Source organism: Salvelinus sp. IW2-2015, linkage group LG14 (assembly GCF_002910315.2).
Source record: "Salvelinus sp. IW2-2015 linkage group LG14, ASM291031v2, whole genome shotgun sequence".
In the NCBI taxonomy this organism is placed as follows: domain Eukaryota; kingdom Metazoa; phylum Chordata; class Actinopteri; order Salmoniformes; family Salmonidae; genus Salvelinus; species Salvelinus sp. IW2-2015.
The window spans coordinates 14829741-14951636 of record NC_036854.1 but is presented as its reverse complement, the minus strand read 5'-3'; the positions used below and the strand labels follow the sequence as shown (position 1 = coordinate 14951636).

Below are 121896 nucleotides of genomic sequence, written 5' to 3'. Positions count from 1 at the left end.
GTTATCATGTCTTCTGCCCAAGTTCATGATTATTTGATGAAAAGCTGTAGGCTAGTAGGTATAGTGTGTTCAGCCTACAAAAGAGAAGAAAATCGCAATAGAACAAATTTGATAAACTGTAATAAGTGACCCCAAGGTCTTGTTCGAATAGCACCCTTCCTTCCTCACTTCTTTTAAGTAATCTCTGATAACAAGGCGTTAGATCTGTCACAAATAGGTGTAAGCAGAGATCCACTCATATAACGTATACCATACACCCATAGCTTATACACCTACACCAACCATGTCAGGTACTGTATGTTAATACTCCGTCTCAAGAAGGTTATAAGGAAGGACACTGAACAGAAATCTATTTTTTCCCAAGAATAGAACGCTATGATGCAGCCTGCAGAAGTCAGAGAAAATACACTTTTTGGCTTCGTGGAGCAGAGCTGTTGTGAAGGACGTTTTCAAGGAAGTGCGTTTGTGTATATACAGGACCTTCCGCTCCCACCTACCATCAACCAATTATGTCAATGTGGAGCTATACAGAGCCCTCCGCATTGTTACAACATTTGAGAGGGCATGGTGATGTGGTATGGAGCTTGATTTGGCCTCTGCACCTCTCTAGAGGCTCCGCAATCGCGTCACACCTCCATACAAAGCCTCTGAACACATTTTTGGATCAAGCATAAGTTGGCTTTAAAGGGAAGCATGGAGTCCTGACGCTTTCTCGCCCTCTTGTGGACGATATACAACACTGCCCTCACTGTCTCACATCACAGGATGTGAATTTCCCAACAACTCTTCATTGTCCACCTTATAGGCCTTTTTGGAAGATAGTTCATCAGAACAGGCCTGCTATGATTACAATCCTGCAGGATGAATAATGATAATACAGTTGTTATAATACAATACAATATAATACAATACAGTTGTTATAAACTGAGGGCTTTAGGGTTGTACGTATAAAGCACCTCAGATTGAGTGTTGATCTCCAATCAGTTCCCACTCTCCATGTAATCTCATCCATTGTGATCTAAAAATGGCAAAACTGATCCTTAATTAGCAATCATACTCTAAGACGCTTGATACATAGGGCCCCCTACGTGGGACTTTGAGACAGTGCTATACATATTATAAACAGACAAGCCTTTTTTGAACCGTTCAGATTTACAGCTGAACAGAGACATATGAACGAGACAATGCTATGAATAGGATTTCATAGGATGTCAGTTCCGGTATAATCTCTCGTGGACAGATTTAACGGAACATAACTGGTAGGCCTACCATAGAATCTGTTGGGGAGGAATGGGATGAATGAGATAAGGAGCAGCAGCAGTTCCGGTGTTTGTTCTCTATGCTGCGGCACGGCACGGCAATGCTCCAAGTCTGGAACCAACAGGACCCTGAACATCTTCCACCTCCAAGCCATAAGACATCTAAATAGTCAGTTGAATAGTTAACCAATAGCTACCCGGACTATCTGCATTTACCTTTTTGGCACTAGCTCGTTTGACTAATCACAAATGTTACTGTTTATTATCTATCCTGTTGCCTAGTCACTTTATCCCTAACCATATGTAGCCTACATATCTACCTCAATTACCTCGTACTCCTGCACATCGACTCGGTGTTGGTACTGGTACCTCATGTACCCTATGGCGATTTTAGGTATGTAAATCTTGTTGGGGGGGGGGGGGGTGCATGGCAGAAAAGCCACTACACAACGCAACACTAAACAATACATTAATTGCACTATAACGGTGACAAACGGTGCCCGCAAACTGTTAGGGCTTGCATAAAGCTGTCCCAACAGCAGTGTCCTGGCAGCAGTCCCAACAGCTTATCACTGCTACACCTGGCTATCAGCGGAGCCTTGTCTGGCAGTGAAACAGTTCATTCAGCCTCATTTACTGCCTTTTAAAAAACATAGCTGATATGGCTGACTTGCTTCAACAAATGTGGTTTCTACTGACAATTGAGATGTACAAACTATGGCATAAGGGGACGACAAGCGGATAAGAGGCAATCCGTAATTTCGATTAAGACATTATTGAGTGAGCTAGGACGGACGTAGTCAATATAGCTATTTGTTCAGCACTTTTGAAATGTACAGCGACAGAATTCAGAACATCGGCCAATCTTACAGTGTTGTACACCAAGTCAGAACCGTAGAATAAATAAAGGGGGCAAATAAGCAGACAATGAAAGCTCTTACAATATTCAATGATTACATTTCTCTAAAACAGGTTATAGGCTACATGTGCACCACCAAGTAAGAACAGTAGGCGAAATGAAGGGAAAATAGACCAAATTATTAGGGTGAGGCACATGGGCTACAAACAGCTTACTACACAACATAGACTTAGTATTACTTTCTTAACTACCGTATACATATCTCCCTGGCATATTACATCATTTATGCAGCAGCATACATTACATGTTTGGACTCAAAGTCCGGCATTCTCTGGATTTATGGTGCTTTCAAGACAACTTGGAACTCGGTACAAAAACAAGGTTGAATCATGGCCAATGTTGAATGTTTATAATTTTAAGCTTGGAAAAGAGACCCTGGGACCACACAGCCACTCCACTGAATAGCAGGCTAGTGATTGCTTTGCAATGCTTGCAGTTAGCTACTGATTCCTTCCAAACTACTAACTTGTTGAATTTGCGATTTCCAACTTGTTTATGTCCAATAGCAGATGAGCACTGATACGTTTTATCTATAATTTCTCTTCATTTTTTCTCTTCATATGGCAAGGATTAAAAAGGATTTGCCAGTAGATTGTAGACTTGATTCATGATGATGACTGCTAGCTAAGATTTTGAAAGTATCAAAGCTAATGTGATTTGGAATCCTTTTATCTGTGGCCAATTACCTTGAGCCTTCTTGGATGGGCACTTCTAATGTAACTATGGCAGCACCCAAGGGGCATGAATTTTCGAGCTCTACCCTTAGATTTGGTGGTGACATAGTGTCCCCATGAGTGACAGAACACTGAGCCAATCACGTCACAACTAGAGAACATTACCTACCCCTACACTCCGTATTTTCTGTTGGCTGCCCCACCACCACAGAAAGCACTAAGCTAGGCTGAAACTCCTGCATTTTGGAGCTGCATTACTCAAGAAAGCAAAAAAGAGACCGTGTTTGTAAACGGCTTTACAATGATTTTTTTTTTTTTTTTTTTTTTTTTTTACATTGTTTGCAAACTGATATGTGACACATATTAATGCTAAAGTAACATGTAAAACAGGCAACCCCAAAAAACAAACAAAAAATATATTTATTTTATTCTGCCCTGAATGAGGGGTCGCCACTGCCTAACGTTATACAGCCAAGTTATCTTTACTCATATTTTTATTTTTTTCTCTACATGGTTGGGAAGGGCACGTAAGTAAACACTACACCTGTTGTTTACAAAGCATGTGACAACTACAATTTGATTCGATTTTTCGTCACTGGTTCCCACAACTCATGGTTTTGCTGGTGTTAGCATCTTTAGAATTTCAAAAGAGAGAACAATAATTTATTTGAGCAGCTGACGTATTACGTGAGACTTTAGTTCTGGGTTAACCGACATTAGTTCAGGTATATCTGAATCTGAACCTGGACATAAACAACATCTAAATAAGGAAGTGCACCTCAAACACAATGGGGCCAGTCCTAAACTGAAAGTATGTAGCCTACTGACATGGGGATGTCCCATATGAACGAGAAACGTTTAAGGAATATTTACTTTGTCCAATCATTTGAAAAGTCTGTGGGATTAGCTGTAATAATAAATTTCCTGCAAATTTCACGGGCTGTGTTTAAACAGGTAGATCTTTTTTCTCTACTAATTGGTCTTTTGACCAACCACATCAGAGCTGAGTAAAAAAAATATCAGGATTGGGTCGCCTGTCTAAACGCAGCTCGTGTTTATTTTTTCCTGCTGGTAAATGAGTCACATTGCAGCACAGAACAATAGAGAATAGATCTAGCAAAGTACTGTTATTTACAAGAACAATAAAATAAGTTGAATCAAATATGCACATTCAGAAATGAGACAATGACTGGGAGGACACGTTTTCAAACGTTCTGGTTCTTCGTTAGGAATTAACTAATAGCTTTATTCCAATTCTTTAAATAATTTGAAAGTACTGTGGCATTTAAATTGGTCAGTGCTATGTGGAATCATTGGGACGTCCCTACCCGAAACCCTTACCCTAACTTTAACCCCTACCCTTAGCCTAAGCCTAAACCTTACCTAACTCTAACCCTTATCTAAACCTTAACCCTTACCTTAAATATTTTACATTTCAATTTCAATGGACGTCCCAAGGATACCAGATTGCACCACCCATTTCAATTTGGCGAGTGCTTTTGGCATTCACGGTTTATGTGGGGAATGTAGAGCAAAGGCGCCAAGTATTGCATATGAACAAGTATAAACTGTATAAAAAAATAAACTACATTAACTAACACGAGATTCCTTAAGTGCGCATGCCCATTAGCTCAGAATGTAAAATGAACGTTGTTTTTGACGCCATGTTGGTTGTCATCAAGGAGAGAATTTGACGACGGTGCTGGGAGAAGGAAATACTTGTCCGAAATCTACTGTCATCTGGTTTTATATGATAATTCACATACACTAATTGATTGGATGAATTTCTACTAAGATTAGGTCATTACAGGGTCTGCGTTTTGGATGGTATTAAGACTCGAGAGGCGAAAAATCGAAGTCATCTGTTCATAACCTGAATTTTCCCTTGAGGGTAGTCGGAGAAGAAAGCCAGCGGAGGGACCCAGTCACAGGAGTTCTGGTGTGCCCTCTGATAGCGAAAACCACAGCTTTATCTCGTTTTTATAGATCCATAATATTGTCAACGGAATGGCTTGTGGGGCTACTTTGAAAAGGACTATGGATTTCGATCCATTGATGAACCAGGCGTCCCCCAAAAGGAGGAGGTGCACCCCAATGTCTCAAGCCGCCTCGACCTCATCACCCCAGAAATATCTGCGTATGGAGCCCTCACCATTTGGAGAAGTGTCGTCCAGACTCACAACGGGTTAGCAACATTTAATAGCTACTAGATTGAAGGCATGAGTGGGAATCTATGAATGAAAGGTGTTGTTAGGGCACCTTGGTGAGGTTAGCTATGTTAGCGTAGCTAACTACTAACTAGTTGGCTAAGCAATATCAAATGCCTGACTAGTAGCTACAGTAAGTTACTGATAAACTTGAAACACTTCTTGTATTTGTTGTTGAAACCTGTGACTTAGACACAACTGTTTGTTCAACTAGCTTGCTAACTAATGGCAGCTAGGAGGCCGGTGCTAAACCTTCAAGCTAAGCTAGCTAGCATAGATCTTATAAATGAGCATTTTACATTTAGCCAGAAATGTATCTGATAAATACTTCTTTAACAGCAACAGGATGATGGCATATATATTAGTCAAACACTGGTGTAAAGTACTTTAGGTTTAGTAAAACTACTTTACTTTTTTTTTTTTTTTATGGGTATCTTTACTATTTTATATTTGTTTACTTTTACTTCACAACATTCCTAAAGAAAATAATGTGCTTTTTACTCCTTACATTTTCCCTGACACTTGTTATAGTTTGAATGCTTAAAAGGACAGGAAAATGGTGCAATTCACACACTTATCAAGAGGTCATCCCTACTGCCTTTGATCTGGTGGACATGCATAGTTTGTAAATTATGTTGGAGTGTGCCCCTCCCTGGCTGTCTGTAAATTTACTTAATATAATGAATCAGAAATTATTTATACTTTTGATACTTAGGTATATTTTAGCCATTACATTTATTTTTGATACTTAAGTATATTTAAAACCAAATACTTTTAGGCTTACTCAAGTTGTATTTTACTGGGTGACTTTTACTTGAGTCATTTTCCATTAAGTTATCTTTTACTCAAGTATGACAGTTGGATACTTTTTCCACCTCTGGTCCAACATGGCCTAGTCTGTGCAGTGGAATTGCTTCCTGCAGGGGTTGGGATGGGGTTCTCATTTGCTACGGAAGTGGATAGCTCGAATTTTGTAGCCTTTGTCCTTGAATTAAGGTCATATTGTTGTTAGTTACTTAGTGAAGTATCAAGATGACTCACAAGGTATATTGCTTGAGTATGTTGTGCAATTTGTTATTTGGAATGATTGATTAGCTTGCCCTAACCATCATCTTGCACTTGTTTTCCATTCCAGAGCAAATCCTGCACAATATCAAGCAAGAGTACAAGCGGATGCAGAAGCGAAGGCACCTGGAGAACAGCTTTCAGCAGACCGAGGGCTGTTGTCCCCTGGAGTCACAACCCCATAGCTCCATCCTTAATGGATCCAGTCTGCCAGGTATGTCCAGTCTGCTTTTACTCAGGAAGGACATCAGGAGGAATAAAGACACATCTGAGGGGGTTCATCAAATGGAAACCATTGGTTGCCTCACAACAATTGTCATCCCTTTTGTTAGCTTGCAGTTGTATGTCGCTTGGCTTCATTTAATGTCGTAATTTTTTGGGGTCAAGTTTCACATGTGGTTTTGAGAATGTTCTCCCCGATAATGGATACTTATTCTCTATACAGGAACATCTTCTGGTGCCATCTCCCCATCTAGAAAAGAGCAACCTCTATTTACCTTGAGACAGGTTGGGATGATCTGTGAACGACTACTTAAAGAACGAGAGGAGAAGATAAGGGAAGAATATGACGAAATATTGACAACAAAACTAGCAGGTGTGTTGGAGAAACTGTTTCTGTGACCTCTGCAGAATATATAGCACTCTATTTATTGTCAGACCTTTTTCTCTCTTTTTGCAGAGCAATATGATGCTTTCGTTAAGTTCACTCACGATCAGCTAATGCGGCGATTTGGAGAGCAACCTGCTAGCTGTGAGTAATAAACTTCCCTCTGTCAGTGCAGTGTTTCCCATATATTATTTTAGCAGCATCGCACCGCCGCTGCTAAATTGTTGCCACCACACCCCTACAATTTGACTGGGGGAAATATAGCGACTCTAATGGTATGTCTTGGTAGATGGAAAGGCTTTCCCAAAAACCTTCTCAATTAAATGTTAACTTGCTATAAAGTAGCCTATGCCTACCTGGTAAAATGATATCATTATTATTTCCATCAATCCAATGGGCAATTGTTTTTCAAATGCCATCACGTGCTACAGAAACACTGCTAACCAAACAGTCCTAGGTGCGTGAGCACTTGAATAAAAGGGTAACATTAAAAAACATTAAATCTAAATATCTTAATGTTTTCCAGACCTCGAAAGTGGTCTCCTGATGTGGTTTTAGGATTGCTGTGTACTTAGAACATCCAATTGTGTTGCTTTTCTATGTAAAAATTGTGATTGGAGAGTGAACCTGAACACCCCCCCTTTGTGACTCTTGCCACTGCGGAAAGAAAAAAAACACCTAGGGGTAACACTGACATGCGTCCTCCCTTCTTTATAAAGACCCCTGTCACTTCTGTATCATGCTTAATGTATTGTGAACTTTATGTTCCATGAATCTGTATTCATAGCTGCTCTCTCTTCCTCCCCAGATGTTTCCTGAGTGAAGCCTCATATTTGATGGAATACCAATTTCCCATTTTATTATTGCTAAAAGCTTCCCATTTGATTCTCTGCCAACCGTATTCTCCAGAGACTCAGGGGCTCTAGTTGGACTTGTAGCAGTGCCATATCTCCCCTGTGGGCTTAGGATGCCTCAAGCTTCTGTCAGTGGCAACTACGTTCTCTTCGGCGACTGGTATTTGTGCTGCGGCCTAAATGGCACCCAATTTACTACTTTTGGCCAGCGCCCATAGAGCTACGGTCAAAATTAGTGCACTATATATAAAATAGGGTGCCATTTTGGATGAAGCCTTGGAGTGCTTCCTGCTGTCAACACATATATGGACCTCTGCTACCTATTACTCTACCAGTGGCCTCCGTTGTTTTAATTGCTGTATTGATATTTATTAGGCTTTTTTTCTTAGGCCTTTTTATAAAGTGACCTGCCATTCCCAACTCTGCTAACCTCGTCTTAGATCTGTTTGTGCTCTTTCCAACTACATTGCTGTCCTTGTCAAGCTAAGACAATGAGTGACAAGGAGTTGGCATTATAGCCCAAACAGACTGGCACTCAGGCTACAACTCTGCCACCACACATTTAGATTTATCTTGTTCCATAAACATGTTTCTTTGTTTCAACAATGATGAGACACACCTTTTTTTATTTTAATCAAATCAACCTGTACAGTTGGGAGGGGTGGTCCACTACAAAAGAGCAGATAATCCAAGGAAGCTTCTGGACTGGACTCCAGGAGAGGACATCCTAGCATTTATCAGTTATGGTTACATTGTAATGGTAAATGGTCTGTGTAAATTATGTCTTTTGTCGGACCTTTGTTACAGTTAACCCTTTTTTTGGGGGGGGGGGGTGCTATTTTTCCCCTGTTTATTTTATTGCCTATGTAGCTTAATGGACTTGGGTTGGGTAAAGGGAATGAATAATAGGTTTACATTAAAGGGTGTTCCGGTTTCACATTGTCTTTTTCATAGTCAAAAATGCTAGAATAGTTGACATCTCTGTTCAATTTATCTCTTCCAAGTGTGCCAGAGAAGGTTCCACTTTAGTGATTTGCTTTTGATGGTGTTGATTTTGGACTGTGTATAATCCATCTCCTCCACCATTTGAGAAGGAGTACTTTGAAGGTATTTTATCTTGTCCAAACACATAAAAAATGTTCATAGTAGCTAGGTTTCCATCCAGTTGGTGATAGATTTTCAGGTGAATATTGTATAATCTGCATAAAAACAATGTTAGTTTTTCCCACCAGATGTGTTTTCATCGAATTGCTTTGTTATGGGTAAAAGGCTGTGCGTGATGACGTAGTGCACATACAAATACATATTGTGGTTAAATTCCCATGTATCGAATAAAAAATTAAAGTTAAATGGGTTTGTGTCACATTTTCAGCTCTACTGATGGTTTTCCAAAAAAAATACATGTATGTAGCGGTGCTCATTGATATTGGCATGTGCGTTCTAGGCAACAGCTCGCAGATCCAGTGTGGGTACATGAGATTATTATGGACAAATGTATGAGAATTTTTTAATTTCAAACGGCAGCCAAGCGTCTGATCTTGTCACCAGAATAAGACTCAATATTTATTGACATGGTGCATCAAGCTCATCACCTTGCATTTTCACCACCCTGTGAAGTTCATAATTAGTTTAATCTGTAGCCTAATAAACTGCAGGCTTTCCCAACCAGTCAAAGTGGGATGGGAAAGGGGGATACCTAGTCAGTTGTACAACTGAATGCAGTCCACTGAAATGTGTCTTCTGCATTTAACCCAACCCCTCTGAATCGGAGAGGTGCGGAGGGCTGCCTTTATCGACATCCACGTTTTCGGCGCCCGGACCACGTCATTGTGTTTACTTTGATATGATTTATTATATCAATAAAAGCGCTCCATCAAAATTTCTCACATACAATTTACCAACACAAAAATATCCCACCTTGTCCAGCGTATTTAGATTTTTTGACATTTGGAAAGTTTACTGACACATTTTCTGTTTCCATCAGGCCTGTCATGACATTTTGTTATCCAACATGTACTTTACTTGCATAAAAAGGTTGGATGGAAACCTGGTTAGCGTAAGGAACATGAAGCCTATGACTTAATGTTCTCAAACAAACACTGTGATAGGCTATCCTGAAAGGTCTGTTTTATCTGTTAAGTTATTACTTACTGGTCAAATAATCACTGCTCTCATAGCAATTGTGTGGTTACAGTATCAGGTGTATTATTGACTTTAGAAATATACATGTTCTTAATTCTTATTCTATGGTATTGGAACTTATATCTGACCTATTTGAGCCAATTAATTTAAGAAAATGTATCACTATGAATACAAAATAAATGAAAAAGTTAGTGCTGCATAAATATATCAGTATTTGCAAGTGCATATTTCATTTTGGTATCACAGTCTGTGTGAGGACAGACGACGCCAGAGAGCGTCGAAGTGGAAATCTAACGTGCCCACTCTTCTATGACGTAGTCGGCAAATACACCACTTCGATTGGATGAAACGTGTGAGGTTGAGTTCAAAGATCACTTAAGCAGGAAATGTGTGTTTGAATGTCATCAGCTGCAAAAGCACGCATGAATGTGATATGGAATAATCTATTTTATGACCATTGAATGTAATTTATGAAAACACGGCATTGATGTCGACGTATGCACATGGCTTGTTATTTCAGAAGAAGTATTGCATCGAAGGTAGTGCATGTGTTCTGTGTAATTTGTGTAGTTAGCTAACGTTAGCTATGTGGGGTTTCCTTTAGTACATAATGTTAGCAAATAGTATCCGCATGTTAGTGCCTGTCATTATTTATTCTTAAGAACCAAGATGCCCTCGGTTTGTTTAAATTTATAACTATAATTTCTATCGGCCAATTAACATTGATAGTCGAGTATTCTGAATATTTCAAGCTGGTCAATGTAGGTAATCATGACTTCAAAACATACCAATAATCTATGCTATGGTGTTCAATTGACATAACAACAATGTGTGTTGCAGTTTTCATATTTGACCTCTCTTGGTTTAGCTCTCTAGGGCTTTGGGACGGTCTGAAGATGCCTTCATTTCAGCTCTCTGTGCTATCCCAGTCTCCAAAAAACAGTTAAGTGTGAGTGTGCAGTGGTGGAAAAATACCCAATTGTCATACTTGAGTAAAAGTAAAGATGCCTTAATAGAAAAGGCCTCAAGTAAAAATGAAAGTCACATACTACTTGAATAAAAGTATTTGGTTATAAATATACTTATTTATTAAAAAGTAAATGTAATTGCTAAAATATGCTTAAGTATAAAAAATACAATAATAAATTATTTCACATTCCTTATTTTAAGCAAACCAGACAGTAAGATGTTCTTGTTTTATTATTTTACAGATGGCCAGGGGCACACTCCAACACTCAGACATAATTTACAAACAAGGCACCTAAATGTTCTGTCCTGCTTAGCATTCAAGATGTAACTAGTACTTTTGGGTGTCAGGAAAAATGTATGGAGTAAAAAGTACATTATTTTCTTGAGGAATGTAGTAGAGTAAAAGTCGTCAAATATATATAGTAAAGTACAGATACTTTAAAATACTACTTAAGTTGTTTTTTGGGGTATTTTTAATAAGTACTTTACACCTGTGTGTGTGTGTGAGGGAGGGAGGGAGGGAGGGAAAGAGAGAGAGAGATCTACTGAATGAAGTCTCAGTCCTAGTCTGGTCCTTACAGATCCCTCAATCAAACATGATTATCACTACACAGTCACCATGTTTCTCAATGGTTCTTCTGATATTGTTCATCTCAGGCAATCCCCAGATTTTCGGTTGTCAGTAAACACTCTGCTGAGGAATGGGATCCTGCCAACTAATGGAAACCTCCAGGCACAGACAGAGGCTCTGGCCAGTCAGGTGGGACCAATAGTGTTGTAGTCTAGATGCGGATCTTGGGTCAGGTTAACATTTTCCCGACTAATTGTTAAGGTTTTGATTGGGGGAGGAGAAACTGATCCTAGATCGGTACCTAGGGGAAACTTCACCCTGAAACGTTTAGTCAGTCACATACTCACACTTTGCTGATATTTAGATTTCACCCTCCTGTCAGAATTACAGTGCATGCTATTTCCTTTCAGTTAAAGCAAGACAGTGTGGTGGAAGAAATATTTGCTGGACGGGGAGTGATACACTTTAGAGTTAGTCGGAATCTGTTAGTACAGGTGAATATGCCTTTTTCCCTACTCTTTTCATTTTGATCATGTCAGTCGGAAAACTGCAGACTCTGTTTGAAATATTTTTTAGCAACCAGCGTGTAGGAATAGAATGTATATAAATGAACAAGACAACCATCTGGAAGTCTACACGTTTGTTTTTGTTTTGTTTCAGAAAGTTTTAGAGCAGCTGTGCCAAGAACGTCACAAATTTGGTGTGAAAAGTGAACTTTTCGATGGCCTCAAAAAAGGAACAACCGTGGTGGAGTTTAGGTATTGAAATATGTTCTCCTCCAACTTCCATTCGTTTGTCTAGGATGTTGAGGCAAAGTGTTAAGAGGCAAGCACTAAAGAAATAGCTACCTTCTTTTTATGAATTTATTGACAACATTTCCCTTTTACTTTTCTTACAGTTCTCCAAATATTGCCAAGAAGTTTCATGCTGGACACCTGCGTTCCACCATTATTGGTGAGACTCAGTTGAAGTTCTTTAGCGTACCAAGAGAGGGCAGAGTTCATTTTGATATTGTTCCTGACCTCAGGCTAAATTCAGGATGTGTTTGAAATATTGTATCTATTGTGACTGAAAAATGCACAATGTTATTTTTAGGTAACTTCATTGCCAACCTGAAAGAATCATTGGGAAATCATGTCATTAGAGTGAATTACCTGGGAGATTGGGGCATGCAGTTTGGTGAGTAAAGCAGAGAAGAAGAACATAAAGGAATACACTGAGAAGGTAGACTCAGTGAAATGACGTTGCCACGAGCGTCAAAGCAGATATTGCGATGCGTGAGATGCAAGACTTCGCTCCCACAACGTCACACACAGTGAGTGCACACATATCACTGTCTTTATTATTGGATCAGTACACCTGAAATGTTTTTGGGGGACAATCATGTCCTCCACACTAGATGGACGTGATATTGTACAATTTGTGTCTTTTGTTTTCGTAGATCTATATTAGATGGTTGCATTCAAGACAAGGTCGTATTTACTGATCTGCTTGTCAGTATCAGCAGAGTGAGCTACTAATTTGTGTCGTATTAAAAAGATGTTGCTTGTGTCTCCAGTCATGTAAAGTGTAGTAAAATTGCATGAAATGTGTTTATAAAATGCCAAATTCTTCCCATGCAAAGAAAGGAGAAGAAACATCTCTGATTAGGCCTACTCACTGTGTGCTCAGGCATACATTGTTCTGAACTGAGGTATATTATTAGCCTAAATTATGACTATGCAATCACATTAGGAGTAGTAACCTATCTTGCATTATTTTGCAAATGGAATGATGGTTGCATGCAATCTTTTATTGTAAAGGTGCAATTTTATGGTGAAAAAATAGCTTCCCCAAACTTGAAACTCACACACCGCCTGGATGTCGCCATTTGAAATCGGCCTTGATGTGACTTGATAGCGTGTATTACGTATCTATTTTACATTGGAATATATGCGCCTTTCCTCAATTGAGTCAATTTATGAGGAGGTTGAGTAGTGGTTGACATGGTATATGCCGTTCCACAGACCTTTAAACCTTATTTTAATTTTTTCAAAATAGCATTTTAGAGTATAAATTGTGTAGAAATGCAGTAAGCGAGCTTCAACTTCCCCAAAATCCTTGGGGGATTTTACTTTGGACACCTACGTCATATCACTGAGTCTACCTTTAAGCAATATACATCTATATGTGATTTGATTACTGGTACCACAACTTTTTGAAAATAAGAATGATAGTTTTTGCTGAAAGGTATAGTAAACCATTGCCTTGGGAAATGGGACCAGGTTTCCATAATCTCTTCTTTGCCTGTGGATTTTAGGTCTGCTGGGAGCTGGCTTTCAGCTCTTTGGGTGTCAGGAGAAGTTGAAAAATAATCCCTTACAACACCTATTTGATGTAAGTTTTGAGAATCATAGTAGTTCTGAGAGAAAAGTTGAACCACTGCCCTCTTGTGTTATGTTTTGTTATGCAGTCATGTCAGTACGTGTGAACACATCTTTGGCGGCCTTCCCTTACAAGTTTGTTTGTGTGTATACATGTCCTGTAGGTTTACGTTCAGGTGAACAAGGAGGCGGAGAACAATGAGGTCATAGGACAGGCGGCCAGAGAGTTCTTTAGACAGCTGGAACAGCAGGAACCCCAGGCTTTGTTACTATGGAAACAGTTTAGAGAGATCACAGTGGAGGAGTACCAACAAGTCTACAAGGTATTGACCCGGCCTGCACGCATCTGACCAACTAGCCAAAAGGCTGTTGTAGGACTAAACCTTTGGCTAAACTGTTTTATTAAATTAAAACAGTAATTTACACTACTCAAGCAAACACTGTTTGTATTGATGTCCATGCACTGCCTTTTATGAACTCAGACAGGGTTGTCATTCCAGGGAAGTGCACAAGACGTTAGCGCCTTTGTAACACACCGTTTTGTTATCAGATGTCAATATTGATGCAATGTGTTTCTGTTCCTCAGCGCTTAGGGGTTCACTTTGACGTCTACTCTGGAGAGTCCTTTCACCAACAACAAGCCCAGGAGGTGGTGCAGCAGCTACAGAGACGAGGCCTGCTGAAAACCACAGAGTATGTCACGGAAGCAAACATCCTTATGAGTTATGAAAGAGCATTGTGTAAAAAGTCTGGGTAAATGTCATACACTAAGCAAACTGTCACCACATACCTTTAAGTAAACATTCCCACCCAACATCTAGTACTACTACGTGTTAAATTAAGCAGAGAAATAATCTATGGATTATTTATAGGTAAGTATGTAGAAATGAATAAGAAATAAAACAAAAGTGTGCATTGATCACAGGTAACAGTGATAGTATATGTAGAATAAGCGTGTCCGATTAACAAACAAAAGTGATATATATGGTGAATAAATTGTGTGTGTGTATATATATATATATATAACGGTTAACAGGAAGGGGACAGGCGTAGTGGATCTCTCTTCAGCTGGAGACATGTCCAGCTATTCCACAGTACTACGCAGTGATGGGACATCTCTCTATATCACCAGGTCTGTGCTGCTTTAGAAGGTTGACAGTGTTGTTATGACTGGTGTGCAATGCCTTAGTAATTATCAAGTGACACGTGAGTCTTGATGGTCATTTTTGTCATATTGTGTCTTTCCAGAGATCTTGCTGCAGCCATAGATCGAAAGGAAAGGTACAATTTCGATGAGATGATCTATGTGGTAAGCATTCGGCCAAACTGCTCTAACACTCAGCAATGACTACAAAAAGCAGTGTTATATGAACTTTTATCTAAACGTATTGTCATTTGTTTCTTTGTGAAGACAGACAAAAGTCAAGGGATTCATTTCCAGCAGCTGTTCCAGATCCTCTTGGCTATGGGACACTCGTGGGCTGAGAGGTAACGCTGTGTACGCAGCTGTCACAATACAAACAATCGATTGTTTCTACAGATAGTCCCATAGTAAATCTATCTGGTTTCATGGTTTGGTGTGTCTCCCCCCCACTGTTATGCAGTTGTTTTATCTGTTATGTTTATCCTATGTTATATTTATGTAAACTCACGTCCCTTTTTCACGACCCTGTCTTTCAAAGATAATTCGTAACAATCCAAATAACTTCACAGATCTTCATTGTAAAGGGTTTAAACATTGTTTCCCATGCTTGTTCAATGAACCATAAACAATGAATTAACATGCACCTGTGGAATGGTCGTTAAGACACTAACAGCTTACAGACGGTAGACAATTAAGGTCACAATTATGAAAATTTAGGACACTAAAGAGGCCTTTCTACTGACTGAAAAACACCAAAAGAAAGATGCCCTGGGTCCCTGCTCATCTGCGTGAATGTGCCTTAGGCATGCTGCAAGGAGGCATGAGAACTGCAGATATGGCCAGGGCAATAAATTGTAATGTCCGTACTGTGAGACGCCTAAGACAGCGCCACAGGAAGACAGCACTGACAGCTGATCGTCCTCGCAATGGCAGACCACGTGTAACAACACCTGCAGGACAGGTACAGGATCGGTACATCCGAACATCACACCTGCAGGACAGGTACAGGATGGCAACAACAACTGCCCGAGGTATGGGTGATGGCCGGATTCACGTTTATTGTCAAAGGAATAAGCGTTACACTGAGGCATGTACTCTGGAGAGGGATCGATTTGGAGGTGGAGGGTCCGTCATGGTCTGGGGCGGTGTGTCACAGCATCATTCCCCCCAGAAATGTCCGGGAACTTGCAGGTGTCTTGGTGGAAGAGTGGGGCAACATCAGCAAGAACTGGAAAATCTGGCGCAGTCCTTGAGGAGATTCACTGCAGTACTTAATGCAGCTGGTGGCCACACCAGATACTGACTGTTACTTTTGATTTTGAACCCCCCCCCCCCCCCCTTGTTCAGGGACACATTATTCCATATCTGCTAGTCACATGTCTGTGGAACTTGTTCACTTTATGTCTCAGTCGTTGAATCTTGTTATGTTCACATTCATATTTACACATGTTAAGTTTGCTGAAAATTAACACAGTTGACAGTGAGAGGATGTTTCTTTTTTTGCTGAGTTTATATGTAGGTATTGTTTTATCTGTTTGGCTGCAGGTGCCAGCATGTGCCATTTGGCCTGGTGCAGGGTATGAAGACGAGGCTGGGAGAGGTGGTTTTCCTGGAAGATGTCCTGGATGAAGCCCGGGCTAGGATGCTCAGGAACATGAGCCAGTCCAAGAGTAAGGACATGACATGGGATTCATTATAGAGATTTTGTCTGCGTCCCAAATGAAACCCTAAGTAATAGGAATTTCCAGGTGAACAAAAGAGAAGGGCAGCCCCAGATAAAAGTCAATCAAAAATGAATCGGGTTTATTACAAGTTGCAACAGGGAGATGCCACCCAGCACAGAAGCGGAGAAAATGTCTAATTGGCCTTCATTATACAGTACCATAATCAGCTGGCGACTGTTCTGTAAACACCAGCCCAATAGGCTTGTAGGAAGTCAAAACAAAAGGCAGTGACTTCCTCAGCTGCTAAAGAATCGCACAACGTTTCACAGAATACCATCATATTCAGAGTCCTTGTACCTCCAGTCTGGCGTCAATCACTATCAACAGATATGAGTTGAATCCATAACATACTGCATTGAGTCTAGTGACCATCAACCTGAGTGTCACAAACAGAACACTGTAAATCATGTGTATTACAGAAAGGGAAAATATATGAATACGCTAAACTATGTACCACTCTAAACTGAATATGAACTTTATTCATCTTAAATATTCCCATTACACCCTATTTCCTATATAGTCCACTACTTTTGACCAGGTGACATCGGGCTCTGGTCAAAAATAGTGCCCTATGCAGGGAATAGGTTGCCATTTGGGATTCAGCCTAGGTGTATAGTTATTGGTCATTAATAATCTGTCAGTTAACATTCTTTATCTCCTCAGCCACCAAGGAAATGGTGTATCCAGAAGACACAGCTGAGAAAGTGGGGATCAGCGCGCTTATAGTTCAGGTGAACCAATTTTACCCAACCTTAAAGAATAAGACATACCAACCAAACATCTTATTCTTCAAACTTACCTACCTAGTGTATGAAACGAAGGACAAACAAAGGGTAAGAACACGTGTGTGGGTCTGTAGGTGTAGCGACAGCTGTGTCTTTGGAAATAGATTATTGAAGCATGAAAACAATGGAAGATTGCTCCAGGTTATGCTCAGGCATGACCCTGTTTTCTGTCTTTCTTGTCTCAGGACTTTAAAGGGCCTCTAGGATCAGACTACAAGTTTGACTGGGATAGGATCCTCCAGGCCCAAGGTGATACAGGGGTGTTTCTACAGTACACACATGCCAGACTCCGTAGGTGAGTGATGAGGAAGCATTCATCATTTCACAAACTGCATGACTTTCAATAATATAGAACGTTAGTACAATACATGAACTGACTCTTGATTTAAGCAACTCATTGTCTGACTTCTCACCAACTGTTGTAATTTCAGTTTAATACATCGGTATGGCGACGGAGAGGAAGGTGCCTTTGACCCGTCACTTCTTCTAGATCAGAGGAGTATTTCGATACTCCAGCACCTCCTTCGGTAAGCGAATGCCCTCTAACCCCACACATAGGAGAATGGTCAGGGTTACTCTTCACTGATTACGTGTTGGGCCGGGATGGTTCACTAACCAGGAACTATTCTGAGCCCTAATTACTGTGTGCTGGATGCCAATTATATAACATGCTCTCATTCCTGTTGCATTTGAATACATCATAGAGGAATGTAAGCATGTGTGGGTGGGGTATTCAGATGAAAATGTCACTGTCACTAAATAAATGCAGTCACACCCGAACATGCTGTTTTCCATTGTGATCAAAATATTTATCCTACATCATTCACAATGTCTATTTTCAGCTATGACGAAGTTCTATACCAGTCTGTACAGGATCTGCAGCCAAAACATCTCGTTAACTTCCTTATGACACTGAGGTAAGGAGCAGGGTGTTTAATGTCTGACATGCAGGCAGTGTGAACATGATTATATTATTATATTACCTAATCATAAAATGTCTTTGTTCTCCTGCCTGGCTAGTCACCTGGCTGCGTCAGCACACAGGGAGCTACCAGTGAAGGGAAGCCCTCAAGCTGTTGCACAGGTAGATAAACACTGATAATTTGCTCATGTATCCTATTCAATACAAATAGCCTGAGACCCAAGGTAGGAAATTCCACAATGTGCATAAGTGTAATTTCAGTCAATGGATGTATTTAGGGCCTGGTGTATTCCGATTCAATGCTATCCATTAATTGTGAATGGCCTTCCTTGGAAAATGTATTTTATACGGGCATAGCCATATAGATTACAAATCTACTTGTGACCATTTTCAACAGGTTTTAGTACCATCCTTTGACAAGGAACATGTTCATTACGTAAACCGTTGAGATGATGATTCAGATAATTTGTTCATCCTCGTCGACAGGCTAGGCTGCGGCTCTTCGGTGGTGTCTGCACTGTGTTGGCCAATGGGATGAAAATATTAGGCATCACACCAGTCGAGAAAATGTGACCAATCAACGCCTGCTTGATCAATGTTCCTGTGTATGTAACTACTGTTATTGTATTAATGTAAATAAATGTAGTCTTGATTTAACACTTCTACATGATAAATGACTGGTTGCATCAAATCCAATGGTCTTTGCTTTGACAGGTTAGGGAACTGGCTAAATATCTGATGATATATTCCTGACAGATCTCGTTTTGCAACCATGCTGTTGTCAATCCAACCACACTGTACATTCCAGACTGTTGTTAGAGCAAGGCCTACAATAGACTGTACTTACTGTAATCCTCAATATGCAAAGTTATTTGACAGCCTGTCCTACCTGTATTCCTTGTTGCCCAACCACTTAATGCAGGGTTTCCCAATTATTCACATCTACTCAACACTAAAGGCAGATTCTTATCGTAAGCAGCTGAGTTACTGCACACATTAAGGCGGCGTTTCCCGAACTCTGTCCTCGGGACCCCAAGGGGTTTTTAAATAACCAACTAATCAAGCTTTGATCATTTGAATCAGCTGTGTAGTGTTAGGACAAAAAACAAAACGTGCACCCTTTCGGGTCCGAGGACCGAGTTTGGGAAATGCGTGCAGTAACTCAGCTGCTTACTAATCAGAATTACAAGTGATCTTTAATTTAGACACCCTTAGCCGAGTTGCCAACAAGCGGATGCATCCGGTTTTCAGGGATGCTACCTAGCTTGTGAAGAAGCCGGATGTGAAGGTCCTGGGCTGGCGTGGTCTACGGTTGAGGCCAGTTGGATGTACTGCCAAATTCTCTAAAACATTGGAGAAATGAACATTATCTGCCAACAGCTCTGGTGGACAGTCCTGCAGTCAGCATGCCATATGCATGATCCCTCAACTTGAAACATCTGTGGCATTGTGTGTGACAAAACTGCACATTTTAGAGGGGCCTTTTGTCCCCAGCACAAGATGCACCTGTGTAATTGTCGTGCTGTTTAATCAGCTTCTTGATATGCTACACCTATCAAAGTGGATGGATTTATCTTGGCAAAGGAGAAATGAACACTATAGGGATGTAAACAAATTTGTGCACAAAATGTGTGCTCTTATTTCAGCTCATGAAAAATGGGACCAACTCTACATGTTCCGTTTATATTTTTGTATACAGTATACACGGACAAGGACAGCCACACCAATAACATGACTTTAACATGTAACTGTACAGGCACTTACAGTGCATTCTGAAAGTATTCAGACCCCTTGACTTTTTCCACATTGTTACAGCCTTATTCTAAAATGTAAAACAAATTGTATCTACACACAATACCCTATAATGACAAAGCAAACACAATTTTTTGCAAATTTAGAAAGAAAGCCACTCGGCCATTCAGACTTGTTCCGAAGCCAATCCTGTCTTGGCTGTGTACTTAGGGTTATTGTCCTGTTGGAAGGTGAACCTTCGCCCCAGTCTGACATCCTGAGTGTTCTGGAGCAGGTTTTCATCAATGATCTCTCTGTATTTTACTCGATCCTGACTAGTCTCCCAGTCCCTGCCCCTGAAAAACATCTCCACAGCATGATGCTGCCACCACTACGCTTCACTGTAGGAATGGTGCCAGGTTTCCTCCAGACGTGGTGCTTGGCATTAAGGCCAAGGAGTTCAATCTTGGTCTCGTCAGACCAGAGAATCTTGTTTCTCATCGTCGGTGCCCTTTGGAAAACCTCAAGCGGGCTGTCAGGTGCCTTTTACTGAGGAGTGGCTTCCATCTCTACCATGAAGGCCTGATTGGTGGAGTGCTGCAAAGATGGTTGTCGCTAGTAGCAATGCACCCCCCACGACACTTGCCACAAGTGCTCTGACATGCACTGACCAACTGTGGGACCTTATATAGACCGGTGTGTGCCTTTCCAAATCATGTCCAATCAACTGAATTGACCACAGGTGGACTCCAAATAAAGTTGTAGAAACATAAAGGACAATCAATGGAAACAGGATGCACCTGAGCAAAGGGTCTGAATACTTATGTAAATAAAGTATGATTTTTAATACATTTGCAAACATTTCTAAAAACCTGTTTTCGCTTTGTCATTATGGGGTATTGTGTATAGATTGAGGAAAGTAATTAATTGAATCAATTTTACAATAAGGCTGTAACGTAACAAAATGTGGGAAAATGGAAGAGGTTTGAATACTTTCCGAATGCACTGCAAATGGACAAGCTCTCTCCCAGGTGAGATTCTGTCAGCTGTGTATATACATTCAGTACTTTGTCAATAGTGGAGTAGTTGACATTGACAGTGGTTCATGAAAAATATTGTTGTCCATTACTAACAGCAGTCCCACAGTAAACAAAAATAAGGAATAAAAACCCAATGGTATTTATTGTCTACGCATACATTCTGCCTCAGCGCCACACTTCCCTTACGCTCCATCATTACTGATATAATGATTCATCTATATTATTTAAGTTCCTTGCCCGACGCTCTTATGGGACAACAGTAGACCGCAGTGTGAAAAGAGAGCCTCATGGGCAGCTCCAACACAGAGGTCAGGAAAGACCATAAACCTTTGTTATTCCAGACCCAGGCTTCAAACAGTGATCAGTTTCTGCCTGGCCTCCTTGTCGGTGTCTGCTCTTGGAAGCTTGGTGGTGTCTTGTTTCGGAAGTCCATAAAGGTATATGGAGACACACACCAGCATTGCTCCACAAGCAAAGGTAGTAGCTGCATGAAAAGGGAAAATAGTTACTGAAAACCTGCCATGGACTATTGATGAATTCACTCAAAAATATTTTCAGATTATTTTTTTCTAAACAATGTTTCCCCTATATTCATTGATTTAGAAATAAAGATACATTTCTGCCACAACACACAAATGGATAGTGGTTGGCTTAATGACTGGAAGTTTATGGGAACAGGTAGCATGTCATTGCGCTAGTAGCAATGCACCCCCCACGACACTTGCCACAACGGCTGAAAAAAAATATCCTATATTAGTACTCGAGTGTCAGAGACCACACAAAGCCTAGTGGCTGAACAGTAACTTATGATAGTCCATGCCCACCAAGATGTGAATGATTTGACTCACTTATCTGTAGCCCAAACAGAGTGACGGATGCCACAGTAGAGAGAACGATGGCGGCTGCAGCAGAGAAGCCTTTCATGATATTGTCTGTGTACTTCACCACCACTGATGTGTACAGACCACCCACACTGGCCAAAACTGGAAGAAGAAAATACCAAATGTAAATTCAATGTACCGCACACATTTAGGTTAGGACATTTTTTAATTTTTTAAATATACATTTCTCCGTGCATTGTAGAAAATCAGGAATATGTTCATGTGTCAATATTGAAGTTTGACTTACAGACTACAAAGCACACCCAAGGTGTGTAACCATAGAAGAAGCCTTTCTCTATGACCTGAGCACCCTCAGTCATGTAAACTCCAGCGAGGGTGACCACAATGCCAGACAGGTACATCTGGATGTTTCTCACCCATAGGGATGTGTCTGAGCTCTTTAGGACCTTCTCAAAGTACACACCTGTTCAAACACAAAGGGACACCATTAGATTACCTGCCATTATCATCATAGAATATTAAAAAGGTATAAAGATAAAGCAAGATTACCTGCAAACCCGGAGCACAACACAGCCACAGCAATGGCCATAAACCCCAAAAATGGGTTCTGCTCCACCTAAAAAGATTAGAACATGTTGAATACACCTTACATACCAAGACATTTAGCCCCCAACTTTTTGACGCTTTTCTTTAGGTATTGCCAGTAAACAAAGGAACGCCTGTACTTTTAATTCCCCCTACCGACCAATTCATGATTGCGGTAAAGTAAAGTTCTGTCTACGGCTTAGTATGAAACGTAGCCATAATACCAAAGCGGCATTGGCACAAACTACCATAGAGTTAAGAATACTAGAATGGACATGAACCTTCTTATGATGAGACGATAAAGGTAGCCATTTTGGTCAGGGAATTGGTCAACCAAAGCTTGCCAGTGCTGTGATAAGTGTAAAATAATGAATTTCTGCACTAGCCAGACAGTTTTAGAGGAACTGGCAAATTAACTGCCAATATTCCATTCAAACCACGCAGTCATTCTACAGGCTGAAATCAGTTTGATGATGGGACTTCAACAACTTGTAAATGCAACAAGTACTGATATTGTATCATAATAGCACTCATAGAGACATTTATTTGCTAGACAGCACCCATTACTAGACTGTAACCATCCCATCACTTTACATAGTGCATGCTTAGTGGTGGGCTGTTTTCTGAACCACAACTGGATGAATCCATTAAGAATTACTGTGGGGTTGAATACCACTGAATGATGAAAATATTGGAATAAAGTAGGCTAATGCAAAAAGTAATGTATCAAATGGCTGCTTAATGAAACTCCCAGTCATCCAAGCGTTATAATAGATTTACATCAGATTGATCTTAAATTGGTCAGAAATGTTGAAAACATTATGGGATAATGCATTAACTTCCCCAGCTTCACATTATAGTAATCAGCATTGTGTAAGGGATAATAAACAACAAGCGGCTATGCATTCTATGGAAAATAATTAACAATGTGGAAGGTGTGTTCCATGACGTCTAGAGGAGTGGAACTAACCGTCCAAGGAGTTGCATTCTTTTTCAGAGAATGCATGAGCCACGAGTTGATTATCCCTTTAATACCATGGCTATAATGCAACAGATTTGCCGCTAGAAATGTGTTCAACATCCACTGAAGTAGCTAGCAAGTTTACTTGATAGCGACAGTAGTTGCCTTGGTAGCCAAACAAACAGACTTGCTTGTTCAGCTAACCAAACCATCAGTACTAGCTTGCTATTATGAAAATCAAATTCAACAATGCCAATAATGTTTTCAAAAGCAACTCAAACATGTAAAAATGAACTATAGCCACTGAATTCTACCATGCAAATATACTGTGCATTATAGGGAAATAATGCATGCTCTAGAATGTCCTTCAAGCCAATCAGAAACAAGTATTCAACAATGCCATGGTATAATTAAGTGATAATGTCCGAGAGGCCGGTGTTTGGAGGATATTGGCACGGGTGTTGTTAGTCCCGAGACAAAGTCGATGGCTGGCAAACCGGGTTTTCCAACATATTGAAATAATGATTGACAGTTAAATAAAAACTATTTTGATTAATTTATTCATATTATTTCATCCTTCCACAAAATATAGTCCCGACACAAATCCAGGGTTGCTACCCAACCCGGCTGGTCGTTCGTTCTATCGGTTCGGTTGCCAGATATGCGACCCAGTCGTTGTCTTTTTGTTCTGTATCTTTGGACGCAACCCAGTCGTTCGTTCTAAATGTTCCATTACTGTCTGGCAATGTTCTTATCCCTTGCTTGCTAGCTAGCCAACTACTGCTAATTTACAGTCGCGTCAAACAGTGCAGCCAGAATAACAAGTGCGATGGCATTTGCATTTGTTTAAGTAGTTTTCTAGTGACATTTATTTAGACACATCTATAACAATGAGCTAATGAGGCGTGATTTCTCCTGGCATAGAAAATGTGCTCCCTCGTCAAGACACTGTAGTTCAAAGGAGCTGGCCAACAACACATCTAACAACCTTTTCAAATTGATGCTGGAAAGGCTGGAAAGACTGGAAAGTAGCTGCACATCGTTTCGTTTGACCTTTTTTCAATTGACATTCCTTTGTACACACACACACAAAAGCTTGGTGTCACTTAGAAATGTCCATGTTTTTTGAAAGAAAAGCACATTTTGTGCATTAAAATAACATTACATTTATCAGAAACACAGTGTAGACATTGTTAATGTTATAGATGACTATTGTAGCTGGAAACGGCAGATTTTTTATGGAATATCTACAGGAACTCTGCCTAGAAGGCCAGTTTTCAGCTGTGCTACCATAATTGCAAGAGGGTTTTCTAATGATCAATTAGCCTTTTAAAATTATAAACTTGGATTAGCTAATACAACGTGCCATTGGCACACAGGAGTGATGGTTGCTGATAATGGGCCTCTGTGCGTAGATATCCCATTTAAAAAATATGCCGTTTCCAGCTACAATAGTTATTTACAACATTAACAATGTCTACACTGTATTTGATCAATTTGATGTTATTTTGACAAAAAAATATATATTTTCTTTCAAAAACAAGGACATTTCTCAGTGACCCCAAACTTTTGAACGGTTGTGTATATAGCCATAAAATTATGCCAGCTAATTCATGATTTCGACTGGCTGAGAAACGCTGCCCTTGTCTCGTCCAGACCCGTTCATTACTATGGGACAGCTGGTGATCGAATTTTAATATTTAAACAATGTTGCAAATGTCGGAGACAGCAAGGTGTATACAAATCTCTGCTGTTAAACTAAATGTTAGTCTAAAAGAAATGTGAGATAATGAGGAAACGCATAGATAATGTCATCTATTCATTTGCTTATCTATCACAGATGAGAAACGTTTACCATGCAATAATGTAGCAGAAATCAAGTGTAGACCTATTAGTTTGCTCGATCAGCGTATAGGCAACTCCAAAAGGTTGAAATGTGAACACAACGCTTTGGAAAATATAAATTGATATTATTTTCGAAATGGGGATCATGATGAAGATACATTTAGAGTAAGAAACTATCCCTGCTTCCTAACAAAGCGGAATGAGGATTGTCAAAAAAGATTAAACGTGGATAAAAAAAGAAATAAAAGTTACCTTTTCAAATGACCCTACAGAGGATCATCCAGGTCAGATTTCGTATTTCTTTACATGATCATAAAGAGCAGATTCTAAGGTTTCTAAAGCACAGTGTGTCTTGTCTGTTTAATGAACAAAATATTGATTTCATTTGCAAGGGGCAGCCATGTAGCCTATAGGTTGCACAAACCAGTAACATAATTAAACTCAAAATATGATATTCTATTCATGCCATTGGATGTATTTAAAAGGTTTATGCTGGCAATAATGTGGTAAAAATGGGCCTGTTTGAAAGGGGGTCATATAAACATTGCACTCCAAACATTTAAAAAAAWTTTTTTTAAAGGCAACATACCATAAATCCTATGTGAAAAGTGTATAAGATTCTTAACAAATAGACAAGGCAGAGAATTCCAAACCTCAGACTTGGGTTGTAAACAAGCCATTAGAACATCAGCAACGAACCAGTATACATTTGACATGCCCATTGGCCAAGTCTCCCTTGTAAAATAGGTATTCTGACCTCAAATGGGACTTCCTGGATAAATAAATGTTAAATAAAAAACCAAAACAGAAACACCAAGGGTACCTGGACTTTAGTGGCCTCTGCCGGTTTCCACTGGACCAGTGTGACGCCCAAACACAGCATAAAGACTGAGAACCACTGCAGCCTGCTGAGAGAGCGGTTCAGCATGAGGACCATGCACAAGGCTGTGCACGGGATCTTCAATTGATAGGTCACCTAGGTAAGGAAGATACAGTGAGAATATGAGCCAGAGGGGAAGTATAGATACAGTACCAGTCAAAAGGTTGGACACACCTACTCATTCAAAGGTTTTTCTTTATTTTTACTATTTTCTACATTTTAGAATAATAGTGAAGACATCAAAACTATCAGTTGTGTTGTGACATGGTAGGGGTGGTATACAGAAGATAGCCCTATTTGGTAAAAGACCAAGTCCATATTAATGGCAAAAACAGCTCAAATAAGCAAAGAGAAGATTACTTTAAGACATGAAAGTCAGTCAATACGCAACATTTCAAGAACTTTGAAAGTTTCTTCAAGTGCAGTCTCAAAAACCAAGCGCTATGATGAAACTGGCACTCATGAGGACCACCATAGGAAAGAAAGACCCAGAGTTACCTCTGCTGCAGAGGATAAGTTCATTAGAGTTACCAGCCTCAGAAATTGCAGCCCAATTAAATGCTTCAGAATTCAGACATCAACTGTTCAGAGGAGACCGTGTGAATCAGGGGCTTCATGGTCAAATTGCTGCAAAGAAACCACTACTAAAGGACACCAATAATAAGAAGAGACTTGCTTGGGCCAAGAAACACGAGTAATGGGCATTAGACCGGTGGAAATCTGTCCTTTGGTCTGATGAGTCCAAATTTGAGATTTTTGGTTCCAACCACCATGTCTTAGTGAGACGCAGAGTAGGTGAACGGATGATCTCCGTATATGTAGTTCCCACCGTGAAGCATGGAGGAGGTGGTGTGATGGTGCTTTGCTCGTGACACTGTTAGTGATTTATTTAGAATTCAAGGCACTCTTAACCAGCATGGGTACTACAGCATTCTGCAGCAATACGCCATCCCATTTGGATTGCGCTTAGTGGGACTATCATTTGTTTTTCAACAGGACAATGACCCAACTCACCTCCAGGCTGTGTAAGGGATATTTGACCAAGAAGGAGGGTGATGGAATGCTGCATCAGATGATCTGGCCTCCACAATCACCCGACTTCAACCCAATTGAGATGGTTTGGAATGATTTTGACCACATAGTCAAAGAAAAGCAGCCAACAAGTGCTCAGCATGTGGGAACTCCTTCAAGGCTGTAGGAAAAACATTCCTCATGAAGCTGGTTGAGAGAATGCCAATAGTGTGCAAAGCTGTCATCAAGGAAAAGAGTGGCTACTTTGAAGAATCAAAAATATATTTTCATTTGGTTAACACTTTTTTGGTTACAACGTGAGTCCATATGTGTTATTTCATAGTTTTGATGTCTCCACTATTAATTCTACAATGTAGAAAATATTTTACAAAATTAAGAAAAACCCTTGAATGAGTAAGTGTCCAAACTTTTGACTGGTACTGTACATAAATTCTTAATGTGACATTTTCTGCAGAAATCATGAAATGTGTAGTTTATACCTGATACACAGCTGCATCAAGATTGCTCAAGGCAACAAAGGCCATGTTATTTTGAACTGCATAGACCACAGAGGGAACACTCAGTTTCAGCAGCTCTTTTGGACTCCAAAATACATGTTCAACTATGGACGCTTTTAACCTGCCAAAGCTGCCAGTTTCTCTGCAAGGTGAAAATGAAGACAAGCATGTATAAAAGCTGAGCTACAGGGGCATTCATTAATTCAACAAAATACTCAACACAAGGGTGTTCCACAGTATTTCTTCAAGGCAGAGACCACAAGTAAAGAGGCTATCCAAGTGCATTTGGAACATGGACGTCATGAAAAAAGTAGTACATTGGATATACTTACTTGGTCAACATCCCAAGGCTCAAGAACAATTTAATAACTTCTGTGATGCATACTGCTGTTGTAGAGAAGTACATAGCTGTTGAAGATACTGTCCTTGTGTATCGTAATACCACGGTGTACGTTGCTGCCACCAGTGTCATCACTGACAGACAGTAGACCTTGAACATCACACTCACTGGCTCTGTAGAGAGAGGACAATGATTATTGACAACATGAAGTGTGAAGCTCACAGAAAGTAAGACAATGAGGCAAGGAACCGAAAATCAGTGTGGACGGCCACCTACTGACGATATTCGCATTCGTTACAAGAACAATCTATATAGCCGGTGGATAAGTTTAGACAGTCACCTAGCTAGTAATACGCTAGTTGTATCTGGACTGTATCTGGACTAGCAGGTGGCTAACTAGCTACTTCGCATTGCCCTTCCGTTCAGAGAAGCTGTATTTTTTTCGCTAGATAGCAAAATACCAAAGACAATTTGTTTAGTTTAGTGCATTAGGCTAACTTGTTGCGTTAAATAGTTCCGAAACAGGAACTAGTAAATAACATTGCAAATAACGTTAAGCATAGCTAGCAGATTTCACTTACCGTTAGCCATGGTTAACTTGATTGTTGTGATCCGTTGTTAGACGAATGCTTGGGTACTTAACGTGATCACCTACCGATGTGTCTGACAACACGTCTGACTGAACTTTACAAGTATGCTTATCAGATATGAAATCCTGAATAAGGTTGTCTTCTTCTTCTTTGGTATCATGGCGTTCGCACATTTGTTTGTGCATGCCGCCACCTAGAGTGCGGGAGTGTGTGATCGCTCACGTTACATTTTGTGATACAAAATAAAAAGGGAAAAAATTGCATCACTACACCGCTTCACCTATATACCACTATTCAGCGGTGGAAAAAGTACGCAATCGTCATACTTAAGTAAAAGTAAAGATACCTCAATAGAAAATTACTAAATTGCAATTGAACCATTTTCCTGTCATGCTAAGCATGCAAAATGTAATGAGTACTTTTGGGTGTCAGGGAAAATGTATTGAGTAAAAAGTACATTATTTTCATTAGGAATTTAGTGAAGTAAAAGTAGTTAAAAACATAAATAGTAAAGTAAAGTACAGATACCCCAAAAAACTACTTAAGTTGCACTTTAAAGTAGTTTTACTTAAGTACTTTACACCACTGCTACTATTTCCTAAAGACAGGGCTCTTTTGTTCAACACAACTTGTAACTCTTTTGAAGTAAAACCTTGTACACCCAAGTACTTATCTGCAGCTGCCATCACATTTTCTGTTATTTACGCTCCATTTCTGCGGTACAGTTGATAATCATGGTAATGAATGCTAAAGCCAACCTTACCGAAGCACTAATTCGTATCACTCTGTATTGGCCTAGGCCTACTACTCACCCTTGACCCATCCTCTACTCTCCACTGCCTCAGGATATGACACCTTCTGTTCTATTCGGACCCTGGCAACCTTAACCTGGCACTCTCGCACAGAGTACTTCTGATCCCCAGCAACATGGGCACCTCGGCAATTAACACACCGTTTTTTACACCTATTCTACACATTCCTTTATTCCATGCCCTCCTGCACACATCTCGGAATCTCCCTCCTACACACTGCTACAACATGACCATAAGCTTGGCATCTAAAACAGCTTAGTGGGTTCGGCACAAAAGCTCTTACGGGACAACTGACATATCCTAACATGACTTTGTCAGGTAAAGACCGCTTCAAAACTCAATCGGACAGACAATGGCTTCTCAGTTTCACTACGCACACCACTGCGTCTGCGTCGCACCAAACGGAGGGCGTCACAGACACAGGGAATCTTACATTTCAATTGCTCCACTTCAACACTTAACGCCACCCCAGTAATCACTCTTTTCAAAGGCACCCTGCTCCGGAGAGCAAAGCAAGTCAGATATCTTGTCTTTCTGGGGGAAGAAACACAGAAAATCATCACACTTCAAGCTACTTTCAGCGATTTAACAATACCCTATTTATTTTCTACCCAACCTGACTACTTATAGATCAGCAAAAAGGAAGGGTTTCAACTTCTCCAAAAAATGTCACTCCCACTGGGCCAGAATCATTCTTTGGATGACCATCTAGGCGAGGCTCGGACTTGCAGGTAATTCATCCTCACTCTTGTCAGGTTAAATTTCAGAGCCATCAGAGTATGGTTTGTTGTAGTACTAGGCGCCATTCTTCTTCAACACACATCTACCGTCTGCATTCGGCTCTTCTCCCTCACTGTCCATAACCACATCTATCCGCTCACCACACTCATGCAGCTGTATTGTTTTCAGAATAATCATTGATGGCATTTTTCCAATATCCAACTTTTGTTCCTCAGCCCAATTTACTAGTGTGGCTATCTCTGGCCTCTCTATGCTCACAAAACATGCCACAGTAGTCAGCCAGTTCTCCTCCTCGTCATCAACCTCGAAGGCCCTGAATAAGGTTAGAACTAGCCAGTCTTCAAACCATTGTATGCCTGGTTCTAGTCTTGTGCTAGCTAGCTAGTGACAGCTTTGCAAAATGTTCCCTGGATGCAACGAGGGGAAAGGTGTGTTGGGTGCACTTGCTTTCAAGTCGGAGTAAGCCGGGCCACCGGTGGGTGGAGGTCATGCCCCGCAAACTTTACATCCCATCATAGGCTGTGTCGTGTGCATGTACCTACTCCTACAGTCGCTATGTGGACAGTTTTGGCAGACACTGTTTTGACCAAGTGTATCCCTCTTTGTTATCCTCAGTGCAAACAATATGACATGATGTGTGTGTCTTTTACTGACACAACAGCTTTTAGTGGGCAGCATGCACCCAGCTCAATGAGCCTAACCATTTCTTTAAAAAATCAACACTGGGATTTCGATCAAAATTATCTTTTTAACTTGAAGACATAACATATTAATGTACTGATCTGGTCAAGTTTTTTTTTTTAATCATATGTGTAGTGTTGGTTTTCCTTCCTAGAAGACCAGCCAGGAACACCTGAGGTTTGGGGACGTTGCTCTTGCCATCCCTCTTGCACTGGCACGCACCATCTTCGGGGAGGTAGGTTTGGGTGACATTATCCCTCATGTGAATTAGATGAGCCTGCATTGAGTGGGCCACTTTACTATGAAGATTGTCTTGAAAAAAAGGCAGGACATAAGACTGTTAAAAGGTTTACCTTCTTGAATAAAAAAGATCCAAGCAAGAAGACCATGGTAACCCTACCATTGATCAAATAGAACAGTACACTCAATAATGAGTCAATTAAATCACTGACCAATTTGATTGCTTTTCTCCTCAGCTCCCACTCATTCCACTCGTACGAGTTCACAATGTTGGTTTCCAACAGATAAGTGTCCACCTGAGTGCTGCTGTTACCAACAGTCTCTCCCCTGACTGGATCTGCAGAGACAGAATTTCAGTGCACCGTTGGTAAAAAAAATATCACTGCCAAGTTCTGAAGATGGAATTTAAGAATAATGATATTGTAAGTGAACATACCACAGAATGTGGAGTGACACAGGCAGTTGGAGGAGCTGGATAAGCTCAGGGGACCGCTTTGCTTTCTCTGCCACACGGGCTATGTACTCATCTGGCTTGGATCCAAATCTTAAAGCTGTTTCCTTGGAGCTGAAAACAAAGTATTTCTCCCTATGTTTCAGGCCTCCTATGCTTGGGTTGCATGTAAAAACATAGTCACTTATTTTGAATATTTTTTATAATAAAGGGGGGAAATGTATTATTTGTACAACAATGTAGCAATATATACAATTGCCACCTCCAAAAATCTACACACCTGGCAGTAAAAGCCCATCCTTCACGAGTGTACTGTATAACAATGGAGACTGCTGAGGGGAGGAGGGCTCACAATAATGGTTGGAACGGAGTCCATGGAATGGTATCAACCACATGAGCAATCACATGAAATGTGGTTGATACCATTCCATTGACTCCGTTCCAGACATTATTATGAGCCGTCCTCACCTCAGCAGCCTCCACTGGTGTATAACCACAAATTCCCTTGTATTGCAGTGGTAATTTGTCAAAGTCGGCTGTTATCTGAGGCAAGAGATACTCTTGTGTTTCGATCTCAAAGGGGGTCAATATGGTTTTCAGCTATTGATAGAGATGTAGGAAACGCAGAGCTATAGTGTTGGTGAATGTGAGGGTGTTAACACAGTACTTACCTGACGACTCCTTCATTTTCTTCTCGTCGTTCTTGATCTCCGACACCAGTATGTCCTCCAACTGAACATCAGGGAAGAGCTGGGACTAAGCAACCAGGAAGGGCTGCAGGTTCACCATCATGTTACTGAGGCTGCTCAACAGCACCATCTCATCCTGAAAACCTGATCAATACTTTGCTAGAGCTGTGAAATGGGTCTGGAAGAGGACACATAGTATGAGAGTTGAGGTCTAGAGATTAAGGGACGGTTTCCCAAACATACTATAGGTTAAGCATAGCCCTGGACTAAAGAGCACTTTCAATGGAGATTCCCTTGCTTTTTAGTGTAGGACTAGATTTAATCCGTGTCTGGGAAACTGCCCTGTAATGGGAATATTTAAGATGACTAAAGTTCATATTTAATTAAGAGTGATCAAATGTATATTTCTGTAATACACATGCTTTCCATTGTTCTGTTTGCAACATTTTAGTTGCGGGTTGATGGTTACTAGACTTTATGCTGAATGTTATAGATTGTTCTCATTTGTTCTCAGTTGAGCTGTTGCTCCTTGATCTTCTTTATGAGGGACATGAAGGTCATGAAAGATGATTTGTAAGGCAGCTGCTAAACACACACACACACACACACGCACACACACACACAAACACACACACAAACACACACACACACACACACACACACACAAACACACACACNACACACACACACACACACACACACACACAAACACACACACACACACACACACACACACGTACATGCGTGAGCAAAACAGGAACAAACTGATCAATGGTGGAAAATGGGATGATTCCCACATTGTAAATACTATCACTTCCATGGCCAGTGTAATTACAACGTACCATTTTGCACTTTCCCTTCTTTGTGAATAGGGATACCTTAATTGAAACAATAACTAAGCATACTCCCCACCTCTGTTCCGGTAAAAAGCTGAGGGATGGGGCTGGAGAAATGTAAGCACTCAAATTCATAGACAGCGCTATGGGTTTAAGGATTGACCATCCATGATATCAACATAATAGTTTTAATCATATTTTTAGGCTTTACAGTGTTTGTTTAAATGTACTTTTATTACAAACACTGAAGTAAAACAAGCTTATATTTTGGTTTCTGAGGCATTTATTTTTCTTCAAAAATCAATGGGTAAATATAAATCATTTATAAGTCCAAAAAATGTATGTAGCAACTAAGGATGACTACTTTAACTTGTACTAAATGAGAATGAAATAGCCCTTGTAGCCTCTCGCACTGTTGTGATGTCTGTGGGGGAAACCAGACCTGAGCTCAGCAGAACATTACTGACAATCTTATGGTAAAGGCCCTCCAGATCCTCACGTGTTTTCACTCGGCTGTCGACTGAAGTACCCGCTGGTGATCCTCAAGGAACTCACCTGGGACACAAAACACGACCTTTGCTAAACTGATGAATAGGTACAAGACCAGTATGCCATGTCTTTAGAAGGTACTTGACAATGGCCTCATGTCTCAACATAGATAGGGTTTAGTTAGTAGGCCATATGAATCAAACGTTGGTTTATACATCCTTTGAGCATTTTAAAGCCCCCAATTACGCCGCACTGTAAAAAACAACACTGATGACGACGAGCCCATTGCTCGGAGATCTCAGGCATGATACCAGCCAAACCTGGTTGTTATAATGAAATGGAGTGAATCTACACACTTCCAGTAGTTCTAACATCTTGCTGGGGAAGAGTCCGATCAACTTTGAATAGATCTTGTGGGTCCAACACAACATTTTTACCGAATAGGAAAAACATTGATTTAACAAAGTAGCTAAACACTGTCACTGACACTGCTTGCCTTTATCACACCAGTTAGCCATGTTAGTAATTATACTGAAAAATATATATATAAATGCAACATGCAACAATTTAAACAATTTTACTGAGTAACAGTTCATATAAGGAAATCAATCAATTGAAAAAATTATGCCCTAATATATGTATTTCATGACTGGACAAGGGCACAGCCATGGGTGCTTGGGAGCCAGGCCCAGCCAATCAGAATGAGTTTTTCCCCACAAAAGGGCTTTACTACAGACAGAAATACTCCTCAGTTTCACCAGCTGTCCGAGTGGCTGGTCTAAGACGATCCTGCAGGTGAAGAATCCAGATGTGGACGTCCTGGGCTGGCGTAGTTACACGTGGTCTGCAGTTGTGAGGCTGGTTGGATGTACTGCCAAATTCTCTAAAACGACGTTGGAGGCAGAGTAACAGCTCTGGTGGACAGTCCTGCAGTCAGCATGCCAATTGCACGCTCCCTCAAAACTTGAGACATCTGTGGCATTGTGTTGTGAGACAAAACTGCACATTTTAGAGTGGCCTTATATTGTCCCCCAGCACAAGGTGCACCTGTGTAATGATCATGCTGTTTAATCAACTTCTTGATATGCCACACCTGTCAGGTGGATGAATTATCATGGCAAAGAAGAACTCCTCATTAACACAAATGTGTGCATAAAATGAGAGAAATAAGCTTTTTGTGCAAATTTAACATTTCAACATTTCTTTAATCTATCTCATGAAACATGGGACCAACACTTTACATTCATGTACATATTACCTCAATTAGCCCGACTAACCGGTGCATTGACTCTGTACCAGTACCACCTGTATATAGCCTCGCTGTTATTTTACAGTTTTTTTTTCTTTCTTTACTCATCTATTGTTTACCTAATACCTATTTTTTACTTAAAAATTGCACTGCTGGTTAGGGCTTGTAAGTAAGCATTTCACTGTAAGGTTGTATTCGGCGCACGTGACAAATAAACTTTGATTTGACGTGTTTATATTTTTGTGCAGTATCGTAAGCCAGGGACCCGCCATGTAAGCCACTAGCGTTGCCGACACAATGCCCCTTTTTCTGCACATTTTTGAGCAATTTCTCAAAACGTTGTTTTTTAAATACACTTTCTGGTCGAGTACGAGACATGTTTTTAGCCTGCAAGCTACACTAGAGACCATGGAAATTCCCCACATCTTCATGGTTCAATGATGGTTGCCATGGTAATCAATGTAACACTGCATGAGCCACAGGATGTAAAAGTTGCAATGTTGTAACAGTAGTAGCTAGCATAATGCATTGATGCACATATCTTACTGGCCTTCTCATTCATTCCATGTCATTAAATGCTCATTTAAAAAATTTACTTTGCATAACGTTGTCATGCAGGACATAATGGAAACAAGATACATTTTGATAAAAACATTTATTATAAAAACAGACATAACTTGGTCTAGATGAAGGTAGCAAGACTCAAGCATGGAATGTACAGTTCGAAAAGGAGACGCTGGAACTTCAACTCAACCTCTGACCAAGAACTAACGTCAATGAGCTGAGTATTTATCAGTCTCCATATTTTAGCCCTTGGATAAGGCCTTTCCATTTCACAGGGGTTGATTACGGACTTCCACTTAAGACCTGAGATTAAGATCACATGGCAACCCCACTTCTTTAGAGTAGAAAAACACATGGCAGTTCTTAAAAAACACAGAAGAGTACATGTAAAAATGGTGCATCAAAGACTGGTTAAGTAACACGTGAATCATACACTAGGTAGTGGGTCTACTGTCAGTAAAATGGGGTTGATACGCAGGTTTATCAAAATGCTGCAAGGTCTAAACTAATAAGGCCAATTGCGTGTCAATAGTATCCATATGAACAGGCCATTTTTTGGAAGAGTACAAGGTAACCATCAAATGGGAAAGTCATAGCTGCAATGAATCAACATACAACGTTCTCATCAAGTTAGGGTATTTGCTGTCAAAACACTTTTATAGTAGAAAAACATGCACTTAACAGATATGCCCAATTCATTACAAAACGTAGAAAGATTTATCAATACTCGTCTATATTGTGAACAAACATGTACCCGAGTCAAGAATAGGTGACGTTGTGAATTGAATCAAAGGGACCCTTCACAAACAAATAAAATGTAGGTATAAAATATCTATGCACATTCTTTTTTATTTAACTAGGCAAGTCAGTTAAGAACAAATTCCTATTTTCAATGACGGCCTAGGAACAGTGGGTTGACCGCCTTGTTCAGGGGCAGAACGACAGATTTTCACCTTGTCAGCTCAGGGATTCGATCTTGCAACCTTTCGGTTACTAGTCCAACGCTCTAACCACTAGGCTACAGGACTTGCGTTATAGGCCTTTATTTTGGGACATGCAACATTGAATGCGGTTAAGTGGAGAGTCAAGAGGGACAACTCAAATGGAGAAGTAAAATGAAAACAGTCAGCCTACCATTTAGGTGTGGTGGCAGTATCAACATACTGCACATACTCAACACTTCACCTGCATTGATTTACCTACACGTCTTGGAGGGGAAACTACAGTAACTTACCTTTCACCAAGTTAACACTGAAAAGATAAACATGCATATTTTAGGTTGAAGTTATTTCCAGATAAAATTAAGAAAGCTAATCAAATGTACAGAAAACTATTACAATTTGGCCATCGTGTACAGTTATGTCATGGACCTTGCCAAAACCATGGCATATGTAGTAGTTTCTCAGAAACTGAGAAGAATTATCAAATGGGCCTTTAAATAAAGTAGATTAGTTTCCCTACCATCACCAAAATTTCCCTACCATCACTGGTTCATATGCTGCCCCCCCCCCACCCAAACAATTTGAAAAGAGGAGAAAAGGGTGGGGAAACAAACAAATATTTCAAGAGGCACACAGAGGAGAAATATGTTCAAACCTGTTCTGAATCGCGCGTACAAATCTGTAACCTTTCTTTACATGTGGCCAGACCCTGATAAGAGGATTCTAAGTAAATCTTTGGACATCCTCAGGACATCTTTGACAAAGACATCAATTTAAGGAATGCAACTGTCTTGAGTCAGGATTTATGTCACTAAGCATGAATCAGAACATTCACAACTATTGTCTAATCTGCCTGACAACAGTAGAAACATTTGATATCACACTCAAAGTAATAGAGTGTTGGAAGCTTCAGTGCTGAAATGTCCTCTCGACCAAAAAAAAGTCTGTCATTATGTAGTAGAGCTATATTGCACCATCCATTTCAGGACCATCCAGTCCAGATGATGAGTCCAGCTCAGAAGCACTTCCTGAAGACGATCTGTGGGCCATGTTCCTCATATTCCTCTTGGCTGATCTAGGCTGAGTCAAAGGACGACAAGTTGGCTAGCACTGCACCTCCACTCCAAGCAGAGAAATCTCTGTCCTTAGGGCTGGTCACACGCACACACACCCTCAAGTCTGTAGGCACCATGGTTCTAATTTCACTCTGAAGCCGCTCAGGCAGTCCAGCCAACAAGCCAACATATCCACCTTCACAGAGGAAATGAGACTTTAAGGCTGTGTCAAATGGCTACTTTTGACCACTACATAGGAATAGGGTGAGATTTGGGACACAGTAGTAGACATGGGTGGATGAGTGGACAAGTATTCAGCAACTGATAAAGCAAAACTATGTACCTGATAGGACAATGTTCCCCAAAAAGCTCCGCCGGAGGTCAATGTCTGAAAGGAGGATTGACTTGAAAATACTCTCATGCATCCCGTAATGGTCTCGTCCAATCAGATCTGGCTTAAACAGTATCTCAGGAGCACTGTGGATGGAATTTGTCACTGATTAACAGATCATAGCTGACCCCTGGTGGCCATCCAATGGCTTACTTGGTAGTACCATAATCAAAAGCTTTTTGCAGAGTTAAACACTTGCAGTTCTTAGTCTCAATTTCCTCAATACATAGCAGCAGATCACTTAACCATCACCACTCATAAGGGCGAGTGTTCTTTAAAGTGGGGATACAGGGGGTCGGTTAGAGGCTTACCTGAACCGCTCTGTGTTGAGGTGTACGACCTGTCCATCAGGCATGGTGTAATACATCTCACTGCTAGCCGACCTCCCACAGGTTAACTCCGATTCATAGTCCTGGGCCACCCGGCAGCATTTCTCCTTTATCTCTCTCACAATCTCCATCTCGGCAGAAGTGCGCATGCACACTCCCTGCTCCTGCAGAAGCTGGGACACAGGATAGCAGAAAACAAAGGTGAATATAACTAACTGTTTTATTGACCAAATGAGCATATTTGACAGAGTCCCTGTAAAAATTACATAAACTGTTATCAAATACCATTTTAAGGTGCATTGTAACATCATAGCCAGCCAGGGTGAAGCGCTGCACTGAGTGAGGTAGACAGTATCCCTCAAACACTGGCACACTATGACTCACTCCATCCCCAGAGTCAAACACTACACCTATTAGAAGAAAAAGGCTACAATGATTAGCATTCTTATCCATTATTAAAGCAAAAATACATTATTTCTCTCCCAGATTGTTAGCAATCTCCTAGATTTGAACTTTAAACAAGAGTGAAAGCATGCAATCCTTTACTCAGGAATATAATCACTGGACTAGATGGATTCATTTATTAACTGATTCCACTGTATATTTACTTACACCAACAAATTAGATAAAAGTTAGTTTACCTGTGGACCTCCCTGCTGCGTAGAGCGCCAGCACTGCCTGCATGGCCACATAGGCGAGGGGAACGTTAAAGCACTCAAACAAGTTCCACCATGCGCTGGCGGTTCTCCTGCGGGTTCATGGCTGCCTCGGTCAATAGGACAGGGTGGTCGTCTGGATCGACCTGCAGCTGCTGGAACGTGTGGTGCCAAATCTGAAACGAGACCAGTGAGGTAACTACAGCTTCATCAGAACATCCATGGGATAGAATTATGTCAACAGTAGACAAACCTTCTCCATTTCATCCCAGTCGCTTATAATTCCGTTTCTCATGGGATACTTCAGTGCCAGGACTCCTCTCATGTGTTGAGCCTCATGTCCAATGAAAGTCTCCCGTTCAAAGTTGTCATTCATTATTTCCTGTTGACAAAAAAATAGGCAAATCAGAAAGCCAGTCTCCATGTAGGGAAACGTATGGTGGCGGCCTAGCATATGAATAGCCACATGACCGAGGACAAACACCAAATACTTTGCTCATACAATTACCTCATATTTAGGCAGCCCAATGATATTTGGAAATATAGTATTTGGGAGGTCCTGATCAGCAAACCCTGCTTTCATCAAACCAGACCCTGTGTCCAGCACTATTGGAGTCTTGAAATTGGTCATCTGTAAATACAAGTTCAGAGATATAATACTTCCCATTTAACTGAAAGAACGCATAATATTCAAATGGTGAATAACGTGAATGTCTTTCCCAACAACTACTAATCCTTACGTCTCTGGTGGTTATTTGGACATTGGGTTGATTGACAGGTGACCTAGAGATGGCCCTCCTTGCAGTCCTACACCTCTGAAACCCATCAGGGCTCTCTACTTCTCTCCACTCATCAGCTTCGCTTGGTTCACATGATCCAGATATCCCTTCAGCAAACATACGAGGTAGCTCTTCAGAATAAAACCCAGAATGTGCCATTGAAATATCCTCAGATATCTGGGAGAGGTGGATTTCTGTCTGGATTTCTATCTGAACACCGGCAGAGTCAACAGGTGTTAATGTTGATTCAACAGAGGAATTGTCTAGAGAGGACTGTTCATGGGACTCCAAAGGGTTATTGCATAAGGATGCCTGTTGAGCTGTGAGGGGTTTGTTGTTGTGGTTATTGCTGTGCTCCTTCACAGGTTTGAGGCTTCACCCTTTAGGTTTCGGATGAGTACTGAACTCTGGCATGACTTGTGATGTGAGTCTAGGGTCAGGGGCTGAATCACTATCAGGGCAGAGCAGAGGGTTAAATACATGGTTTCTGTAGAGATGTTGAGTTCTTGCCCTTTGTCATTCACAGGAAGTGATGCCTTTCTTGGTTTAGAAACTGGGGGGTTATAATTCCAACTCGGGTCAAATACTCCATGTTCTGGGAACATTTCAGGTGTCAAGGTGGCCTCTTGGGGAAACTGCAATTTGTACACCAATCTGAAATCTAAGCCTTCCTCATCTGTACCCTCTTGGTGTTGGATTCCAACCTCTTCAATAAATTCACTGGGATCAGAATAGCTTTGTGGTGGAGTTAAGACCGGTTGTGATGCTCTGGGCTCCGTGAACTCACTATGGCTGGGAGCATCTACTTCTACCATGGCATCACCACAGCCAGATATACTAGAGTCCGCATGTGGAGACTGACCATTTACACTTTGAACAGAGTCTTGTGATACAGGCATTATGGCAGAAAAGGTTGCAGTAATAACGAGGGATTCATTAGGATCAAGGTTTATGGTGTCTTTGGGCAGGGTTGGCAAGTGCTTTACGTTGAGGTGTTGGCTTCTATGGTCTGATATAAGATCATCATAGAGAGCACCAACCTCCAAGTTATTCAGTTTAGAAATCCTGTCCATTATAGAGCATTTCACTACTATCCTGGTTCTGCTTATCCTCTTCGTGAGTTGACATCCTTTGGTCATCTCTTTAGCTAGGTTCTTTTCCATCCTCTCCACTTCCCTTTTCTCCCTTTCTAGTTCGAATAGAAACACCTGCCTCTCCTTGCACGTAATTCGGGAGCCCGCCAATTGAGGGGGCTTTTCATCAAGGCTCTCGTTCTCAGCTTGTCTGAGCTTGTGGATCTTGAGGTTCTCCTCCATGATGAGCTCATCTAGAACGTGCAGTCCTTTAAGCTCCTTCAGGAACTGTCCCCTGTTGGTTTGAGGGGGACTCAACCCCGTCGGCCCGTTCTCCATCGGCCTTCCATTGTGGCTCATGCTGCATTCTGATGCCTCAGTTTCACTGGCTGCCTCTGATGACCTGCATTCACTATGGCTGTCAGTGTCGGCAGAGTCAAGACTGTCATCAAGACCCAGGACACCCGCCGCTTTAAAATCACTGGCGGACATCTGGAAAACAGAACAATAACATTGTTATTGATTTAACAAAAACAATAATAGTGGAGATAACCGGCTGATGGGGTATCTATTACGATTTAAAGGCCACTAAACAAGATAAACAATTGCCTTGCATTAAGTTAAATCCCTGTTCAGTCTTGTAAAAACAATTATTTTCTTACAAATGTGCAGGGAGTCTACCAAAATAGTACAAATGGTTGTTTGTTGACCTGTGCATTTTCTAATTGGAGGAAATACCCACAATCTAATTTATGGAATCTAATTTGTAATGTATGGGCAGTGGTCTACTTTGTACTTCACTAGCTTAAGTGGTCCCATGATCCAAGTCTGGCCTACAGGAACACATTTACAGTGCCTTCAGTAAGTAGTCACACCACTTGACTTTTTCCAAATTTTGTTGTGTAATAAAGTGGTATTTAAATGGATTTAATTGTAATTTGTCAATTATCTACACAAAATACTCTAAGGTCAAAAAAAATATATATTTTTTTTTTACAAATGTTAGAATTTAACAATAAAACACTAATACATACTATATGACAAAAAGTATGTGGACACCTACTCGTCGAACATCTCATTCCAAAATTGTTGCTCCTATACGTTTCCTCTTCACAATAACAGCACTTACATTTGACTGGGGCAGCTCTTGCAGGGCAAAAATTTGACAAACTGACTTGTGACTCCAGTGTACATTTGTGTTTTTGTTTTAAGTTATTGTCCTGCTGGGGGGTGAATTCATCTCCCAGTATCTGGTTGAAAGCAGACAACCAGGTTTTCCTGTAGAATTTTGCCTGTGCTTAGAGCCATTGTTAATTTTTATAATTTTTATTATTGAGTGATTGTCGCGTTCTGACCTTAGTTACTTTTTTATGTCTTTATTTTAGGTTGGTCAGGGCGTGGTTTGGGGTGGGCATTCTATGTTGTTTTTCTATGTTTTGTTCTGTATGTTATATTTCTATGTGTTTGGCCTAGTATGGTTCTCAATCAGAGGCAGGTGTCAGTCGTTGTCTCTGATTGGGAGCCATATTTAGGTAGCCTGTTTTCTATTGTGTTCTGTGGGTGATTGTTCCCTGTGTTAGTACCATACGGGACTGTTTCGGTTTTCATTTATTTCTCTTGTTTTTTTGTATTTTGTATTCGTTCTTTATTAAATCTAATTATGGACACTTACCACGCTGCACATTGGTCTGATCCTTGCTACTCATCTTCAGACGAAGAGGAAATCCATTACAGTGATACTCCGTAATGTATTGTATTGGCTTTGCCACAAACATAACACGTTGTATTCAGGACAAAATTTAGAATTTCTTTTCTGCAGTTTTACTTTAGTGACGTGTTACAAACAGGATGCATGTTTTGTAATATTTTTTATTCTGTACAGGCTTCCTTTTCGCTCTGTCAATTAGGTTAGTATTGTGGAGTAACTACAATGTTGTTGTTTCATCCTCAGTTCTCCTACTACAGCCATGAAAGTAACCGTTTTAAAGTCACCATTGACTTCATAGGGAAATCCCTGAGCGGTTTCCTTCCTCACCAGCAACTGCGTTAGGATGGACGCCTGTACCTTTGTAGTGACGACACCATCCAAAGTGTAATTAATAACTTCACCATGCTCAAAGGGATATTCAATGTTTGCTTGCTTTTTAAAAATGTATTTATATATATATTTTTTAATACACCCATTTACCAATAGGTGCCCTTGTTTGCGAGGCATTGGAAAACCTCCCTGGTCTTTGTGGTTTAAATGCACGGCTTGACTGAAGGACCTTACATGTAATTGTATGTGTGGGGTACAGAGATGAGGTAGTCATTCAGAAATCATGTTAAACACTATTATTGCACAGAGTGAGTCCATGCAACTTATTATGTGACTTGTTAGGCAAAAAGGTCAGTCCAACAGAATACCTACTTTGGTGTAGTAGTGGTAAAAGTCGGCGACTGCTCCGAGGGTCTGATGAGGGAGCTCTACAGCAGCGTGGAAGTTCTCCTTCAGTCTGTCCAGATCCTGCACCCACTCTTCCCTGGTCTGGGCATCACCAGGAGGCAGAGTGTCAGCTAACGTGTGGATCACATCCTCAGCACAGTGGACTAGAGCCTGGCAGCAGGGAGAGAAGACATCCATACAGCAGCTTTAATACGTCAATGCACCCATTTTAGGAGGAAAATATCAGAGTAGCCTATATTTACCATGGCGGGTGTATAGATGGATGCCTCAAATTCAGATGTTAACGTCTCAGCCTTCCTCGCATCTTTAACGATCTCTATTCTGTAAGGCTGGAGCTTCTCTTTCTGACAACTTTTAATCTGTTCAGTTATCTGCAAGTGGAGGTAAATGAACCAAAATAAACAAAAACACATGATGGGTCATTTTCATTGGGCACCAAATGGCACTTAAAACAGTGAGGGACTACCTGGATATTTTGCACAAATATTTTCTGTTGCGTGCCCTAATGAACACAACCCTGGAGTAATTGTTATGTATTATAACCCACCTGCTGTGCCTCATCACGCAGCTGGTAGACCTGCACCTGGAGGTGGGCCTTAGAGAAGGCCTGTTGCCACAGCAACTCTATTGTTTCAGCAGCCGCAGTTATCCTTTCAACAAAGACAAGAGACCTTAAACCTGTGGAAAACACTTATTGTAGAAGACTACTATGCTGAACCTTGAAATAGAACAGCATAATGTATCCATTGACAGCTTTGCATAGAAAGTTAGAAATGTGTGTAAAATGCATAATTAGTCTCCTCAACAATACATTTAAACTCACACTATACTCCTCCCTCTAAATGATTGGTCAAAATGTACTGGTTAAGCACTCTACCTGGGCCTGGTTTTCCAAAAGCTACACTGAACAACAAAAAATCTACAGAACATGTAAAGTGTTGGTCCCATGTACATTTGTTTACATCCCTGTTAGTGAGCATTTCTCCTTTCCCAAGATAATCCATCCACCTGACAGGTGTGGCATAGCAAGAAGCTGATTAAACAGCATGATCATTACACAGGTGAAACTTGTGCTGGGGGCAATAAAAGACCACAGATGTCTTAACTTTTGAGGGAGCGTGCAATTGGCATGTTGACTGCAGGAATGTCCACCAGAGCTGATGCCTGAGAACATAAGCCAACTCCTACGTCGTTTTAGAGAATTTGGCAGTACGTCCAACCGGACTCACGTGTATGGCGTCGTATGGGCGAAACGCTGTCAAAGCTGTGAACAGTGTGCCCCATGGTGGCGGTGAGGTTATGGCATGGGCAGGCATGAACTAAGTACAATGAACACAATTGCATTTTATCGATGGCAATTTGAGTGCACAGAGATACCGTGACGAGATCCTGAGGCCCATTTTTTATTTTAAGATATCTGTGACCAACAGATTCCCAGTCATGTGATATCCATAGATTAGGGCCTAATTAATTAATTTCCTTATACGAACTGTAACTAAGTAAAATCTTAAATTGTTGCATGTCAAGTTCACATTTTCTCAAAACAATCGTTACCAAAGTTGACCTTGAAAACGCTTGTTATTTAACGACTGCCTCAGACCAGTCGAGGAACAGCTAAGTACGTCGTTTTATGCTTTTTTTTGGCCTTCCACGTCACTTTATACACAGAAGATCTCCGCTAAACGCAAAATCAAAATGTTCATCTGTCTTTGTGACGTTGAACAAAATTTGACTGACTACAAGTAAACTTGCCCATTTTTTTGCATAACATGGCAAAGGATATAAAGACGCGGCAGATTAAACCAGAGATGACTGTATTAAAAGATAAACGGTATAGGCTACAGACCTACAGTACCACTCAAAAGTTGACACACCTACTCATTCAAGAGTTTCTGTATTTTTACTATTTTCTACATTACGAAATAACACATATGGAATCATGTAGTATCCAAAAAAAGTGTTCGAAAATATATTTTGATTTGTGATTCGTCAAAGTTGCCCACCCTTTGCCTTGACAGCTTTGCACACTCTTGGCATTCTCTCAACCAGCTTCATGAGGTAGTCATTTGGAATGCATTTCAATGAACAGGTGTGATTTGTTAAAAGTTAATTTATGGAATTTCTTTCCTTCTTAATGCATTTGAGCCAATCAGTTGCGTTGTGACCAGGTAGGGGTGGTATACAGAAGACAGCCCTATTTGGGCTCCCGAGTGGCGCAGCGGTCCAAGGCACTGCATCTCAGCAAGAGGCGTCACTACAGTCCCTGGTTCGATTCCAGGCTGTATCACATCCAGCTGTGATTGGGAGTCCCATAGGGCAGCGCACAATTGGCCCAGCATCGTCCAGGTTTGGACATTGTAAATAAGAATTTGTTCTTTGTTGCCTAATTAAATAAAAGGTTAAATTAAAATACAAAAATTGGGTAAAAGACCAAGTCTGTTATGTTATGGCAAGAACAGCTCAAAAAAGCAAGACAGTCAGTCAATACGGAAAATGTGCAGTCGCAAAAACCATCAAGCGCTATGATGAAACTGGCTCTCATGAGGACCGCCACAGGAAAGGAAGACCCAGAGTTAACTCTGCTGCAGAGGATAAGTTCATTAGAGTTAACTGCACCCCAAATAAATGCGTCAGAGTTCAAGTATTTTTATACCTTTATTTAACTAAGTTAAGAACAAATTCTTATTTTCAATGACGGCCTAGAAACAGTGGGTTAAACTGCCTGTTCAGGGGCAGAACGACAGATTTGTACCATGTCAGCTCGGGGATACGCTCTAACCACTAGGCTACCCTGCCGCCCCAAATAACAGACATCTCAACAACTGTTCAGAGGAGACTGCAGCAATTCGAAGGCCTGATTCACACAAAGAAACCACTACTAAAAGGATACCAATAAGAAAGAGAATAAGAATAAGAAAGAGACTTGCTTGGGTCAAGAAACACCAGCAATGGAAATCTGTCCTTTGGTCTGAAGTATCCAAATTTGAGATTTTTGGTTCCAACCGCCGTGTCTTTGTGAGACGCAGAGTAGGTGAACGGATGATCTTTGCATGCATGGTTCCCACCGTGAAGTGTGGAACACCATAAAGAGGTGTTATGGTGTGGGGGTGCTTTGCTGGTGACACGGTCAGTGATTTATTTAGAATTCAAGGCACACTTAACCAGCATGGTTACCACAGCATTCTGCAGCGATATGCAGCATTCTGGAAAGACAGTTGGAAAAGTTCCTCACGAAACTGGTTGAGAGAATGCCAAGATTGTGCAAAGCTGTCATTAGGGCAAAGGGGGGCTACTTTGAAGAATCTAAAATATATTTTGATTTGTTTAACACTTTGCTGGTTACTACATGATTCCATCTGTGTGATTTCATAGTTTTGATGTCTTCACTATTATTCTACATTTACATTACATTTAAGTCATTTAGCAGACGCTCTTATCCAGAGCGACTTACAAATTGGTGCATTCACCTTATGATATCCAGTGGAACAACCACTTTACAATAGTGCAAATCTTAAACTCTTTTAAGGGGGCGGGGGGTTAGAAGGATTACTTTATCCTATCCTAGTATTCCTTAAAGAGGTGGGGTTTCAGGTGTCTCCGAAGGTGGTGATGATGACTCCGCTGACCTGGCGTCGTGAGGGAGTTTGTTCCACCATTGGGGTGCAGAGCACGCGAACAGTTTTTGACTGGGCTGAGCGGGAACTGTACTTCCTCAGAGGTAGGAGGCGAGCAGGCCAGAGGTGGATGAACGCAGTGCCCTTGTTTGGGTGTAGGGCCTGATCAGAGCCTGAAGGACGGAGGTGCCGTTCCCCTCACAGCTCCGTAGGCAAGCACCATGGTCTTGTAACGGATGCGAGCTTCAACTGGAGCCAGTGGAGAGAGCGAGGAGCGGGGTGACGTGAGAGAACTTGGGAAAGTTGAAACACCAGACGGGCTGCGGCGTTCTGGAATGTTGTAGGGTTTAATGGCACAGGCAGGGAGCCCAGCCAACAGCGAGTTGCAGTAATCCAGACGGGAGATGACAAGTGCCTGGATTAGGACCTGCGCCGCTTCCTGCGTGAGGCAGGGTCGTACTCTGCGAATGTTGTAGAGCATGAACCTACAGGAACGGGTCACCGCCTACACTCAAGCCCGGACTTGAACCCAACATTTCTGAAGAGACCTGAAAATAGCTGTGCAGCGACGCTCCCCACCCAACCTGACTGCGCTTGAGGATTTGCAGAAGCGTGGGAGAACTACACAAATACAGGCGTGCCAAGCATGTAGCGTCATACCCAAGAAGACTCGAGGCTGTAATCGCTGCCAAAGCTGCTTCAACAAAGTACTGAGTAAAGGGTCTGAATACTTATGTAAATGTAATATCTATTCTACAATGGGGAAGGATAGCAAAACAATTCTGCAGCATTGATGTTCCCCAAGAACACATAGGCCTCCATCATTCTTAAACGGAAGAAGTTGGAACCACCGACACTCTTCCTAGAGCTGGCCGCCCGGCCAAACTGAGCAATCGGTGAAGGACCATGATCAGGGAGGTGACCAAGAACACGATAGTCACTCTGACAGAGCTCTAGAGTTCCTCTGTGGAGATGGGAGAACCTTACAGAAGGATAACCATCTCTGCAGCACTCCACCAATCAGGCCTTTATGGTAGAGTGGCCAGACAGAAGCCACTCCTCAGTAAAAGGCACATGACAGCCGCTGGAGTTTGCCAAAAGGAACATAAAAAACCACGAGAAACAGTTTATCTGGTCTGATGAAACCAACCAACTCTTTGTCCTGAATGCCAAGAGTCACGTCTGGAGGAAACCTGGCACCATCCCTACGGTGAAGCATGGTGGTGCAGCATCAGCTGTGGGTATGTTATTCAGCAGCAGGGAGACTAGTCAGGATCGAGGCAAAGATAAACAGAGCAAAGTACAGAGACAACCTTGATGAAAACTGCTCTACAGAGCGGTCAGGACCTCAGATTGGGGCGAAGGTTCGCCTGCCAACAGGACAAACAACACTAAGCACACAGCCAAAAAAACACACAGGAGTGCTTTAGGACAAGTCTCTGAAGTCCTTGGGTGACCCAGCCAGAGCCCGGACTTGAACCCAACATTTCTGAAGAGACCTGAAAATAGCTGTGCAGCGACGTCCCCACCCAACCTGACTGCGCTTGAGGATTTGCAGAGAAGCGTGGGAAAAACTACCAAAATACAGGCGTGCCAAGCTTGTAGCGTCATCCCAAGAAGACTCGAGGCTGTAATCGCTGCCAAAGCTGCTTCAACAAAGTACTGAGTAAAGGGTCTGAATACTTATGTAAATGTAATATCTATATATATATTTTTTTGCAAAGAAATCTAAAACCAGTTTTTGCTTTGTCATTATGGGGTATTGTGCGTAGATTGATGAGGGGGGAAAAACGATTTAATCCATTTTAGAATAAGGCTGTAACGTAATAAAATGTGGAAAAAGTCAAGGGGTCTGAATACTGAATCCCAATGCACTGTAGGTGATAATATCTCTTGGAGCTGATCCGTCACTATTGTGGAATCATTTGAACGTTAGAGGGATTGGAAAGGGAAAATACTGACCATTTACTTAGATCCGATCAGTATCGACATGCCTCGACGCACTTAGCAAACGTTCTCTCTGCGTGGCGTTTTAGGAAACGCATGCAACATGTTTTGTTGGAAAGCTGCATCGTTAAAAAAAACACTCGTAAGCCTAAATTCCATCGCTATCGGGAAACCGGGCCCTGCTATACAGTACAGTACCTGCTGTAGTTCTGCAGCATATTGAAGGCTGTGTGGGTGAAGAGGGCCGTCCCAGCCATGGCCTGATAGCACGAGTCATTCTCAAGGTAGCGCAGCTTCTCCACCACATGATCACAGTGCTTTAGCAGCTCATCCAAGCCCAGCTCTCTACACCACAAAAACAGCCATTCCATCAACTTTATAAAACATACAGGGGCAGTCAATACAGGGGCGCAGGACTTATATACATGGAACTACACAGGTAGATCATTCACCAGGCGTTGCAACTTGAGAGGCAGGTAACTTAAGCCCTTAAAAAGCACCGTTACAGTAGGAAGTGAGCAGTGCTATAGGTGCGGATCAACTCAGCTTACACCTGTACTACCCAAAGTAGGCCCTTGTTATGTCCAACTGAAAGAGAGAGCAAAGGTGAAAATGGAGACCCTCACCTCCGCAGCAGTTGGAACTTGGCTTCGCTGCTGTAACAGAAGTCATTCAGTTCGGTGAAGGCAGAGGGCATAGGCTGTCTGGAGAGTGTCTGCAGGGTGGAAATACACGACGGGAGCCTCTGGACCACTGAGAGAAACTCTTGGACAAAGGCATCAATCTCCTGCATAAACAAAAGTCCAAGAAGAGATGTTAGAGGGAAAAATCAGAGGGTGATTATAAAGTAGGTCAAAAAAAATTATGTCAGTCCTGTTGCATCAGAAAAGCATTATTCATATACTTGTCTAAGTTGTACAACCACAAACCAATTATTCCGAAATAAAACCCAAATATACAGCCATATCAAACCTAAAGTTTGATAACCTACTAAAAATATAGAGGAGATTGTTTTGCCAAGAATGTGCATTTAGTTACTGTTACAGCGCAGTATAGTATGCGAAAACATTCATTATAGCGTCCCAAAACAGACTGCCCTCACAGTACTAATGAATACTGTCAACATGGATGAATGCCCAGTCGAACGAGTGAATATGACCAAATGGTGAGAGGGGGCCGCCTTTCACTTGGTAATGAGGTCAACTGATTGCAGTCTGCAATTCTGCAAGCTTCACCAAGGTAACAAACAATGGCTCTGGGGCTGCATCACTGAAACGCATGAATGGATTAATGAATGAAAGATCTCCATACAGGATGACAGTTGAATCACTGGCCTTTTCTCAATTGGATTTGCTCATCTCCTGTCTCCTCAGTCCTCTCTCACCTCCTTTTGAAAAAGGTAAATCGAGAAGAGGAAACATGGACGAAAATGCGCTTGTATGAAATGAGACTTCTTCACTCGCACGTCAGTAAATTCCATTTACGGGGTGAATCCCCAAATAAGTGTAAAGTGATAAATTAAGTTAGATGTGCAAGACATTTTAAACAATTTGCTACTTATCGTTTTAAATGTGTACATGTTTTTCTCCTTAGACAAAACAAAAGCAGATTGAAAGGGGGTGTGGCAGACTTCAAAACTCTTCCACAAAGGACCCACATGACTATCCTGATGAAAGGTGGCTAGAGGGGAGGACTCGTCCGTTCACCTACTAACGAATTGGCATCGAATTGGCATCTCTTCGACCACTTATCGGTTTCCGACTCACAGAGAGAGGACAGAGGAGAGGGTGGAGGACAGAGGAGAGGGTGGAGGGAGGACAGAGGAGAGGGTGGAGGGCAGACTTTTCCCCAAATGAGAAATGGCCACTGACTGCACACTTTTCTCTCCAGATAGATGAACTAAATCTACCATGGAACACCCACCATCACAGATTGTTCTGAAATAGTTTCTATAGTTAGAAACAGAACATTAGCATTCATGCAACCTTATTTTACTGTGGATATAGATACTTTTGTACACGTTTCCTCTAGCATCTTCACAAGGTCCTTTGCTGTTGTTCTGGGATTGATTTGCACTTTTCGCACCAAATTACGTTCATCTTTAAGAGACAGAATGCGTCTCCTTCCTGAGCGGTATGGCGGCGTGGTCCCATGGTGTTTATACTTGCGCACTATTGTTTGTATAGATGAACGTGGTACCTTCAGGCGCTTGGAAATTACTCCCAAGGATGAACCAGACTTGTGGAGGTCTACAATTTTTTTCTGAGGTCTTGGCTGATTTCTTTTGATTTTCCCATGATGTCAAGCAAAAAGGCAGTGAGTTGGAAGGTAGGCCTTGAAATACATCCACTCAAATTATGTCAATTAGCCTATCAGAAGCTTCTAAAGCCATTACATAATTTTCTGGAATTTTCCGAGCTGTTTAAAAGGCACAGTCAACTTAGTGTATTTAAACTTCTGACCCACTGGAATTGTGATACAGTGAATTATAAGTGAAATAATCTGTATGTAAACAATTGTTGGAAAAATGCTTGTGTCATGCACAAAGTAGAGGTCCTAACCGACTTGTCAAAACTATAGTTGCTTAACAAGAAATTTGTGGCGTGGTTGAAAAACGAGTTTGAATGACTCCAACCTAAGTGTATGTAAACTTTCGACTTCAACTGTACATATATGAGTAATGTAATATATGTAAACATTACTAAAGTGGCATTGTTTAAAGTGGCTAGTGATCCATTTGTTAAAGTGGCCAGTGATTGGATCTCCATGTAGGCAGCAGCCTCTCTGACTTAGTGATTGCTTTTTAGCAGTCTGATGCCTTGAGATAAAAGCTATTCTTCAGTCTCTCGGTCCCAGCTTTGATGCACCTGTACTGACCTCGCCTTCTGGATGGTAGCGGTGTGAACAGGCAGTGGCTCGGGTGGTTGTCTTTAATATTTTTTGCCTTCCTGTGATGTTGGGTGCTATAGGTGTTATGGAGGGAAGGTAGTTTGCCCCCGGTGATGCATTGTGCAGACCGCACTACCCTCTGGAGAGCCTTGAGGGCGGAGCAGTTGCCATACCAGGCTGTGATACAGCCCGACAGAATGCTCTCAAATGTGGATCTATAAAAGTTAGTCAGGGTTTTGGGTGACAAGCCCAAATTCTTCAGCCTCCTGAGGTTGAAGAGGCACTATTGCACCTTCTTCACCACACTGTTTGTGTGGGTGGACCATTTCAGTTTGTCGTTGATATGTACGCTGAGGAACTTAAAACTTCCCACTTTCTCCACTACTGTCCCTTCGATATGGAAAGGGGGGTGCTCCCTCTGTGTCACGGCTGTTGAAAGGAGCGGACCAAGGTGCAGCGTGGTGAGCGTACATTTTCTCTTTATTTTAGAACTGACGCCGACAAAACAATAAACAATACAAAACAAACCGTGAAGCTCAAAGGCTATGTGCCCTAAACAAAGTCAACTTCCCACAAAAACAGGTGGGAAAAAAGGCTACCTAAGTATTCCCAATCAGAGACAACGGTAGACAGCTGTCCCTGATTGAGAACCATACCCGGCCAAAACATAGAAATAGAAAATCATAGAAACACAAAACATAGAATGCCCACCCCAACTCACGCCCTGGATCTCTAAGGTCAGGGCGTGACACTCTGCTGTTTCCTGAAGTTCACAATCTTCTCCTTTGTTGACGTTGAGTGAGAGGTTGTTTTCCTGACACCACACTCCGAGTGCCCTCACCTCCTCCCTGTAGGCTGTCTCGTCATTGTTGGTAATGAAGCCTACTACTGTTGTGTCGTCTGCAAACTTGATGATTGAGTTGGAGGCGTGCATGGCCATGCAGTCGTGGGTGAACAGAGAGTACAAGAGGGGGCTGAGCACACAACCTTGTGGGGCCCCAGTGTTGAGGGTCAGCGAGGTGGAGAAGTTTTCTACCTTCACCACCTGGGGGCGGCCCATCAGAAAGTCCATGACCCAATTACACAGGGCAGGGTTGAGGCCCAGGGCCTCCAGTTTGATGATGAGCTTGGAGGGTACTATGGTGTTGAATGCTGAGCTGTAGTCAATGAACAGCATTCTTACATAGGTATTCCTCTTGTCCAGATGGGATAGGGCAATGTGCAGTGTGATGACAATTGCATCGTCTGTGGACCTGTTAGGGCGGTATGCAAACTGAAGTGGGTGGCCGGTAAGGTGGAGGTGACTATCCTTGACTGGTCTTTCAAAGCACTTCATGATGACAGAAGTGAGTACTACAGGGTGGTGGCAAAATAATGTTTCAGGAATGCTAATCTTATCTGTTTCCAACTACAGAAACAATTTCAGCACAATCTGAGATGTGGGTGTCAATAATCAATAATGTTTTTGTGCTTTTGTGCTTGAACATCCCTTGTCGGTTGTTCACTTGAAAGGAATATAGTTTGTATTGAAAGCAAAGTTCTGTCCATCTAGTCATTTCATCCTCAAGGCAGGCAGAAAATAAAGAACAGAGGATTGGAGCCCCCAGCGAGGCCGTCCATCAACCACTGATGCGCAGAGGAGGACAATGCTGCTATTCGTGAAGTTAAGACTCATCATAAAACCTCCAGATAATCAACCGATCAAAGCTTGCTGCCCTTTTAAGATCACACATTACAGTCTTGACAAGAGTAGTCTTGTATTGACTAAAATGTATGAGAAAAGTCCAGGTTACATCATTTTACAGAATGAGTAGTGGCACAAGTAATCCATGGAATTCTTTGCAAGAACTGGCATGAGAAAATTAATTCTGGTGAGGTTACAGGAAAATTAATGGGAACAATAAGCATTTTACAACTGGCATAACTATTCACTTGACCATGATGTCAAATAACACAGGTTGAAATGACAATACTATTAACATAACAATACAGTCCATGTAAATGATTGTAAAAGACATACCCTGATAAATGTTACACAACTCCGATGACAGTAAACCAGGTAGCCTCCTAAAGCCGCAGTCAACTGGCTTCTATCAATGTAATTGGAAAGTTCGAAGACTTCTTTCAGCAGAACTCTCTGTTGGTATTAAAAGGATGTTTAGCCCCACACACATACTAATTTCATGCTACTCGTGGAAGGTGAAATCACAGTCAGTGAGTGAAATCATCTTACCTTGAACGGAGCAACATAAGACTTTGATGGTACCAGTTTCAACAATAGTTTCAGAACATCTTTTGTTTCCGGTTGAATCATGTATACAGTGTACGCAGCTAGATGGGGTGAGAAATGCATGTTACATTTTCATCAATATTAATTAATGACAACAAGTCAAAAATCACACTCATTCTAACAGTACAAAGATAGGGAACACCGAAATCCTCCCCAGATTTGAAATTGTAATGAGCACCACTTTTGTCTGTGGCCATGATAAATGAGGATGACAAACTGACCTGAAGATTCACAGCACTATTTTCAAAAATGACTAAACAAAATGTACTATAGAGTATGATTACTAAAATGATAAGGTCGTTCTACTAAAAGTAATCAGACAAATAAAGCCACGGTGAACTGTGTATTGCAGATTTCCAAACAACCGATTTAGCTCAGATAATGCAATTCCACTAGAGCTAGTCTATTTTTAAATAACTGAAGGCATATGATCCAGTTTTTTTAGCCCCAAGAACAATTCCACTATGAACAATCACAAACTGCGTTGTGCCCTGAAGAGCAACCTCAGACAAAATCCCTTTAAATTGGCTAAATTTCATTGAGTTACATAGGAGTGACAGAAAGGCCAATCATAGGTTGTATTTTTTATTTAACCTTTAACTAGGCGAGGCATCTTATTGCTGAACATCTATGTGGTTGAACTGGACACAACAATAAATAATGTGAACAATTCCCACACAATATTCTATAAAAAAGAACAAAGATTTATGTAAAAGTGGACTAAGGTGTAGGCCTACTAATTGACATTATGAACCAATTATGATGTTTGTTACTGTATAATAAAGCAATACTTACAATCCACCTAGAACAACATTCTAAGAAAGGTACCTCAAGGAGAAGAAGACTTTCAGAGATGAACCTAGTAGTAGTAAGAGTGGCTTGTCTCAAATCAGCCACAACTGAAACCAAGCTCTCCTCCTATTTCTTACTATAAAAAAGTGGTATTAGTAAAGCTTAACATGACTTCCATGCATGTCTGTACAATCTTAAAATTACATCTAAAACACACATTACATTGTAGCCTTGATACATACTTGTGCAAACAGAGAAAGTCGTGTATGAAGTCAACCACTTCAGCTTTGCTTAGATCTAAAAGGTTGCCATGAGCATCCACAGGGAACATAACCAGAGGATATCCATGCTGATCAAAGGCACCTGTTGAAATAATTTCATGGTCTCATTGTTAGTTAGTAGAATTAATATCGTGTTATTGTTGTTTTGTCAAGTTTGAATGTTACATTTTGCACCTTGTAGCCATGATGAATTGAATGCACATGTTTATTATAGCCTACCAGGGAAAACCACTGCTCCCGAGTTCAACACATGATCTGGAGGCAACGGCGGGGGGGGGGGGGCCCTTGGAATTCTGAAAGGATTTGTGGGAAACGAATACTTACATTAGAAACATGCCGGAGAACAATTTAATTGGCCTTTCCCCACTAACTGTAGAAACCTGAGCGACCAGCGCATTCCTAGCCCCCTCCCAACTTGTAGAAAAACTATTCTCACTACAATAAATCATTCACAACAGAGCTTATTTGCAGACACACTTTACACCTTTCATTGTATCACAAACACAAACGCTACCGCCACACGTTACAGTAGATACACATGTACAAAGTTAGAATGTTGCTAACAAATTATCAAGCTCGATTCTTACCTTTTGCGTGGCGGCGGCTCATTGTATGCTTCTCTCAGTCCTATCCTAAAACAGGGAATTTTTACTCGGATTAAAGGTCAGGAATTGTGAAAAATGGAGTTTAAATGTATTTGGCTAAGGTGTATGTAAACTTCCGACTTCAATTGTATGTCACGTTCTCCTGTTATCTTTCCCCGCCCTCCAAGTTTGAAGTTATAAATTAGGGCTCACAGCATCCACTCAATGGGTTGCTCAACCGCATGATCCCCTTCTCAATGGATGCAACATGGCGGAAACAAGTGGACTAGATCCCAATTCTCTTTAAAAACCATAACTAAAATAGAATGCTATGTTTGACATGGTTTTATTTGGGAAATATGAGTGGATCGTTTATAAATTGTTTGGCAAGAAAATTATCATAAAGCCTTAATTTGGTCAGTTAGGATCACCACTTTATTTTATGAATGTGAAATGTCAGAATAATAGTAGAGAATGATTTATTTCAGCTTATATTTCTTTCATCACATTCCCAGTGGATCAGACGTTTACACACACTCAATTAGTATTTGGAAGCATTGCCTTTAAATTGTTTAACTTGGGTCAAACATTTTGGGTAGCCTTCCACAAGCTTCCCACAATAAGCTGGGTGAATTTTGGCCCATTCCTCCTGACAGAGCTGTTGTAACTGAGTCAGGTTTGTAGGCCTCTTTGCTCACAAACGCTTTTTCAGTTCTGCCCACATATTTTCTATAGGATTGAGGTCAGGGCTTTGTGATGGCCACTCCATTACCTTGACTTTGTTGTCCTTAAGCCATTTTCCCACAACTTTGGAAGTATGCTTGGGGTCATTGTCCATTTGGAAGACCCATTTGCGACCAAGCTTTAACTTCCTGACTTATGTCTTGAGATGTTACTTCAATATATCCACATAATTTTCCTCCCTCATGATGCCATCTATTTTGTGAAGTGCACCAGTTCCTCCTGCAGCAAAGCACCCCCACAACATGATGCTGCCACCCCCGTGCTTCACAGTTGGGATGGTGTTCTTTGGCTTGCAAGCTTCCCCATTTTTCCTCCAAACATAACAATGGTCATTATGGCCAAACAGTTCTATTTTGTGTTTGAACAGACCAAAGGACATTTCTCCAAAAAGTACGATCTTTGTCCCCATGTGCAGTTGCAAACCGTAGTTTTTACCTTACCTCACGCCTCTTCGGTTGCAGCTTTAATACACTTCTCCTTCTCATTTTGAAACTCGGTCATGTAATACTGGTGTATATTTTCTCTTTTATCTACAATTCAATGTGATAGTCGCTTAAACATCTGTTACAGACTGCCATCATTGATAAGTAGTATCATTGGAGTGTATCTAATAAAGGTTTGGACATATCAATGAGGTTTGAGTGAGTACTCAACTGCTTCAGCTTTATCAGTGTTGCCATACAAAGCTGTGAGTACGGCTAGTGGGCTCTCGCTTTCTTGCAGTTCGTCTTTCACCTCTAGACACACAGGAAGGATTCTGTGAAGCTTCTATTCCCACGTTGGGTTTCCCTTGCTCTTTGACTCTGTCCATTTTAGCTTGTACACTGGACCTCACCTCACAAAGTACATCATTATTGAAGTATTATCTCCCAACCCATAGGGTGGGATATCTTGCTCTATTTAAAACTAGCTACAGAGATCTGTTTAATGTACTTAAAATGCTGCCTTGTAGAAGAAAAAAAAACTATAAGAACATTTGACTTCAAATGCATGTATCTGAAAAAGGAAAAACTCTTTGTGATGCATCCTATTGAGCTGTTTTAACACTGGTCAGCTCTTTCTTGACGTGGAATTTTTATGGGTTTACGTTACTGTATTTATTCTCTAAAGTAAATTGTTTTTTCAATAGTTGAATAAATGAATCCAACAGCTATTGCCTAATTTTAACAATATTTAATAACCATAATCATTTTATACACAGATCCAGTGCTTTCAGGCCATGCCATTTCCCCACAATAATGTTCAGGATATATTGCATATCTGGTGTGATCAGTCCCATTTCGAGGTTTTCCTCCTCATGTTCTTCTCCCCTTCACTGTCAATAGCTTCATACAGCTGCTGGTCGTTATCTTTGGTGGCGTGAAGGTAGCCCAGGTAGCCCACACACAATGTGATAGTTATAAGTCCAAAGGCCATCACAGGCTTGTTCTGTAAAACAAATAAACCACAAATGTAATGACATGTGATAACAAACTCCTATGTACCTAATAAAATTGTAGCCGAGGAGTTCGTCAGTAGGCCTTACTGGTCTAATGAAGAGCTCAGGGTTAACAGCTCGGAAAAGTGTGGTGGTCTTCGCTCCTCTCAGGCCAGGAATCCTGAAATTCCCTTCTTTCGTAGCATCCTTATCGCTTCCAGATGCCATTGTACAAGTATGTTGAGTCTTTTTCGTGCAACCCTATTGTATGAAAGAGTGCAAAGCGTTTGAGGAAACGTTATTGATGGAAAACATTCCGAAAAATCAAAGGCGCATGCACAAAACGTCCATTTGTTTTGAAAGTCATAACAGTCAACGAATGCAACAAGAAATGTCTGTATGATACAATTATACAGCGCCACCGCGTGGATGGAGTACACTGCTACGGAACAGCCTTTGGTTTGGCATTTAGCTTTACAGTGGCCTATACCAAAGACTCAGCATAAACAATTGTACGTTATTTCCGTGTATTCAGAAAAAAGTGTAATAGCTATTTAGCCTTACACAGGGAGACAGGTGAAGACCCATTATTAACAGTCAAGTCACAGGACACCTGGAATGACAATTAAATAATGACCAATAGCCACATAGAAGTCAGCACTTGAAAGGGACATTCAAATAACAATTTAACTTAGATACAATTCTGTAGGACTTTTTTATTATTTCAGCAATGCAATTTGAACTCATTGACTGATATTTCCTACCACTGATGTTCAGAAAATAGACAGTGTTCAATTTAGGATGATTTTTATTTACCTTTGTCACATTTCTCAACATACCTTCAGAAACAGTCTTTAATGTTAAACCTACAATCTAATAAAGATAATGATAGGCCATATATGCTAAAAGAAAAATACACATACAGGGTACATTTAATTAACTATGCTAAGGATTTTTATAGTGCCGCTCGTCCGCAATAGAATATCCAAATAAGCCCTCTGCGTACCAAATAGGTGTGGCCTCTTCGACAGGTGTGTTTAACGTGGAAATCGACTGCAGTAGCAAGCATCAGAAAAAACTGCAATAGCCGGTTTCTAGTCTGTGAGTTAATTATTTTCTTTCAATATTGTATTTGTCTGAACATAATAGTGATCCTAAGATGGCTAAACCTATCTAATCTATGCTACTGGAAAATGCACACTGTCACAGATCAAGTTGAGTACTTGAAATTAATCAATGGCAATTTATTCACTGGAGAGTAATAGTAAAGATATAAGCTTTCGGTTTTTGTAAAAGGGTAATTCATTTATACATGATGCTACTGTACTGCTCCCCAGGAAATACAGAGCCAGTAGAAGTTCTCATTGTAAAAAGTGCAACAAGCATATTAAAGAGGAACATATTCATTCCTACACAGATATTGTCAACTTGATATTTGCCCTTTCCATTTTCTTTTATTTGGTTACACTTTACATAACATTGTCATTATTACACTGTAATATGTGTAAGTAGCCTACAGTGTTAACAAGTATATATAATACTTGTTTCTATTGACAGTGAAGAGAATAATGGTGAATATAGAAATGTAGCCACGGAGCAACAAAAAACCTACAGTAGAACTCTATTATGTCCTATGTATGATTGTAAACGATTTCTATTGTTAGACGATGACTTCATAACAGGCAGAACTTAGTATTGGCCTTGTATCTACAGGGTTTTGTCCCAAATGGCAGCTTATTCTCTAGTACATAGTGCACTACTTTTGAACAGCCTGGTCAAAAGTAGTGCACTATGTAGGGAATGTGGTTCCATTTGGGACGTATGATGCTTTCTACAGTTTCTCGATCCTCCACAGGCTCATGTAATTAGAGAGATGTCAAACTGGGGGTTTCTGGAAACCATCCTGAGTGGGGTGAACAAATACCCCACAGTCATCGGGTGCATCTGGCTCTCCATCGTCTTCATCTTCCGTATCGTTGTGTACGTGGCGGCTGCTGAGCATGTCTGGAAGGACGAGAACAAGGACTTTGTCTGCAACATCCAGCAGCCTGGTTGTGAGAACATGTGCTTCGACCATTTCTTCCCCATCTCCACGTGGGCCCTCCAGCTCATCATGGTGTCCACTCCCTCCTTGTTGGTGGCTCTACACGTGGCCTACCACGAGAACAGGGAGAGGAGGCATGGGAAGAAGCTCTATGAGGACAATGGCAGGATTGACCGAGGCCTGCTCTGCACCTATATCATCAGCCTCGTCTTCAAGACTACCTTCGAGGTGGGCTCCCTCCTGGCCTTCTACTTCCTCAACAGTGGCTTTGACGTTCCCAGACTGCTTCGCTGCAGCCTGGACTCTTGCCCAAACACCGTCGACTGCGACACCGCCAAAGCCACTGAGGTCTTTCTTTACATCATGGGCTATACATCCATATTGTGCTGAATGTCTCAGAGATGGTGTACATTCTATCAAAACAGTGCTGGAAGTGTTTCAGCAAGCACTACATCCCTATTGAAGAGAGGGCTAGTCGGCATTGTCCCCATCAGCAACAGTACCTCAGCCCACACTTAACAAAGATACGATGAGCTCAAGATCCAGCAACAAAGGACAACCAATCCATCCCCTCTTGAAAGACCCACTATGCAGAAATTGCACCTCCATTTCCTGGTTGCTAAAACTCTAATAGTTTGCCTAATTTAAGTTTGTGACAAAACAAGTGAGTATAGTGTAGAGAATCACTGTACCATCTAAACCACTATATTTTACATAACCAAAGATATTGTATTTTCAGCTGTTGGAAGCTGGTGCACAAAACCAAAAGTAATATATCATAGAAATAGCACTTGTTAGACATTTAAAAAGTTACATATTGCAGCTTTTTAAATTACATTCTAATTTATTAAATTAAGTGTGATCAGGAATTCATTGCACTTTAATGATTTCAGAAACTGAAGTTATTCACCTTAAACGTATACTGTTACTTTTAGTATTAGGGTTGTATTGATGGCATTTATGTCTCAACTCTGTGTGATACACGTAACTAGTATAATTTATTTGCTAATCACCTTTGGTATTATGTTTATGGTGAAATCTCAAATTCAACCTTTATGCTTCCACTTTCCGTGTTGATGGACTGCACTCATACATAGACCATGCCTTTTTCCTTACTGACATCACAGCATTCATTTTGTGTTCATGTCATGTCTCTAGTGGAGGCCATTTACGTAAATATGACTGTCAGTGTAAATCTAATCTATAAATTGGTAGATTCATTCCATTGCTTTCATCTTTCATGGGCTATAGTGCCAGTGCTAACTTTTATGATAAACAACCTTGATTGGTAGAAATATCTATATGGTTGAATTTTAGGTAATGCAGTACTCTGCTGATCTTTCATGATTAATGATGAATAGACCCCCATAAAACTTGCATAAAAAAATTGTATGCTGTTTAGTGTGTGATATCACAAGTCTATTGTTAAATTACATTCCTCTTTTACACCAAGCACTTTTTACTGACTCTTTGCTGATTATAAGAGCTCCAGCACTCCTCCTTGTGCAATGCATCTCTTGTACTTGAGTGGTTTTACGTGTGTCTGGGCCATAATACAAAGTACATTTTTTTAAATAGATCATTCTACCAATTTCCCTGAAAACTATTTTTCCTGTGGGGGAATATGTCTTCTAATCGCCTATAATTAAAACAAAATTACATATGACCACTTGATAAAAATAAACACCAGTGAGAAATCCAAGCTATAATAAAACTTTTATCTCAATTAAGTTAGACTGCTGGTGGCAGTAATTGATTCAAAAAACAATATGTACACACAACATTGTCTACATACAAATTAAAATATACAAGGCATGTTGAAACAACATTCACAAACTATACACAAAATCACATTCCATTTTTTTTGAAAGACCATTTCATTAAAAGTCCCATGGGGATACTTAACATCCGTTATGTTTTTTCCCCTCCATTTAAAATGTTGTTTGCAAAGGCCATACAATGTGCTGGGAAGCTTCATAAATACAAGCATGCTTAATTTATCCTACCCATAACATCATATAAAATGAGCTCAATATATACACTGTATAAGAAGGATTTTTACAGACTCAAGGTTACAGTAAATAACTTGTATTATTGTATATTTTTAAAACAACTTTCACATAGTCCACTAAAAAAACAATGGATTTATATTTTGCAGTGAAAAATGAATATTGTTTTGTATTATTGTTTTGGGCACCAATCAGCTGCAGGTTGAAAACCGTTCTAATCCTGAGTTACCGTGTTTCGACAAGCAAAACATTCAGTTGATACTAATCGCAATCTATTTTTCTAATATCACTGTGGGTCGCATTTCCTGGAGCTGCTTTAGCAGAATATCAGCAACGTCTGAAAAGGCTTTGTCTACTACAATTTTCACATTGTTAAGAGATGTCAGCTTCTGAGGGTTCCTGAACTCAAGGGTATCAAAGCCTTTTGGGTAATGCAAATATGCCTCTGACCTTTTGCACAACACTGTAGCGTTCCCTAGTTGAATCCTCTTCTTTACAGAATTTTTAGGTGGGTTTGACTGCTCCAAGAACTTTAAGAAAGACATCTCGAATCCCATGGGCTTAAAGGAGGTCAATGTTTCACTTTGATCGTTCATTTCATCCTGGGTAAGGACAGTGCTAGAGGAGTCGTAGTCTGATCCATTTTCTCCACAGTAAACTGCATTACTCCTAGTCAGTCTGGACACTCTCTTGCGTTTGACAATTTTTTCTAAATTACTTTTCCGTGGTCGCCCTCTCTTGCGTTTCACCACCACAGAGCTATCAGATACGGTTTCTGAAGTTTCATCATACGAGGGTTTGGTGTCAGACAGTCCGCCCTGCCCCCTTCTCCGTAAGGCGGGTTTTGAATACTCATCATACTCACTTCCTTCTAGGCCCGTGTCTGCTGTGTCCTCACTGTCGGATATCTCGGAGGTTGTCTCAGACTTGGAGTCATCGCTCCTGGCAGACCGAGGGTTCCTACGTCGGGGGTATTTCTTGCAGAATATGAAGTGGCTTCTCTGCTCTTCTAAGTATCGCTCGGACAGTCCGTGCCCCATGTAGTGCTTCATGATGCTCCGTTCGGACTTCATCACTGAATCACAGCCCTTTATCATGCAAGGGTATTGCAAGGTGGACTTCTTTATGCACATCGCAGATGCTTCATCCTTAGTTTTCAAGGAAGGTTTTCCATATTTAGTCCAATGATTTTTTTCCGTCTTGTCAGTTTTCTTTTTGTCACCTCCCTTCTCTGTAATCTTTTTGTTGCTCTCTATGTTTTCTTTCCCATCACTTGATTTAGTCAGTTGGTAATGGGAATTCTTGGAGCTGGGTTTCCCAAGATCTTCACTTTTCTGTTGGCTCATCAGTTGGAGTTTGTAAAGGTCATGATGCTTTTTCATGGTGTGCCTCAGCAGGTTTGACTTTGTAGCATAAGCGTGGTCACAGCCATCAACATCACATTGGAACATCCCATCCACAGATTCCATTTTGGATAGTTTTGCCTTGTCGTGTTCTTTTTCAATATGTCCTATATACTTCCAGAAAGCAGTGAAGGACGTTGTGCACCCTTGCTGATCACAACTGAATCTGCCTAGGTTGATGTTGGACATTAGAGATCCTGCTTTATCCAGGCTGAACTTGTGAAGCTGGAGGTAATGCTGTAACAGGTTGGGGACATCTTGGAATACTCTCGAGCAGTCGCTCACTTGACATCGGAATTCCGTTAGCTGGTTGACTTCACACTCTGGTTCCTCATCCATAACTCTCTCCTGCTTGATGTCTTTTTTCTCAGCCGGTTCATCATTTTGAATTTCACACGTGGACAGAGCAGACTGATGGACAGCCCTGTAATGGAGGATTAAATTATGCTGAATGGTGAAGGCTGCTGCACATCCTTGATGAACACAGCGATATGGCCTGTATGGACTGAAAGCATTATTTGCCTCAGACTTCTTCTCTTTCGTCTTCTTGGAAATTTCAACTTTAGGCTTTGGTCCTCGCTGCTGCTTGACTTTGGGTGACGTTTCTAGCGAGGGACCACAAACCTGAAGGGGATCTGACGAAGCTGGTGTCATTGAAGCAGCTCTGTCTGTCAGATAGCCTCCAGACTGTTGACTGTAATGACTAGGCATAGAAGGAACTGGTATGTTTTGTCCATTTGACCATTGATCTGTATCAGGAGCAGTCATTAAGGGGACTTGGGGTATTGTTGAGCAGTGTACATTCATTTGATATTCAGACGTTGGCATCAACGGAGTCACTGTCTGATCATGCATGGGTATCCTTTGCATTGGCTGCATTCCCATGGAGAGAGTGTTATCATTAAATCTCGAGTTAGCCATGCCTCGAGAAGTCTGCTGTTGTGAGTGGTATTCTTGCTTTGTCCTTTCTCCTGAAGCAAACAAGTTGTTTCCAGTCCCATCCTGATTTTGGTTAACATCCGGGTGTGAATATTGACGTGTAATATCCTCTGTTATTGAGTGGGGAGCTGTGRCCATCTGACCAGACAAAGGAGGATCTGAATGCACACTTGGCTTATCGTCATTATTAACAAATCCAACCGTGTTGCTTGACTGGCACTTCATTTTTAGTTGAGCAATCTCCTGCTGTGTCAATCTGTGAGCTGTCTGACAGTGTGCCCTAAGGTTTGAATTCCGGGTAAAATTTTTATCACACATTTGACAAGAGAACGGAGCAAATTTCCCATGGTCTTTCTTAATCAAATTGATCATCTCATCGGTGTAATTGTGAGTCTTGGTGAGGTGTTTTAAAATGGCACATTTTGTCATGGTCCTGTAAGTGCAGTTGTCACTCTCACAGGCAAACGGCTTCAAACAGCCGTCAGGAATCTGTGTGTCCTTCTCTATTAAGACGTTAGGCCTGAATGACTCAGTGTCATTGGAAATATCAGTGCCGTTAGGTTTTGTGGAGGAATACGTTGGAGCAATATCACAGACCTGTTTGTCTAAGTCTAGCCTCTCTAATGCAGTCTGAATGTCCAACATCCAGTGCTGTTGGTTTACTGGTGTTAGATTGGGACCAAGATCAACATCATTTGCAACAATGCTGGTAGGTGCAGTAGCCTCATGGTGTTGAGAGGAAGCCTCTCTGAAATTAATGAAACTCTGCATGGATGCGGTTCCGTTCATTTGGGCAGAGGACACAGAGGGGATTCCGTGATCAATCGTCGTGGAAGGCTGAGGACTTTGACGAGCTCCAAAATGTTGTACAACATTGGTTACTGGATTGGATGACACCGGACTCAAACTGGAATTTGTGTCAGTGCTGCTTGCTTGCGATAAACTGCTTCTTCTTTGGAAGTCTCCAGTTAAAATCTGTTCACGCAATCTTTTCTTGACATTCTGTTCTGTACTCTTCCTCTGTGTCTCTGCCAGTTCACTACTTGTTGCTGCTGAACTTTGTTGAGGCGGAGGGTCTGGTGAAGTGATCTGCAACATGGGGTTTGTCATAAGATTTTGTGCCAAACTGGCCATTGCAGCCAGAAGTCCATCATTAGACAGCCCTCCTGAATTGGAGACAGAATCAGAAGTTCCCTTTACTTCTTTCATCTTCGTTAGTGTTTCTGATCTGAGTAAATGATCAATATGGTCAGTGGGAAGTCTGTGAAGTGAGACGGTGGGGTTGTTTTCTGCAAGCATCTGAAAGAGAAGTGGATCAGAGAACGCACTGCTTCCAAATCCAGGGTCACATGACTGTGGAAGATAACCATCTCTATAAGACTCATTTTCATTCTTCACTTGGATATTTCCTGTGTGCTGTATAACTGTACTTTCTGGCAAGCGTCCACCAGGTCCGTAGGGGCAGCATGCATTTTGGAATGTTGGCTGGGGAATTGCTAAGGGCTCAAACACATTGGGAATATTTGGAGTATCCATAATTTGTTTAAGAATGTCATCAGGTTGTTCGCCATCATTTGCAAATGGTGCAGTAGGGTTATACAGTGAAGATGGCGGGGGCTGAGTATTGAGAAGTTGCTCTGAATTCAGAAGATCAAGAAATGATGAAGGCAAGTCTGCTGTCAGGAGTTCAGTCTCATCAAAAGCTTTGCAGTGTGCACGCTTGGATAAATGGCCTCCAAGTGATTTGGGATTTGTAAATCCTCTACCACACCTAGAGCAAATGAATTTACCATCTTTAATAATGGCAGGCCACTTTGTTCTTTTGTTACGCTTGACTTTTTTGCCCATCTGATTCTTTGCATCTCCAGAGTTTATCGTGACATCTTGAGATTTACTGTTGCTTTTTGCTAGCAAGTTTCCTGCAGGGGCAAAGTGGGATTCCATGTTGGTTTTCTGCAATCCTCTACTTTTAGAACCTGGATTATTTTGAGACTGTGGTTTGTAGGAAGGTGCAGCATTTTCCAGTTGATTTGAAAGACTTGAGTCTTTCAGAATGTCCATGTAAGACGGGAAAACAGGCTGGAGACCATTATCCATAGGTGATGGTTGGAGTGACTCTGCTGGTCTTTCCATATTAGATCCCATCATATGACGGGACGGAATAACATAAACATCCATTCCTCCACCGGCAGCATCCATTTGTGGCATCCCTTGAATGTTTGAAGGGTATACTTGGGAGGCGTAACAATTCTGGATTTGGTCGTTTCCYGGTGTTTGTAGCCATGGCATACTAGGTGGTGCATATTGATTGGGGTTGTTTCCTAGCTGGGAGAGTACAATTGGATCTAAGATGTTGTCCATTTGATTGGGAAAAGCCTGGCTTTGGACAGCAGCTGAATGGGACGCATAGGAGTGGTGTGAGTTTGGGTACTGGGGTGGCTGAATGACATTCTGCCTATGAACTGGGACTGGGGCAACATTAGCCTGTTGATGTTGTAGTGGAGCAACATAGTTATGGTTCCCAATCAGAGGCACACTCGATGGGGTAGCTTTCCTGGCCTTTTCAACTTTTTCTTGTTCCCTGATTTTTTTTTTAGCAAGTTTCCATTCTGTATAAAACTCTGGGTGAACTGCTTTCATGTGCTTGGTAACACTTTTGTAGGAGCTGTAGTTGCGATCGCATGTCTCCAAAGCACAGTGGTGTCTTTCTTTCTGTCCTTGGGGTGGGGCAAGAGCCGTTGGTAATGGGTGTTGCTGTGGGGCAGGAGTGCTTGGTAATGGGCTCTGCTGTGGGGCAGGAGTGCTTGGTAACAGGCACTGTGTTATTGAATTCTCTGTTCTGCAACCAGTGGCTGGCAAATGAGTGACTAGTGGAAGAAGTGTATGAGATGCATATGGGAGAGTTTGAGGCATTGGAGTTGACAGGTAATTGGAGGTCTGGCTTGCTGCTGACATGTTAACAGACATGTGTGGATGCTGTTGTTGTTGATGTTGTACTTGCACTGGTACTCTGTAGTCCGAATTGTAGTTCCTGGATCCATAACTTCCCCCTTTCAACAAACCCTGGTCCTGACCTTGTAACACATTTGGCTGTAAGGCAAGGTGCAAATCCCCAGTATCTTGGTATGAAGCTAATGGATTATGTGGCTGTGATTTGGGTCTCATATAGTCATATGCAGCCACCACTGAGGGGTCTTGGGGTCTACGTCTCAGTTGATTTGGGTCGTGCATTTGTGCATTTCTGGTCGACCGAATCACAGAGCTTTCTGAACATGGGTAAAGTTCCTTTTCTTGCGGCTCACTGTTATTCATGTATCGTCGATCATTCTGAACAGGACCTTGAGAAGCGCTCAGCAGGTTGTGTATCGAGTGCTTCACCGCAACAGATGCTGGTGGATGAGAAGCCTCAACCTCCTCTGAGAAGGAAGCCTGATCAGAAAGCATCCTCTGGTCCAGAGAATGAGAAAGGTCGGAGTCTGTGGCTGGGTCTTCCTCCTCTTTTGTGACATGTTCCTCCTTGTGCAGATCCAACTGTGACTGAGAATGGAACACTTTCCCACAGTTAGGGACTTTGCAGGTGAACGTTTTGTAATGCTGTGACTCATGGTCGTAAAGCTTATAGGCTTCATTGAAAATCTTTCCACATCTAGGAAACATGCATCTGGCTTTAAATATGACATGTTCTTCCCTGTGTACAAGCAGCTCTGTGTTGGATAGGAAGCAGGCCTTGCAGTTCAACTGTATGCAAATGTACGGTCTGACACCACAGTGCACTTGCAAATGATCGTTAAGGTGGGTGACATTAACAAACTGGCGACGACAATATTGACAAATCACCTTTTTGCTCTGCATTTCAAGGAAGCGCTTGGCTTCATCGTTTTCTCCATGTGCTTTCACATGGACAAGAAGATTTCGGAAATACTTGAATCCCTTTTTGCAGTTCGCAATAGGGCATGTGTTTTCCTCAGTGCTGCTTTCTGTCTTAAGTCCAGAGACTTTGGTCTGAACCATTTCTGTCTGAAGCGACTGCCCATTGTGTTCTTGAGATTCGCCATTTGCATCTTTTGTCCAAAGTTGATTTTCAGTCTTAGCTTTCAGAGCCGCTATAACAGGAGCAGCCGTTTTGGGATTAGCCAATTTTTTATTTGTTTTAATTGCAGCTAGTCTTTCCTTGCATGATAGCTTTACGTGTGATGCCACGTGTGGTTCCAATGTGTCTTTTGAGGTGAAGGTCTCAGCACATATCGGGCAGCTATAAAGTCCATTTTTGTAGTGAGTCTGAGCATGACGTACAATCCTGTGACCCAGAAACTCCTTGTCACACAGAACACAGTACTGCATATATGCCTGCCAGTTTCTAAACCTGGCCGAGATGAACCCTTTCTCTCTCAGTTTCTTTGTCTCTCGGTTTTTCTGTCTTTTATCGGCTATTTCATTCAGTTCATGTGTGGTGTCAATAAAGCAGTCTGTGACGTCTCTGAATCCTTCCTCACCCTGGGCTGTGTCCTCCTCCTCAGTGGCCTCTGGGCTCTCATTGTCATTCAGCAGGTCAATGGAGGACACAATGGAGGCCTCCTTGCCCATAAGGGTCAGGCAGTGACGCTTCAGTGTCTTCCAGTCCCAGAACTCGGGGTCAAAAGCCCACTGGGTCTTGAACACCAGCAGAAGCTCACAGCGGAGCGAGTTGGGCACGGGAAGATTCTCTTCCTCCAGCTTCTGGTCTGGTTCGTTGTAGAGAGTCTCCACGGCGTAGTAGGAGTCCACTGTGGGTTCCAGGAGGAACTCTGTCAGCTGGCAGGCGCGCTTTACCTCCAGATCAGTGGGCAACAAACAGGAGATGGTTTTGCAAATGGTGGCCTTGGTGTTTACGTCACTTGATTCCAACTGTAGAGCCCGTATGCACATGTCAACGCACACTGGCAGTCCAACCTTGTCCACCTGTAAAATAAACAAAAAGGGATATTCTTTGAGTCTCACTGAATTTCAATTGAATATGAATTCAACAAAAGAGTAGATAGCAAGAAGGTGTAGAGTGCTGAGTATACAATGTTCATGTTTATTTGTATCTGCATGCACAACACTGAACAAAACCATTTATGTATCTGGAATGAAGCTTACTTCTGATTGAATGACTTTGATGAGGAAGAGGATGTGGAAGACTGTTTTGGACAGCAAGGACATCTGACGACATCTGTCCAGGAAAGTCTCTTCAGACGACTCTAACCGCTTCAGCAGTTTGCTCCAAAACAGTGTCAGCTCCCTTGAGGAAATAAATAATAATCGTGATATAATTCTATAATTTATCTGAAGAGAGATTAGATTACAGTAAAGTACAGACAATGCTTTAAAAAATATATATATATATTTTATTTTTTAAGTTAAGTAAGAAGGATTAATAACACAATATTCATACATTGCATATGTCAAACAGAGATAGAAGGGCTTCAATAAGGCGGGCTTTGACGTATGAAATGTTGCAGTGTTACCAGGCACAGTAAGTGTCTCCTTGGAGAAGCTGTCGTGTCAGAAAGGCCGAGCATAGGCTGAAGGCTCCCCTCTCATCCCCTTCTGACTCCAGGTTACAGATCATTTCTAGTGCATCGCGGCAATCCACGTTGGAGAGCTGTGTGGAGAAAAAAAAAGCAAGAGTAATTGCATTCAAAACATATTTCACTGTCCACTAGATGTCTGTGGTATCTAATAGCTTCCTTAAAGCTAAGATCCGCATAAGGTAAAACAGCGCCACTGGTCGTCCCAGGCACATTTGTAATAGTTTTTTAAATTTTATTTAAAATTAAAAATTTCAACGGGGCATCCTGGTAAAAAAAAAAAAAAAAAAGACAATCATAGTACATACTCTAGTTGTATCGTATGTGCAATGATGTCCGAGAACAATAAAATGGCTTAGCTCTTGTAATATAGCAAACGGACGTGGCAGTTTCACCGCTACTGATTCCAGCTTTAAGCTGCCATGAACATTTCAATATTTCCATGCCCTCTTGTGGATGATATCCTCAATTTCGTCCAGACCGAGCAATTCTGAATGATGCAATGAAACCACGGGCCTGACAGTTAAACACTGAAAAACATTGTTTTTTTACACACTGCCCCAAGTAACCTACCTCCTCCATTAGTGGTTCCTGTGCTGAAATGGCACACAAGCAGACAAGATACATCTGCTTAAAGTGCCCTTTTCCTTCAAACTCAGGATACTCTGCACATGCTTTTGCCAGCAGTGCAGCCCTCTCCATGTAGTTCTCCTTGATAAGGTGCTTTACTCTCAGCTCCAACAGAATGGGTCCTTCCAGTTCAAGGAACTTATGAACTAAAGGGAATGATGGGGATATTCAGGTTCAACGATAACACAAATATCATTGTTGTATAAAATACGGGTCCAAGACTTGAATAACAATGCAGGGGGGCGTCCCAAACGGCATCCTACTTTCTACATAGTCTCGAGCACTATATAGGGAAAAGGGTGCAATTTTAGATGCAGCATATTAAAAGAACGTTCACCTTTCTCTGTTTGTGGCGACTCGTTAGAGAGGAGACTGCGCAGGGTGCCGTTGGTCCACACACCAGTCTCCTGGGCCACGGTAGACAGGAGGGACAGCTGTGTGATGCCATTCTCCTGCAGCTGGGATTGGGCTGACTGCAACACAGGATTCACTCTGACACTTTTCCCATCACAGTAAGTACTTTTAGAAGCAATTATGCATTTAAAAATGGTGCAGCCAAGCAACACACACAATATATTATGTAGTAGATCTCTTAGACAAAATTATAATAACGTCCTGAACAGATAAAGTAACTCATTCAGAAATCCAGTAATTCTACAGTAAAACAAGGGTAGTTGACAAGATATCTCACTGAACATAAAAATAGAAACATTTCACCCTCTGTATGACAATTTTGCACTTTACCTGAACAGATGATTGGAACTCTTCCCACAAGACACCTGGGAAGTGTTCTGGAAGGGAGAGCAGCAGCTCCACACAGCTCCTGTACAATCAATAGGGAACTAAATGAGGCAACCCAAACAGCTAACTTCATGATGACTAAACCCTTTGAAATCTTGAGCAGTGACTTAAACATGATCATCTGAAGAATAAAGCCAGGTCTGACTTGTAATAATCAAGAATAGTAAAAAAGCACAATAAAAAAAATAACTGGGAGGTATTAGCTACTTTAACCAATGTTTATTTTCTACATGTAGGGTGTATAATGAGGTTCGTCTAAAAAATGTCACGGGTAATAATCTTGCAAGCACACGGAGAACAACAAGCACATTAAACCCCTCCAATAAGAAGGGTGAACTTACAGTGAGAGCCTTCCAAGTACGAGGGGAACGTTTTCACATTGGGAGGAGAGGCAGGGGGAAGCCTGGGCATAGCTCAGCAGAGCCACTGTGTACACCTCCACCAAGGGCAGTGGGTCCTCCTCCATCCTCCATCGACCAGCATACTCCACCAGAGTCTAGAGACAGAGAGAGAGGTGGGGAAAGGGTTACACCCACACAGTCAGTTTTCCAGAATCTACTAATAAAGCTACAAATGCAGAGGTTTGATATCATTAGATGTAATATAGCACATCCCACTCTACTGACGAAAGCAATTTGCAACAGGACGGGGACAATTTGCTACGATTAACCTATAAAAGTTTGTTGTAGCCGACGTGAAATTACAAGCAGTTGTAATGTACCACGAGAATAACAGACGGCGCTAAGCTACCAACCACATAATGGCGGATGTGGTCTAGCACAACTTGAAGCAATGTTTCGCCCATGGTACAGAAAAGGTGTCTAGCCGCTTTCCAATGCATAGAATGGAAGTGACAGCCTGTAACACTGACCACACACAGAAGATATGTGCTATTGAAATTACCACAACTAAAAATACACGTGAACTGGAGATATTTTTACATCACTGGTCAGAGGGCAACCTGCAAAACAGTCAGCTACATTTTGGAATGTTGTATTTTGATACAGGGTTTCTCAAAACAGAAAGAGAAAGGAACAGTACAAAACCAAAGATATTGAACGGTTTTAAGCAATTGATCGCGTCATCGTGTTGACTATAAACTTTTATACTAAAATGACCAATCTGCGGTAAAAAGGATTGTAATTCCCCCCAATTCGATGTGGTCAAACTGTCAGTTTGTGTAATGTAGTAACACATACTGTCCACATCATGGAAAGTAGTAATATACAGTGCATACTCAGACCCATTCCCCTTTTGTTACGTTACAGCCTTATTCTAAAGTGGATTAAATAAAAAATGGTCCTCAATCTACACACAATACCCCATAATGACATGTGACAACAGGTTGAGAAATGTTTGCAAATTACAAATAAAAAACAGAAATAACTTATTTACATAAATATTCAGACCCTTTGCTATGAGACGCGAAATTGAGCTCGGGTGCATCCTGTTTCCATTGATCATCCTTGAGACGCTTCTACAACTTGATTGGAGTCCACCTGTGGTGAATGCAACTGATTGGACAGGATTAGGAAAGGCACACACTGGTCTATATAAGGTCCCACAGTTGACAGTGCATGTCAGAGCAAAAACCTAGACATGAGGTAGAAGGAATTGCCCGTAGAGAGCCGAGACAGGAAACATTTCTGCAGCATTGAAGGTCCCCAAGAACACAGCGGCCTCCATTTTAAATGGAAGTTTGGAACCACCAAGACTCTTCCTAGAGTTGGCCGCCCGGCCAAACTGGGCAATCGGAGAAGGGCCTTGGTCAGGGAGGTGACCAAGAACCTGATGGTCATACTGACAATAGAGGTCGACCGATTAATCGTCATGGCCAATTAATTAGGGCCGATTTCAAGTTTTCATAACAATCGGTAATCGGCCTTGTAGGACGCCGATTATGGCCAATTACATTGCAATCCATGAGGAAACTGCGTGGCAGGCTGACCACCTGTTACGCAAGCACAGCGTCAAAAGGACCTTGTGGCTGAAATGAGCCAAGGTAAGTTGCAAGCTAGCATTAAACTTATCTTACAAAAATCAATCAATCTTCACATAATCACTACTTAACCTAGTAATATCAACCAGGTGTAGTTAACTAGCTTGTCCTGCGTTGCATATAATCAATGCGGTGCCTGTTAATTTATCATTGAATCAAAGCCTACCTCAACTTTTCCAAACGTGTGATGATTTAACAAAAGCGCATTTGCCAAAAAAGCACATTCGTCGCACAAATGTACCTAACCATAAACATCAATGCCTTTCTTAAAATCAATACACAAGTATATATTTTTTTTAAAACCTGCATATTTAGTTAAAATAAATGCATGGTAACAGGCAATATTAACTAGGGAAATTGTGTCACTTCTCTTGCGTTCAGTGCAAGCAGAGTCAGGGTATTTGCAACAGTTTGGGCCGCCTGGCTCGTTGCGAACTGTGTTTTTTCCTAACAAAGACGGTAATTAATTTGCCAGAATTTTACATAATTATGACATAATATTGAAGGTTGTGCAATGTTACAGCCATATTGGGACTTAAGGTTGCCACCTGTTCGACAAAATACGAAATGGTTCCGTATTTCACTAAAAGAATAAACGTTTTGTTTTCGAAATGATAGTTTCAAGATTTGACCATATTAATGACCAAAGGCTCGTATTTCTGTGTTTATTATAATTAAATCTATGATTTGATATTTGATAGAGCAGTCTGAGCAGTGGTAGGCAGCAGCAGGCTCGTAAGCATTCATTCAAACTTTACTGCGTTTGCCAGCAGCTCTTAACAATGCTTGACTCACAGCGCTGTTTATGACTTCAAGCCTATCAACTCCCGAGATTAGGCTGGCCTAAAGTGCCTATTAAAACATCCAATAGTCAAAAGGTATATGAAATACAAACGGTAGAGAGAAATAGTCGACGTGTCATAATTCCTATAATAACTGCAACCTAATATTTCTTTACTGGGAATATTGAACCACCAGCTTTCATATGTTCCGAGCAAGGAACTTAAACATTTGCTTTTTTACATGGCACATATTGCACTTCAACACTGTGTTGTTGCGTTATTTAAACCAAATTGAACATCTTACATTATTTGAGACTAAATAGATTTTCTTAATGTATTATATTAAGTTAATAAAAGTGTTCATTGTTCATTCAGTATTGTTGTAATTGTCATTATTTCAAATATATATATATATATAGTTACACACACAATTTTCAACCTGAGATATATATACACACAGTTGAAGTTTACATGCACCTTAGCCAAATACATTTAAACTCAGTTTTTCACAATTCCTGACATTTAATCCGAGTAAAAATTCCCTGTCTTAGGTCAGTTAGGATCACCACTTTATTTTAAGAATGTGAAATGTCAGAATAATAGCAGAGTGAATTATTTCTTTCAGCTTTTATTTATTTCATCACATTCCCAGTGGGTCAGAAGTTTACATACACCCAATTAGTATTTGGTAGCATTTGCCTTTAAATTGTTTAACTTGGGTCAAACAGTTTGGGTAGCCTTCCACAAGCTTCCCACAATAAGTTGGGTGAATTTTGGCCCATTCCTCCTGACAGAGCTGGTGTAACTGAGTCAGGTTTGTAGGCCTCCTTGTTTGCACATGCTTTTTCAGTTCTGCCCACAGATTTTCTATAGGATTGAGGTCAGGGCTTTGTGATTGCCACTAATACCTTGACTTTGTTGTCTTTAAGCCATTTTGCCACAACTTTGGAAGTATGCTTGGGGTCATTGTCCATTTGGAAGATCCATTTACAACCAAGCTTTAACTTCCTGACTAATGTCTTGAGATGTTGCTTTAATATATCCACATCATTTTCCTCGCTCATGATGCCATCTATTTTGTGAAGTGCACCAGTCCCTCCTGCAGCAAAGCACCCCCACAACATGATGCTGCCACCCCCGTGCTTCAAGGTTGGGATGGTGTTCTTCGGCTTGCAAGCCTCCCCCTTTTCCCTCCAAACATAACGATGGTCATTATGGCCAAACAGTTCTATTTTTGTTTCATCGGACCAGAGGACATTTCTCCAAAAAGTACGATCTTTGTCCCCATGTGCAGTTGCAAACCGTAGTCTGGCTTTTTAATGGCAATTTTGGAGCAGGGGCTTCTTCCTTGCTGAGCGGCCTTTCAGGTTATGTCAATATAGGACTCGATTGACTGTGGATATAGATACGTTTGTACCCGTTTCCTCCAGCATCTTCACAAGGTCCTTTGCTGTTGTTCTGGGATTGATTTGCACTTTTCACACCAAAGTACATTCATCTCTAGGAGACAGAACGTGTCTCCTTCCTGAGCGGTATGACGGCTACGTGGTCCCATGGTGTTTATACTTGCGTACTATTGTTTGTACAGATGAACGTGGTACCTTCAGGCGTTCGGAAATTGCTACCAAGGATGAACCAGAATTGTGGAGGTCTACCATTTCTTTCTGAGGTCCTGACTGATTTCTTTTGATTTTCCCATGATGTCAAGCAAAGAGGCACTGAGTTGGGCTTTGAAATGCATTCACAGGTCCACCTCCAATTGACTCAAATGATGTCAATTAGCCTATCATAAGTTTCTAAAGCCATAAGTGAAATAATCTGTCTGTAAACAATTGTTGGAAAAATTACTTGTGTCATGCACAAAGTAGATGTCCTAAACGACTTGCCAAAATTATAGTTTGTTAATAACACATTTTTGGAGTGGTTGAAAAACGAGTTTTAATGATTCCAACCTAAGTGACTTCAACTGTGTGTGTGTGTGTGTATTTTATATAAAATATAAATAAATAAAAAATAATAAAAATGTAAAAAATATAACTAAAACAAATAATTTAAAAATAGAAAAATAAATCGTCCGATGAATCGGTATCGGCTTTTTTTGGTCCTCCAATAATCTGTATCGGTGTTGAAAAATCATAATCTGTCAACCTACTTCAAGTCTATCAACTCCCGAGATTAGTCTGGCAATACTGAAGTGCTTATAAGAACATCCAATAGTCAAAGGTATATGAAATACAAATGGTAGAGAGAGAAATAGTCGACGCGTCATAATTCCTATAGCTGCAACCTAATATTTCTTTACTGGGAATATTGAACCACCAGCACCACCATATGTTCTGAGCAAGGAACTTAAACGTTAGCTTATTTACATGGCACATATTGCACTTTTACTTTTCTCCAACACTGTTTCATTATTTATTTGAGACTAAATAGATTTTATTTGTGTATTATATTAAGTTAAAATAAAAAAGGGTTCATTGTTCATTCATTATTGTTGTAATTGTCATTACTACAAAAATATATTAAAAATCGTCTGATTAATTGGTATCGGCTTTTTTTGGTCCACCAATAATCGATATCGGCGTTGAAAAATCATAATCAGTCGACCTCTAACTGACAGTGCTCCAGAGGTCCTCTGTGGATATGGTTGTCCTTCTGGAAGGTTCTCCCATCTCTGCAGCACTCCACCAATCAGGCCTTTATAGTAGAGTGGCCAGACAGAAGCCACTCAGTAAAAGCCACAACGACCTGCTTGGGGTTTGCCAAAAGGCACCTAAAGGACTCTCAGACCATGAGAAACTAGATTCTCTGGTCTGATGAAACCAAGATTGAACTCTTTGGCCTGCCAAGCGTCACATCTGGAGGAAACCTGGCACCATCCCCACGGTGAAGCGCGGTGGTGGCTGCATCCTGCTGTGGGGATGTTTTTCAGCGGCAAGGACTGGGAGTCAAGTCAGGATCGAGGGATAGATGAACGAAGTACAGAGAGATCCTTGATGAAAACCTGCTCCAGAGCGCTCAGGACCCCAGACTGGGGCGAAGGTTCACCTTCCAACAGGACAACGACCCCAAGCATACAGCCAAAACAACGCAGGAGTGGCTTCGGGACAAGTCTCTGAATGTCCTTGAGTAGCCCAGCTTGAGCCCTGACTTGAACTCGATCGAACATATCTGGAGAAACCCGACAACAGCTGTGCAGCAACGCTCCGTTCCAACCTGACACAGCTTGAGAGGATCTGCCGAGAAGAATGGGAGAAACTTGCCAAATACAGGTGGGCCAAGCTCGTATCGTCATGCCCAAGAATACTCTAGGTCACATATGTCAGAGTCAAGGCCCGCGGGCCACATCCGGCCCGCGAGAAGGTTTTTTACGGCCCCTGGGATGATCTTGATTTATTATTAGAACCGGCCCGCAGACCGCAGCAAGCCGGCAGCCCGCAGATCTTTTACACGCACCAATACTACATTTCCCACATTTGCCACGGGTGTTACGCACCAGCAAGTAGCGCGCGGCTCATGTCAAGTATTTATTGGCACAGCAGCGTCAGCATCACAGTAAAATAACTTTCAGATACCCATCAAAAATGGCAAAACGGAAGGTGACACTGAGAGAACCGGGTTTCAAACAGGTGGAGTCGGAGTATATGTTCACGGAGGTAGCTGGAAACCTGTGTGTCTTCTGTGTGGAGAAAGTGTGGCGGTACTTGAAAGAGTATAATCTGAGACGACATTATGAAAAAACGAAACACGCGGACAAAAAAACAAGAATATGGACATGGAACAAAGGCTACAAAAGGCAGAGGAATTTAAAACGAGGCCTAAATCTCGACAGGCTCTGTTCAAAAAAGCCAAATCACAAGGCCAGGCTGCTGTCAAGGCCAGTTTTATTTTGGCAGAAGAGAGTCGCTAAATCAGCCCGGCCATTTAGCGAGGGGATTTCATCAAAAACTGCATATTAAAAGTTTGTACGAAGTTTGCCCAGAAAAAGGCAACTCTTTTAAATGTGAGTCTGAGCAGAACACCATTGCCGAGAGAGTAGACCAGTTGTCCATCAATCTAAAAGAGCAGCTTTGTGAAAAAGGGGAAGATTTCATTGCATATTCTTGGCTGTGGATGAGAGCACCGACATTTCTGACATTGCCCAGTTGTCAATTTTCATCCGCGGAGTGGACTCCAGCCTAAGCGTGACAGAGGAGTTTTTGGCTTTACCCTATGCATGGCACAACTACGGGCATGATTTGTATGAAGAGAGGGTGTCAAGATGTGTAAATGAGATGGAGCTGCCTTGGGTAGAAAGAAAAAACTTTGGGTTTGACAACCGACGGGAGCAACCTGCGATGGGTGGACACAGGAGCGGACTGGTGGCGAAGATACGGGAAAGATGGCAAGAGGAAAACGGAACAGTAGGCTGACAGCTTATCATTTGTTGAATCATACACCAGGAAAGCGTTGCGGCGCGTAAAGCCTTGAAAATTGGAGCATTAATGAGCACTCATCCCGACGCGCCACAGTTAACTTTATCAGAGCCAAAGAAAAAATTTGGAATCACCGCCAGTTCAAGGCATTTCTGACGGAGTTAGAAACGGAGCATGGTGGATTTGCCTTATCACACAGAGGTGCGATGGCCTAAGCCAGGAAAGGTGCTTCAAAGTGTTTCGAGCTTCGTGAGGAGATATATGTCTTGTTCTTTTTGACAGCAAAGAAAGACACAAACAAACTCCCGAGACGACATTGTTTTCTGTGGTGATGGCTTTTCGTGTCTGCATTAAGATCATCTGAATTGCCATGAACTTAGCAGCTGCAGCGGTCGGGATCAATTGTCATCTCTATATGTAGAGTACAAGTGAAGGCATATTTTAAACCAAACACTGGACTCTGTGGGAGACGCAGTGCGGAAAGAAAATTTGAGCCACTTTCCCAGCTGCCGAGACCCATGAAAAGAGAAGCTCTCTACAGTTTGCGTTCCCGAGCCCACAGTTTGGCTGGATAAAATAGGTATGGCTTGCCGCCGTGACTTCGACGCCGAGTTTGCTGCACTTTGAAGCACAAAAAAGCAGAAGTTGGAAAAAACTGCTCGTTGTAACTCATTTGCTGTTGACGTGGAAAAAGCTCACACCAAAGCTACCCAAATGGAGTTGATTGACCTCCAATGCAATGATGCACTGAGGGCAAAATATGCGGCAGTGGGCTGCGGAGTTCGCCCGTTTCCTCCCCGACACAATGCCCCAGCTGCGCATCCAGGCTGCTCAAACGTGTCTATGTTTGGCAGCACATACCTGTGTGAACAACTGTTTTCTTTGATGAACCTGAACAAAACATCACACAGAAGTCGACTTACTGCTGAACACCTCCACTCAATTCTGAGGATTTCCTCAGCTCAGCCTTACCATTGCCACATGGATGAACTTGTGGAAAAGATGGGACACCACCAAGTATCACCCTCAACCTCAAACAAGTGAACATTACTGTGCAATCACATATTTAGAGTTTTTACTCAGTTCAAGTTTAAAAGTTAAAGTTTAATATTTGTTTTCACTGCATGTTACTTCTCCTTAAACAAAGTGTTGTTTTTGATTAATAGATTTTTGCACTTTATTTTATTGTATTTCAATCCAATTATATTTTAAAAATATTTCAGTTGAGTGGATGATAGAAAATTGCTATTATTGTTTTTTTCTTTGAAGTAAATTTAGCCCACTTTTGCTAAAATAGAAAATATAGGCTACTGATGGTTCCTTGAATACCGGTTTCTTTCATTTAATGTTCATGTTATGGGGATTTTTATATAAAGGAAATTTGTCTTTTGTGTCTGTTGAAAATTAAAGATTACTGACAGAGCCATAAGAAAATATTGCTTTATTTATCTGATCATATTGGAATATATTTGTTAGGTTTTCAGTAGGTTCAATTAGGTTCACTAGACTATATGCGTCATTTAAAATTTTTTCAATGAACATTCGAACAGTCCGGCCCTCGGCTTGTAGCTAAATTTTTTATTTGGCCCTCCGTCCATTTGACTTTGACACCCCTGCTCTAGGTGTAGTCGCTTCCAGAAGTGCTTCAACAAAGTACCGAGTAAAGGGTCTGAATACTTATGTAAATGTGATATTTACGTTTCTTTTTGTAATATATTTGCAAAAATGTSTAAAACTTTTTGCTTTGTGATTATGGTGTATTGTGTGTAGATTGATGAGGGGGAAAAACGGTTTAAGCAATTTCAGAATGCTGTAATGTAACTAAATGTGGGAAAGGTCAAGGGGTCTGAATACTTTCCGAATGCATTCAATCATTAGATATGGCAAAATAATGAGTAAAGTAAATTAAGCAAACTCCGATTTGTTAAATAACCACATATCTCTCTCAAGTTTAACCATTTAGATTAGGAAAAAAATGCTCCTAAGCACAATTTAACCAGGAGCTCTAGACTAGTGTTCATAGGGTCTGTGCAGCAGGCTGAACGTTTAACCTCACTGTTGTAGGGGGCAGTATTTTCACGTCCGGATGAAAAGCATGCCCAGAGTAAACTGCCTACTACTCAGGCCCAGAGGCTAGGATATGCATATTATTAGTAGATTTGGATAGAAAACACTCCCAAGTTTCTACAACTGTTTGAATGATGTCTGAGAGTATAACAGAACTCATATGCCAGGTGAATACCTGAGAAAATTCCAACCAGGAAGTGGGAAATCTGAGGTTTGTAGTTTTTCAAGTGATTGCCTATCCAATATACTGTGACTATGGGGTCAGATTGCACTTCCTAAGGCTTCCACTAGATGTCAACAGTCTTTAGAACGTTGTTTCAGGCTTCTACTGTGAAGGGGGAGAGAATAAGAGCTGTTTGAATCAGGGGTCTGGCTGAAAGCCTTTAGTTTAGTCACTCGCTCGAGTTCCTTTTCGTCTGGACTTAGTGCCCGCGCCTTGTGCATTTTGGATTACTGGACTAAACACGCAAACAAAAAGGAGGTATTTGGACATAAATATGAACTTTCGAACAAAACGAACATTCATTGTCTAACATGGAGACCTAGGAGTGCCATCAGATGAAGATCAAAGGTAAGTGATTCATTTTAACACTATTTGTCTTTTGTGACCTCTCCTTCTTTGGAAAATGGCTGTATGGTTCTGTGGCTAGGCGCTGACCTAACATAATCGCAAGGTGTGTGTTCGCCATAAAGCCTTTTTGAAATCAGACACTGTGGCTAGATTAACAAGAAGTTTATCTTTAAAATGGTGTATAATACTTGTATGTTTGAGGAATTTTTATTATGAGATTTGTTGTTTTGAATTTGGCGCCCTGCAATTTCACTGGCTGTTGGCGAGAGGTTAACGTGGTTAACGTCCTCTCGCCTATCCATCAATGGAGGAACATGTAGCCTAGCCTATACCAGATGTGTGTTAAACCTCAGTATTGTGGAATAATTCCACAATCTCAGTGCACCTTGGCATAGAAACAGTCTGTTAACCTTTCTGAACCACCCATCCCGGATCCGGGATAATTGTCATCAGAAACGCTGACTAGCATAGCGTAGCATAGCGCCACAGGTAAATAATATTACTAGAAAATATTCATATTCATGAAATCACAAGTGCAATATTGCAAAACACAGTTTAGCCTTTTGTTAATCCACCTGTCGTCTCAGATTTTGAAATTATGCTTTACAGCGAAAGCAATACAAGCGTTTGTGTAAGTTTATCGATCGCTCGACAAAACAATAAGTACACTTAGCATCAGGTAACTTGGTCACGAAAATCAGAAAAGCAATCAAATTAATCGTTTACCTTTGATGGTCTTCGGATGTTTTCACTCACGAGACTCCCAGTTAGACAACAAATGTTCCTTTTGTTCCATAAAGATATTTTTTATATCCAAATACCTCCGTTAGTTTGCTGCGTTATGCCCAGGAATCCACCGGAAAGAGTGGTCACGACAACGCAGACAAAAATTCCAAATTATATCCATAATGTCTACAGAAACATGTCAAACGTTTTTTATAATCCATCCTCAGGGTGTTTTTCAAATATCTATTCGATAATATATCAACCGGGACAGTTGGCTTTTCACTAGGACCAGGAGTAACAATGGCCGCCTTTCCCTTTTGCGCACTACTCACTCTGAGAGCCCCCACCTATCCACTTACGCAATGTGGTCGTTCACGCTCATTCTTCAAAATAAAAGCCTGAAACTATGTCTAAAGGCTGTTGACACCTTAGGGAAGCCATAGAAAAAGAAGTCTGGTTGATATCCCTTTAAATGGGCAATAGGGATGCATAGGAACAGAGAGGTTTCAAAAACAGGGGTACTTCCTGATTGGATTTTCCTCCGGTTTTCGCCTGCAATATTTACATTTACATTTAAGTCATTTAGCAGACGCTCTTATCCAGAGCGACTTACAAATTGGATATCAGTTCTGTTTAACTCACAGACAACTTCTTAGAACTAGGGGGCGACATTTTCACTTTTGGATGAATTGGTGCCCAAATTAAACGGCCTCGTACTCTGTCCTAGATCATATGATATGCATATTATTATTACTATTGGATAGAAAACACTCTGAAGTTTCTAAAACTGTTTGAATTTTTCTGTGAGTAAAACAGAACTCATATGGCAGGCAAACTTCCAAACAGGAAGTGAAAATTCTGAAATGGGTCGCTGTGAAAGGCATCGCCTATTCAATTGCCTTATATTTATGGATCTGTATGCACTTCATACGCCTTCCACTAGATGTCAACAGGSAGTAGAACGTGGAATGAAGCGTCTAGCCTGATGTGGGACCGAATGAGARCYTTTGGAGTGACAGGTCAGGCATATTGCCAGTTCTCGGCCACGCACATTGGRAATGTCATGTCCTTGTCTGTAATGCGTTAGATAGACATGAAGAAATGCTCCGTCTGGGACGTTATTGGATATATATGAGRAAAACATCCTGAAGATTGATTCTCAACTGAGTTTGACCAGTTTATTYGATKTGTAATATCACTTTTTGAAGTTTTCGTTCATTAGCGTAAAGTTCTATGGACACGTGAACTACACATGCTAGCCAAAGTTGCTAATTCGACAGAAGTAATGGACATTATAAAACAAAAAAACTATTTATTGTGGAACTAGGATTCCTGGCACTGCATTCTGATGAAAGATCATCAAAGGTAAGGGAATATTTATGATGTAATTTTGTATTTCTGTTGACTCCAACATGGCGGAGAATGGCTGAGCACTGTCTCAGATTATTGCATGCTGTGCTTTTTACTAAAGTAATTTTTTTTAAATCTAACACAGCGGTTGCATTAAGAACCAGTGTATCTTTAATTATATGTTAAACATGTATCTTTCATCAAAGTTTATGATGAGTATTTCCGTATTTCACGTGGCTATCTGTAATTACTTTCGCTATTTTGGAGCCATTTCTGAACATGGCGCCAATGTAAAACCACGATTTGTGGCTATAAATATGCACATAATCAAACAAAACATAAATGTATTGTATAACATGATGTCATATGACTGTCATCTGATGAAGTTGTTCAAAGGTTAGTGATTCATTTTATCTCTATTTGTGGGTTTTCTGAAAGCTATCTTTGCTGTGAAAAAATGGCGGTGTGTTTTTGGATATTGTGGTGAGCTAACAAATATATGTTGTGTTTTCGCTGTAAAACATTTTTAAAAATCGGACATGTTGGCTGGATTCACAAGATGTTTATCTTTCATTTGCTGTATTGGACTTGTGATTTCAATACATTATATTATATCCCTGTGGCGCTAGGCTAGGCTATGCTAGTCAGCGTTTCTGATGACAGTTATCCCGGATCCGGGACAGATTCAATAAACTGTTTGTTGTGGTGGTTGAGTTACAGACCTGCTGAAGCACTTTCTGATGTCTAGCAGCTATCCTCTCACCTTGTGTTACCTTTTACGTGTCATATAGGGTCGTGTTCTAGCATCTAGCTAGCCTCAGCTCTGGCCTTTATTTCCTGAAGAACAAACGAGGGAGCTCTTACTGGAGTGAACTCTCAATAACTTAAGAAATCTGCAAATGCTTTTTCCACTTGCAGGCTTTTGTTACCGAGCCGTCTGGGACAAAGTGCAGCCAACCACCCAATGCAATGGCGTTAACTTCTTAAGACTAGGGGGCGGTAGTTTCGTTTTTGGCTTTCATGTGTGACATGAAAGATTGATTTTTATAGTAATATATTTGAATTTGGCGTGCTACATTTGACGCTACCGTCCCACATATGCCAGAGAAGTTAAACTATAGTTTTGGCAATTCGGTTAAGACATCTACTTTGAGCAAGACATTTTTCCAACAATTGTTTACAGACAGATTTCACTTATAATTCACTGTGTCACAATTCCAGTGGGTCAGAAGTTTACACACACTAAGTTGACTGTGCCTTTAAACAGCTTGGAAAATTCCAGAAAATGATGTCATGGCTTTAAAAGCTTCTGATAGGCTAATTGACATGAGTCAATTGGAGGTGTGTCTGTGGATGTATTTCGAGGCCTACCTTCAAACTCAGTGTCTCTTTGCTTGACATCATGGGGGAAAAAATCAAAAGATATCAGCCAAGACCTCAGAAAAAAAGTGTAGACCTCCACAAGTCTGGTTCATCCGTGATAGCAATTTCCAAACGCCTGAAGGTACCAGGTTCATCTGTACAAACAATAGTACGCAAGTATAAACACCATGGGACCACACAGCCGTCATACCGCTCAGGAAGGAGACGCGTTCTGTCTCCTAGAGATGAACGTACCTTGGTGTGAAAAGTGCAAATCAATCCCAGAACAACAGCAAAGGACCTTGTGAAGATGCTGGAGGAAACGGGTACAAAAGTATCTATATCCACAGTAAAACGAGTTCTATATCGACATAACCTGAAAGGCCGCTCAGCAAGGAAGAAGCCACTGCTCCAAAACCGCCATAAAAAAGCCAGACTACGGTTTGCAACTGCACATGGGGACAAAGATCGTACATTCTGGAGAAATGTCCTCTGGTCTAATGAAACAAAAATAGAACTGGTGGCCATAATTACCATCGTTATGTTTGGAGGAAAAAGGGGGATGCTTGCAAGCTAGAAGAACCCCATCACCCCCGTGGCAGCATCATGTTGTGGGGGTGCTTTGCTGCAGGAGGGACTGGTGCACTTCACAAAATAGATGGCATCATGAGGGAGGACAATTATGTGGATATATTGAAGCAACATCTCAAGACATCAGTCAGGAAGTTAAAGCTTGGCCACAAATGGGTCTTCCAAATGGACAATGACCCCAAGCACACTTCCAAAGTTGTGGAAAATGGCTTAAGGACAACAAATCCAAGGTATTGGAGTGGCCATCACAAAGCCCTGACCTCAATCCTATAGAACATTTGTGGGCAGAACTGAAAAAGCGTGTGTGAGCAAGGAGGCCTACAAACCTGGCTCAGTTACACCAGCTCTGTCAGGAGGAATGGGCCAAAATTCACCCAACTTATTGTGGGAAGCTACCCAAACGTTTGACCCAAGTTAATCAATTTAAAGGCAATGCTACCAAATACTAATTGAGTGTATGTAAACTTCTGACCCACTGGGAATGTGATGAAATAAATAAAAGCTGAAATAAATCATTCTCTACTGTTATTCTGACATTTCACATTCTTAAAATAAAGTGGTGATCCTAACTGACTTAAGACAGGTCATTTTTTACTAGGATTAAATGTCAGGAATTGTGAAAAACTGAGTTGAAATATATTTGGCTAAGGTGCGTGTAAACTTCAGACTTCAACTGTATCACAGCTGCCAGACACAGCTATGGTCAGAGGTCATCTGTATTTAATTTAATTGTGAGCTGCCCAGTGTGCCTACCGTAAGCTGTGACTGGACTAGGATTTACCCTGCTATTCTCCTGATCAGCCAGCCTACATGGAGGAGGTCAGTGACCTGACAGTGTGGTGCCGGTACAACAACCTCTCCCTCAATGTCAGCAAGACCAAGGAGTTGATCGTGGACTACAGGAAACGGGGGGCGAGCACGCCCCCATCCACATCGACAGTGGAGCAGGTAGAGAGAGATTCGAGTTCCTTGGTGTCCAAATCACTAAAGACTTAAAATGGTCCAACCACACACGTAGTCATGAAGACGTGACAGTGCCTCTTCCCCCTCAGGAGGTTGAAAAAGCTACAGCTGTACCATTGAGAGCATTTTGACTGGCTGCATCACTGCTTGGTATGGCAATAGCACCGCCCTCGTTCGCATGGCGCTACAGAGGTTTGTGCGGACAGCCCAGTACATTACTAAGTCGAGCTCCCTGCCACCCAAGACCTCTATATCAGGCGGTGTGACAGGAAGGCCTGGAAAATCGTCAAATACCCCAACCACCCAAGCCATAGACTATTTGACAGCTCGACAGCTTCTACCCCCAAGCAATACAACTGATAAGTAGCTAACAAAATAGCTACACAGACTGAGTTCACCTTGTATCTTTATTGACCTTTTATGTCAGTATTTGCACTCTGTGCACTCACAGGGCCCTACACTCTCACACACAGTCACTCCAACACACACACACTCGTACAAAATATGTACATACATTTATACTGACTTTACACATCCGCACACCCACTCACATGAAAGCTGCTGCTACTCTGTTTATCTTACATCCTGTTGCCTAGTCACCTTACACCTATACCTCCATCACTCCAGTATGTAAATAAGCTATTGGAACTGACTTTTTAAATATTTCCTGTATATAGTATGCTTACTTAAATTGTGTATTTCATATTTGTTATTCCTCGTGTTTCTATCTTTCTACTATTACATTGCCATTGTGATTATTGCATTGTTGGGTTTTGAATTATCAAGACAGGCATTTCACTATAGTTGTGCATGTGACATTAAAATGTGTAAATCTCTCCATACACAGTCCCTATAAACAGAGAAAATAAAATGCACTGGCCAAAATTCACTGTAACTGGTTGTTTGCCTCACACATCTGTGAGACCAAAATCAAAAGAAAAAGTAACAAATGAAAATAAATCAAATGATCAAGTGTTCTTATTTAGGCTATAGGCTACAATCTTTATTTAATGTAATAGACTTACATCCTTGTTCCAAAGGCTCATGGATGGAATAAGCCTCATGTAAACTAGATACATAGAATCCTATTTACCCCTCCATTTTGACCTAGAGAAAGGAGGCAGGAGGGGGACCTGGGCTGGCACTGGCAGACATCTGGTAGAAAGCACACACACTGCCAGACAGTTCCGCCAGACTAAAGGCATCCGCATACTTCAAATCCGAAACAGTTTGTGCATATATTATGACCTTTTATGACATTTCTGTTGGTTTAGTTTTTTGGGCTGTTAGTGCACACATTTTTCCTGAGGCGAGCCAAAGTGCGGTAGCCGAAGTCTACACCCCTTCGTCTGTAATAGGGCAATAGTAGGGATTCTTCAATTAAGTGTTTGTTGTCATTCAACGAGAGACTACTCATTTTCATGCACATTTTTTCACTTGAGAAATACTGCAAACAAACATCTTATTTCGATTTAAAAATTGCATGGCTAAGACCCCTCTGCAAAAACGTCTAAATTAATTACAGATTTCTTGAGTAATTTTAGATTAATTCTGACTATTTTGAGGAAGTGTATGCTGGCTACGGTGTCTCAAGAGGGACAAACGTTACTATTGCTGCATTTGACTTGTTTTTCAAGCAAAGGTCTTTTAAGGGAGTAAGCGAGGCACAGACATTCACTTTGGCTTAGCCGAGTTCTGATAGGAGTAAACCGAACCTAGTATGCAGACGCCTTAACAGCAAAGTGGGATCATCCATATTCATCACACTCCATGCTGAGACCAGGGGCAGCGGCGCATCTCAAATGTCTCCACTCTCCAGACAACACTGGCACAGTGTATCTAAGAACCCAGCTGGGCACCTGGGGAGAATGCTCTTTCAAGGATCATTCACCAAGGTGGTGGTGCATAGTGCAGCCGAGCGTGCTAGGGTGGAAAACAAACAGCCCTCCAACACAGACAGCAAAGGAAAATGCAAAACAATGTAGGCTCTTTGAAAAATAATGCTGTATTATCATGAATCTCCAACAGAGACTTAAAATAACAGATGTTATTTTGTAAAACACACTGCGTTGAATTCAAATGTACATGATTTAAGTGTTAAGATGAAGAACCATGTTGCTCATCTGTTCTCTCTCTCTCTGTCCTTACATCCTCCCACACAGCACAAGGACAGTCATTGCCTCTAGCCACAGATAATCATCCATGCTTGATATTCTACTGTAACAATGGCTGCAACATCAAAGACTAAAAAAACTACACTCAGTAACACATTTCAACAGAGTAAGAAACCGGATGCTAATAAGGTCTGCTACAGTGCTTTTAAGGTGAATTTAGATTAGCCAACTCAGAGGAGTTAAAGGGATACTTCGGGATTTTGGCCCTGATGGAAGTTATAGGTACTTTCGCAAGCCAATGCTAACTAGCGCAATGGCTGGAAGTCTACGGGTATCTGCTAGCAGTACCCCTAACTTCCTTCATACTGGACACAGAGACATAAAAATGGTATCCACGAATTAATCAAAGGCCCTCATTGCCAAAATCCTGAAGTATCCCTTTAAGTACTAGGGATGTAATGATTCACCGATACACATCGGTCCCCGATTCAAAAGATACAAGTGCATTGGTGAAATTAGAAGACGAAAATAGAGATCCATGGCCATGTACACCGGCGTTGGGGTTTGCATTGAAAGAAGGATTGTATTGTGCAGAAAAGAATCCCATATCTACTGTAAAATATGGTTGTGGATCTTTTAGGTTAAGGGGCTATTTTGCTCCCACTGGTCCTTGTTAATTAAGGTCAACAGCATTATGAACTTTACCCGGTAACAGGCTATTTTACCCAAAAACCTGATTTACCTCTGCCAGGAGGCTGAAACTAGGCCGCAAGTGGAACTTCCAGAAAGGCAATATTCCCAAGCACACATCAAAATCGACAAAGAAATCGTTAATTAACCACAAAATCAACATTTTGCAATTGCCATCTCAGTCTCCGGACCTGTGGTTTGAATTTAAGAGGGCAGTCCATAAGCGCAGGCGAAGGATATCAAGGATCCGACTCTGTACGGAGGAATGGTCTAAGATCCCTCCCAATGTGTTCTCCAACTTAATAAAACATTTTCGAAAAAGGTTCAGTGCCGTTATCCTCACATGGTGAGGTATTGAAAACAAGGCTGCCAATAATTTTGACCCCCATCTTTAAGAAAAAAGAAATATATCTTTCTCTAAGCAATTGTATTTGTATAAAATAATATATATATACTTTAATACAATATAGCTCAGTATTTCAATTTATTTTATAGTCTTTTTCGCTGATCTTTATCGAGGGTGCCAATAATTTTGGACCCAACCGTAAGTGAATGAAAATTCGGAGCATGTCGGGAGTGTGTTTGAGGCCGTTTGCTGAAATTCTCCCGGAGAATCTAATGGTTTGACTTTGACAACTCATGAGTCAATCACCACAGAATTCAGGACATTCCAAAAGCATACTTTTTGATGCCCACCCAGGTGAACTGAAAGCTCATGCAGTGTTAAATTTTATGATTTAATGAAATTTAATTTGGTTTCTCCTCTCCGTAAAATGTTGTGGGTAACAGCGCAACGCATCATATTTGGGGAGACCGGAGATGTGCGTCACATCTTATGACTCTTTTCAACATTATTAGAAAGACCAAGGTCTTGGGTTGAAATCGGTTCCTTTTTATCCTTTAATATTATTCCAAAATGGGAACGCTTGCAACGCCAGGGGTTGTGGGGTCACTCATGACTAAGTTGCTTTGGATGAAAGCGTCTACTAAATGGCGTATTATTATATTGGCAGTGATTACTAAATCAAACACACTGCACTTGAAAAAAATGTATGTAGCCTACAGTCTTAGAAATACCCAGGCTATTTTTGATTGAACAATATTCTTCACAAAATTAAACAGTTTATACTTTATAGACCACTGTTCATGTTTCTGTTACAAAGCAAATGATTACTATTACAGAAATCTTAGGTAAGTATTGGTTTAGCGGATTCAACAACGGTTTAGCTGATTTACCATTGTAAACAGTGTGGTAAAGACTTATGTTCAGGTTTCTGTTACTATGCAAATGATTACCGTGGCAAGCTTCATGCTTACACAACAGAAAAAGGGGCGGCAGGTAGCATAGCAGTTAGAGCGTTGGGCCAGTAATTATATTGATGCGATATGAAAGTAGAGGGATTTCTAGAACCGTACCATAATGGAGAATATAGTCAAGTTTAGATGGAGTACTTGGTCGTTTTGACCTCCAGAGCCATTCGCCCTTTAAACGGAACATGTAAGGTCCTTGAAATAAGGAGTAACGTTAGGCTTCCTTCAGTCCAATATTGGGCTAACCCTGGCCGTTACCCCACTCTCCTAGTGTGTCTCAGGGAGAGTGGGATATGCCCAAATCACTGTTCCAATTCACGCAGTGCGTATAAATACACACTTGTACATTTGTGAAATAGGACAAATCTAAGTACCCACCAAATTATTATAATAAACCAATAGTTACATGAAAGGGCCAGGAAACCAGTGAAGCACCTTCAGTAGAGCGCCAGACTTGACGGGAGAATGTGTTCCACGAAATCAAAACGATCCCTTTGACATGTTGACATTCTCACAGTAAGGTAAACTGGTCATGTGGAGAGGGGTTGGGGGAGTTTGAGAAACAGAATAGCCTAACTAACGCTAAGAAGAAATGTATTTCATACCGCACATTTAGGAACAATGATAACGTTACCAAGCTGGGTAGCTAGTGTTACATTTTTGATAATCCGAGGCAATGCAGGGACACCGTCGCCACATTTATTTGAGACATATCAACAAAAACTGCGGTGTGCAAGGCATATCCCATTACAATAAAAGCAGAACAAAGCAATTTGTTAGCTAACTAATGTCGCTAGTTAGTTAACGTTACTTGATTAACGTTATCATACTAGCTACATTACTAACTAGCTAGGTAGCTACAAAAACGGACAGTCATTGTTATAGTATAGTTTTACCAACAGCAGTATAAATCCCTGCATAAATTATACATGACAAAGCAAGGATGATACACCTAATTGCGTATATGATAATGCAATTATGTCGACACACAGTATGAAAACCAACTCGCTAACGTTAGTCTGATTGGCAACTATCGTTAGCTATGCTAATGTCTGACAGGCTCGAGGGGTTATTTTGGATTGACCAGCACGCACAGCGAAATAAATAACTAACCTGGCAAAAGTCTTGGCAATACTGAGAAGACGACTGAGTCGGAGATTCCGTACTGTTTTTCAGCGCGATTGCTAATTCTTGTAATTTCTCTCGAAGTGCCGTAATCGTTGCACTGCTATGAGTATGTGCGCTGCCTTGTTCGGCCTCTTCGTCCGCCATCTTCACACCCAACTCAGTCGCGTACCACTGCCGCGTACGCAAACAACATGTGACCAGAATCGTTTACGCACTGACGCAGAATCAAGTGTAGTCCACGGCGGGGCACTATACCACTGCTACATTGAAAACTAAGTGGTAGTAGAAGGCTGCGTGCGTTATGTTTTTTGTATGTGCTTCAACTATTCTAAATCAACAAAACTTGAAGACATCAAGTGGCCAAAAAATGATGAACTGGTTCTTTACCATGAGTTTTGTAGATTAGGTTATCAGTTCAAAACATCACTAGTGATTGTATTCATCACCCCTCTGATTTCTAAGCTTCGTGCTGGTCCCACAATTTGTATTTAACCAGGTTAGTCGACTGAGAACACATTCTCATTTACAGCAACGACCTGGGGAATAGTTACAGGGGAGAGGGATGAATGAGCCAATTGTAAGCTGGGGATGATTAGGTGACCATATGAGGGACAGTTTGGGAATTTAGCCAGGACACCAGGGTTAACACCCCTACTCTTACAATAAGTGCCATGGGATCTTTAGTGACCACAGACAGTCAGGACACCCGTTTAACTTCCCATCCAAAAGATGGCACCCTACACAGGGCAGTGTGTATTTTTTTTCTTTTCTTTTAGATCTGAGGAAAGAGTGCCTCCTACTGGCCCTCCAACACCCATCTAGGGACTGACCAGGACCAACACTGCTTAGCTTCAGAAGCAAGCCAGCAGTGGGATGCAGGGTGGTATGCTGCTGGCATGCTACTGGCATACCACCCTGCAGGTAAGTGACTCATCTATCAGTCTTATCGGGCCCTTTAGGGGGGAAAAAATACAATTGATGGGTGCAAATGTCAGTTTCCTGTACAGGTCTTTGGTCACTCACATAGGCTACCGTCTATTGAAGCCAATATGGAGGTATACCTACAGTGAATTAAGTGGAGAACAATTTTATGTTGAGGGTGTGGTAAAACCAATTGAGACAAAAACATAACTAACCCACAACCACACTGTATAAAATAAATACTCCTGAGCTATATTGTATGCTCCAAAAAAATTTACAATTATATTATTTTATCCTAACACAAAGAGAAAGAGATTTTGTTTAACAAGTAATATTTTTTTTCTCAAAAAAATATAGAGGTCAAACTGATTGGCACCCATGTCTTCAATACTTCTGAGACTTTTTCTTGGATGTTTTATGAGATTGGAGAACATACTGGAAGGAAACTAAGACCGTTCCTCCATACAGAATCTTTCCAGATCATTGACATCCTTCGTCTGCGTTAATGGACTGCCCTCTTCAATTCAAACCACGTGTTTTCCATGTAGTTCAAATCAAATCAAAGTTTATTGGTCGCGTAGGCGTAGCGAAATGCTAATGTTATTAGCGCCTAACAATACAATAAAATGTGAAACAAGTACACAGATAATAAAACAATAATTGTATGTTGTGTTTTTGTTGATATTAGTGTTATGTAATGGTGTAACGACATATTGATACAAAATGTATAAAAAACTTTATTGACAATTTTGTATTAATATAAAATAAAAAATACGAATCCAATTAACAACCCAAGTAGCACTGTAACAGTAATCCAAATACAATCTATACGTATTTATACCGGAATAATTTACTCAAGATATACTAAGAATGATATGTACAGCAGTACTGTAGGTATGTTAGAGTGTGCTATGTCAAGAATACAGTATCTCAATAAATATGCAGTGTGTATAAACAAGTGTAGCTAAAATGCAATCTACAGTAGTAAAAAATTCACACCCCTTGAATTTTTCCACATTTCGTTGTTTTACAAGGTGGGATTAAAATTGATTTATTGTCATTTTTTGTCAACGACCTACACAAATACTCTAATGTCAAAGTGGAAGAAAAATTCTAACATTTGTAAAAAACAAAATATGAAAAATAAAACACAAATATATATTGATTACGTAAGTATTCAACCACCTGAGTCGATACATGTTAGAATCACCTTTGGCAGCAATTACAGCTGTGAGTCTTTCTGGGTAATTCTCTAAGAGCTTTGCACACTTGGATTGTACAATATTTGCACATTATTCTTTTTTAAATTTGTCAAGCTCTGGCAAGTTGGTTGTTGATCATTGCTAGACAGCCATTTTAAATTCTTGCCATAGATTTTCAAGCCGATTTAAGTCAAAACTGTAACTAGGCCACTCAGGAACTTTCAATGTAATCTTGGTAAGCAACTCCAGTGTATATTTGGCCTTGTGTTTTAGGTTATTGTCCTGCTGAAAGTTTTTTTTTTTTTTGTGTCCCAGTGTCTGTTGGAAACCAGACTAGACCCGGTTTTTCTCTAGGATTTTGCCTGTGCTTAGCCCTATTCCCCAACAGATCCACAGATGACGCAATCTCTACTGCACTCCACACTGCCCTCACCCACCTGGACAAAATGAATACCAATGCAAGAATGCTGTTCATTGACTGGAGCTCAGCATTTAACACCATAGTCCCCTCCAAGCTTATCACCAAGCTCAGGACCCTGAGATTGAACACTTCCATCTGCAACTGGACTTCCTGATGGGGCACGGTGAGGGTAGGCAACAACATATCCGCCATGCTGACCATCAACACGGGGGCACCTTAATCAAATCAAATCAAAATCAAATGAAATTTTATTAGTCACATACACATGGTTAGCAGATGTTAATGCGAGTGTAGCGAAATGCTTGTGCTTCTAGTTCCGGCCATGCAGTAATATCTAACAAGTAATTTAACAATTTCACAATAACTACCTTATACGCACAAGTGTAAAGGAATGAATAAGAATATGTACATAAAGATTAATGAATGAGCGATGGCCGAACGGCATAGGCAAGATGCAGTTGATGGTATAGAGTACAGTATATACATATGACATGAGTAATGTAGGCTATGTAAACATTATATAAAGTGGCATTGTTTAAAGTGGCTAGTGATACATTAATTACATACATTTTTCATTATTAAAGTGGCTAGAGATGAGTCAGTATGTTGGCAGCAGCCACTCAAAGTTAGTGATGGCTGTTTAACAGTCTGATGGCCTTGAGATAGAAGCTGTTTTTCAGTCTCTCGGTCCCCGCTTTGATGCACCTGTACTGACATCGCCTTCTGGATGATAGCAGGGTGAACAGGCAGTGGCTCGGGTGGTTGTTGTCCTTGATGATCTTTTTGGCTTTCCTGTGGCATCGGATGGTGTAGGTGTCCTGGAGGGCAGGTAGTTTGCCCCCGGTGATGCGTTGTGCAGACCTCACTACCCTCTGGAGAGCCTTATAGTTGTGGATGGAGTAGTTGCCGTACCAGGCGGTGATACAGCCCGACAGGATGCTCTCGATTGTGCATCTGTAAAAGTTTTTGGTAAGAGTGTTTTTGGTGACAAGCCGAATTTCTTCAGCCTCCTGAGGTTGAAGAGGCGCTGCTGGGTCTTCTTCACCACGCTGTCTGTGTGGGTGGACCAATTCAGTTTGTCCGTGATGTTTACGCCGAGGAACTTAAAACTTTCCACCTTCTCCACTACTGTCCCGTCGATGTGGATAGGGGGCTGCTCCCTCTGCCGTTTCCTGAAGTCCACGATCATCTCCTTTGTTTTGTTGACATTGAGAGTGAGGTTATTTTCCTAACACCACACGCCGAGGGCCCTCACCTCCTCCCTGTAAGCCGTCTCGTCGTTGTTGGTAATCAAGCCTACCACTGTAGTGTCGTTTGCAAACTTGATGATTGAGTTGGATGCGTGCATGGCCACGCAGTCATGGGTGAACAGGGAGTACAGGAGAGGGCTGAGAACGCACCCTTGTGGGGCCCCAGTGTTGAGGATCAGCGGGGTGGAGATGTTGTTTCCTGCCCTCACCACCTGGGGGCGGCCCGTCAGGAAGTCTTGGACCCAGTTGCACAGGGTGGGGTCGAGACCCAGGGTCTCGAGCTTAATGACGAGTTTGGAGGGTACTATGGTGTTAAATGCTGAGCTGTAGTCGATGAACAGCATTCTTACATAGGTATTCCTCTTGTCCAGATGGGTTAGGGCAGTGTGCAGTGTGATTGCGATTGCATCGTCTGTGGACCTATTGGGGCGGTAAGCAAATTGGAATGGGTCTAGGGTGTCAGGTAGGGTGGAGGTGATATGGTCCTTGACTAGTCTCTCAAAGCACTTCATGATGACGGAAGTGAGTGCTATGGGGCGATAGTCATTTAGCTCAGTTACCTTAGCTTTCTTGGAAACAGGAACAATGGTGGCCCTCTTGAAGCATGTGGGAACAGCAGACTAGGATAAGGATTGATTGAATATGTCCGTAAACACACCAGCCAGCTGGTCTGCGCATGCTCTGAGGACGCGGCTGGGGATGCCGTCTGGGCCGGCAGCCTTTGCGAGGGTTAACACGTTTAAATGTTTTACTCACGTTAACTGCAGTGAAGGAGAGCCCGCAGGTTTTGGTAGCGGGCCGTGTCAGTGGCACTGTATTGTCCTCAAAGCGAGCAAAGAAGTTGTTTAGTTTGTCTGGGAGCAAGACATCGTGGTCCGCGACGGGGCTGGTTTTCCTTTTGCAGTCCGTGATTGACTGTAGAGCCTGCCACATACTTCTCATGTCTGAGCCGTTGAATTGTGAAGGGATGTGTGCTTAGTCCCTTCCTGTACTACCTGTTCAGCCACGACTGTGTGGCCGCACACGACTCCAACACCATCATCAAGTTTGCTGATGACAGAGAATTCAGAAAATTCTACAATCTTTACTCTGCATTGTTGGAAAATGACCCATAAGTAAGCATTTCACTGTTAGCCTACATCTGTTGTTTACGAAGCATGTGACAAATCACATTTGGTTTGATTTGATATTGTAGGAAATTCGTTTCTGGAACAGAGTCTGATATGTACAGTGCCTTGCAAAAGTATTCAGACCCCTTGGATTTCTTCAAATTTTATTGTGTTACAAAGTGGGATTAAAATTGATTTAATTGTAATTTTATTGTCAACAATCTACACAAAATACTCTGTAATGTCAAAGTGGTAAATGACTGTTTTGATAAATAAAACATTCATAACTAAAATATAGTTGTTACATAAGTTTTCATCCCCTCTGTTTAGGCAAGTCTAAATTATTTCCGGAGTACATATTGGCTTAACAAATCACATGATTTTTGAGTGACTATACCTGTATCTGTAAGGTCTCTCAGTCAAGTATTGCATTTCAAGCACAGATTCAACTACAAAGACCAGAAGGCTTTTCAAAAGCCTCATAAAGAAGGGCAGTGATTGGTAGATGGGTAACAATAACAAATCAGACATTGAATATATCTTTAAGCATGATCAAGTTAATAACTATGATGTGGATTATATATTAAACCACCTAAACACATCAAATATACAGTTGTCCTGAACTGAGCTGCAGGACAGGAATTAAACTGCTCAGAGATGTTATCATGAGGCCATTGGTGATTTTAAAACAGCTACAGAGTTCAATGTCTGTGATGCTAGAAAACTGAGGATGGATGAACAACATTGTAGTGACTCCACAATAATGACCTAAATTACGTAGTAAAAGGAAGAATCCAAATATACAGAATAAAAATATAAAAACACTTGCATCTTGTATGCAACAAGGCACTAAAGTAATACTGCAACAACAACAAAACACAGCATTGAGTAACTGCCTCCTTATTTTCAAGCATGGTGGTGGCTGCATCATGGTATGAGCAGGCAATTACTGTGGAGTTTTTCAGAAATGGGATGGAGCTAAGCATAGGCAAAATCCTAGAGGAAAACCTGTTTCAGTATGCTTCACACCAGACACTGAGTTGCTTAGCAAGTTACAGATTTGACTTAAATCTGCTTGAAAATCTATGGCAAGATTTGAAAAATTCTGTCTAGCCATTATCCCTAACACCTTGACAAAGCTTGCAGAATTTTGAAAAGAATAATGGGCAAATATTGCACAATCCAGGTGTGGAAAGCTCTTATAGATTTACCCAAGAAGACTCACAGCTGTATTCGAAGTCAAAGGTGTTTCTAACATGTATTAACTCAGGTAACGGAATTCTTATGCAACGACTATATTTTAGTTATGTAAATTCTGTTAATCCCCAAAAAATCTTTTAAAAATTCTACTTTGTCATGAGAGTATTTTGTCTTTTAATCCCACTTTGTAACACAATAAAACGTGAAGAAATCCAAGGGGTCTGAATACTTTTGCAAGGCACTGTATGTGAATGGTGTGTATAGACAGTGTGTGAATAGAAAAGTTGTGTACAGCAGTAGTTATATAGGATGAGCCATGACTAGAATACAGTATATACATATAATGTGGGTAAAACAGTATGTTAACATTATTAAAGTGACAAGTGTTCAAGGACTCAATGTACATAGGACAGCAGTCTCTAAGGTGCAGGGTAGAGTACCGGGTGGTAGCCGGGTAGTGACAGTTTCTAAGGTTCAGGGCAGGGTACTGGGTGGAGGCCAGCTAGTGATGACTGTTTAACAGTCTGATGGCCTGGAGATGGGGTCCTCTGCCTATGCAGTCTTCTTTCTACACGAAACTCACCACTGGTGTGTGTGGCCAAAGAGCTCTATTGTCATGTCCTCCAACAAATGCAAACACCCGGAGGTCACTAAACGGCATTGGCACTTGGATTGGAACCGGTGCTATGGTCAGATGACATGAAAATATAGCTCTTTAGACACACACACCAGTGGTGGGTTTGGCGTTGAAATAAGGATGCATAGGCAGAAAAGTATCTCATACCTACAGTAAAATATAGTGGTGGATCTTTGATATTATGGGGCTATTTTCCATTGGTTAATGTTAAAGTCAACAGGATCATGACCTTTACCCAGTACCAGGACATTTTAGCCAAAATCCTGGTTGCCTCTGCCAGGAGGCTGAAACTTGGCTGCAAGTCGATCTTCCAGCAAGACAATAACCCTAAGCACAAATCAAAATCCACAAAGAAATTGTTAATTGACCACAAAAAATCTAAATTTTGCAATGTCTCCAGACTGCCTCCCACCTGTGGTTTGAATTGAAGAGGGGAGTCCATAAGTGCAGATGAAGGATATCAAGGATCTGGAAAGATTATGTATGAAGGAATGGTCATAGATCCCTACCAACGTGTTCTCCATCTCATTAAACATTTTAGAAAAAGGCTTATTACTTGTTAAACAAAATCAACTTTTCTGAGCAATTGTATTAGGATCAAATAAAACATTTTTGGAGCATACAGTATACTGTAGCTCAGTATTGGTATTATATATTTTATACAGTCTTTTTTGCTCATCTTTATCAAGGGTGCAAATCATTTTGGACCAGACTGTATGTCTTTGTGTATGGATGTGCATTTATGAGCCATGATTATTCTTGGTCAAAGTTTGTGTTTCAAGCAAAGAATAAGAAGCAGATCATTTAAGACTTTTATTTAGAAACGCACAACATCACACAAGTCATATAGCCAATGGACACACTGCATGTAACTTTCCCTAATACATTCTCTGATGGGACAATACTGTACATTCAACCTGGGCCTGCAAACCTATGCATGCTCCTTTCGTCTGAGCAGTTTCTTAAAGGCCAACTTAAAATCCTCATTAAAGCTGGTGTAAAGGAGAGGGTTAATGAGTGAGTTGATGTAGCCCAGCCAGGTTAAGAAGTCAGATACATGTGGGGAGGCAGTTATGACCTGTAAGCCTACAAGAAGCTCCTTCAGAAAGAAAGGCATCCAGCAGAGGATAAAAGCGCCAAGGATGAGGCCCAGGATACGTGCTGCCTTCCTCTCCCGGGAGGTACAGATCTGGTGCCTCTCATCTGCCGCCTCCATCTCTGTCTCAAATGAGGGGATACGGATGGTGACATTGAGCCTGTCAAACTCCAGAGTAGGGTCTGAGTTGGACAGGTCCGATACACAGAAGGTGTGTGCCACACGACAGTGGTTTAGAGAGTTCTGGCTGCTCAGGTGCCGGGACGAGACCCGTTTCTGGTAAAGTGTCTTTGCGGCATTGTAAATCCTATAGTACAATATGAGAATAAGGGTCATGGGGATGTAAAATGCCCCAAAAGTGGAGTAAATGGTGTAGCCCACATGGTTGTGCTCTATGATGCACTGTTTTGGGCCATGGCTACCGGGCCTGTGTCTCCAGAAGAGGGGCGGTATAGATATGAAGACTGAGATGACCCAGATGATGCCCACCATGACAGCTGCCCGGCGGGCCGACCTCTTGCGGGCGTACTCGATGGCCTTGGTGATAGCCCAGTACCGGTCCAACGCTATGACACACAGGTGCAGGATGGAGCAGGTGCAGCAGGTCATGTCCACGCTCAGCCAGGCCTCACACACCACCTGGCCCAACGACCAGGTCTCCGTGGCGATGTAGAGGATGCTGACTGGCATCACCAGGATAGCCACCAGAAAGTCAGTGAACGCCAGCGAGCAGATGAGGTAGTTGGCAGGTAGGTGGAGCTTCTTGGTGGTGCAGATGGCTGTGATGACAGCACCGTTGACCAGCGCAGTGAGGAGGGTGAGGAGCCCCAGTAGAACTACCAGCACCACCATCCTGTCTGTAACCAGCACCGCTGGGAGAGCGCTGGCTGGGGCTCCTGTGCTGTTGGTGATGTTGGGCCCTGTGGAGCTGTCTCCATGGTACCTCTCCATCTCCATCTCTGGACAGGGCCAGATCTCCCCCTTCTGCTGGATACAATCTCTCCCAAGGATAGGATGATCCACACTATGGGTCAAAGGTCACTCTGTAACACACAAAAAAGTGCATAAATATTATTATTTCAGAACAAATATTTTACACTATCACAGAGACCTTGGTGAAAATGTGTTTTTCAGTATGATACTTTATAAGAATTCTCACAAGTACACTAGACATCATTATATATTGTATATATTTAGCAATAACTGCTACATAATAGAAGGCACAAAGTTTCTTTGCTCTGGCAAACATTAAATTAGTATTTGTATTTTTCACCTGCCTTTCGAATCGAAGGTGCCGCCCTTGGTTATTGGGGGTTGTTATAAAATAGGATAATGACTGACAAAATGAAATAGTGCAGCCCACAGCAGTAATTGAGCTTCTGAAAGGTGAAGGGTTCGGACTTATACTCTGGAAACTTTTTTAAGCAATGTCATTTGGGAGATGAAAAGCCACTTAACACAGAGAGTACTTATAAAACCGAGGGGAGAATTCCTAAAGTAGAGTCCACACTGCTAATTATCACAGCATTTTTTGTTGTTGTCTGTAATTAAACGCTGTTCCAGAAAACATTCATTTGACGCTCCATTATTTCACTGACATATAAAGATATTTTACTGTACCAGATTTCCAATTCTATCCAACATAAAATACCCTACAATCTGACAAAGTAATTGCTTCTTATAAAAGTTAATAAGGCGCAAACTGTTGAGACAAAGAATAAAGAGAATAATCTATGTTACAGTGAGTAAATGTAGCAATGGGGCAAGTGTAAATGAGGCATATCGCTCTAAGGCTTATCTATCTCATACAATGTCTCTTATCCTCTCTGAGAGGCAGAAATATTGGGCTTTATATCTGCAAGAGGGCATGAGACTGTTGAAGGAGACTGCTGAAGGACATTGTATCCCAAGTGGCACCCTATTCCGTACATAGTGCATTACTTCTGACCAGATCCCCGTGGTACTATGTAGGGAATATGGTGCTATTTAGGACGCAGGCCTTAGCTAGACCAGGTAGACAAAACATTTCAATGGTAGCTGTCAACATGGACATGGTTCACTACTGCCCTTTAGTGCACCTCTTAACGCACACCTCAGCTGAGTCAATATAAACATGACAGGTGGGCCAAGCCAGGGCATGGTGTGAATTAGGCATGTGCAAATTAGTCCTAGCCATCTGTCTGTCTAACTCAACATGAGGCAGAGCAACTAAGGTCATAGACTGATACAGTTGTAAAATAACAATGAGAACTTAAGGTGAGGCACCACACCCTAATAGGGTAATTTATCCCCCTTATTGTAGAATAATAGTGAAGACATAAAAACTATGACATAACACATATGGAATCATGTAGTAACCAAAAAAGTGTTAAACAAATCAAAATATATTTTATATTTGAGATTCTTCAAAGTAGCCACCCTTTGCCTTGATGACAACTTTGCACACTCTTGGCATTCTCTCAACCAGCTTCATGAGGTAGTCACCTGGAATACATTTCAGTTAACAGGTGTGCCTTGTTAATTTGTGGAATTTCTTTCCTTCTTAATGCTTTTGAGCCAATCAGTTGTGTTGTGACAAGATAAGGGTGGTATACAGAAGATATCCCTAGTTCTTGATTTGATTTAGCCTGGGTTTCATACTGAGAATAAGCAAAATACTCAGTCTTGTACCCTGCTGATAATGATTTGCATGAGCCAGTAAAACGTAACGTAACTAGTTACTAAGACTATCCACTTGGTGGGAGTAGAGGGAAAGGAGAGTGGAGAGAAAAAAAAGAAAACTTTGAATTCATAATACATCTCTATTTGAAAAATATAATCTAACTTACTTTGGAAGTACCAGTAAAACATGCCTTAGTTCGTATTACCATTTAGTCAACATTGGAGGTGTGCAGAGGCCTGAAAGTTGCTTTTCAAAGAATACAGTACTTTTCAAAAATGCTTTCTGCTCATCTGAAGGTAAGTCATCACAGGCTTAACCTGTCAAGCATTCTCTGGGAGAATACAGAGGTGTGTGTGCAATACATCCTACTGCCTCCCCCTCAGTGCCTTTTCATGTAACCACTCAGTCTGGCATCTGAAATGACATTTCCACTGAGGAAAAAGGTCTCAGCACACCACTGTCATACCATGGTAGAGCAGAGCAAAGAGACAGCACATTTTGCTTTTATCCATGGCTTTAAAGACATTCCTGTGAGCCTGATATTTTATTAAAGTATGACTCAAAATACACTGAACAAAAAATATAAACGCAACATGTAAAGTGTTGGTCCCATGATTCATGGAAATAAAAGATCCAAGAAATTTCCTCTCATTGACCTAGTTATGATATAATGCCATTTGAACACCCCTTGCTTTACTATACTTTACCTCCCCGGGGAAATGAAAGCATGTCTCAAACACTCCCATCACTTTGTATTGAAATAGAATCCGTGGGGCTTTGAGACTGTCAAACATCAAAAGGTTCTCACACACCAAACAATCATTTTCCCCCTTTGGAGTATTTCCCTCTCTGATTCAAGCAAAGTTGCTGCAAGGCTGTCATTAAACATGGGATTCAAATGGGAATTAAAGAAGCATTTAGTCCTCCCTCTGTAGAGCACCAAATCCCTCTCAAATCTAATGCAAAACTCTGTTTCAGTGACTGAAATAACTCTGCTTTGGACTCAGATGCCCCATTCGTTTCTACTGGGAAGGAAGTTAAAAAAAACTCCAAGGGCACATATCTCTTTCACATGACCTATGCTAACCCAAGTCTATGACCTGTCTACTGGGCTAAAACAGAAGCTGAAAATATGGACCAACGCATTACGGAGGGCAGCTGCAGCATCACATATCCAATGTTATGCTGGTGTTGATCTTTCTAGATATGGGCACATATCCTGCAGTTTGGCGGTTTCAGATAATGAGACAAGAGTATGCCAGGAAAATGGCAAATTCATGTAAATCAGAGCGCTAATACAATACCTATTTTCATGCACCTCCAAGATGGTCTAGTTACTTTTTGGGCCCCCTCCCAAAAAAAAAACTGATCATGAGGGGCCTCAGTTGCTCGTGGGTCTGCGTACCCATATCCACAATTCTAGACATTTTGTCATAAGGTGGAAGAAAATGTTTGATAACTGATGATCAATGGGCCCCACCCCGGTTTGTAATTCGACCATGCTTAATACAAGTTTAGATAGCTGGCTGCTAGACTTACTGGGGGGGTGTATACAGTGACTGTCTAGCAATCCAAAGGTTGCGTGTTCGAGTCGCATCGGGAAGAACTGTTGCATTTTTGCTAACCCTTCCCCTAATCCTTTTCCTAACCTTAACCTAATTCTCCTTACCTTTGTTGTTTTAGTTCTCGTAACCACCAACGTAAATGTGTTACAACGCAACACGTAACCTGGTCTCAGAGAAAGACGTATAAAACTATACGTCCTCTACTATACATCTGCCAACGTATGATAAGTTATGTCATCCAATTCGTATGTTATTGTTCGACTAGGTAAGACGTGTGATACTATACATCCTCCAATTCGTATTATATTGTTCGACTAAGTAAGGCGTGTGATACTATACATCCTCCAATTCGTATGATATTGTATGACCGCTATTCCATTCATAAAGTAACCTAATGTAATATATCATATTAAATGGAGGGAATACATTTACCTACCAAATCCTATGGATTGCCCAGAGACCAGGTTGTGATAGAACACACTGTCTATGTCCCAAATGGCACCCTATTCCCCATAGAGCTTTGGTCAAAAATAGTGCACTACATAGGGAATAGGGTGCCATTTGGGATGTACACACTTTCTTTTACAGCTTTTGCACATTCGAGGGAGAAGACTGATGGACGACATCTAAATCACTCACTGACTATGCTGACTGTGCTTAATTTTGTACGGAGCCAGGCAAATCACACTCAAGAAGTCGGCAAATGATGTTATTACTCAGCTATCATCTCACCAGGGAAATGGATGACCTTTCAGGAGTGGAGATTGCAATGGTGATCTTGCATTATTATAAAACTGCCAGGTCCCTGTGGCTCTGTATCACAAGTTGTGGGCGAACAATCCATCATCAACATACACTGTAGCCAATAATGATCCGATTCAATCATTCAAACCCGTTAATGATCTCTTTGCTAAGCCTGCTGTTGGAAAAGGGGACATTAATAGAGATAGACAGGAGTACCTGATGAGTGGAACAAATAACAGCCTGGAGCAAAGAGATGACAGGAAATAGAAATGGAAAAATGATACAGGCATAGGATCTTAATTTGATCACCCTGTTGTTGCAGTAAAGTTTGTATTTTCCACTTAAAAATTACAGACTTGACTTGCCCCAACTAAAATGGTATCTAATTAATTAATTTCAATTCATTATAATCCACATTTCCTGATGCTGCAGGATTATTCTCTTGCTGTGAGAAACTGGTCAAATTAAGATCCCACACCTGTAGGTGAAGGGAGAGGTCAAATGTATCTCCATTTCCATTTCATATCCAATTAGATACGTTATGACATCCAGGCATATTACTTGCACCTCTATTCCACCCACTAGCCTCCTGCTCTGGAATGCATTTTGACCATTAGGGAGCTGAGAAACATTGTGCGTCCCAAATGGCAAATCAAAAGTACACTACGTAGGGAATAGGGTGCCATTTGAGACACAGAAACAGGCGCTGAATATGATGGACCATGGCGAAGGGAGAACTCTGCATGACAGATACAAATGGACAGGGGAGAGATCATATATTTATGGGGAAAACTGGTTAACCTATTCTTGGCTTTGGTAGAGGAAGAATAGGTGGTATTTTGGGACTCTTAAAGTTTCTCTTCGGCTGTGTATGGAGGGATGACACTTCTATTTGTCAAGAACACAATTCATGTCCAGTTTAAACGCAACTGATGTACCCACCCAGAGAAGCAACAAATCAAATGTGACCGCCTTAAACACAAAAAATAAATAAATGTCTGACATAAACAATTGGCCTATAATTCACTCCTGAACAACGAGACCATGAATGGAAACATCATATTTTCTCAAGGTAGCAAGAACAGGTAATATAACAACCAGCTGTGAGCATTTAAGATGGAACCCCAGGAACAATATATTACTGTGTAAGGAGGAGGAGGACATTGATCGATGCAGGGCCCTCTGTCCCCATATTCACCTAGTCTTTCACACAGACATTGATTGACTGTTGCTTTCAGGATGTAAATCTTGGTGGGATGGAGAGTGGGACAGATGGTATATGGAGTGCTGTCCATGGTGCTGAAATCACAATGATGCCACTGCTATGGCTCTAATTTAAACACATCCCAGATCACAATCTTCAAATGCTTTGGTTTTAACTCCTGTTTCTGATCATAATCGTTTAGTTTGTCATCAAAACATCAGGTAGTAATGTCACCATATAAATGCACTGTCGAAGTTGGGGCAGAGAGCATCTTGTAATTTCCAGAGTCCAACAAGTCTACAATACTATTTCAAATAAAATACAATTGTATTTGTCACATGCGCCAAACATAACAGGTGTAGACCTTACAATGAAATGCTTACTTACAAGCCCTTAACCAACAATGCAGTTTTAAGAAAATACAACAACAAAAAAGTAAGAGATAAGAATAACAAATAATTAAAGAGCAGCAGTAAATAACAATAGCGGGGATATATACAGGGGGTACCGGTACAGAGTCAATGTGTCAATGTGCGGGGGCACCGGTGTCGAGGTAATTGAGGTAATTATGTACACCACCGTTCAAAAGTTTGGGGTCACTTAGAAATGTTCTTGTTTTTGAAAGAAAAGCAAATTTTTTGTCCATTAAAATAACATCAAATTGAGCAGAAATACAGTGTGGACATTGTTAATGTTGTAAATGACTAATGTAGGTGGAAATGGCAGATTTTTTATTGAATATCTACATAGGCGTACAGAGGCCCATTATCAGCAACCATCACTCCTGTGTTCCAATGGCACGTTGTGTTAGCTAATCCAAGTTTATAATTTTAAAAGGCTAATTGATCATTAGAAAACCCTTTTGCAATTATGTTAGTACAGCTGAAAATTGTTGTTCGGCCCCGTACGCCCCCGTATTGGGCCGTACGCACTACCCTCTGTAGTGCCTTGCGGTCGGAGGCCGAGCAGTTGCCATACCAGGCAGTGATGCAACCCGACAAGATGCTCGAAGGTGCAGCTGTAAAACCTTTTCAGGATCTGAGGACCCATGCCAGATCTTTTCAGTCTCCTGACGGGGAATAGGTTTTGTCGTGCCCTCTTCACGACTGTCTTGTTGTGCTTGGACCATGTTAGTTTGTTGGTGATGTGGACACCAAGGAACTTGAAGTTCTCAACCTGCTCCACTACAGCCCCGTCGATGAGAATGCTCGGCCCTCCTTTTCCTGTAGTCCACAATCATCTCCTTTGTCTTGATCACGTTGAGGGAGAGGTTGTTGTCCTTGCACCACACGGTCAGGTCTCTGACCTCCTCCCTATAGGCTGTCTCATCGTTGTCGGTGATCAGGCCTACCACTGTTGTGTCATCAGCAAACTTAATGATGGTGTTGGAGTCGTGCCTGGCCGTGCAGTCGTGGGTGAACAGGGAGTACAGGAGGGGCCCTCGTGTTGAGGATCAGCGTGGCGGATGTGTTGTTAACTACCCTTATCACCTGGGGGAGGCCCGTCAGGAAGTCCAGGATCCAGTTGCAGAGGGAGGTGTTTAGTCCCAGGGTCCTTAGCTTAGTGATGAGCTGAGGGCCAACTCAGATTTAAACACACATAAACCCATCCAGCCAGATAAATCCTCAGAATGTTTTGGTTTAAACTTTTTGTGTTTAACTTTTCTTAATGTCACCATATCAAAGTTGTGATGTAAATCTTGCTGTGGAGGAACAGATGGTCAACCAGCAGGGGGTACTGTCCATGTCCTGAAATCCCATCTGCCACTTCCATGTCTTTGCTCTGCTTTAAAGAGTGACTGCCTTTGAAAATCCCTTTGAAAACGACATTGGCATCGATATGAGTCCGAAACAGTTACTCTAGTTTCAAAATTGACTACAAAGTGTAAATTGGATCATTTTGATCATAAAGTTAGTCTCGTCTAAAACTGAGTTTGTAACATCCATGTGTCACAAAGGGTAACACATGGATGTTGGATTTTGATTTGACGCTGTCCATTTGCCCACTAACATGGGTTGAACAGCTGCGGTGATTGCTCTCTAAAAACACACAAGCCAATCGGCATGTTTGGTGGATCTTTAAAGACGTCCTCCAGTGATTATTTTTACACACACACACATTTGTCACATGAGGATACTTGGACCACCTATTGAGATGTACCTTTTGATAAAGGCCCAATGCAGTCAAAGATGTGATTTTTATGTATTTTATTTACACATTAATATGGAGTTGGTCCCCCCTTTGCTGCTATAACAGCCTCCACTCTTCTGGGAAGGTTTTCCTCTAGATGTTGGATCATTGCTGTGAGGACTTGCTTCCATTCAGCCACAAGAGCATTAGTGAGGCACTGATGTTGGGCAATTAGGCCTGGCTCTCAGTCGGCATTACAATTCATCCCGAAAGTGTTCAATGAGGTTAAGGTCAGGGATCTGTGCAGGCCAGTCAAGTTCCTCCAGACCGATCTCGACAAACCATTTCTGTATGGACCTCGCTTTGTTCACGGGGCATTGACCATTCTGAAACAGGAAAGGGCCTTCCCCAAAATGTTGCCATAAAGTTGAAAGCACAGAGTTGTCTTGAATGTAATTGTATGCTGTAGCATTAAGATTTCCCTTCACTGGAACTAAGGGGCCTAACCCAAACCATGAAAAACAGCCCCAGACCATTATTCCTCCTCCACCAAACTTTACAGTTGGCACTATGCATTCGGGCAGGTACCGTTCTCCTGGCATCGGCCAAACCCAGATTCATCCGTTGGACTGCCAGATGGTGAAGCGTGATTCATCACTCCAGAGAACGTGTTTCCACTGCTCCAGAGTCCAATGGCGACGAGCTTTACACCACTCCAGCCGACGCTTGGCATTGCACATGGTGATCTTAGGCTTATGTGCGACTGCTCGGCCATGGAAACCCATTTCATGACGCGACCGACGAACAGTTATTGTGCTGGCGTTGCTTCCAGAGGCAGTTTGGAACTCGGTAGTGAGTGTTGCAACCGAAGACAGACGATTTTTACGCACTACTCACTTCAGCACGCGGTGGTCCTGTTCTGTGAGCTTGTGTGTCCTACCACTTCACGACTGAGCCGTTGTTGCTCCTAGACGTTTCCACATCACAATAACAGCACTTACAGTTGACCGGGCAAGCTCTAGCAGGGCAGAAATTTGACGAACTGACTTGCTGGAAAGGTGGCATCCCATGACGGTGCCACGTTGAAAGTCACTGAGCTTTTCAGTACGGGCCATTCTACTGCCAATGTTTGTTTATGGAGATTGCATAGCTGTGTGCTCAATGTTATACACCTGTCAGCAACGGGCGTTGCTGAAATAGCCGAATCCACTAATTTGAAGGCATGTCCACATACTTTTGGCCATGTAGTGTATATTTCCACACTATGAGGTTGGAATAATACTGTGAAATTGTGAAAATGATGATCATGCCATTTTAGTGTAAGAGCTGTTTGAAAAGACTGCCTGAAATCTCAGCCTGTTTTGGTGGGATGGAGTTTTGGCCTTAGTAACTAGACCATTAGACCACAAACCTCTTTGCAAATAACAGCTAGTTTTCAGTTTTCCCCTCCCAACCCAGACTACTTCCAGACAGTCTTAGCCATTTTAATTGAAAACATTCACAGTAAGGTACTTCATTGTTACCCAGAAATGATTTGATGTTGAGATAAATACCACTGCATTGGAACTTTAAGTAAATCAGGTGATAAATGAGCCGAAAAGGAGACTTGAGTAGGACTTTTAACACAACCCAGCCGGATAACAATCCTCCGAATGCTTTGATATAAACTCCTGTTTTGATTGTCTTCCAAACGCCAGGCAGTAATGTCACTATACTGTAAATGCACTGTCAAAGTTATGAACAATGTTTTGGAGATTAGACTTTTTATTCATTTCCTTCAATGCCTGTTAGAGGTGTAATGTCCCTCCCTGGGAGAGAATGAATGAGTATTGAAAGTTTCACTTTACTCAATTAGAACTCTCTGGTTGCATTCCAAATGGCATTCTATTCCCTATATACTGTAGTGCACTACTTTTGACCACGGCCCATTGGGTTCTGGTCAAAAGTAGTGCACTAAACTCGTATCTGTTATAAATTTGGCTGGTGGTAAGACTTCCTGCTCCTAAAATGTAATAACATTTGATCATAATGGGAAATCAGTCACACAGCAGCACTAAGACATCGATCTAATACTTATACCCCTGATCTCCTTGTTTTTGTTATAGTTTTTTGTCATTGCAGACATCCCCACCCTGCCAGAATAGCAGAACCTAAACCGTGGAGCATAAGAATTACAGACATGAATACATAATCAAGCTCTGTTTGTTTGTGTGGATGTTGGATTAATTGGATTTGATGTGATACAGGAATGAGGAGAAACAATCATTGTTTTATGTTTCTAAATACGAGATTCACCGGCACAAAAGGCACATCTCTCTTTTATGGGCACTGTGCATCACAGCTGGATAGGCTGTGCTTCCGCTCTAAAAATCCATACCAATATTATTTCCGTTTAGACCTCCTTTCGTGGGTCTTAAAACGTCCTATTAGTGCTGCATGAAATTATTTTGTTTTTAAGGACGCACCTCAAATATTGCCACCCCTCCCACCTCAGCGCAAGCAAGCTGATGTTAGACAGGTAAATTGTCGAACCTTCCGGGTTTTTTTACATGACGAAATTGCAAACTAACGTGCGTTTGACACTTGCCGAAAATACAGCCCATGGTGTGCATCCCAAATGGTACCCTATTACACATTGCACTACTTTGACCAGAGCCATAGAGCCCTGGTATAACGTAGTGCATTATATAGGGAATAGAGTATAATATGGGATGCAGACATAACTGATTGGAATATGTTCAAAGATTCATCCACCCAGGACTCATTCATCAACATTGAGGAACATACATCGTCAGTCACCCGGCTTCATTTGGAAATGTGTTGTACCCACAATAACAATTCGGACATACCCCAACCAAAAACCCTGGATGAACAGAGATACAGTGGGGCAAAAAAGTATTTAGTCAGCCACCAATTGTGCAACTTCTCCCACTTAAAAAGATGAGAGACGCCTGTAATTTTCATCATAGGTACACTTCAACTATGACAGACAAAATGAGAAAAAAAAATCCAGAAAATCACATTGTAGGATTTTTAATGAATTTATTTGCAAATTATGGTGGAAAATAAGTATTTGGTCAATAACAAAAGTTTATCTCAATACTTTGTTATATACCCTTTGTTGGCAATGACAGAGGTCAAACGTTTTCTGTAAGTCTTCACAAGGTTTTCACACACTGTTGCTGGTATTTTGGCCCAATCCTCCATGCAGATCTCCTCTAGAGCAGTGATGTTTTGGGGCTGTTGCTGGGCAACACGGACTTTCAACTCCCTCCAAAGATTTTCTATGGGGTTGAGATCTGGAGACTGGCTAGGCCACTCCAGGACCTTGAAATGCTTCTTACGAAGCCACTCCTTCGTTGCCGGCCCAGATGGCATCGCTGGCCGCGTCCTCAGAGTGTGTGCTGACCAGCTGGCGGGTGTCTTCTCGGACATCTTCAACCTGTTCCAGGCTGTAGTCCCAACCTGCTTTAAGGAGACCACGATCGTCCCAGTGCCCAAGAAAAACAAGGTGACATGCCCAAATGACTATCGCCCCGTCGGGCTCACCTCGATCATCATGAAGTGCTTCGAAGGGCTGGTCATGGCCCACATCAATGCCAGCATGCCAGGCACACTGGACCCACTACAATTTGCCTACCGCTCCAACAGATTCACGGTAGTTGCCATTTCGATCGCTATTCACACGGCCATAACACATCTGGACAAGAGGAACACCTATGTGAGAACACTGTTCAATGACTACAGTTCAGCATTCAACACTATTGTTCTCTCCATGTTCGACACCAAGCTCAGAGCCCTGGGTCTGGATACCACCCTCTGTAACTGAATCCTGGACTTCCTGATGGGCAGACCACAGGCTGTGAGGATTGGCAACAACACCTTCTCCACACTGACTCTTAACACAGGGGCACCCCAGGGGTGGGTCCTCAGTCCTCAGCTGTACTCCCTGTTCACCTACAACTGCGTGGCTTTGCATGACACCAACTCCATCATCAAGAGAGTGTCCTGACCGATTGCATCACAGCCTGATATGGGAATTGCTCCTTTCATGACCTCAAGGCCCTCCAGCAGGCCGTGAATCACTGGGACCGTGCTCCCTCCCATCCAGGACATCTACTCGAAACGGTGCCGGAGGAAGGCACGCAGAAAAGTAACATACTACACCTGTAGGTGTTACTAATGATTTATCCTAATCATCCAGACAGAAAATACAACATTATGTGATTTATGTGAAAAGAGGACATAATACTTTCCTATCATTCATGTGAGGCTAAGCACAATCTCATTCTAAATGTAGGGTGATTCATCGAAAGAGACGAAGCCCTCCCAGTGCCTGAATGCCCTCACCTCAGAGTTTATCTGTGTTCATCTAGTAAACATGGGCGGCTCCAGGGACGGGCTTGAAGGTGCTGAAGCCCCCTTTAGCATTAGCACCCCAAAGAAAGATTGTATTAGTACAAAGATTGTATTAGCTACCTCAGTGAAAAGTTCCTGGTGTGCTAGTAAAGTATTACCATAGCCATATGCCTATTCTCTTTCCTGTGCTTTTCCCAGTGCTAGTAAAGTTGAATTATTGGGGCCAGAGCCATATGTCTATTCAAAGATCCACACATTTGTGTTATCTTTCCTGTCACATGTAACCTTTGTTTAGTTCATCTACAGGACAGAGTGCAAACGTATTTAATGGTGATCTCAAAAGAAGGATGGAAGAGGTTACTTCAACTACCCCCAACCCCCACTCCAAGCTTTGGATCTCACAGATACTAGTACGCGCTCGCACACACTCCATTACGAACTACGAACTTGACAAAATGATGTGCAGCAGTCCATGGCAGGCACGGTCTCTCCTACACAATTCCCCCTGGTGTCATTTCAGCCCGAAATACAACACTTTGCAATTTCCGTTTAATTTCCATTTACTCACTTTTCGAGGTAAAGGTTAAAGCATGAATCTGTTAAAGTTCCAAAACGACATTATATTCATTAACCCTCATGGATAAACTATGGGATTGGGACTTTATGTTAAACATATGGACGAATCAGTCGATTTCTATTGGATTATCATACGTTATCATACATTCAATAAAGGAATGGGAAATCATTTATTTAAAATGTCCTGGACAGCCTGAAGCCTATAGCCTAATTTTTCAATGATTGGCTATTGGCCTACGCATCAATGAAAAGGACAATCATAATTTTATGAACGATAAGGGATTTTCCATGCATTCTGTTGAGCATTGTCCAATTAAAACACATTCATCTTAGATGTTTGTTTTTCTGGAAAGATACACCCTTGATCCCTTTTATTATATTACAACAGTTACACATAAACATAAATAAAACATAAATTCCCTGAAGGAGAAAATACTAAACTAATTTGTTCTAACAAGTAATTCCAAAACAGTAAGCCAGATAATATCTAAAGAAGTCAGATATACCTTATTATTTAGTTTTTTTGCTTGCGTAGACAAGTAAGTTAATTTTCACTGATCATTTCGCCACAATGAACATTTAAAAAGAAACCAGATGCAGCTATTCTAAACGTAATCGAGCAGTCGATAACCAAGAAGGCAACATTTACCTATACAGATAACTGTGATTGATCAGACTACAGTCTGACTACAACATCCTAATACAAAGGTATAGTGTGCTCATTTAGAAGTGTTGGTAAGTTTTGTGCGCAACGCATCGCTTACCGTGTATCGTTTTTCCAAACTCTTTTGGAGCGTCATCATTTCAATTTCTTGATGTAAATGAAGAAATCTGTCTCCGTTGAACGTTGGTTGTCCTCAACGAGCCAGTAGGTTTTTGAGCGCAATTTCCGGCGGTGAACCGCGCTGAACCGTTCATCAGGTGTCCTTACATTTGCGAACTGAAGATTTTCCACTGAGGGTCTGCAGATCCTTCGAATAATCCGCCGCACTAGCTCTGCACATAGGAGTGCACTGATCTCATTGATCTAAATCCGGACGTTGCCGAGTTTATCGGGAGAACTCATAAAAAAATCGTTCTGCCGGTTATTACAGACACTTGGATGCTTTGGTTGTCGTCTCCTTACAAATATCAAGGTTGTCAGTGAGTTGCACTTGAATGAAACGCACGCAAACACTAGGGGTCACCTTTTGCTAGAAGCAGTTGAGCATTCTCATAAAAATTGACCAGGCAATATCAAATCAAACTTTATTTGTCACATGCGCGAATACAACAAGTGTAGACCTTACTTACAAGCCCTTAACCAACAGTGCAGTTCAAGAAAGAGTTAAGAAAATATTTACCAAATAAAATAAAATAAAAAAACATTAAAAAAAGAAACACAATAAAATAACAATAAGGAGGCTATACAGGGGGGTACCTGTACAGAGTCAATGTGCTGGGTAAATGTTAGTCAAGGTAATTTGTACATGTAGGTAGGGGTGAAGTGACAATGCATAGATAGTAAACTGCAAGTAGAAGCAGTGTAAAAAACTAATGGAGGGGAGGTGTCAATGTAAATAATCCGGTGGCCATTTGATTAATTGTTCAGCAGTCTTATGGCTTGGGGGTAGAAGCTGTTAAGGAGCCTTTTGGTCCTAGACTTAGGGGCACCGGTACCGCTTGCCATGCGGTAGCAGAGAAAACAGTCTATGACTTGGGGGACTGGAGTCTTTGACAATTGTGGGGTCTTTCCTCTGACACCGCCTAGTATATAGGTCCTGGATGGCAGGAAGCTTGGCCCCAGTGATGTACAGGGCCGTTCGCACTACCCGCTGTAGTGCCTTACCATACCAGGCGGTGATGCAACCGGTCAAGATTCTCTCGATGGTGCAGTTGTAGAACTTTTTGAGGATCTGGAGACCCATTCCAAATCTTTTCAGTCACCTGAGGGGGAAACGGTGTGGTCGTGCCCTCTTCAGGACTGTCTTGGTGTGTTTGGACCATGATAGTTGGTTGGTGATGTGGACACCAAGGAACTTGAAACTCTCGACCTGCTCCACTACAGCCCCGTCGATGTTAATGTGGGCCTGTTCGGCCCGCCTTTAGTATAGCAATCATACTGCATGATTTATATTGAGTGATGTTTCCAACTCAATAGGTTTTAGCTGAAATGAATAGGCCCATGGAAAATGGGAGTTGAGGTCTGAAAGGATATCAGGACCAGGCAGGCAGGCTCCTAGGGCACGAGAACACTACTGGTCCATTGGTGAGGACCCTCTGAGGACGTACAGTATCAGTATGAGGGAGATCTATATCAACAGCCCGGTCTCATAAACTAGCCGTAACATAGTAAATGTAAATCTGGACACTCAAATGAGTATGATATGTTACGTTGGGTATGGTTACACAGGCCGGGGTGTATGGGTGTGCATATAACACGAACATCTAGCAACCCAAAGGTTGCGAGTTTGAATCTCATCACGGACAACTTTAGCATTTAGTTAATTAGCCACTTTTCAACTACTTACTACTTTTTAGCTACTTTGCAACTACTTAGCATGTTAGCTAACCATTCCCCTAACTTTAACCCTTTTAGCTAACCCTAACCCTAACCTTAACCTTTTAACCTAACTCCTAAACTTAACCCTAACCCCTAGCCTAGCTAACGTTAACCAGCTCGCTAACGTTAGCCACCTAGCTAGAATTCATAACATATCATGCATTTTGAAAATTCGTAACATATACGAATTGTAATTTGTAGCATTTCATACGAAATGGGTGATGGACATCCACAAATTAATACATATCATATGCAATGTAACATATCATACTAAATGGAGTGTCTCAGATTTACAGTACCAGTCCAAAGTTTGGACACACCAACTCATTCAAGGGTTTTTCTTTATTTGGACTATTTTCATACATTGTAGAATAATAGTGAAGACATCAAAACTATAAAATAACACGTGAAATCATGTAGTAGCCAAAAAAGTGTTAAACAAATCAAAATATATTTTATATTTAAGATTCTTCAAAGTAGCCACCCTTTGCCTTGATGACAGCCTTGCACACTCTTGGCAACTGACTGGCTTTCTTGATGTCTATAGTATTCTCTCTGGTATGCAATCTGGTTTACGCTCAGGTTATGGATGTGTCACTGCAACCTTAAAGGTCCTCAATGATGTTACCAATGCCATTGATTCTAAGCATTGTTGTGCTGCTATTTTTATTGACTTGGTCAAAGCTTTTGATATGGTAGACCATTCCATTCTTGTGGGCCGGCTAAGGAGTATTGGTGTCTCTGAGGGGATCTTTGGCCTGGTTTGCTAAATACCTCTCTCAAAGAGTGCAGTGTATAAAGTAAAAAAATCTGCTGTCTCAGCCACTGCCTGTCACCAAGGGAGTACCCCAAGGCTCAATCCTAGGCCCCACGCTCTTCTCAATTTACATTAACAACATAGCTCAGGCAGTAGGAAGGTCACTCATCCATTTATATGCTGATGATACAGTCTTATACTCAGCTGGCCCCTCCCCGGATTTTGTGTTAAATGTTCTACAACAAAGCTTTTTTAGTGTCCATCAAGCTTTCTCTACCCTTAACCTTGTTCTGAACACCTCCAAAACAAATGTCATGTGGTTTGGTAAGAAGAATGCCCCTCTCCCCACAGGTGTGATTACTACTGCTGAGGGTTTAGAGCTTGAGGTAGTCACCTCATACAAGTTCTTGGGAGTTTGGCTAGACAGTACACTGTCCTTCTCTCAGCACAAATCAAAGCTGTAGGCTAAAGTTAAATCTAGACTTGGTTTCCTCTATCGTAATCACTCCTCTTCCACCCCAGCTGCCAGACTAAACCTGATTCAGATGATCACCCTACCCATGCTAGATTATGGAGACATAATTTATAGATCAGCAAGTAAGGGTGCTCTTGAACGGCAAAATGTTCTTTACCATTCGGCCATCCGATTTGCCACCAATGCTCCTTATAGGACACATCACTGCACTCTATACTCCTCTGTAAACTGGTCATCTCTGTATACCCGTCGCAAGACCCACTGGTTGATGCTTATTTTTAAAACCCTCTTAGGCCTTATTCCCCCCCGATCTGAGATATCTACTGCAGCTCTCATCCTCCACATACAACATCCGTTCTGCCAGTCACATTCTGTTAAAGGTCCCCAAAGCACACACATCCCTGGGTCGCTCGTCTTTTCAGTTCGCTGCAGCTAGCGACTGGAACAAGCTGCAACAAACACTCAAACTGGACAGTTTTATATCAATCTCTTCATTCAAAGACTCAATCATGGACACTCTTACTGACAGTTGTGGCTGCTTTGCGTGATGTATTGTTGTCTCTACCTTCTTGCCCTTTGTGCTGTTGTCTGTGCCCAATAATGTTTGTACCATGTTTTGTGCTGCTACCATGTTGTTTTGCTACCATGTTGTTGTCATGTTGTGTTGCTACCATGCTGTGTTGTCATGTGTTGCTGCCTTGCTATGATGTTGTCACATCTCTTTATGTAGTGTTGTATTGTCTGTCTTGTCGTGATGTGTGTTTTGTCCTATATTTATATGTTATTTTTTAAATTTGTAAAAAAAATTATTTAACCTTTATTTAACCAGGTAGGCAAGTTGAGAACAAGTTTGTAACGGTAGTCGTCATATTCCTCCTCCTCGGACGAGGAGAGGCGAGAAGGATCGGAGGACCAATTTGCAGCGTAGTAATTTTGACATTAATATATTTATTAGACAAGACACAAAACGAACTACACTTGATAATTAACAAAACAAATAAACGATGTAGACAGACCTGGATATGCGAACTACATACAACGAAGAACTCACGAACAGGAAAATGACTACACAAAAGAAAGAACGAACAAACAAACCGAAACAGTCCCGTGTGGCCCGACAAACACAGACACAGGAGACAAACACCCACGACAAACAATGTGAAACCACCTACCTAATATGTTCTCAATCAGAGGAGATGAAACCACCTGCCTCTAATTGAGAACCATATCAGGTACCCATTTTACCAACATAGAAACACATAACATAGAAAATGCCCACCCACACTCACGCCCCTGACGACTTAACACATACAAAAACAACAGAAAACAGGTCAGGAACGTGACATAACCCCCCCTCAAGGTGCGTACTCCGACGCACCACCAAAAGTCTAGGGGAGGGTCTGGGTGGCATCTGACCACGGTGGTGGCTCAGGCTCTGGACGAGGTCCCCACCCACCATAGTCAATCCCAGCTTCCGTATTCCCCTCCGAATGACCACCCTCCAAATAAACCCCACTGTATTAAGGGGCAGCACCGGAATGAGGTAGCTCAGGACAGAGAGGTTAGCTCAGGACAAGAGAGGTAGCTCAGGATAGAGAGGTAGGCTCAGGATAGAGAGGTAGCTCAGATAGGAGGGTCAGGATAGAGGGGCAACTCCGGAACTGAAGGGCAGCTCCGGACAGAGAGACAGCTCTGGACTGAGGGGCAGTTCTGGATTAATGGCAGCTCCGGGCTGAGGGGCAGCTCATGTGGCTGGCAGCTCTGGCTGCTCATGGCTGCTGCGGCTCTGAGGACGCTCATGGGCTGACGGCTCTGGACGCTCATGGCTGGCTAGGCTCTGGGACGGCTAGGCTGGCTGACGGCTCTGGACGCTCATGGCTGGCTGACGGCTGGACGCTCATGGCTCGCTGACGGCTCTGGACGGTCTGGCTCGCGACGGCTCTGGACGCTCATGGCTCGCTGACGGGGCGCTGGCGCTCATGGCTTCGCTGACGGCTCTGGACGCTCATGGCTCGCTGACGGCTCTGGCTGCTCATGGCTCGGCTGACGGGCTCTGGCTGCTCATGGGCTCGGCTGACTGGCTCTGGCTGCTCATGGCTTCGCTGACGGGGCTCTGGCTGCTGATTGGCTCCGCTGACGGCCTCTGGCAGCTGAACTTCCTAGGATCGTCTGGTTGGCGGCTCTGGCAGATCCTGTTTCTGGTTGCGGCTTCTGGCAGATCCTTGTTCTGGTGGCGGGCCTGTCTTGGGGCAGATCCGTCTGGTGTAGGGGCTCTTGCAGAATCCTGGGTCTTGGTCTGGCGGCTTTTTGGCAGATCCTGTCTGGGTTGGCGGCTCTGGCAGATTCCTGACATTGAACGAAATGGCTCTAGCGGCTCCTGACTGACGAACCGCTCTGACGGGGCTCGGGACAGACGGGCGGGCTCTAATGGCTCGGGCAACGGATGGCTTCAGATGGCACTGGGCAGACGGATGGCTCAGATTGCACTGGGCAACGGGAATTGGCTCCAGATGGGCCACTGGGGCAGACGGATGATCAGATAGGCACTGGGCAGACGGATGGCTCGATGGCACTGGGGGACGGATTGGCCTCACAGATGGCACTGGGCCAGACGGATTGGCTCTGCCCCCGGGGATGAGGCGGCACTTAGAGCCGTGGTTGCGTGGTGGCCGGAACTGAGGCACCCGGGCTAAGGACACGCACCTTCAGGCTAGGCGGGGAGCACAAACAGGGCACACTGGACTCTCAAGGCGTACTAAGGCCTGGTGGCGTGGTACCGGCACTGGTGGTACCGGGCTGAGGGCACACACATCAGGGCGAGTACGGGGAGAAGGAACAGTGCGTACAGGGCTCGGGAGACGCAAGGAGGCTTGATGCCGTGGGTGTCGGAACTGGAGGCACTGGGCTGGAGACACGCACCCACAGGAGAGTGCGTGGGAGGAGGAACAGGGCTCTGGAAACGCACTGGAGCCTGGTGCGTGGTGTAGGCACTGGGTGGTACGGGCTGCGGGAGGGTAGCGCCGGAAATACCGGACCGTGCAGGCGTTAACTGGCTTCCCTAGAGCACTGAGCCTGCCCACCTTACCTGGTGTGAATGCTCCCCGTCGCCCGACCAGTGCGGGGAGGGTGGAATAACCCGCACCCGGGCTATGAACACGACAGGAGACACCGTGCGCTCTAACTGCGTAACACTGTGTCTGCCCGTACTTCCCGCCTCTCCACGGTTAGCCTGGGAAAGTGGGGCGCAGGTCTCCTACCTGCCCTCGGCCCACTACCTCTTAGCCCCCCACCCAAGACATTTTTGGGGTTTCTTCACGGGCTTCCGTGCTGAAGCCGCGTACCTTCATATCTCCGGTTCCCTCTCTCCGCGTTGCCCCCGCTCTCCTCACTGCCTCCAGGCTGTTTCCCATGGGAGCGGATCCCCTTCCCAGCCAGGATCTCCTCCCATGTTGTGAGCAACCCTTGCCGTTTACAACGTCCCTCCCCATGTCCATTCCTGTTTTAGTATTCCACTGCTACCCAACTACACGCTGGCTTGGGTCCTGGTTGTGGTGGTTCTGGTAACGGTAGTCGTCATATTCCTCCTCCTCGGACGAGGAGAGGCGAGAAGGATCGGAGGACCAATTTGCAGCGTAGTAATTTGACATAATATTTATTAGACAAGACAAAAAACGAACTACACTTGATAATTAACAAAACAAATAAACGATGTAGACAGACCTGGAYATGCGAACYTACATACAACGAAGAACTCACGAACAGGAAAAATGACTACACAAAAGAACGAACGAACAAACAAACCGAAACAGTCCCGTGTGGCGCGACAAACACAGACACAGGAGACAACCACCCACGACAAACAATGTGAAACCACCTACCTTAATATGGTTCTCAATCAGAGGAGATGAAAACCACCTGCCTCTAATTGAGAACCATATCAGGTCACCCATTTACCAACAAAGTAGAAATACTGGGGTGCAAAGGAGCAAAATAAATAAATAAATACGGTAGGGGAAGAGGTAGTTGTTTGGGCTATTTATACATGGGCTATGTACAAGTGCAGTGATCTGTGAGCTGCTCTGACAGCTGGTGTTTAGTGGTAGTTAGGGAGATAAGTGAGGGAGGGAGATACGTGTTTCCAGTTTCAGAGACTTTTGTAGTTCATTCCAGTCAATGGCAGCAGAGAACTGGAAGGAGAGGCGGCCAAAGGAGGAATTGGCTTTGGGGGTGACAAGTGAGATATACCTGCTGGAATGCATGCTACGGGTGGGTCCTGCTATGGTGACCAGCGAGCAGAGGTAAGGCGCGACTTTACCTAGCAGGGTCTTGTAGATGACCTGGAGCCAGTGGGTTTGGCGACGAGTATGAAGCGAGGGCCAGCCAACGAGAGCGTACTGGTCGCAGTGGTGGGTAGTATATGGGGCTTTGGTGACAAAACGGATGGCACTGTGATAGACTGCATCCAATTTGTTGAGTAGGGTGTTGGAGGCTATTTTGTAAATGACATCGCCGAAGTCGAGGATCGGTAAGATGGTCAGTTTTACGAGGGTATGTTTGGCAGCATGGGTGAAGGATGCTTTGTTGTGAAATACGAAGCCGATTCTAGATTTAACTTTGGATTGGAGATGTTTTATGTGAGTCTGAAAGGAGAGTTTACAGTCCAACCAGAGACCTAGGTATTTGTAGTTGTCCACATATTCTAAGTCAGAACCGTCCAGAGTAGTGATGCTGGACGGGCGGGCAGGTGCAGGCAGCGATCGGTTGAAGAGCATGCATTTAGTTTTACTTGTATTTAAGAGCAGTTGGAGGCCACAGAAGGAGAGTTGTATGGCATTGAAGCTCATCTGGAGGGTTGTTAACACAGTGTCCAAAGAAGGGCCAGAAGTATACAGAATGGTGTCGTCTGCGTAGAGGTGGATCAGAGACTCACCAGCAGCAAGAGCGACATCATTGATGTATACAGAGAAGAGAGTCGGCCCAAGAATTGAACCCTGTGGCACCCCCATAGAGACTGCTAGAGGCCCGGACAACAGGCCCTCAGATTTGACACACTGAACTCTGTCGGACAAGTAGTTGGTGAACCAGGCGAGACAATCATTTGAGAAACCAAGGCTGTTGAGTCTGCCGATGAGGATGTGGTGATTGACAGAGTCGAAAGCCTTGGCCAGGTCAATGAATACGGCTGCACAGTATTATTTCTTATCGATGGCGGTTAAGATATCGTTTAGGACCTTGAGCGTGGCTGAGGTGCACCCATGACCAGCTCTGAAACCAGATTGCCTGGCGGAGAAGGTACGGTGGAATTCAAAATGGTCGGTGATCTGTTTGTTAACTTGGCTTTCGAAGACCTTAGAAAGGCAGGGTAGGGTAGATATAGGTCTGTAGCAGTTTGGGTCAAGAGTGTCCCCCCCTTTGAAGAGGGGGATGACCGCAGCTGCTTTCCAATCTTTGGGAATCTCAGACGACACGAAAGAGAGGTTGAACAGGCTAGTAATAGGGGTTGCAACAATTTCGGCAGATATTTTTAGAAAGAAAGGGTCCAGATTGTCTAGCCCGGCTGATTTGTGGGGGTCCAGATTTTGCAGCTCTTTCAGAACATCAGCTGACTGGACTTGGGAGAAGGAGAAATGGGGAAGGCTTGGGCAAGTTGCTGTGGGGGGTGCAGTGCTGTTGACCGGGGTAGGGGTAGCCAGGTGGAAAGCATGGCCAGCCGTAGAAAAATGCTTATTGAAATTCTCAATTATAGTGGATTTATCGGTGGTGACAGAGTTTCCTATCCTCAGTGCAGTGGGCAGCTGGGAGGAGGTGCTCTTATTCTCCATGGACTTTACAATGTCTCAGAACCTTTTCGAGTTTGTGTTGCAGGAAGCAAATTTCTGCTTGAAAAAGCTAGCCTTGGCTTTTCTAACTTCCTGTGTATATTGGTTTCTAACTTCCCTGAAAAGTTGCATTTCACGGGGATTGTTCGATGCTAATGCAGAACGCCACATAATGTTTTTGTGTTGGTTAATGGCAGTCAGGTCTGGAGAGAACCAAGGGCTGTATCTGTTCTTGGTTCTAAATTTCTTGAATGG

General features: G+C 41.9%; 9 protein-coding genes and 1 pseudogene across 13 annotated transcripts; 3 read left to right on the top strand and 7 right to left on the bottom strand.

Annotated features, from left to right (window-relative positions):
* The first annotated feature begins 4472 nt into the window (after positions 1-4472).
* On the top strand, positions 4473-8141 carry akirin2 (akirin 2). Of its 2 annotated transcripts, none has more exons than XR_002878516.2 (5): positions 4473-5037; positions 6195-6338; positions 6570-6719; positions 6782-6875; positions 7540-7567. XR_002878516.2 is itself a non-coding variant. In XM_024000198.2 (5 exons), the coding sequence occupies exons 1-5, from the start codon at positions 4860-4862 to the stop codon at positions 7548-7550; spliced, it is 555 nt and encodes a 184-aa protein (XP_023855966.1). In that variant the 5' UTR covers positions 4473-4859; the 3' UTR covers positions 7551-8141. The 2 variants fall into 2 exon arrangements, 1 of the variants encoding a protein (XP_023855966.1); XM_024000198.2 differs by having other exon boundaries at positions 6804-6875; positions 7540-8141.
* A 1960-nt stretch (positions 8142-10101) lies between these two features.
* Positions 10102-18862, top strand: rars2 (arginyl-tRNA synthetase 2, mitochondrial). Of its 2 annotated transcripts, XM_024000634.2 has the most exons (20): positions 10102-10266; positions 10596-10669; positions 11354-11456; positions 11678-11761; positions 11928-12025; positions 12166-12221; positions 12363-12446; positions 13567-13643; positions 13795-13953; positions 14217-14323; positions 14667-14762; positions 14879-14939; positions 15042-15118; positions 16320-16444; positions 17162-17229; positions 17469-17578; positions 17715-17810; positions 18126-18200; positions 18304-18367; positions 18692-18862. In XM_024000634.2, exons 1-20 carry the CDS (start codon positions 10225-10227, stop codon positions 18776-18778), a joined length of 1743 nt encoding a protein of 580 aa, XP_023856402.1. In that variant the 5' UTR covers positions 10102-10224; the 3' UTR covers positions 18779-18862. The 2 variants fall into 2 exon arrangements, with proteins under 2 accessions (XP_023856402.1, XP_023856403.1); XM_024000635.2 differs by lacking the exon at positions 11678-11761 and having other exon boundaries at positions 10118-10266.
* A 2230-nt stretch (positions 18863-21092) lies between these two features.
* slc35a1 (solute carrier family 35 member A1) lies at positions 21093-28694 on the bottom strand. Its single transcript, XM_024000796.2, has 8 exons — positions 28540-28694; positions 27951-28131; positions 27601-27760; positions 26033-26185; positions 22368-22434; positions 22105-22281; positions 21825-21959; positions 21093-21460 (listed from the first exon to the last, which is right to left on the bottom strand). Exons 1-8 carry the CDS (start codon positions 28547-28549, stop codon positions 21327-21329), a joined length of 1017 nt encoding a protein of 338 aa, XP_023856564.1. The 5' UTR covers positions 28550-28694; the 3' UTR covers positions 21093-21326.
* A 1183-nt stretch (positions 28695-29877) lies between these two features.
* Positions 29878-34005, bottom strand: LOC111972936 (cilia- and flagella-associated protein 206). The gene is given in 8 exon segments (XM_024000043.1): positions 29878-29894; positions 30942-31094; positions 31231-31359; positions 31406-31656; positions 31754-31805; positions 32145-32205; positions 32318-32340; positions 33975-34005. Coding segments are annotated over 8 exon segments (717 nt in total).
* A 1377-nt stretch (positions 34006-35382) lies between these two features.
* On the bottom strand, positions 35383-39610 carry LOC111972768 (uncharacterized). The gene is given in 9 exon segments (XM_070446551.1): positions 35383-37492; positions 37640-37773; positions 37999-38189; positions 38302-38426; positions 38658-38740; positions 38742-38848; positions 38926-39054; positions 39181-39303; positions 39413-39610. Coding segments are annotated over 9 exon segments (1266 nt in total). The 3' UTR covers positions 35383-37316.
* Positions 39611-39809: 199 nt separating this feature from the next.
* On the bottom strand, positions 39810-54860 carry LOC111972767 (uncharacterized). 3 transcript variants are annotated; one of them, XM_023999841.2, is made up of 9 exons: positions 54539-54860; positions 53654-53751; positions 53441-53557; positions 49158-49318; positions 48730-48876; positions 43518-43620; positions 43213-43341; positions 42935-43120; positions 39810-41016 (listed from the first exon to the last, which is right to left on the bottom strand). In XM_023999841.2, the coding sequence occupies exons 2-9, from the start codon at positions 53732-53734 to the stop codon at positions 39811-39813; spliced, it is 2130 nt and encodes a 709-aa protein (XP_023855609.1). In that variant the 5' UTR covers positions 53735-53751; positions 54539-54860; the 3' UTR covers position 39810. The 3 variants fall into 3 exon arrangements, with proteins under 3 accessions (XP_023855609.1, XP_023855608.1, XP_023855607.1); XM_023999840.2 differs by having other exon boundaries at positions 53654-54638; positions 54745-54860; XM_023999839.2 differs by having other exon boundaries at positions 53654-54860.
* A 2409-nt stretch (positions 54861-57269) lies between these two features.
* LOC111973595 (small integral membrane protein 8) lies at positions 57270-57914 on the bottom strand. Its single transcript, XM_024000975.2, has 2 exons — positions 57637-57914; positions 57270-57539 (listed from the first exon to the last, which is right to left on the bottom strand). The coding sequence occupies exons 1-2, from the start codon at positions 57754-57756 to the stop codon at positions 57381-57383; spliced, it is 279 nt and encodes a 92-aa protein (XP_023856743.1). The 5' UTR covers positions 57757-57914; the 3' UTR covers positions 57270-57380.
* Positions 57915-59401: 1487 nt separating this feature from the next.
* LOC111972935 (gap junction beta-7 protein-like) lies at positions 59402-60105 on the top strand (annotated as a pseudogene).
* Positions 60106-61276: 1171 nt separating this feature from the next.
* znf292b (zinc finger protein 292b) lies at positions 61277-91144 on the bottom strand. The gene is made up of 8 exons (XM_024000794.2): positions 90958-91144; positions 71245-71399; positions 70847-70925; positions 70440-70575; positions 70046-70248; positions 69410-69546; positions 69042-69183; positions 61277-68861 (listed from the first exon to the last, which is right to left on the bottom strand). Exons 1-8 carry the CDS (start codon positions 91114-91116, stop codon positions 61854-61856), a joined length of 8019 nt encoding a protein of 2672 aa, XP_023856562.1. The 5' UTR covers positions 91117-91144; the 3' UTR covers positions 61277-61853.
* Positions 91145-98566: 7422 nt separating this feature from the next.
* Positions 98567-113009, bottom strand: LOC111973354 (5-hydroxytryptamine receptor 1E-like). The gene is made up of 2 exons (XM_024000698.2): positions 112813-113009; positions 98567-99851 (listed from the first exon to the last, which is right to left on the bottom strand). The coding sequence occupies exon 2, from the start codon at positions 99763-99765 to the stop codon at positions 98644-98646; it is 1122 nt and encodes a 373-aa protein (XP_023856466.1). The 5' UTR covers positions 99766-99851; positions 112813-113009; the 3' UTR covers positions 98567-98643.
* Between the last annotated feature and the right edge of the window lie 8887 nt (positions 113010-121896).

Coding starts and splice junctions, on each gene's coding strand:
- rars2 (XM_024000634.2), top strand. CDS start 10,225: ATGCACATGGCTTGTTATTTCAGAAGAAGTATTGCATCGAAG. Junction 10,267..10,595: donor GAAGAAGTATTGCATCGAAG/GTAGTGCATGTG, acceptor CTCTTGGTTTAG/CTCTCTAGGGCTTTGGGACG. Junction 12,447..13,566: donor AGATTGGGGCATGCAGTTTG/GTGAGTAAAGCA, acceptor TGTGGATTTTAG/GTCTGCTGGGAGCTGGCTTT.
- LOC111973354 (XM_024000698.2), bottom strand. CDS start 99,765: ATGGAGATGGAGAGGTACCATGGAGACAGCTCCACAGGGCCCAACATC.
- slc35a1 (XM_024000796.2), bottom strand. Junction 27,761..27,950: donor AGCCTTGGGATGTTGACCAA/GTAAGTATATCC, acceptor TTCACCTTGCAG/AGAAACTGGCAGCTTTGGCA. Junction 22,435..26,032: donor CAGAGGCCACTAAAGTCCAG/GTACCCTTGGTG, acceptor TAATCTTTTTAG/GTGGAGCAGAACCCATTTTT.
- LOC111973595 (XM_024000975.2), bottom strand. CDS start 57,756: ATGGCATCTGGAAGCGATAAGGATGCTACGAAAGAAGGGAATTTCAGG. Junction 57,540..57,636: donor CTGAGCTCTTCATTAGACCA/GTAAGGCCTACT, acceptor TTTGTTTTACAG/AACAAGCCTGTGATGGCCTT.
- akirin2 (XM_024000198.2), top strand. CDS start 4,860: ATGGCTTGTGGGGCTACTTTGAAAAGGACTATGGATTTCGATCCATTG. Junction 6,339..6,569: donor TAATGGATCCAGTCTGCCAG/GTATGTCCAGTC, acceptor TTCTCTATACAG/GAACATCTTCTGGTGCCATC. Junction 6,720..6,803: donor ATTGACAACAAAACTAGCAG/GTGTGTTGGAGA, acceptor CTCTTTTTGCAG/AGCAATATGATGCTTTCGTT.
- LOC111972767 (XM_023999839.2), bottom strand. CDS start 53,773: ATGCATTTCTCACCCCATCTAGCTGCGTACACTGTATACATGATTCAA. Junction 53,558..53,653: donor CTTATGTTGCTCCGTTCAAG/GTAAGATGATTT, acceptor TAATACCAACAG/AGAGTTCTGCTGAAAGAAGT. Junction 41,017..42,934: donor TTTACCACTACTACACCAAA/GTAGGTATTCTG, acceptor TCTGTTTTCCAG/ATGTCCGCCAGTGATTTTAA.